The following is a 121896-nucleotide window of genomic DNA, read 5'->3' on the forward strand; positions in this document are numbered from 1 at the left end:
GTTGTAGCAGACAATTTTGTGTATTGTGCTTAGACTTGGGGCATCATTGATTTTATTTTAATCAAGCTTCTCTTGATCTATACTTGAACTCCTTCACCTCTAAATACTTGAATCTTACAGTAGTGGGAAGAGATTTTTGTTCTTTTTAATAAAGAAAATGATTTGATTACTGATTGCAAGACTAATTAACTTCTCAAAAGGTGAGTGGGACAGAAAGGGCTGAAAGCTCTAATCGTACGTTTTTGCCACACGCCCAGAAAGTTGTAATGTAGAAATGGTTGGATTATTCTCCACTTCACCTTTCAATTATCAGAAGAGCAACACATGTGGTAAGAACCCTCCTTTACTAATTGGAGTTAGGGAGAAATGCTAGGTAAGGCACCTGGAAGACAGACAGTGGAAGCAGTAACTCCATGCAGCTGGCTGAAAACAGGAAGCGGACGTAGCTGTATAAAATCAGAGGGGTCCATCCTTTCACCCTTTGGGCTCAATTGTTCAACTATCACGATGACATTCCATGATATATATTATAGGGTGGAGGTGATCTGAAGGAAGAAGTACTACTTCCAGGTGAAATGTAACATACTGTGCCTATGCTGTGGCAGGATATGCCTGAGAATATGTGAAGTACGAGACAACATGAAGTAGCATCCTGAGGGTGTATGTTACTGAATTTTTATATATTACAATTTGTGCCACATCTAGTAAATAAGCAAGTTGATAGGACAGTCTCAATGGTAAGCAATGCAACAATATTCTGGCTTGATCGGCCAAATACCTACAAATGAAGGCAGAGGGGGGCTCTCTATCCCTTTCCTGTGGCTAAAAATACTAAACATTGTGTTTCAGTCAACAGAAGAAATTAATTTACTATTACAGAATTGATACCAAGCTAATGTTGCAGATATTTAAGAATGAATTATTTTCCATGCATTGTGTTTGTGACTTTCAACCTATTTCACTGCAGAATTATTACAACTATTTATATTAAAATACCATCTTGTTTGATAATTCTAGAGCATATCTCCTGTATTTTAGATCTGCATGAATTAGAGTCAATTCTCCAAGATATAGAAAATTGCTGAGCTAAAAAATGAGCAGTCACATCTTCAGATAACTTTCATCTTCCATCAAAACATCCTTCAGAAAGGGTCATCTCTTCCCCTGACTCAAACTTTTTTTTTAAGGGGAATTTTCCTTTGGGTGTCTTAACCAATTAGCTTGGGGGCTTGGTACTGCCAATTACAGGTATGCAACTGAGCAATAAGGATGTCAAGTATGTTGCCAGCTCTCCCTTGTATGCTATTAATTTATGAAAATAAATTAGGCAGGAAAGAAATGACAGAGAGAAGTCATTTGATTGTTCTGGAAATGACTATTATGATGAATGATGATGGCTGAATGGATTTAAACCAACTGTCCATTGCTGACTCATGTATCAGAAAGCAGAGATCCTTTTTAAATGACTAAGCAGATGCATATTAGATTCCTTGCATATATATTTTTTAAAGGCAATAATCAATCGCAAGATGGATCAGTGCAGAAGCTCTCCTGACCATGGCTGCCATCTCTTTTTCTGGCAGGAGCAAAGAAGAAAACCTTTAAATTTTGCACCAATTCTTTCTGGGAGAGGATAAACCCATCCAGAACTCAAAGCAGATGGACCTCCAAATTCACAGCCACTCAGTTTTCCTTGGGTTGTGTAGGGAAAATGAGAGATGATCTTGAGAAAAACAACCAAAAACCATTGGTTAAATGGTTAAGGAGAAGGCTGAAATGTCTTTTAAGTCCTGGGAAACAAGGCAGTGTTCGGAAGAGGCGCATGCAGGCTCTTTGATGCTCAACAGGTTGTGCCAAAGTCTGATCTTTTCCATCCAGATCCTCACCACTTCCAGACCTTGACAAAGAACTTGATAGCATCACTTGAACACAGTAGTGTGGGGATGTGTTATTAAGTTATCACCAGCATGCTGATGATGCCGATCCCATATGGAAGCAGTTGCATGTAGATGATAAATGAGGAGAGCAAACAGGCCTGAGGAACCCACAAAGGAAGGCTTTCAGGTTAGATCTCCGCCCCTCACTGATTGGGGCTGGCCCCAGAGGAAGAAGGAAAACCACTGGAACACTGGGGCTTTTGCTCCTGAAACTTGAAACCAGTGGTATCAAAAACTGCTGAAAGATGAAGGAGATTGGGGTACATGCAGGTCCCGAAGTTTTCTGCAGGATAAACATCATCTATAATTTTTGTATTTCACATTACTGTTCAGCTTCTTCTCCAAATTACCAATTTGGCTAGATGAAATGTTTGGTTGTCTTCTAGAACAGTGGTGGGCTCCTATCGGTTTGGACCGGTTCAGTCGAACCAGTAGTGGTTTGGCGGCCAGGGTCGCTCGAACCGGAAGCGACCCAGGCCTCCCATGCCCCCATAGGCACCGCCATCTTGCTTTTTGCTTCTACGCATGCACAATTTTCATTGCACAAATTTAACTTTTTTCCATTTTTTAATGTTTTGCGCATGCGCAGACCTGTTTATCAGCAAATGAGCACGCACACCGAACCAAACCAGCAGTAATGCTGGGAGCAACCCACCCTGTTCTAGAAGATATTCTTCCTGAGATTGGATAGTTTTTTTTAGGTTGCCGAAAGCTTAGTGTTTACACATTTCTATCTTCAAACCATTTTTTAAAATTTTATTTGATATTCCTGACATAAATAAAAATATTTTTTTGCTCTGGCAAAACATTACGGTTGTCAATCATGCGGTTACAGATTCGCATCAACTTTGCTCCTCTAAAGTTTAGGTTGTATAAAAGGGGTGGATCAACCTTGATATAAGATTATCTAATAAAACCTGAACTTGCTCGGGTGACTTGTCCACCTGCAGGTCCAACTCCACTGAATTAAAACCAGGATATATATTAATGCTCCTCGGATTATTCTTAACAAGAGAGATGATGATGATGAAACAATATGGGATGTCTGTGTAATTAACAGGACAAAAAGCAAACAAAAGGCTGGATTGCAAAATAGCATTAGATGCACCAACATTTTTATAGAGTCTTTATGTAACCTTGATCACAATTTACATATAGAAAAGATTAAAAAGCCATGAAGCTTCCATGACCGTAAGAGCTCTGCAAGGTCTACGAACAACATTGACACCTATAGAAAGGGGCTTGAAACACTTCATCAGTTGCTTCTCACCATCTTTTTATCAAGAACAGCCTATTCCCTAAGCACCTAATAGATGCTGCACCATATACCTACTCTGTGAATGCACGCAGTCTCTGAAAGGAAGTGTGACCCTCTGTGGCCTGCATCATGTACTCTCTTGGCCATGGCTGTTTAAAATGGGACCTCAGATCCAAGAGACTTATTGGGAAAGCCAAAAGAAATCCTCTGAACCCTGAAATTCATGTTGACTCTGCATTAATGATAGTGCCTTCCTGTCTTAATACACCCACACAATCTTTCAGCCCATCTATATCCATATTCCAGGGAGCAGGCTTGGAGTGGTCCTCTTCTCAAGGGACGTTGGAAATGGTAGGGTTACGTGGATCAGAGAGACAACACACTTGAGAACACTGCAGCATCTGCCAAAGAAAGACAGCACAGTCCTGTGAATTATGGAGAAAGCATGATGAGCAAGGCTACACCTAAGAGAGGATTTAAAGTCACATTCCCAGGACCAGAAATCAGAATAAGGGCAAAAGGAAACCAAGGCCAAGGCGAACAGTTTTTGCTGGAAGATTGTAATAAGCTTAACATGCAGTTGTACAATGTCCCTTGGTCTCTGGAGGACAGGTTTCATACTCCCCAAAGCAGGCAGAATCGGTTTCTTTTGGAAGGAGGGGAAGGGAGGAGTTTACAGGGGAACCCTCCAAAGGAGAGGGCACTTATGGTATCTTGCTCCTTAAAGGTAAAGGTAAAAGATTCCCCTCGCACATATGTGCTAGTTGTTCCTGACTCTAGGGGGCAGTGCTCATCTCCGTTTCAAAGCCAAAGGCTTCTCACTGGTCATGTGACCGTCATGACACAACGCCAAAGGCGCACAGAACACTGTTACCTTCCCACCAAAGGGAGTCCCTATTTTTCTATTTGCATTTTTTTACATGCTTTCGAACTGCTAGGTTGGCAGAAACTGGGACAAGTAATGGGAGCTCACTTCATTACGCGGCACTAGGGATTCGAACCACCGAACTGCTGACCTTTCTGATCGACAAGCTCAGCATCTTAGCCACTGAGCCACTGCTTCTTTGCTCCTTAAAGCCTCCCAAATTGGAAAGGAAGCAGACAACATGCAGCCTGCAGGCCATACTTTTTATACCCTTAAAAATTAAGGGCTTCCTGTCTGCATAAATGTAGCCTAAGAAGCCTTTCCGGGAAACAATACACCTTTTTATCTTTGTTGCAAAGGAACCTCTCTGTAAGACGTTAATTTCCAGCATCTTTTAAGCAAATTCTGCTATGCAGGTGAAATGAGGACTGGAGGCTTGGTCTTTCTATTTGAAGGCATAAACACGATCACGATCCATGTATTTAAATATTCTGAAAGTACACACTTTTATAGGTTCAAGTGGTGGGATTCTACTTTTTTTACTACCGGTTCTGTGGGCGAGATTTGGTGGGCGTGGCATGGCTTGGTGGGCATGGCAGGGGAAGGATACTGCAAAATCCCATTTCCTCCCGATCAGCTGGGACTTGGGAGGCAGAGAATAGATGGGGGCGGGGGTGGTCAGAGGTGGTATTTACTGGTTCTACAAACTACTCAAAATTTCCACTACCAGTTCTCCAGAACTGGTCAGAACCTGCTGAAGACAACCTCTGGTTCAAAGGCAGGTATGAAGCCATTTATTTGCAGCTATCACACTTGAAACACAGCTAACAGAGGTATGCCAAAATGCACTCTCCTGCACGTGGTCACGAGCCTTTGTAAATCTTGTAGAATCTTTATACAGAACCACCGAAGTGAATCACTGAATTGTGAGGATCCTTGAAGCTCATCTATCTCAAGTCCATCTTGAGGGCAGGAATCTCCTAACGAAACGGAACCATCTCACTATGGAGGTCTAGACCATCCCATTGATTAAAAACTCTCATCATGAGGTATTTCCTCCTAATATTCAGCCAATATCTAATTTCTTTTAATTTTAGCTGGTTGGTTCTCATTCCAATCCCAATTTCAGCAAAGAAACAGGCTTATATTCTTTTGCACATTGCAGCATTTAGCTGTCCACACATCTGCTTGCAAAGTCTCTTCTCCTATTGTGAAAAGGTGGCCACTCCTTCCTTTCTTCTATATGGGACTTGATTTCCAGGTCATTTTATTTTAATTGCATTTGTAATAGTTATTAGTCACCCACCTTATTGTCTGATAACTCTGTGTGGCTTACAATTTATTATGTACTAGCTGATAATCCAGCATTCCCCATGTATATACAGTATTTATAGGGGGGAAGTGTCTAAGCCAAACATAATTTCTAATGTGGGATTTTCCCCCTTACCAGAGGGACCCCCCTTGTGGAGTACTGTGAAGCCATTACCATGACAACTCCACTGTGCTGTACAGTAGAAGCCATTTTACAGCAGCACAGTAGAAGCCATTTTAAGGCACAATAGGCCGTATCTTAACAGAACAGACACCCCAAGGGGTTTTAGGGGTGTCTTACCCCCCACAGTATTTGTTTCCAGAGAGTAAGTCATCTGCGTACCAAATTTGGTAGAAATTGCTCGAGGCGTTCCAGAGTTATGCTGGAACATACACACATATGGCCATTTTTATATGTATAGATTGCCTTTTATTCTGGTAGCCTTTCACTGCAGTTTCTCTATGAAATATTATTTTCCATAATCTGGTCATGTTTCCATTAATCCAGGCAAAGACTGGCCTGGCTTTTTAAGAGGCTGTAATAGTCTGTATTCCATTGATTGCTCACATTCAGCTGACACTTTCTCCCAATGCACTTTTGGCAAGCCTTATCTCCCCAGGTCCTTTATCAATGAACTTTGTTTTTTTCCTCCCAAGATTCAGAATCTTCCATTTATCTGAGGGTCACCAAACGCTAATACTCAACAAGCCGAGCAGCAGAAACTTACTCTTGGGGCTGCTCTGGCCATCAGGTTCTGGGACCTTCCAGTCCATTTTTCTCCCTTTTTCATAGAGGCCCTTCAGCACCTTCCGGAACTCCTCAGGTTCCAAGCCTCCAGTGCTCAGTTCCATGTATTTCCGGTACAGCTGAAGTGCTGTTCGTGCATCTTCAATGCTGTCATGAGTCTCTCCTTGAATTTTCAGGTCTGAGCAAAAGAAAAAAGATAGAGAAAAATCCAACCAATAGCAAAAGTTGCCTTGCCTACTTCCTTTGGTTTCAAGAAAAGAGGAAATCTCTTTAGGCTTAGGTTAGCGGCAAAATTTATTTTTGTCAGGGTTGAAAATGAACTCAACTGTCAAGACTTTAACATGAAGCTAATCTGGAAGGCCTTCCCCTACTCCCGTCTCTACATCCCAATTGCAATGCAGGCTTTGAGAAACTGTAAAACTCATGAGGGCAGCCAGCCTTACTAGATAGGCTGGACCAGGAAATCAACTCCGCAGGAAGACATAAAACTACTTTTATTGCATTTGGACTTTAATACCAAACCGTGCAAAGCTGGTTGTGCGGCCCCTCCTCCCCAGTTTTAAAAGTGCAGTGAATTAGGGAGGCCCCTGCCTGAGCAGTTTCCAAGTTGTTATCTCCTTATTCTGCATTTAAAGTTTCAGCTTCTTTTTCTGAGATATCAGTTCCTCCACATTTTCCTTAGTATCAGTATCTTCCTGAGAACTGTACCTGAGGAATTATTTAGCAACTGTTATTGTTCTTTCATGCACGGTGGTGTGGCTGACTGGAAGAGGGGCACAGCTTAACACTGCCCACAGGATGATTGTACTGACCCAAAAAATACCAGGCAAGGAAGCGCAGGGAGATCATCCTCTTCCTGGGCATGTGGAACAAATACACGGTGTCGATTACTTGATCTCTGGGAACCTGTAAGAGGCAGGTATAGCCCTATTAGCATACAACAGCATGATCATTCTTTGAAGAGATCTCAGTCTACAAGATCTTCTTAACCTTAGATCAAAACTAGACTTGGTCTAAGGTCCACTTGCTCCAGTAGCGATCAGAACTAAATCTGGTAATTAATATAACTGAAAGCAAATTAGTTGAATGTGTTCGATTACTCCTGATGTATTTAATAATTTTTGCTTTCCATATTAAAAGTAGAGTCTGATAGCAATTTCTGGGTGGTTCAGGAGCTGACCCGGGCAGAAGCTTCTCCAGCTCTCAGAAGAAACGTCTTATCCAGTTGCCTCTTGAAAAAGCGCTTTTGGGAGAGGAAGGCGCTACTGCAATGCGCTCTACATGGGGCAGCCCTTGAAGAGCATTCAGAGACTTCAACTGGTCCAGAACGCGGCCGCGCAAGCGATGGTGGGTGTACCTTGATACACCCACGTTACACCTATCCTTCGCGAGCTGCACTGGCTTCCAATCGGTCTCCGGATGCGTTTCAAGGTGCTAGTTATTACTTATAAAGCCCTTCATGGTATTGGACCTGGGTACTTGAGAGACCGTCTGCTGCCAATTACCTCCCAAAGACCCATTAGATCGCACAGGGCCGGCCTCTTCCGGGTTCCATCCACCAGCCAATGCCATCTGGCTACGACCCGGGGGAGGGCCTTCTCTGTTGCAGCTCCGGCCCTTTGGAATGAACTCCCCGCGGAGATTCAGACCCTCACCTCTCTCCCTGCTTTCCGAAAAGCCGTTAAAACCTGGCTGTGTCGGCAGGCCTGGGGTTGATGAGCTCCCCTCCCCTCTCGACAGGTGTGGTTGTTGGTCATTTTAAATGTCTATTTTGTACTTGTATGTTTCCCCTTCCCGTTTAAGTTGTTCGCCGCCCTGAGTCCCTTTTAGGGAATAGGGCGGCATATAAATAAAATAAAACTTAAACTTAAGGAAGCTAAGAAACTTCAAAGGCTGTGAAAATGAGACGGGTCTGCAAACAATGACTGCAGATTCCTCAGTGACTTCAACAGTGATGTAGCTTCTGATGTAGTTGAAGAGTTCTTAAAAATTCAGAAATGCCTCTGCCTTGAAAGTAGCCCATGTTGAATTGTATAGTTGACAAACTGCTAATGTTGTATTATGTCATAAAATACTTTTATGATAATTTTTATCATAAAATGTTTTATAAAATTTGCCATATTTCAATTCCAGAGGCATCATGAGTCCTGGACTTTGGACACAATCTCGAAATTAGACCATGTGGGGTACCTTGCTTCAGAAGGTTTTACCCTGTGATGTACTGTTTTGCCTAGTTAAAAATTACAGACACAAAAGTACTAGTAAGATCCTAGCCTTGCTCTCTTCTCCCTCTGTGTGCTGTCTTCTCTCTCACACATGCATTCCACTGCAACCCTTTTACACATGAGGATGATCGCACTGATCATCCTATCTGGTGAATCCCCAAGCACTGGGCGGGCCTGAGAAGCCAAACTCACTGGGGTCACCTCTTACTCTACTACAGGAAATGCTGTAAAATATTTCCCCACCCCCACCCCAGAAGTGCAGAAAACCCCATTTCTTTCCAGTGGATCTTGGCCCAAGTTGTGCGATTTCCAACCTACATCTCCTGTTATTGTTTCATTGGTTTTTACATTGGCTGTCAATGTTGAATTGTGTTGTTGTTTTTATTGTTTAACTGTTGTGGGCTTCCAGGGCTGCCGTGGTAGGATGGGTTAGGGTTAGGGTAAATTAAACAAATAATTCCAGATACAAGATAAGTGGCTATGTGGGAATGCCTACAGAATTTCAGAACTGGAAAAACAATTTTGAGTCAGGGAATCTAAATTAAGGTATTAAGTCATTCACAATCAGGAGGTTGTGAGTTCAAGCCTAGGTAGAGGCAGATATAGGGTCTCCTGCTTGGGCAGGCGGTTGGACTAGATGACCTGCAAGGTCCCTTCCAATTCTGTTAACTTGTTAATACACATATCACTTGTGTTCAGTTACATCTCTGTTACTATACCTTCTTTACACATGCTCTATTCTCACTCACTATAAGCAGTTAACGAGAGAGAGGGAGGGAGGGAGGGAGGGAGGGAGAGGGAGAGGGAGAGGGAGAGGGAGAGGGAGAGGGAGAGGGAGAGGGAGAGAGAGAGAGAGAGAGAGAGAGAGAGAGAGAGAGAGAGAGAGAGAGAGAGTGTTAGTTAGTTAGTTAGTTATAAGGAGACAGTCACCATGATATTGATAACCCGGAAGTCTTTTTGCAATCCATGGCCCACAAACTTGACTCCAACATCTATGAGGAAGCGTAGCTTTAAATAGGTGGATTTGAGGGTTGTGAGATGTTTGGATGAAATTTTGGCATCCAGATCTCCTGGCTTGATTCCCGAATACTGAGTAAGATAATCCACCACCTACAAGAACACATAAAATGGAATCATGATGTATTGAAGGGTCTTCCTGTCCCTTCTCATCTTCCAGGTCACTGGGTGGATCTACTTCCCATTCAAGAACATATATTACCTGATAGGAAAAAAGGAAGACAAATTCTGAATATGCTAGAAAATGAATAATAAAAAACAAAGCAAAATGGAAATAACAAGCTTCAGCTCAACCATAGCAAGACTAAGTGATTTTGGGTGTTAGGCAGTGGTGGGATTCAATTTTTTTTTCTACCAGTTCTGTGGGTGTGGCTTGGTGGGCGTTGCAGGGGAAGGATACTGTAAAATCTCCATTCCCTACCCACTCGAGGGGAAGGATGCTTTAAATTCTCCATTCCTTCTCCACTCCAGGGGAAGGTTACTGCAAAATCCCCATTTCCTCCCGATCATCTAGGACTCGGGAGGCAGAAAATAGATGGGGGAGGGGCCAGTCAGAGGTGGTATTTACCAGTTTTCCGAACTGCTCAAAATTTCCACTACTAGTTCTTCAGAGCTGGTAAGAACCTTCTGAATACCATATCTGGTGTTAGGGGTTCCTGGTTCTTGAGACTTTCCACTTTTTGTTTTAGGTGGGGTTGTGCTACCCCAAAAGGAACCTGGGTGCAATTTGGGGGTGGTCTTCACAGCTCCTGTTCAAGGAACAAGTGAAAGCCATCCCCCTAAAGGCCTTTGCACAACTATGTGTTGTGTGCTGGTCCTGGACCAGGAAGCCCTGCTTGGGGTCTCACATATCTTTGTCAGGCACTGCTCTGTGGGCTGCACTGGTCGCCAGTCTGCTTCCAGGTGCAATTCAAGATGCTGGTGATGACCTAAAAAGCCCTTCATGGCACAGAACCAGGTTATTTGAGGTATCGTCTCTCTACAGGCAGGTCCCATCACGTTTTTTTCTGTCCTGGCTCCTTCTCTGTGGAACATCCTTCCTCCAGAGCTCAGATTGATCCCTGTTCACTTTTTGCATGGTCTTAAAAACACGGAATATGTTTTTGAAGTTGCGTACCTGTTCTTGTGTGGAAATGTAATCATCAATGAAAGGAACGCCCTCATTGGGACCCTGTCCCCGGACACACGTGATCCTGGCCACTGACATCTGACTAGGTTTGATCGTGGATTTGGTCCCGTCACTGCGGAGCTCAGCTTCCTCCTATTGCAGATGATGAAAGGGTGAATATATACTGCCTGTGATCGAAAGGCTGTATCTTAGATCCAGAAATCTTGTCTCTTCTCCTAATGTGTGTATGTTCTGACCTAGGCTTCCCCAAAAAGCACGAGGCAGAGTCCTGGTCCTGACAAAACTGCTTTTATTAAATGAATATGAATTCCTCTTATTCACATTCAGCAAAGGCCTGGCAAACTGTCTTTCAAAGGAATATTTATGACTACAGACCTTATCTGTCTTGGAAAGCTGCCATGTAAATGTTTTCCAAATGAGGTGCTGTGCAAGGAAAGACTGGGCACAGAGTCTCTGAGATTCACGGACAGATCTTCACACTCCTGAAATGAATCTAATGAACGAACAAATGAATTGTTTCTTGCAAAAGCCCACTCCCCTTTCGCTCCTCTTTTATTTCCTATGGGATCACCTTCCACCTGTGACTTTACTCCCAAGTCTACCCTGATTTCTGAATTGCTCTTTTCTTCTGGCAGCTCTGTGCATGCGCACACTGGGAACAAGCTCTAGCTGTTCCTCTGCCCCACTGCAGCCTAGCTCCCTAGGCACCTGATTACTGCCAGAAAGCCTCGGTCCCCTCTCTGTCTCTAACGCAGAGCCTTCATTAGAGCCTTCCCCAGCCTCCAGGACTGGCCCATGCTCCTCCCCAACCTCCTCACTGTCCGACTCTGCTGCCAGCTCTGCTGGCCGCTGGTGAGCCACAACATGTGATGCCTACCTCATTGAGGGTCACAAACTCAGCATCCAATCCCACCAAGTCTCCAACCTGTGGCATTTCGCTCAGCATGAGGGGGATGAAAGTGGCGTGACATTTGCGCTGTTTGCGAGCAAGGGAAGCCTCAGCAAGCAACACGCTGGCTTCAATCGGGTTCTTGACTTGAAAAAGAAAATGAAATTTGATGACAGTTGACTCACTCAGAGATTACATTCGGTTTACAGAAAGACTAAACAGAAAGGGAAATCCCATCATGATCAGGGGATGCCCCAAAGAAAACCTCAAGAGCATAATTTCTTCCTTCCTACAAAAGATACTATTTTCTAAGAATTAGTTGATCGTTCAAACCTAATGGGCCTAAAACCCTTAAAAGAAAACCTCTAGTGTCATAGGACTGACTTCTCTAGAAGAATTGAACAACAGAATTTAAAACAAGGATTTTTATTTTAGGAAGACAGATCCATAACATGGGCAACTCAATCCTGAAGTTGGTCACATCAGTTGACACAGTTCTAGAAACATGCCAAATAGATTTCTGAGGGCACATAGAGTGCAGTTTCAGGAATCCACAATGTCCATACACAGCCAATTTAATTCAAAATACATTAAAATTAAGATGGAGAACATCACTGCAGCTGCTTCTCAAAAAGTGACCAGCCATCTTAAAGTAAATATCTGGACATGCTGTTTTCTGTGGAAAAACAGCTGTACGACTGCTTCAGCATTCATTTAAACACCCTCCAACAATTTCTATTTCACAGCACAACAAAAGTGTTTTGGCTAGCAATGTTTTTTATCCTTGATGCGACCTTTGTTGTCTATGCTGATGGGCCTTTTCATCTCATGATGATCGCTCAGTTTGTTTCACTTCCTCTTGAGATCACCGCACTTCCTTGCAAAACATATTTATTTTGTTGTCTCAATCTTTGTGGTGTTAACTTATGACCACCTCTCAAAAATTCCATCCTCACACTCACCCACTGTGAAGGAGGGCAAGGCTATTTCTCCTCCCGACTGTACAACGCTATTATATGATGCTTCTCTCGCTGGAATTTCCATTTGGCCTGCCGTAAAGGCAATTAAGGAAAAGATCAAGGAGTGGGTGCCCAGTGTAAGGAAGGCTGAAAGTGAGGTAATTGGGGTTGTTCAACATGAGAACACAGCTCACTCCAAGCAAGATAGAAACCTCCCCCACCCACCCACCCCGCCCTTCCTAGGGCCCTGAAGATTTCATGTGCATTTGCTGAATATGTACAAAATAGGTCCCTGAAAAAGAATCAAGTGAGGATATAAGAAAAATTAACTGTCTGAAGGCTAAGCTAGTCATATACAATAGAATCCCTTATGCCACCAGGCTTGAAATTTTGGACTATGGCAACCTTGAACTACATCGCCTACGGTCTGACCTAAGCGCAGTACACAAAATTGTCTGCTACAACATCCTACCTGTCAACGACTACTCCAGCTTCAACCTCAATAATACATGGGCAAACAATAGATACAAACTCAAGGTAAACTGCTCCAAACTCGATTGCAGAAAATAGAACTTCAGCAACAGAGTGGTCAATGCCTGGAATGCTCTACCTGACTTTGTTGTTACATCCTCAAACCCCCAAAACTTCAACCTTAAACTGTCTACTGTGGACCTCATCCCATTCCTAAGAGGTCTGCAAGGGGGCGTGCATAAGCGCACCAGTGTGCCTACCGTCCTTGTCCTACTGTCCCCATTTTATTCTCATTTCTTGTGTTCATGTCCATGTTTATACATACCTGTTTTCTCATACATGTTTAACCATCTAAGTAAATAAACCAATAAATAAAATATACCCCACTTGTTAAATGAGCAGAGCTATCTTTGTGTGGAAGCAGGAAGGAAAACTCATGTGCCTTACTTGATAAGGAGATTTCACTGGGCAATGTAAGGCAGGCAGGACCCTCTGCCATTCCAATTGGTAGTCTATGTGCCAACTAAGCCCCATGGCTTGATTAATGTCTGGCTTTTCAAACTGAGTATCATGTCAAGCGAATTATCCATTTGGGGTATTGTTATTATTATTCAGTTTGTATGGGAAGCAATTTTCAAGCAGAACGAGAGGGCCCAGAGAAACAAGCTTAAATTAAATCGTAGTTATGCTTTTGCTTATTCTGGACAAACAAAGCTTCTTTTCTACACCTAATTGCACCTAATCAGTATTTAAAATGTGTGTTTTTTAAAAAACATATTATTTGGCCTCAATATGCTCACTAACCACTGTAGCTTACTGGGATCTATGAACTGGGTTCATGGTGGAATGACATACAATTGAATCACACTCTATTCCTATTATACAACCTTCAAAGCCACTTGATCAATAATATCTCTATGTATGTATGTATGTATGTATGTATGTATGTATACATACATACATATATATATATATATATATACACACATACATATATATATATATATATATATATATATATACACATACATATATATATATACACATACATATATATATATACACATACATATATATATATATATATATATATATACACATACATATATATATATAGTGTGTGTGTGTGTGTGTGTGTGTGTGTGTGTGTGTGTGTGTGTGTGTATTGGTCTTGTTGTATTCGGGTCTTTTCCTGTGTAAGATTGAGATTGTCTTGGCAACGTTTCGGCGAGGTCTCACTCACCATCTTCAGGCTGGGTTTTGGGCTTAAAGTGTGATCGGAGCTGCCGTCTTTCTATAAATCTTGGTGGGGGTATCCGGAGTGCTGTCTTTGTTTCAGTAAGTGGAATGATTGGTTGTGTGGTTGTATCATGATTCGTAGATTGGTGCTGATTGGTGCTGGCTGTGTGTCTATTGTTGTTTCGTGTTGTAACGGCTTGGGTGGTGCTCGTTTGTTGACTAGGGCTGGTTTCCAGATGTCTGGTAGGCGGGAGGCATTGTCACATTTATTCATGTTATGGGGGTGTTTCTCTATTTCAATAGCTTACACACACACACACACACACACACACCCCTAGATAATAACGGGACTAGATGCTGGAGTTCCTGAACAAAGATTTCAGTACAGGCTGTCCTCAACCTATGACTGGTTGTTTAGCAATAGATCAAATTTATGACGGACCTCCCTGGGGGTGCCTATGACCTAGTTCCAAAGTTACAAAAAACATTCTCCCCCTCTCCCATCAGACGACTGCATTTTGCGGTCTCGGCAACTGGCCCACATTTATGGCTGTTTGCAGCATCCCACAGTCATGTCACTGCATTTTATGACATTTTTGCTGGCTTTGACTTCTGATTTTCAGCAAAAGTGGCCGACAGTGAACAACTGGTTTGCTTTACAACCATTGCAAAAAAAAAAAAAAACATTGGCTTGGTCATGTAAGTGGCCTGTTTTACAACCACTATTTAGGACCACAATGGGCAGGCTCTGTTATAGTCATACATTGAGGAGCACCACTATGTCATTACAATGTTATAATAAGACAATCAACTAGTGCTTGTTTAGTTTTTCCTGCAGTCATCCTCCTTATATACATACATATACTGTATAGGACATTATAATTCCTGTCCTAATATTACTGGATACCTGGCTTGTAAGAGACTAAAGGTTATCATCATGACTAAACCTGGCAGTCAGGTTTTAAGAAGCGGCAGCTCTTAATTTCTTGCTACTTTTGTAAATGCGTTTGTACATGCACGCACACTCACTGTGCAAATTGTACTTGGAGTGGAGGTTCCTCCGCACATAATAAAGGATCCCAGGCACTTTCCAGGTCATGTCAAATTGTACAGCCTCACACTGTAAATCCAAAGGCAGACAGGAAAAATCAGGTAGACAGAAGTAGGAGAACAGACAGATCAGAAATGAGTTCTGGAAGCTGTCTGGAGCCATTTTTAATTAAAATGGGAAATGTGGGTGGGGAGGGGGAATAATCCAAAAGAAGAAATTTTGACTTAGAATTGTGCCTGTCTGTGCTGACTAAATTTCTTTAGACTTGAAAGCAGAATGTTAAGGAAGTTTCAGCATGGATGCAAGTTGTGACTTGGATAAATCAATACTCACATTTGTTTATCCATGGCAACAGTTCAGGGCAACCCTGGCTAGGTTGTAAATTCTAAGATCCTAAAAAGAAGATCTCAAATTTCTCAGTGGGGGCATAGCACAGCATCTTGGTGCGTATTTCTTGGCACAAGGCATATACATTACTAAAACTGTGTCTTATAAATATGTTCTGTAGTAACATTAAAGGTAAAGGTTCCCTTCATACATACGTGCTAGTTGTTCCCGACTCTAGGGGGCAGTGCTCATCTCCGTTTCAAAGCCAAAGAGCCAAAGCTGTCCAATGACGTCTCTGTGGTCATGTGGCCAGCATGACTAAAGCTGAAGGTGCACAGAATGCTTTTACCTTCCCACCAAAGGTGATTCCTATTTTTCTACTTGTATTTTTTACATGCTTTCGAACTACTAGGCTGGCAGAAGCTGGGACAAGTAACGAGAGCTCACTCTGTTACGCAGCGCTAGGGATTCGAACTGCCGAACTTTCTAATCAACAAGCTCAGCATCTTAGCCACTGAGCCACCGTGTCCCATAGTAACATTACATGTCTCCAAATAAATAAATAAACTGTTTTATGTCCACTTGACTATAAAAGACATTCACCTACTGCCTTTAATGTACAACTTAATATTGTTTGCAAGAAAAAAAAGTAACATAGGATATGAGGCATCACCTAGGCCATTTAATAAAACAGAGATTCACAGAAGCTTTAAAACAAATATCAATTCTCATTAACATGGAAATATGTCTTGAAACACTTCAATCCATATAAGACTACTTTGTAAAGTTATGCTTTCAAATTATTCAGTTCTGATTTCTATTTTATGTCAAAGCACTCTATAAAATCCATGCTTTCTAATTTAAAAAAAGCATGGAAAGTGAATAACTGCATACTAAATATTCACTTCTACTTCTGTTGTATGTAAGAAAGCAAGAGAACAGAATATAAATTATCATTGTATCCTTACCTTATCCACAGGTTCAATTAGAAAGTCATTAAAAAGATACCACTGCTGGTGTGTGACCCCCTTAAAAAAAAAGAAAGTTATGTGTTAAATACACAGATGTTCAATCAGTGAACATCTTACAATCAGATGTATTGCAATCATATCTTACAATCAGGTGCAATTTTTTTTTTAGTTATAGGTACATTTAACCATCACCACCCTTTCCATATAATAAGAAGTGACAGTTATAGAGCAACTAGAAAGACCAAGACGCTGTGCTTTTTATTAAAAGTCTCACCTCCTTTCTTTGATGGTAGGTCTCTCCAACTTTGATATGCCCCACAAGGCTGCCCCCGGTCCGGGAATCTAGAATATGTACAACTGTTGCCATGAGGTCATAGACATATGTAGATTCTTGATCCTCCAACATGCCCATCTGCCACAAGGAAGACAGTTCCAGAAGTGAGCTAGTTTGCTCTGTGGCTGTAGCATAGTTCTACATGGGTGTGCGTCACTACATTTTCCCCAAACGAAGAGGAAAAGTGAACTATTTTTAGTACTCCTGAAGCCATCCCCCTGGATAGTTCAATCCCAATATGATTGCTTGTCTTTCCAGAACTTTGGATCCCATGTCAGTGTAACAGAACAAAGCCTGGAGCCTAACTTGTCTTAGTCGTTCATTTATCCTTCATCGTGTTCCCTCCTGTTTCATGAACTGACGTAAACAATTTAACCTGAATGCAGATAAATATATATAGGTAGTCTCCGACATACAACAGTTCACTCAGTGACCAATTAAAATTATAACGGCACTGGAAAAAAGGGACTTATGACCATTTTCCACACAACTGTTGCAGCATTCCCATGGTCACATGATCCAAATTTAGAGGTTTGGCAACTGATTCATATTTATATTTCATATTTTGCCACCTTCTGACAAGCAAAGCCAATGGGGAAGTCAGATTCACTTAGCAATGATGTTCCTCATTTAACAATTGCAATGATTCACTTAACTGGCAACTATGGCAAGAAAGGTTGTAAAATGAGATAAAACTCATTTAACAACCCTTAGCAACATAAACTTTGGGCTCAACTGTGGTCATTAAGTTGAGGACTACCAGTACACGTGAGAAGCTTGGCGGCTGGTGGTTCCCCAGCGTACCTCTGCTTCATGTTTCCATTTGCCTGGGCTTATCCAGCCTTCCATCAATCACCAGTACTACGGCTGTAATATAGTTCAACCACTAGCAAACAGATGGGGGCCAGCTTAATTGTCCCTGCAACCTTTATTTCTGATACCTCTTGCTCTTCAAAATAATTTTGTACTGAATATATAATTATTGTCTTTAATTTATACTAGGAGAGTAGAGAGCTGCCTGCAGTCCTCTCTGCATTTTCCAGGGAATAAGCCCCATTGCAGTGAGTGGGAACCACTTCTCAGCACACAGAGCTGGCTTGGATTGTATAGTATGACAGGAACAGACTGGACAAAAATAGCACTAGCACTTTTATACCGCTTCACAGTGCTTTTACAGGCCTTTCTAAGCAATTTACAGAGTCAGCATATTGCCCCCAACTATCTGGGTCCTCATTTTACCCACCTTGGAAGGACAGAAGACTGACAGCAATCAGCAGAATTAGCCTGCAATACTGCATTCTAATCACTGCGCCATGACAGCTCATTAGGATTTACTGGTAATTTTTTATGAGGATTTACAATAGATTGGTAAATTTAACCCAGATGGATTGCCTATTGCAACTAATGATATTTCTCCATAAAACTGGGTTGCTTTAGGAAGACTCTTTCAGGGAAAATCAAATACAAATTATTGTGTATAAATTCTCAAGCTGAACTCGAATTCCTGGGTAGAGCCCGCATTCAAAGGTATCCTATCATTAGTTTTATATCTTTGAAAGTTCCTGGAGCCACTGTTTTCCATCTTGCTCTGGGATAGATGGAAGAAAGGATGCATCAATCCTGAAGTTTGCTTATTACCACCTTAATAATGTAAGAGATAGGAACAGAATAATAGAGTTGGAAGGGATTTTAGAGGCCTTCTAGTCCAATCCCCTGCTGACAAATGCGCGCATGACAAATGCGCGCCGATAAAACCGCGGCGAGAAAACTGCGATGTCAAAATCGCGCCCACAACAGCGCACCCACAGCGCGCCGACAAAAGCGTGCCATCAACAAACAATGCAAAAACAACATAATAACCCTATCCCTAACCCTAACCTTAACTGTAATCACGCTTTTGTCGGCACGCTGTTGTTGGCGCGCTGTTGTGGGCGCGATTTCAACATCACGGTTTTCTCGCCGCGGTTTCGTCGGCGTGCTTTTGTCAGGCGCGCATTTGTCGAGTCACGGGGAGACACTATACCATTTCTAACAAATGGCAGTCCAATCTTTTCTAAAAACCCTCCAGTATTGGAGCACCCACAACTTCTGGAGGCAAGTCATTTCATGATTTAATTGTTCTAATTGTCATGAAATTTCTCCTTATTTCTAGGTTGCTTCTCTCCTTGATTCGTTTCCATTCATGGCTTCTAGTTTTGTTTTCAGGTGCTTTGGAAAAGAGGTTGACTCCCCCTTCTTTGTAGCAGCCCCTCAAATATTGGAACACTGCTATCATGCGACCACTAGTCCTTCTTTTCACTAGATTAGACTTACCCAATTCCTGCAACTGTTCTTCATGTTTTAGCCTCCATTGCCCTAATCATCTTTGTTGCTCTACTCTGCATTTTTTTTCTAGAATCTCAACATCTTTTTTTTAAAAATGTGGTGACCAAACCTGGATGCAAACTAGATAACCCAAGCACTTCTTTTTGGCTCAATTGCCATTTCTCCAACATAGATCCAAATAGCTCCAATTACCATGTGGGAAGAAGCGTTACAGGCTTTTATTTGCAAGCTGCATTGGTATCTTCATGGTGGAATAAAAAATAAATAATCTGAACTTGGTTTTTCCTGATGAGTTATTTCTCTACAACACAGGTGTCAAACTCGCATCATCATGTGACATATCACAACTTTCCTCCCCCTTTGCTAAACCAGGCATGGGTGTGGCCACTGCATGACGCATCCGGCCCGTGGGCTACAAATTTGACAGCCCTACTCTACACCTTACGAGCTTTGCAGCTTAAAAAAGCAACAAAGAAAGCAAAACTTGGGATTAGATACCATCAATATGCGGACGATACTCAACTGTATCTGTCCGCCCCGTGCCAACTCAATGAAGCGGCAGACGTGATGAACCGCGGCCTCGAAGCTGTTATGGACTGGATGAGGGTTAACAAGCTCGTGCTCAACCCAGAAAAGACCGAGTGGCTGTTGTGTTTCCCTCCCAGAGATTCGACCAATATTCCATCACTCAGGCTGGGGGGTCAAATTTTACACCCCTCAGAGAGGGTTCGCAACTTGGGAGTCCTCCTGGATTCACAGCTATCGTTTGACCACCATTTAATGGCTGTGACCAGGGGGGCATTCGCCCAGGTTCGCCTGGTGCGCCAGTTGCGACCCTACCTGAATCGGGAGGCTCTCACAACAGTCACCCGGGCCCTTGTGACCTCTAGGCTGGAATACTGCAACGTGCTCTACATGGGGCTGCCCTTGAAGAGCATCCGGCGACTTCAGCTAGTACAGAATGCAGCCGCGCGAGTGATTGTGGGTGCACCTCGGTTCACCCGCATAACACCTATCCTCCGCGAGCTGCGCTGGCTACCTGTCGATCTCCGGATGCGCTTCAAGGTGCTATTAGTCACCCATAAAGCCCTACATGGCAGTGGATCTGGATACTTGAGAGACCGCCTTCTGCCAATTACATCCCTGCGACCAATAAGATCACATAGATTAGGCCTCCTCCGTATACCATCGGCCAGCCAGTGCCGGCTGGCAACTACAAGGAGGAGGGCCTTCTCAGTAGTAGCCCCGACCCTTTGGAACGAGCTCCCCGTAGAGATTCGCACCCTCGCCACCGTCCAGGCCTTCCGCACAGCCTTGAAGAACTGGCTCGCCCGTCAGGCCTGGGGACAAGGATAGTTCCCCTCCCGAATGATGAATGTATGTTGTTTACTATTTTATTATATGTCTTATCTTAATGTCTGTATTCCCCTTCCCGATTTTATGTGAGCCGCCCTGAGTCCCCTCAGGGAAAAGGGCGGCCTACAAATATTAATAAAATCAAAAATCAAATCAAAAATCAAAACTTGTTCTCAGCTGCTGAGGCTTTTGAAAATTAAATACTTAAATTGTTTCTGGGATGATTTAAGCCTTCCCTCTTAAAGTGGGCAATGGTCCAATGCAACACAATCACTTGGCTGGGCAGCATTCACAAGAACTAGGATACCGAGAAAACATTGCATATTTGAGGAAAGTATTCTAAGGAAGTACTTTCTTGTAAACAAAAAAATATTTTACTTCATTGCTTTCATCCCCGTTGTAGACCTCCAACTCCTTGTTCTTGGAGAGCTTCATCTTGATGGAATAAGGAATCCAGATGTTCTTTAGCTCTTCAATGGAGGTGTAAGAGTGTCCCCCCTCAGCCATTCCTAACTCATTCCTGAAAGCAAAGCAAATGCCAATCGCTATCACAGAGGTGGAAGGAATTATCAGTGAACAGGACTGAGGAGCAGGCTGGTTTTTGGTTTGTTTGTTTGTTTGTTTGTTTGTTCAAGCATCCAATGCTGCCAGCCAAAGAAACGAGGCTGGTTAGTTCAGCAAGAAATGGTATTAATTATCTCATCAACCATTATTATAATGGGCCCATTCCATATTCTTGGGGCATAACTGCACTTTTCCAGCTGCACTATAATTGGAACTCTGCTGCTTCAGTGTCTTTCTCTGTCCTTTAGTTATGTGTCTTTTTAATTAAGAACATGGCAGAAGCAGTCATGAATTCTATAACAAGACCTATCATTAAGGAACGATAGGGTCAGGATAAACTGTTAGGAAAAGTAGAGATTCCCTGGATAGAAATGGTACTTACCATTCTCCAACTGCTATTTCTCTACTTTTGGGGAATTCCAGGCAACCCTTCTTCTTCATCTTCTTCTTAAAAGCATACTGTCAAAGAAAGGATGAACCTGAAGCATAGAAATCTACATCTAAATCTATTGAAATGTTTTTATTTACCACCAACTCAAGTGGATGTCAACAGATCAAGATAGGATAAGTTCTCCAACTGCTTCTCAATGTGTTGTATGAGGAACATATTTTACTTCTGTTTGTCAATGGAGCTTCTAGCTCATTCCCAAGCTGCTGGCTCTTCAAGGAGGATTATACCATTTCTGTGGAGTCAATATACCATATTTTTTGGAGTACAAGATGCACCCTCCCCCACTAAAAGAGCGTGGAAATGTTGGTGCGTCCTATACACAAAATACAGCCATATTTGGCCTCCTGAAGCCGCGTCCCTGCATTCCATTTTTGTGAAAAATGTGCAAAAAATGGGCCATGTTTCACTGAAATGGGGGTGTTTTTGCCTTCCCCCACCCCCTCAGAAGCACTCTGCAGTCTTCAGCAAGGCTGGGGGAAGGTTTTGGTGAAAAATTTCTCCAGTCCTGCTGAAGCCTACAGAGTGCTCCTGGGGGCCAGGGAGGACAAAAACTTTTTTTTCTTACTTACCTCTTCGAAATCTGGGTGTGTCTTATACACCGGTGTGTCTTGTAGTCCGAAAAATACAGTATGTATTTTTCTTAATTTCTTAACTTAAGAAATTAACTTAATACTTATACAACACACACACACACACACACACACACACACACACACGTTAAGACAGTCTATGGTCAAATTCCCAGAACACATCTTGACAATTGACCACCGGAAATTGGTTTCCTTATTTTGGGTTATCTTAACAGAGGTCCTACCTGTAAAACTGAAGGCATTAGAATGGCAATACAAAACAACATATTTGTGCATCTCCCTACCTCAGCTTGCACCTTCCAAAATTCTGCTTCCTTCGAACTGTTGACCTCGCAATTAATGACTAACACATCTGGCAGACAGCGGATGTTGCGTGTCTGGACCTGGAATGGCACACAGAGAGGGAGGGAGGGAGGGAGGGAGGGAGGGAGGGAGAGAGAGAGAGAGGGGGGGGGGCAGGCATAGATTTAATCTTTGTGACTTTATTTCATAATGCCTAGGTATGGGCATGCTCTGATCATACTAAGTATCCCTATTTTGATCTTTCAGCGATTGTTGTTTCATAGAAAAACTGATAGCGGAAGCTGAAATTAGGGGAGAGGGGAAAAATACTTTTCTTCTTCAAATAATCTACTATTTTATCTTCAAAATCGATTTACCCTAGATCTTGCCACAGATACTGGAATCGTACTTCCGCCTGGTCAGCTGTCAATCAAACGCACAATTGCCATCCTCAAATTAATCCCAGGTAGTATGGTTGTATGCCATATCTAAACTATGTGCCTAAATGCTACAGACCTCATATTGCCTTGGCCTACCCAGCGCTTCTTCCCTCGTCACTTACTGTGGGTTGGTACTTCTCGCAGTTCTCACACCAGGCCTGAGTATTCTGTTCCAGACAAATGCTTCTTTTTAATATCTGGGCAAATTCATAATCCATTATTTTATCTGGGAAAGATGGAGGCAGAAAGAAAAAGAATGTATTTGCATTGCTGCAAAGATTAGAATAGGATATCAAACATTCTGAGTCCGAGATAAACGGGGCAGAAAATGAACCCTGCTGAAGAAAAGCAGATGGCATCAAGAAATAGTCGCCTAGGCCAGGGGTCTCCAACCTTGGCAATTTTAAGACTTGTGGACATCAACTCCCAGAGCTTCACTGGCTGAGGAACTCTGGGAGTTGAAGTCCATAAGTTTTAAAGTTGCCAAGGTTGGAGACCCCTGGCCTAGACCAGTTGAGAAGCCCAGTTCCAACAACTGTCTTCTCAGGAATCTTGAACTTTGTCACTATGAGCATCATCCAAGCAAGTAACAAATTGTTTTAGGCCACTTGACAAGGATCAGGTATACACATTATTCACTTCTATCCCTGCACAAGGCTTAGGCATGCTTTAGAAGGAAAGAAATCAGTTTGAAAATATGTTATTTTTAATCAATCTGGCTTGCTCTTGGATCTGTTTGACAGATGAGTGTGGTAGAAATTATTTAAATTCAGACAAACTAGTCTTGCTTGCTCATGCAAGCTAAACATATTTTATTCAATCAATCAATCAACTGTATTATGTTCCAGAAACCTGGGACTGAGAAACTGAAATTCTTGTTTCAATCATTTTATGAACTTGGTATGTTTCCTCCAGCACATTTACATTTTCTCAATGTAAAATGAAAAGTATCACTATAAAAGGCAACAGGGTTGGTTTGAGTAACAAGGTAAACATGGCAAAGCACATGAGAGAAACTTGTACAAGAATTAAATAGCAGAAGTCCCCCTATTTGTTACCCAGAATTTAACTTAGGTTCAACCAAACAGATTCCAACAACTAAATACCTGAGGCATGGTTTGAGATGCTAAGTTTTATGAAGTTTGTTTAGTGAAATGAGTGAATATATAGGAGATGAGCTCAAGGGAAGGGTCAAGCATGTCATCAATCCCAAGTCTCTTCGTGCCCTCAAGAAATCCAAGTCCAGCCCACCTTGAATTCCATTGACTCTTATTTATCACAATTTGCTTTGACTGTGAGTAGTTCAGATTCTTGTAGAGAGCGTTAGCATGCAATAAACCTGTAGCTATTTGAACCACCTTGCATCCCAATTTCTTGTGCCTGATAGAATAGCTTAGAACTTTTTTAACAACTGAGGTTGATGCTGTAGGAATATTTTTTATTATATTTTAAAAAGTTTTAATCCAATTGTTCTCTAAAAGATAGGGGTTTATGCACTATGAATCACAAAAAGTACTTGGAAAACCTCAAGCACTTCATATTTGCTGTCCCATGTTTTGAGAAAAGAAAAATCAAGTTCCATTCAACACCATGTTATTTTATCATTATACTGTATTACTTCTGAAACTCCATACCAGAGGTGGTATTCAGCAGGTTCTGACCAGTTCTGGAGAACCGGTAGCCGAAATTTTGAGTAGTTTGGAGAACCAGTAAATACCACCTCTGACTGGCCCCACCTATTCTCTGCCTCCCAAGTCCCAGCTGATCTGAAGGAAATGGGGATTTTGCAATAACCTTCCCCTGGAGTGGGGAGGGAATGGAGATTTTACAGTATCCTTCCCCTGCCACGCCCACCAAGCCACACTCATCGAACCGGTAGTAAAAAAATTTGAATCCCACCACCGCTCCATACCATTGTTCTCAGGATAAGAGAGCGTAAAGAGGAGAGTAGAAGAGACTCGGACTGTCTCTTTGCCACAGCGGCACATACTGCAATTCTCCACTTCACAGCTGAAAAGTTGCCCAATGACCGAGTCCCCAGAAGATCCAAAGTTGCTAGAAGAAACACAACTAGATCAGTAGAGAATGTTGCGAGACGATATTCAGGAGCGGAAGGCCAGGGCAGAAAGACTTCTGCTTATTCCCCTTCCCCCCTTATAATCTCAAAGTCTACTAATGAGTGAACCACATTACAATAAGTCAGGTCAGGTACACATCTAGAAGAATTAAGGGAGAAGTGAACTGCATGCACGTAACTCAGACCAAGGCTGTAACAATTAAAGTTCAGCTCAATATTTTGCTCCCTCGATATTCACTCCCCAAGAGCAAACTTCCTTCATTGCAATAGTCCAGCGTTTCTCAACCTCAACAATATTAAGATGTGTGAACTTCAACTCCCAGAATTCCTCAGCCAACATGGGAATTCTGGAAGTTAAAGATCTCACATCTTAATGTTGCTCAGGTTGAGAAACCCGGCCTAATTTAGAGATCTTGTTAGAGAACTGAAAACGTTAAGTAACAGTTGCAGATATATGTTATGATCAGTATATACTATACAACTCATTTTTCTTTGCTAAATTGTTAGTTCAAACTAATAATTATTAAATATAATTCTGACCCTAAAGACCTTTTCTTTTTCTGAAGCACAAACAGCAGATCAAGACAAGACATGGCAAGTAAGGTAAAGGTAAAGGTTCCCGACTCTAGAGGGCAGTGTTATCTCCGTTTCAAAGCCAAAGAGCCAGCACTGTCCAAAGGCGTCTCCATGGTCATGTGGCCGGCATGACTAAATGCCGAAGGCGCACGGAACGCTGTTGCCTTCCCACTAAAGGTGGTTCCTATTTTTCTATTTGCATTTTTACATGCTTTCGAACCACTAGGTTGGCAGAAGCTGGGACAAGTAATGGGACCTCACTCTGTTATGTGGCACTAGGGATTCGAACCGCAGAACTGCAGACCTTTCTGACTGACAAGCTCAGAGTCTTAGCCACTGAGCCACTGCGTCCCTACATGGCAAGTACATCATAGTTAACCGCTGTCCCACGTAGAGGTTTTCTTACCTGCACCCAATGCCTCGGTAAGCCTGAGGGCCCTCCTGCTCTTGAGTCTCCTGGTGGAGCTGGGTCAGAATGAATCTGTTCCAACTTTGAATCAACCGACCTAAGTTCACCTTCCCTGTAGCTTCATCCGAATCAGCCAAGATCAACCCCAAAGCAGCTGCTTCTGGGATGGTGCGGAAGGCACGCAGAAAATTACTCCCCTGAGACAAAGGAAGGCGAGAGAAAAATTATGTATCAAAATAATAAGCAATTCCTAATCCAACCTAAGTGCTTGAAAGAACACACTCAAAAACCCTCTTGTAAGCGTGCTTGGTCTGACACCCCCTACTTTAGGAATCGTGTGGAAAGGACATGACATCCAAAGTAACCAAAGGAGTGAGGGACTGATTCAGGGGAACTGTAGGGCGAAGAGAAGGCCAGCTGCAGAATGGTAGGCAGCCATACTGGTAATCCTTGATTTATCACCAGTTGCTTAAAGACCGTTTGAAGCTATGACAGACCCCCAAAAAGTTAGCTGCAACCTGCCCTTGAAGTTACAACTGCTGCACTCATTCCTGTGATTATGGGATTGCATTTTGGGAATGTGACAATTGGCTTTTTATTTGTTGCAGCATCCTACATAATCACATTTTGCAACATATTTTTGCTGTTTTCTGGCAAAAAACTCCACCTGGATAAATTGGATTATGTTTTATGACGTGATTCACTTTGCAACTGTGATGAGTACTTAGCGACCATAGTGAAAACAATTGTAAATTGAGTGACCTGGCTTATGACCACAATGATTTAAAACCAAAACTCCAGGCTCAATTCTGGTAGAAACTTGAGAACTACTTGCACTGTGATGCTGAACAATTGGGGATGATGGGAAAAAGGAGGAGAAAGAACAAATATAAGACAAAAAAGAAGAGATTCGGTGACAGAGGCAAGAAGAAAGCAGCTCTGCTTCTACCCTTGATGCAGACCTCAGTATTTAAGTGAATCTAAACTGGTTCAGGTTAAAGTTAACAAACTACTTTTTTTCCTTTTCTTTTCTGGTACCTTCGAGTCAATGTGGACTCCTGGCAACTGCCTGGACAATTCCTTGCAATTTTCTTGGCAAAATTTTGAAAGTGGTTTGCCCTTGCCTGCTTCCTACGATTAAGAGAGAGTGACTGGCCCAAGGTCACTTAGCTGGCTTTGTGCCAGCAGGCCTAGAGCTCATGGTCCCCTGGTTTTTAACATGATGACTTAACATTATTCCAAACTGGCTTCTTAACAGTCTTTTGAGAAAGAAAATAAATAAGAGTAGGATGTGTGTCGGTATAACGTCCTTCCCAATTGATGGAGTGCAGGCTACACTATGTTGGTTTGCAGACCCTTTCTAAATTAGAGATCCTAGCTATATTAGCGTGCTTGAGAGGAAACAAAGCATCAATTCCACCTATGGGGCATGAGGCAAAATAGGCCCAACTTGACCAGCAGCGGTACTGTCTTTTCTGTTTGCAAGGAATGCTATTTGTGGCTGGTATCCTTGGCAACATCTTCCTTGTCCTGCTAGATAGCATTATCCAAAAGCTCCAATGGACCATAGCTGTGATGGGCATTTTGTCAAAACCTATGGAATGGAATTTGGCCTAGAGTGTGCCAAATACTATATGCTATAGTTGCAGTAAACTGAGGTGAAATCACAAACAGTAATGGAACTGAAATGAAGAATGACCAAACAATCAGGAGCCATCAGGATGAAGTCTGCAAATCTCTGGGTATTTTAAAGTTGAATAACATCAACAGCATACATAAGTTAAAAATATGATTAGTAAAGAATACATCCAAAGAGTGAGAAAACTGCTAAAGATGAAATTAAACAGTGGGATCATCATCGATACCTGGGTCATACCTGTTGTACAATACACTGCTGAACCTAGACACAAGCTGAATTGAACAGATTGAATAGACTGAAAAACAAGAAAACTCACAACTCATTACATATATTGATAGGTTATACCTGCCCTGCAGAAATGGAGGTTTATTTCAAGTCAAACAAACAGTCAAAGAAGAAAAATATGTATTGGTTGATTATGTAAAAGATAACCAAGAACAAGAAGTTAAAAATTGGGGAAACAAACATGAATATCAAAAACTTATAATAAAGCTATGAACAGAATGCTGGCAAAAAAACAAACAAAAAACATTACACAGGCAATTCCCACAAAAGTCTCAGGGAAAATGGATAAAGATAAAACCTGGCAATAGCTTAGAATTGGAATATTACTGAAGGCTTGAATTTGACTCTGCAAAAACAAACAATTCAAACAAGTACAAAAAAAGGTCAGAATTGAAAAAATGCCAAATGATTCAAAGACCAGATTATGCAAAGTAGAAGAAACAGCAGACTACACACTCAGTTCATGCAAAAAGATTACACAAACTGATTACAAACTACATAACACAATTGCTAAAATGATTCATTGGAACATCTGTAAAAATTATCATGAGCCAGTAATGAAAAATTGGTGGTAACATATAAATGAAAAAAAAAAAAAACCCAAAGCTGAAAATAATGCAGGGTTTCAGATTTTTTTTTTAAGTCTTGACTAATAAGACACCAGATTTAACTGTGGTTGAAAAGAAGAAACTGTGAATAATTGATGTGGCAACAGTACAGGATAATAGAAGACATAGATAAGATCACAAAGTATCAAGATCTGACAATCGAATTTGAAAGATTGTGGCATAAACTGGCCCTAGTGGTGCTAGTGCTTATTGGCAGTACTGTATCAAAAAATACTGGACGCATTGACAAAATTTCCATCTGTCGATTACAAAAGGCCACACTGCTTGGCTCTGCATATATACTAAGCTGATATATTTTGACATCCTAGGTTCATGATGTGAATAAACACCCATACCAGCTAAAAAAGTAGTAGTTATGATTTCACATGTGTAATAATGTATTACGCATTCTGCCTGATTCTCAACAATTCTGGGTGGCTCATAACAAACAAATTACAATAAAACCAATAAAAGAAAAAAATGATAGTAAGCACGACAGCCCACATGGAATGAAGCAAAGTGCCTCAACTGTCCCTTGCCAAAGGCTTAGGTGAAGATCCAGGTCTTCACAGCTCTATGAGAGTGGGGCCATATCAAGGATGTATATCAAGAAAGAACAAATGAACTGAGAAGAAGACTGAGAAAGTTATCATTGGCTAGAAAATCTACTCTATCCAATGATAACTTTATCATCTTCTTTTCAGAGAAGTTTGAAGCAAAAAGGGCAGTATATGGACGTGGCAGAAAGAAAAGTGGTTTGCAAGGAAAGAAAGGTACGGAGAGCTACAGTGTATGATATGTTATACATCAGGTTTAGCTGTGCTTAGTTTTCTTATTTCTTGTTTTTACTGTTTTGAATTACTGTTTCTTATTTCTTTTGCAGAACACACTTAGCTGAAAAGGCAACAACATAAAGGGCATGTATGTGTACAATTTTAAGACTTATAAATGTGAATTAATAAAAAGTGAATTAAGTGAATTAATAAAAAGTTGCAACAACACACAGAACAGGATCAAATGGTAAACTACAAAATTGATCAGTTTAAAAAGAGAAAAACATCTGAAATTATGAACAGCACAACTCCCCTAAATTTTATCATATTGCTTGAAGACTAAGAGGTAAATGCAAATATTGGCGAAGTCAAAGCAAAGCAAAGTGTAAATTTGGGCAAAGCCCACATATTAACAAACCAATATTGACAATCAGGTGTAGATGTCTCCTAGTAATGGTGCATAATTCCTCTAACCAATTGCCACATCTGAAACATTCACATTTTGACAAATTTAACATTTATCATTGTTTTGTGTTACAGAAGCCATAAATCCCTAGTCTGCCCTGTAGCACTGCTGCTTGACAGATGTCAAAGAATTGCCACTCCCAGATAGAAAGTTCCCACCTGGGATTGTTCTAACACACTAAGCCTCTATGAAATTGACTCTTCCCAGCTGTGTCCCATCATATTCAGTCATCAGTAAGTATAAATGATAAGTATAAATGAATAATCAGTCCTAAACTTGGTAAACTTGGTTTCTGGCCATTAATCATCATCCTTGCCCAGAAAGCTTAATACACCCCTACACTTGATGCTGTTTTGAAAGAAGTTTCTTGTGTTGTCTTCTAAATAACCTTTGATCAAAATGTCAAAGGTTCGGTTTGCTCCTGCCTACCATGGAAAGATCTGATAAACATGAAGATCTGTTTATCTTTACCTGACAAGGGTCTCCCCTGGACAAATCCAGCATATGGAATAAAAAACCCAGCTCACAGCTGAGGCAGAACTCCTTCTGGCATAAATGATTCTGGACCAAACAGCGCACAGGTTCTAAGAAATAAAGAACCTATAAAAGATACGATTGGAAAACATACAATTATAGGAGGAAGAGAAATGTTGCATAGGCATGTCACAAATAAGAAACAACACTTTGCTTACCTGGATCATGCAATTGCAGTAAGCATTTGGAATGTGAGGCTCGAGACCAGCAAAGAGTGTCTTATTGTAATGTTTGAAGTCAAAATCTTCCAGACCCAGCTTGGAATATTTTATTGTGACCTAAATAAGACAAGCCAAAAAAAAAAAATGTTCTGGTGTGACAATCTTACAAAGCCACAAGGACAATACATCTATGGTAATTTAGCAAAACAGCATAAGTCAGAGGCCTTCAATACTATTTTCTCTTTCATGTAAACTTCCCTACGGTGCCTTGCAAAAAAATCCTAATTCAAGAAAATTCTCAGATCATAATCCCTGTTTCAACGTTATGCTTGTGATATTACCATAGTAATCATAGATTTCAACATTAGCTTTTCTTATTCTCTAGCTCAAAAATAGTAATAATCTAATGAAGGAAACTCAGCATTTTTTTCCAGATGAGGTTGAGACTTATAAAGTGTGGTGCAAAAGACAGGTATTTTAATTTTTTTCTACCTCTGCACCCTTGGGTATATTTAAACCTTTCTCTAAAGAAAAAGGTGAAGATTCTGAGAAGCGGTTAAAAATGTACCTTCCTATATTTCTTTGCCACCATGTAGATCCGTGGCTCCTCTTCTCTTCCTATGGGGGATTCAGGGACTTGACTGAAATTATCAAATTCGTTGTCAAGCTCCTTTAAGCGGTAGGGAATCTGCAGAAAAGAGGAACATGCTCATTTTTGTTTGTCCACTTATCTTTTCATATTTTATGTTTGGCAACACCATAACAAAGCATATGCAAAAAAACAATCAGATATAGTTGAAAATAACAAACCCTTCACCTCCTAAATCTATATGGCTGTTCCTTTCTCTTTCCACTTGGCTCTAAAACACATATCAATGCTACACGTTTTGCAATAATGTTAACTCCAGATTCAACCAGAGAGAAAGACCTTTAAATATCAGACATCTCTGATTCCTAATTTTTAACAACCATGAGTCACTGTGGTCCATAGTATGGAAATCTGAGAGCGTTAATTCAGTAGTATTTGTAGGATTCCCCACTTAAGTATAAACAGCAAGTTCTTATGAGGCTTTCATTAATACTACTTACAGTACTTATAGCCGCCACATAAAATGAGCAGGTCTCAAATTTGCTACCTGATTCCGGAGCTTGGTTCTGGGGTTTGGAGCATATCCAATAAAGCCAACTTTCTTCATGGTCCGAAGGATATCTGGATCAACAGGTGGAGCTCGTCTGCAAAATAGGCAATCATTCAATCATTTTTAAAAATCTTTCTAATCATTCCTTTTAATGCTACGCTCCCCAAACAGTGAGGATGATACCACCAAACTTCCATCTCAAACAATGCTACTTTCACCAGCTTGTATCCTCTTCTTACCACTCCTGGGTTGAAGAATTACCTGGGTGCGGGGATAGAATTGGCCGCAGGCCAGTCAGACAGCAACGACTCAGTGGTCAGAGGTACAGGTATAAGTGACAAGGGCATGAGGTCTTGGTTCCAGTCAAGGTGGGGCAAGGTATCCACAATGCAAGGTAAGGCAAAGTCAGTTTCCCGCGAGTAGGCGTTGAAGGTGATCTCAGGTGAATCAGCCCACAAGTGGACACAGCCTTCCGAGTCTCCAAAAACCATAGCTTGTTTGCTGGATGATACGTCAAAGCTCATTATTAGCTGTCCCACTGTATTTACATGAAATATGTCAGCAGGATTGGCTAATCCAGTAGGTTCACAGAACTGACATTGACCTAGAACAGAAAGCAAAAAGAAGAAATGAATTCTCTCTGGATTTCTAACATAACATTCCCCACATGACTTCGCTTATTTTCTAGGGTTATGTTTTGATGAAATACGGTAGCATTCTAAAGTTTCAGCACAATGACGATCAAAGTTTGAGGTCAGAGGACAATTCAGCTGCCTACTTGCCTGTCTGGGAGATGATGGCCAGGCGAGATGTGTAAGTAGGAATAAACTTCAGAAACAGAGGGTCAATATGGACCTGCAGAGGTGTAATGGCTCGCAGCATGCGTAAATCATACACCTTGAGGAAACGATCACAAGCTAGGCCATTCATTCGACTGGAGAAGCCGCATGTCACCAACAGATTGCCGTGGACGTCAAAATCGGACAAACTGCCCGAGTAGGCATCAAACTCATGTTCTACAGCAAAAGTGCGGAGATCACGCAGGGAAACCTAATGAAAAAGCCTAAGATATATTATATGAGAGCTGCTTATAGCTCTTGGAACCCAAGAGGTTGCAATAAGGAGGTTGATATTACCTTTCCTGATGTGTGACCACAAAAAAAGAAACGGTTGGACTGTCTCATAATTGTAACTCCAGGAATTTCCACCGAATACTAAAAGGGATAGAGATACAGATATAAGCTGGAATTTTTAAAAAACTGGGACAGGGAAAATTTAAGCTGTTGTTCCTTTTTAACCAAAACATCCACCAACTGCCAGGAAAAGAGTGTTGCTATACTACCATTACACTACATTACTGAGTCCCTTGGACTGCAAGGCGATCAAATTGGTCAGTCCCAGAGGAGATCAACCCGGAATGCTCTTTAGAAGGACAGATCCTGAAGATGAAACTCAAATATTTTGGCCACCTAATGGGAAGGAAGGACTCACTGGAGTCCTTTCCCAGCCTAATGCTGGGAAAGATTGAGGGCAAAAGAAGAAGGGGATGACAGAGAATGAGTGGCTGGCTGGAGTCACCAAAGCAGTGGGTGTGAGCTTAAATGGACTTGGGAGGATGGTAGAGGACAGGAAGGCCTGGAGGAATGTTGTCCATGGGGTTGCAATGGGTCGGACACGACTTCGCAACTAACAACAACACTACCATTGTGATCCCTTTTTTCTTCTATTCATATCAGAGGTGGGTTCCTCTCAGTCCTGTCTGGTATGCCAAAAGAGGTAGTGAAAATCTGGTGTACCAGATAGGACCAGTAGTAAAAATGATGGCTTGGCCATGGCCCTGAACCTGTTCTTGCATCAGAAGCTTTTTTAAAAAAAAGATTTTTTCCCCTGCTGGTTCAGGCAAGGGGGAAAAAAATTAAAAAAGTAAGAGAAAGGGAGGGAGGGAGAAAGGAAGGGAGAGAGAAAGAAAGAAAGAAAGAAAGAGAAAGAAAGAAAGAAAGAAAGAAAGAAAGAAAGAAAGAAAGAAGGAAGGAAAAAAGAAAGAAAAAGAAGGAAACTCATGGGAGATTCAGCAAAGTAGGAAAGCAAATGCTGTCACTTTAAATCGGAACTGAGCATGCCTGGCTGTGGAATTCTGGGAGTTGGAGTCCACAAGTCTTAAAGGTGAAAATTTTGGAGTCCTGGTTTAAATTGAAAAGCTGTTGGGGGGGTGGGGTTGCTTCCACATAGGGAAGGGAGAAATAAATAAATAAATAAATAAATAAATAAATAAATAAGGAAGGAAGGAAGGAAGGAAGGAAGGAAGGAAGGAAGGTAGGAAGGAAGGAAGGAAGAAAAAGAAAAACAGCACAGCAATTTAGGGCTAGAAGGCTACTCAGAGGTCATCTAGTCCAATCCCCTGCTGCAGCAGGAAACCTTACATTGTTTGGATTTTTGGTGCCTCTAACAGAGAGGAAAATTGCCAGAAAGGAGAAGGAGTTTACTAGGACAAGGCTGCCATGCAGAGGAGGGCAGAGATAGTCCTTAACTTATGACTACAATTGAGCCCAAAATTTTGGTTGCTGAGCAAGAGCATTCTTAAGTGCGCTTCACCACATTTTACCCAATCCATAACATCTCCTGGTGAGTGACGTCAAGTTGGCCACGCCCACCCAGGCACATGACCACCAGGCCACACCCACAAAATAGATAGTAAAAAGTTTTGAAATTTACCCCGATTCATATCTGTATTGTGATTTTGTATTATGATCTTATTCTTAACATTTGAAACACAGATAACATGCTTTGTTTTTAAATATGCAATTTAATTTCACATACCCAAAATTCTTGTGAGCAGAATATAATTTTTATTTCAACAGTACCTCTTTGAGGGAGAGAGAGAAGTAATATTGGTATTTACATTGGTCATAACAAGAACCAGTACTATCTGAAAAATTATCACTGGGAGGGAACAGTATTTCTCAATGAATTATCTCTCTCTAACATGAGCTAATCTCTTCTGCTTTAGGCTCACAGTTTGTTTATAAGGCTGAGAGAAATTGACATTTCAGTAGAAACTCTTCTCGCTTTCACCAGATAGCTAGCTGCGTTTAACCAACCCACGCTGTGTAGCAATCTGAGATTCTTATGATCAATTCAATGGTGGGTTCCGGATCCCATTGCAACCGGTACGGTGCAACAGGGCCGGGCATCCACCACATGCATGTGCGCAACATGCACGTAGCGCACACATGTATACCTACTGCCCGCGATGCTCCAGCTGCTTGGCAGAGCATTGCGCAGGTGCCGTATGTTCCGTGCGTCTATCTGTAAGCCTCGATTGGCTCAACTACAGGTAAGGAAGGAGGGAGGGCCTTCCGGAGCACCATACCGGAACGCTCCCAGGAGGGACTGGTACGCCTGTACTGGGGCGTACCGATCGTAACCCACCAATGGATCAATTCCACAATAAAATGATACGGTACCTTCTGAGTTTCCTGCACTGTGTTCAGGTCTATTTCAATCACATGGCTGGTTAGGCCTCCAACAAGCAAAGTGCCAGGATCAGTCAGTAAAAGGCTGTGCATATCCTCACTTTCATCCATGCTTCAGGAGAAAAAGGGAATTTGTTGAGGCCAGATCTAATTGATATCTTCCATTCACACGTGATTTTCTTATACCTTTTAAGTAAATATAGACAATGCTACATCACCAAAAAAAAAAAACAAAAAAAAAAAAAACCCAACCCAAAAACTGCTTGTGGTCATCATCACAGATATTGACATTGCCCCTTATTCTTCCTGAAAAGGGCAGACTGTGAAATCTAAGCTACAGTTTCTGTGGGATTTTTCAAATAGGAAATAATCGGCTATGAACATGCAATGCATCAGAAGCATAAAACGAAAAAGCCCACCTCATGCTTCTGAGATTCTGCCTTTTCCATCAGTCAACAATGAACAACATTTTGTGGACCAAAATCCCCTCTCAATCTTTGCATGATAAGTTACATGATTCCTACAATATAGAATCTCTTGTCTTATAAAGAGTTTTGGCTTTATCAAACATGGAGTTTACCAAAGAGGATAATTAGATTTAACTGGAAAGAAAGGCAACTTCCTGATATGAAGTTGTTCTCCACATTTCAAAAGTTTTTTGCTCTAAAAAGACTGAATATTATGCTGTTACACAATCCAGATTCAATAAGCTAAATAAGTGAAAAGATTTTGCACAGACATTTATACTTACCATATGCACACTTCCCAGAGTGTACGGAGGAGTTAAGAAATATAAATAAATATGGATTTTTTATTATTTGTTATGTTTGGTTAATTTAATCATGGAATATACTTAATTCCTGTTTTACTTCATTATTATAATTCAATGTAGACCTTTATATATTTTATTATTTTAATAATGTATTAAAATTATATACTATAGGGTGAACTCCATAAAATGGATGCATTCAGAACAAAAAGAGGGTGATCCAAGGGCAAAAATTGGGAGAATTCCTAAATGTGTCTTATAAGGACATGTAATTTCAAGAAAGACCAATAACATGATTCAGTGCCTAAATATCTATTTTTAATCATAATTTTTATTGAACTTTAAAAACACAAAGGTAAAAAAATCAACGCTAAAAGTATATAACAATTGTTCAACCAAAAGTATTTTCCTTCTATATTTCATATTTTATCCATCAGAAATAATACTCATCGTTCAATTTTAATCAGTAAAACTGCATTGAGAATTATCAGAATTTATGTGTTTGTATTAATCTTAAACAAATAAATCAATTTCATATTCTTTTCCTTTTCTTTACACAATAATTTCTCTAAAAATAAAGCCAAAGAATCTCTTAGTTCTTATCTTATATCTGTAAACAAATCTTCAAAGTCTCATCATTCAATTTTAGTCAACAAAAATTCCATTAACAATAACCAGAAATAACAATGTATTGAAAATCTTGATACTTAATCCGTTCAAATAGTATCCCACAAATTATTTTTTATCATTTTCTCTTCATCTTCTCACAGAAATTCTGTTACAAGTTAAGCACTTGCCTTTTTTATCACTTTTTCTAAACATGAAACAAAAATTCTTCTTGTCGTGTCTTATCTGTAAACAGATCATTAAAGCTTCATCATTTATTCCTGGTCAAGAAAAATGCATTAAAAGCTACTTGAAGAAAAAAATATAATCTAACCTTGATTGAATAAACCAATTTTATAATCCTTTATTTTGCTTTTTAAAATCTTGATGTTTATTTCTTTTAAGAAAAAAGCTAATTCATTTTCCTTCTCTAAAAAAACTTGTCCAATTCACTTTTCTGAGTTGAAATCCACACATTCAAGACACTCTTTAGATTTATTATTTGAGTGTCTCTTCTAGCTATTAAAACTTTAGCCAGTATTATTTGCAAGTTCTTTTAACTTCTTTGTTAGCATCATTTTTGTAGCCTGTCATTTTTAAATCCATATCCAAAACAGCCTCATTATCAGTTGTATCCTATTCTTTCTTCTCCTTTAAATTCATTTTTATAGTAACAATCTTAAGAAATACCTCTGAATAAATTATTGTCAAATATCCTTGAATTTTTTTCAAAGTGATTATATAATCAGTTTTGTTTTTAGTCTTATATTACAAGCTGCTCAGAGTTTCTAGAAATAGAAGGCTACATAAGTTGTGATAATAAATATATGATAAATACATTTACAAAATCTCAATCCATTTCCGGTGTGCACCATTCACTTCCAAGAACGGCCAAACTAACCTCTGGAAAGACACACATTTCCAAGACTAAGTCTATCATTGCTCAGAAAGAAACTAAATATTGAAGTAGTATGTGGGAATGTTCTGTTCCCTGATTTACGAAGTTTGCAACAACCTTTTAAATTAGATTTCTCTTAAATTCTGTCATGCTGAAAATGCAATTCAGCACAAGATTTTTCTAAGAATGACATTCAAGGTTTTGTAGGAAGCAGGCTAAAACCTCTTGCTGAATATAAATAAAAGGCTAAAGGAAACTATAAGTATCTTGTAATCATCCCAGAAGCTCCCGTAAATAGAAGCTACTTACAGGTAATCGAAGATTATGAGCCCACCTCTTGACATGTATTTTAGGTTGTTTTTGGTCAGAAAGAGCACACCATTTTCCAAGCTTTGGATTTGTCGAATGTCGTCACTGCTGTGTACCTGGAAGGAAGAATATCGTTCCAGGGCTGGACCAAAGAAAGAAGTGGCATGACCCTGAAACAGAGGGAGGCAAGTCAATCAACCTTTTTCCAACAATGAGCTGAATGTGCAGATAGTACATTGAGTGAGACTTAAAAAAAAAAAAAAAAACCAAATGTGCCCAATTCACTGTCTTCTCCATCAAAGGGCCAGTTTCCCTTTTATTCTCATGAAATTGTCTGTTTCTTTCACCTACTCAAATATGTAATACTGTCTGCTAAGTCAATTAATCTTAGCTTATTCTTCCTTTGGCTAACTTACATGTAACTATTTGGTCAAATATAATGAGATCACAAAGTAACTAAGTTGCAAATCATTCATCTGTTTCAATTTCAAAGACTGCATTCTATCTTTTCCTAAAAGCATCCATCAAGGCCACCAAGTTAATTTGAAGCCCATCCTTCCTCAGTGTATGGTCTACTCTAATACAAACATATAATCAATGTTAATCAAACCTGGCACACAAACAAAAAGCCTACTTACTCCATGGTTTCCAACCCAGAGCATTTCTTCGTGTAGGTCAAAGTGGGAGAAGGAAACAGGTACACCCACTTCTGAAACAACGGTGTGAAGTTCAGAATACATGCCTTCCATGATATGCACTGAGTCAGGCACAGCAATGCCTTCCAGAGGGACTCCCTCTGGATCCAGCTCCACATTCTGTAACAGGCTTGGGTTGAGGTGTGGATCTAGGGCAGGATGTAGGGAAGGAACATACTCTGCAAGGGCTGGATCAAGACCTTCAAAATTCATGGTGGGCCTTTATCTGTAGAGCGGAGGGGGGGAAAATACAATCCTTAATTTTCCATGTAGTAGAAATATAATAGAAATATTCACTTAGTGAGTACAATAAGCTCTTCTTTTAGTCCCAAATTTGAACCAAAGTATAAGATGAAATCAACTGAGATATGTACACGTGTCAAGCAATCTGATTATCCTAATTGTCAATAGAAGTCTTTAGAAAAGCAGATAGAGAATATCTACAATACTAGTGCATTCCATTTCTAATCAAAGATCACTCATGTTCAAATGTTACACTCAGAGGAGAGAAAGTGAGGAAAACACTGCATACAATAACTCCCGATAAGGGAATAAATTATGAGTAAAATGCAATTTTAACCCAACAGAATATTGGAAAGTAGTTCTGTAAAAAGGCTGATTTTCCAAAAGCAAGATAAAGGTAAAGGTTCCCCTCGCACATATGTGCTAGTCATTCCTGACTCTAGGGGGCGGTGCTCATCTCCGTTTCAAAGCTGAAGAGTCAGCGCTGTCCGAAGACGTCTCCATGGTCATGTGGTCAGCATGACTCAATGCCGAAGGCACATGGAACGCTGTTACCTTTCCATCAAAGGCGGTTCCTATTTTTTTCCTAGCATTTTTACATGCTTTCAAACTGCTAGGTTGGCAGAAACTGAGACAACTAATGGGAGCTCATTCCGTTATGCGGCACTAGGGATTAGAATTACCGAACTGCCGATCTTTCTGACTGACATGCTCAACAGTCACTGAGCCAGCACATTGAGATACTCTCCCTAACCTAACTAAACAGAGTATGTGTGGAGGGGAGGCAGGGAAAAGAGAAGCCAGCAAAGAAAGACTGCGGTAGACAACAAAAAAGGCCAAATCCCGCCCCCCCCCCCCGCCAAATGTATCCTTTATGGTGGAGGCAGTTGCACAGTGCATTAAAATGTTGCTGGCTACTCCATTCGAAGCCCTTCTTCTTGGTCATGTGACCTATATCCAAGCTACTATTGAGGGGTTGGAAATAATTCCAGAAGCAGGCATTGGTTTTTCCTTGTCTTGTTTATTCTCATACTTTCTATGGTTATATTGTATACTGCTGTACAATTATTTACTGAAGAATTACATGACCATTTTTTAAAATTGAACATTCAGATAAATATACTCGGCATATATTCACTACTGAATTCAGGAAGGCTTACTCTCAAAACTATGCACTGCTCATTTAAAAAATGGAATTAAAAAACTGCAGCTGGTACTAATAATTTAATTTCCCTCTACAGAGATATAGCATTCTGAGAAGGGTGTCTGCGATAGCTGGATTTGAATTATTCTAGTGGTGTGTTTCCAAACAAGAGGCACTGTCAAATCAAAAACATAAAGACATTAAATAGAATGATATTATCCATTAGATTTTTCCCCACGTTACTTTATAAATAACTCAAGGTGTCAAACAAACCTAATACTTCTTATTCTTCCTGTTTTCCCCACAACAACAACCCTATAAGGTAGGTTGGTCTGAGAGAGTGACTGGCTTTCATGCCTAAGATTAAGGTGACCAGATTTTCAGATTGGAAAAGAGGGACACCCTTGACCCGGGGGGGGGGGGGGGGGCCTTGATTAAAAAAAATTTTTTTTGTAAAAAGGTCACCCCAGGACACTGAAACCAGCATAAATACAAATCTGTTGCCAAACAAAATTTTGATCACGTGACCATGAGGATGCTGCAACGGTCGCTAAGTGTGAAAAATGGTCGCAACGGTCGCTAAGTGTGAAAAATGGTCGCAACGGTCGCTAAGTGTGAAAAATGGTCGCAACGGTCGCTAAGTGTGAAAAATGGTCATCAGTCACTTTTTTCAATGCCATTGTAACTTTGGTCACTAAATGTTTTCCCCCTCCTCGAGACTCCTCACTTCTTCCTTCATTCCTCTTGCTTATCTACCTTCACCTTATCTGTCTTCTGCTCTTTCCCTCTCTTCCTTCCTTCCTCCCTCCTTCCATCCTCTTCTTTCCTCACTCACTCCCTTCCTCCTTTTTTCTCTTCCTTTCTCCTTCCATTCTTTATACGATATAAAATTCAATGAGGGTGAAACACACCAAATCTGGCAAAGCTGCCTTGCACCAACCTGGCCTGCCCATAGAATAGCAGCCACTTTGAGACACATAAACCTGGTCTGAACATATTGCATCACAAAGATTTGCAAAGATCACATTTGCAAAAAGGAACATTTCTTGTAGTAAATACATTTTATAAACAATTTAAAAGTAAAAATCCCCCCAAAATAATAAAAAAGGTATTCTATAAATAAAAGAAATCCTTAAAAACCATTGTTAAGTATTACACCAGCAATAATTTATACTGTCACCATTTCAAACTATCATCAGAAATACGAATCCGTTGCCAAACATCAACATTTTGATCGCGTAACCATGAGGATGCCACAACGGTCGCTAAGTGTGAAAATGGTCGCTAAGTGTGAAAAATGGTCATCAGTCACTTTTTTCAATGCCATTGTATCTTCCTGATTATTAAAAGTGCAAATTCACTCAGTGTCAATCATGACTCCTGAGTCCATTTCAAAGTATTGTGCATAGAAATTTTAAAAATGGCTTGTTTCAATTTATTTTGGATAGAATCTTTTTTAAATAGTCTAAGACAATTTAAAAAAAGAATCAACACAGAATACCACTATTTTAAAAAATCATATGCACAATAAATAAAATATTATTTTAAAATACATTGAGCCTATACTCCTTACAGTAAATGACTCATCTGGAAACAAGCCAATAGCATTTTTTGTGCTTTCAAATTTACAGATGTTCCAAAATCAGCTTAAAGTCCAAATATTTAAAGACCACCCCCCTCAAAGCTATCTTACCAGAGCTTTAAATATCTTCTGGGGAGGCCCTGTAATCCCATTCATGACAAAGGTAGGGCTTTCTCAGGAGGAAGGTTTCAGCTGGTGCCCATCCTTTGGAAACCTCCTCCAGAGCAGGGAGCCCTAACCTGCTGTCCATTCAGGAAGGCTGTACAAATTATTCTGTCTTCTAGAGCCATTGGGATTTAATATGGTTTTATCACTGGATTTTCTTTTTATTGTTTTTGTGGAATTGTTACAATGATTTTATAATAATATAATTTTATTTGGCATTTTTGTTGCTGTAAACTGCTGAAAGCCCCTGATAGAATACAAATTATTTAATAATAAATTTAAAAAGCTGGATGCAAGATATGAAAACATTGCAAACTATTGTTCAAGATAATTTGAGAAAAGGGAATCATTCACCAAGAGTGCTAATAACTACTGCTAAGTTATATAGCAAATCAGATACTAAGGCCTAATGCCACAGAGGGGAGAGAAATTCATAAGTTTTCAAGATTTCCTGCACTGCTTCAAACATATACACTTAATACCAATGAATCCACAGCTATTATTTGATACAAGAAGATGGGTATGGAGAACGGAAAGAAATTTAAATTAATAAAAAAGATGCCACTGAAATCATCTGTTTTAAATTATAATCCCTCTTCCTGACAGTGGATCAATAAAAAAAGATTATGCCCAATTCAAACTGGAAAAATACATTTAGCTCAAAAAAATAAGATCATCATGGTGATGAAAGAACATGGCAAGTATCCCTAGGAATTATTTGTCTCCAGGCAAATAAGGAAATACCTGTTGCTCTGGTCTTTAATGCAATTCTTGCTTAAGGCAGAGCCCTCCCCCGAAAAAATGCTTCTGCCGGGCTGCGAGAGCCACGTGGAAGTTGTCTGCACGGCTGAAAAACGGACTGTTTGCTGGGCTGGGAGGAGGAGACAGCCCCCTGCCTTCTCCCCCTTTGGCTTTGCGGAGTTCACAGCCAGCACGGGCGGCAAGTCTGGATGGAACCACGTGGAAGTTCTCTGCGCGACCGGCAGCCGCTTTTTACTCCTGAGTAAAAATTTTACTCGGGAGTAAGTAAAATTTACTCCCGAGTAAATTTTTTTACAAAACATGATTTATTTTACTCACCACCAGTAAGCGCAGCTGCAACCCCAACAAGAAAGACAAAATAAAATGGAGACTCACGCATGCGTCCTCAGCTAAGGAGTCCAGCCAATCAAATCAGTGAGCGGCAGGCTGGGCTGGCTTAAATTTGTAGGTAGCATAGAACAGAACGATGAGCCAGCCCAGCAGCTGATGGGCGGGAGCTGCGAGCGCCAAAAAAAGTGTGCCTTTTAAAAAAGCGGGCGGGACGCGGGAAAATGCATCAAAAAGCGGGGGTGTCCCGCCAAAAGCGGGATGTCTGGTCACCTTACCTAAGATAGAACTAGAACTCATTCTTTTTGTTTCTAGGCCAGCACCTTAATCACTACACCAAAGTGGCTCTCTTAATAATACTTTACACAGGTCTGCAAAAAAAAAAATTTCGAGAGCTGTTTTGGTTATTCCACATAATCTTTATGCTTTTTGGTGCGCTGAATCCGAAAATGACCTCCATTTTGTCATAGGACATCACGTTTCCTGACAATTTAGGTAACTATGTTAAATAAGGCAATACCTCAAAATAAATGGAAATAGACTTATAAAATTAAAGTTTTATTACAATATTTTCATGAAAATCCTTTTTTGAACTGAAATGAGCTCACCTACACACACTAAACTCGATTCTTCTTCCTTGTGAGGCTCCTCTTGGTGCATTTACATTTGTGAGTAGCATCTAGAATGTCTCTCTGAAGCATCCAATAGTAGTCTGCCATCATTGTAATGCTCCATTTTCCCTGGTATCTCCTTTCCATTTCTTTAATGTCTTGGTGGAATCGTTCACCTTGTTCCTCATTCACAGCTCCCAAATTTTCAGGAAAGTAGTCAAGGTGGGACTGGAGGAAATGCACTTTCAAACTCATCAGGCAACCTAAAGCTTGAAATGCTTTCAGCATTCTTCCGACAATCTTTTTGTAGTGAGGATCTTTGTTATTGCCTAAAAAAGTTCTGTACAACTTCTTTAAATGCAATCCACCCTTCTTTTTGAGGATCCATCATGGTATTGACAAACTCTTGATCAACTATAAGCCTTCTAATATCTGGTCCGACGAAAACACATTCCTTCAATTTTGCCTCCGACAGGCATGGAAACTTGGTGACCAAGTATTTGAAGCATTCTCCATCTTTTGGAATTGATTTTACGAATTGCTTCATCAATCCCAATTTTATGTGGAGAGGTGGTAGAAGAACTTTATGGGAAGGTACCAAAGTTTCTCAGAGGACATTTTTTTCACCGACGGTTAGCACCCTCAGCTGCCAACTCTTCTTGGTCCAGTGATTTTTGTCGGTCTCAACTGTCCCATAGACACAGAAAACAAGGGTATTTGATATACCCAGCTTGTTGCCCGAGCAGCATGCACAAGATCTTCAAGTCCCCACACACTTGCCAACCATGGTCTTCATATTTAAGTTTACGAAGAACCAATTCCAAGTTCTCGTAGGTTTCCTTCAAGTGTACGGAATGACCTACAGGTATGGAAACGTAAAAACCATTGTGGAGTAAAACTGCTTTGAGACTTCTTTTTGAAGAATCTATAAAAAGATGCCATTGTTCTGAATCATATTGGATTTTAAATTGACCCATTAGAGCCGAGGTGGCACAGTGGTTAGGGTGCAGTACTGCAGGCCACTTCAGCTGACTGTTATCTGCAGTTCGGTGGTTCTAATCTCACCGGCTCAGGGTTGACTCAGCCTTCCATCCTTCTGAGGTGGGTAAAATGAGGACTCGGATTGTTGTTGGGGGCAATATGCTGACTCTGTAAACCACTTAGAGAGGGCTGAAAGCCCTATGAAGCGGTATATAAGTCTAACTGCTATTGCTATTGCTATCAGACCTTCGACATCGATGCAATAAACCAACTTGTCTTCCTGGGCGAAGTAAGGAATGAACACCTTTTCACGATGTCTGAACCATGAAGATGACACTCCTGGCAACAATAAATTCCTGCTTTTCAGCCTTGATCCGAGTAACTCAGCGGCATCTTTGGGAAAATTCAAGTCTCTCACCAAATCATTCATCTCCTCCTGAGAAAACAATTTTGGTCTTGTATCATCTTCTAAGTCAGAACTTGATTCGTCATCTGGTTCAGGTATGACTTCACCTTCATTGGAGCTAGGTATCTCTTCCAAGGCAGCAGGGCGCTTGGGTACTGGTATATCTGTGCCATGGGGGATGGGACGAATAGCTGAGTGAAGATTGGGGTATGAAATGGAATGTTTCCATTTGGAATTAAACCCTTTCACATCGCATGAACAAAAGTAACAGTCATCACTATGGTTCTTTTGCTCTCGCCATACCATAGGAATCCCATAACGGAAAGATTTTTTCTTACCCTTGAACCAGTTTTGGAGGTCCTCAACACACCGTTTCTACACTTTATGAGGCGCCCAAACTTTATCTTTATCTCTAATTTTTAGTCCAAAGTATACAAAGTATACTTTTTTCACAAAGTCTGTAATATTCTGCTGTTGCTTCAACACTGTATATTCACCACAGATGAAACAGAAACTGTCTGGTGAATTAATACACTTTCGTGGTGCCATAACATAACGGTTGAAGAATGACGAACTAACATGAATTGCGATGAAAAAGTGTGAACAGCCTAGAACCAAGAACCTGATGATGATTCGTGCACAAGTGTGGCATGCAGGAGAGAACAGCTCTATGTCTGTACACAAGACATCACAGTGCTGGCCACGCCCCCTGCACTGACTGGAGATGCTGCTATCTGCCCTGTGTCTCCCTCCCACTGGATTCTTCAGGAAAGATTAACCCCTTCTACCATTAGAAGCACAGACTTAAAACTTGCTTAGCTTATGTATCTATTGCTGACCATCAGATTTACAGTGCTATATTTTTTTTACATAACTCGGACAAACCCTTTAAGGTTTTTTTGGCATTTTATATCTTAAATGCACTTATGTAAATTAATTAATAGTAATTTGGACTTTAAATTTGGTTAAAAACCCATAATATAAAAAAATACCAAAAATTAAAAAAAACTGATAAATTTGAAGACAATTTTGCATGTTGTGGCAAATCATGACGTCTAGGAGTTTTTTCAATATTTTATTTGTTTTCAGCAGACCAAAATACATGGAAATTAGATGAAAATAATCAAACAGCTTTTTAGTCACAGATCTGTGTTAAGATCTAAGACCCTCCTTTAGATGCATAATAGTGGATTATGCATCCAGCTTTAACTTGGAAAAAAGTAATATTATTTATGCTCCAACACTCAATCTTTAGGTGCATAATAGTAGATTACGTGTCCAGCTTTAACTTGGAAAAATAATAATATTCAGCTATCAGATATATCACAAATGCTGTCCTAAAGTCTGATTTATCTTAGCACCACAGTATGAAACAAAAGTGGACCAAATATGTTGTCTGTTTTTCAACTAGAAATTAAATCAGAAGTAAAGCCTAGGAAAAACCGTAATAAAATTTCTCTAATATTATTAAATGTGTAGCCCAACTGTATTAAGTGTGCATTAATTGCCACTGAAGAAACAGATATACTGGAAACAAAAATAAAGCAGCCACCAATTTTTGGGAGTACCTTTAATAATTGTATTCTGTGAAATTTACCTCTAATTAAACATGCATGTCTCACAATTAAGCAGAACTAAGTTCTTACTTAAGGAAGTGTTATATGCCAACCTACCTTCAGCTCTCTGACACAGAACCAAAATTCCCAAATTCATAGCTTAAGTTATAAATTGCTATACTAACTTGAATTGGGGAATTGTAGTCTTAACACATCTTCCCCTATTTTTGGGAAAAACCACACTTAAAAATGCTCAGTCACTCAAGCCCTGATACTTTCATGCCTGGACTACTGCCAATGCAGTCTACATGGGGTTTACCTTTGAAGAATATTCAGAAATGACAACTAGTACAAAATGAGGCAGGCAGGGGATTGGGGGGGGGGGCATAGGTTGTCCATGTTACAGTGGATGCTAGCTTGAATCCAAGTACAATTCAAGGTGATGGTTATCACCTTTGCAGCCCTTCATGGCTTTAAATTGGACTTTAAATTTGGTTAAAAACCCATAATATAAAAAAATACCAAAATTAAATTCAGGCTCTCTGAGGAACCACCCTTTTCTGGCATAGTGCTTGCACTTTAGAATGATGTACACATATGTGCGAGGGGAACCTTTACCGTTATCACCATTTTAGTGTTGTTTATTTCCAGGAAGAACAGAAAGACAGGGGAGAACAGACCCAAAGGAATAACCCCCCACTTCTTTTATTAGACATACGAAGGATGGCACTGTGACAGCTGTATGTTGTGACAGATGGATTTATATTCCCTCCCAAACGACCATTCACCACAAACAGGCCGCGGCTCTTTCTCTCTGCTAAACTACAATTCCCAGCATCCCTCATAACCGGCTGCGCTGCTCGAGCTGTCAAAGAGTTGTAGTCCAATCGCATCTAAAGGATTGATGATGCGCTTTGACCACCTCGCTGAGTAGAAGTTGCTGAGAGGAGCAGAGCCACCTCTCGCCATTTCCCCTTATCGAACAAGAGCGGCCTCCGTAGTCTATGTCGGCCCAACTCAGCAGCTAACCCACAATGCCCATAACCCACCGCGAAAAGTGAGGCTACGGGAAGTTGTTCGCATAACTTCCTGCTCCCATTAAGCCCGGTTACTCGGGGCCGCAATATTCACACGTTAAGATAGTCTTTCCCAACCTTGGCAACTTGAAGATGTCCAGACTTTAACTCCCAGAATTCCCCAGCCACCATTCGCGTTGCCAAAGTTGCCAAAGTTGGGAAACACTGCATTAAGCGCTTCTTATACAACCCGACCTTTCTTTCCCATCCTTTCGGGAAACGATACACAAACTCCGCTCTCCCTCCAAAAGGGGGGGGGAGGTAAGCATTACCCACAATGCTTTGCTGTCCGGGTTCGCTTCGCCCGTTTCCGCTTCCTCACCTCCTCGGCCTCTTCGCCGCAGCTATAGCAACCCGAGCCGTCCTCATTTCTTGACCCGCGTCTCCGAGCTCGCTGGGGGAGCGAAAGCGGCCGCGCGCGCCTCGACCAATCAGCAGAGGGGCCTCGTGGGAGAGGATCCAATCAGCGAAGACGCCCTGTCAGCCGCACAACGTGCGAGGACGCTCTTCCCTCGCCGCGTGAAAGGGAGGAAGGACGGAAATTCGAAAGGGACAAAACAAAAGCGGTTGTCACGAAATGTGACTCAGCCAATTAAAGAGAAATTCCTTCCCTTCCCCCCACCTCCCCCCCCCCGCGACCAGGAGTGAGGTCGTTTTATCGGGCTTCCTCCTTTTCACGTCTTTGGGGCATGTGGGAGGAATCAGGGAGCCTCGCCCATATACAATAGTGACGTAGTGTCAGAAAAGTTTTTCCACCCGGCGGGAACAATGATCGGATTTTTAAAAGTGTATTTTTAATCTCACGCACAATCGAATAGCTCGTCTGTACTTTCCTGCCTCACTGAATCAGTGCAATACCCGCGTTCAGAGGCTGCCTCTTCCTTTTCTATCATGATGCAAGGAAGAGTGGAAAATTTCGAAGGTCTGGTTGGAATAAAGGTGGCTTTGATGACACAAAATGCACGTGTCTTCAATAGAAATACCTGGAACGAGTTTGAAAAAATGCTAAGAAACGCTCTTCTTTCATTCTGCCAAAACACCATCAAAAACAATTTTCCTCTGTAATGTTCAATCTATAAAGGTAAAGGTTCCCCTTGCACATATGTGCTAATCGTTCCTGACTCTAGAGGGCGGTGCTCATCTCTCAAAGCCAAAGAGCCAGCGCTGTCCAGAGACGTCTCCGAGGTCATATGGCCGGCATGACTAAAGGTGCAGGGAACACTGTTACCTTCCCACCAAAGGTGGTCCCTATTTTTGTACTTGCATTTTTACCTGCTTTCGAACTGTTAGGTTGGCAGAAGCTGGGCACGTTATGCAGCGCTAGTGAGTTGAACTGCTGACCTTTCTGATTGACAAGCTCAACATCTTAGCCACTGAGCCACAGCGTCCCTTGTTCAATCTATAAAGCTCTATAAATGCTCCCTCTTCAGAGTATTTCTGCACTGCAGCCTTAAAACCAGCTGCAAAGAAAACTGGCTTTGAAATCTCTGTTGAGATTTCAACTATTCCTGTATTTTGATGACAGGCATGGAGCTGGTGTTTTGTCTGGATCGCACTTATTCCCTTGCTTCTTCACCCTTGGACCTGTGCGGAGGAAGCGAGTGCCAATCACTTTTGTTTTAGGTTTGTTGAATTCACTTGACAGATCAGAAGGGCTCAGGGTCTGTGAGTGGAATTGATGGCAAGGAGTAAAGTTGGTATTATGGGTGGTGTGGGAAGCCCCGCCACCCAAGAATGAAATATTTTGGGGATATTAAAAAGGAAGGGTAGAATATTTCCACTAAAGGAAAAATGAGAGGGGGACACTTAAGGGAGGCAGAAACTATCCCTGGTTTCTCTACCCTAAACAGAAACTGAATTTAGAAATGCAGATTTGGTAATCCATTCAGAAAGACTCGGTCAGGCAGAAACTTAGTTAAGTAACAAAGGTTGACAAATTAGCTCAGACAACTAGGATTTGCATTTCCCATTTTACCTATAGAGCCAGCCATGACCCCTACACGACCCCATAGGAATTCAGAAGGTATAAAAATCCACCCACTCTAAATTTTGTCAGCTGACACAGAATCACGTGGTTGGTAGTTCTGCTAAATTAATAAATGGAACCTTTCTTTCCAATCAGCCTCCAGCCTCCATTTTATCCCAGTGCCTTTCTCCCGGCTTGGAAATGGATCAGGATATTTCTTCCAACAGTGGCATATAGGATTTTTCACCTTGCAACATTTTAGGGACTAAGTGTTAGCAACTGCCCATTAAATCTTGTGGCAGGGAATGCTACAAATCAGTTGAACATTGTATAATGTATAGCTATCATTCCTAAATCAGTTCTGAATCAGTTTCATTGGGTGACTTCATGTTCTGTTAAGAAGATAGGCAATATGGCGTCCTTTGAGCCCCAATATGCAGATAAACAATTCTTTTGTGCTCAGTGACTGCCTACCTGCCCCTTCTGCCTTTGATTGTTTTATTGTTTTTAAAGAAATGCGTAGGAACTGATATGCTGTGAATTAAAATGCCAATCTCCAGGATCTTAATTTCCAAGAAATGATGCTGGGCTTTATATAGACCTGATAACCTGATTGATTAAGTGCTGGGACATCAGTACAAATTCTTAGTTATCACATAGATAGCCCTTCTCAGGAAATTCTATCCCCAGCCTGGCCCTTATAGTTCTTACAGTGCATCCATCACATACACATCCATCCATGTTGTTTCTGATTTACTTCTTCCATTGTTCTCATCGTTCTTTGGACTTCTCAAAAGAGATGTGTCATATAATGTGTCCAAAATATGATAGCTTGAGCCTGATCATTTGTGTCTCAAGTGAGAACTTTAGATTGATTTATTATACAAGCCTATTTGTTTTCTTTTCTTTGCGGTCCATGGTATTCTCAAAGAATCTTCTCAAATATTAAACCTCAAAAACATTAATGCTCTTTCTACCCTCCTTCTTCCACGTCCAATTTCCATTTCCACAGAGTGTCAGAGGAAAACTACTGCCTACTTGATTCTGATCTTTGTAGGTATGGACACATCATGGCGTATGAATATCTTTTCCAATGACTTTATTCCTACCCTAACAAATGCTTATCTGCAACATATTTCTGATTCCTGGTTCCTTTATTGTTGATAGCCAATCTTCAAATGTATATGCTACCTACCAATAACTTCTTTATTAGCTAGAAAGCGAACTGCTATACCTGAGGTTTTAGTTTTTTTTTTTTAAAGTTCCATTTCTTCACTGTGTTCCTTGACTCCCATTACTAGAGCTTCCAGATGATTTGTATTTTTAACTATCAGAATTTTGTTGCTACTCAGTTGCTAACTTGTGTCTTTTCACAACCCCATAGACCATAGCGTGCTAGTTCCCCCTGTTGTCTCCCAGAAACTCATGGTCACTATATTCATGATACTATCTAACCATCTCATCTTTTGCCATCTTCTTCTTTTGCCTTCAATCTTTCCCAACATCAAAGTCTTTTCCAATGACCCTCTTCTCATTTGGTGGCCAAAGTATTTGAGCTTCCACTTTAGTATCTGTCCTTCCAAAGGATAGTCAGAGTTCATTGTCTTAGGATAGATTGATTTGATCTCCTTGCAGTCCAAGAGACTCTCAAGAGTCTTCTCCAACACAATTTGAAACATAAATTTGAAACATCAATTCTTTGGTGCTCAGCCTTCCTTATGGACCAATTTTCACAGGCATACGTTATTACTGGAAGCTATCAATTTAGTGTTTATTTATTAAATGTATATGCCATCCATGATCTTCTTTTTCACTCTCTTCTTCCCATATTCTATCTCATATCTATGCACAAATGTTAAAAGCCTCATCATTCAAACTCAACAAAGAAAAATTCCACTAAGAAATAACAACTATTGAAAATCTTGGTCTTAAAATACTTTCAAATAATGTCCTGCAAGTTAATTTATCATTTTCTCTTTGTTTCCTCTAAGAAACTCCTTCATTAGTTTAACACTTTTGTTCAATTCTAACACCATAGCTAGTCACTTTCTCTAAACATAACAACAAAATAATATTTTCTTCTCTTATCTATAGATTTGCATAGTCATGACCTTTAACTGGGCAAAACACTGCATTATAGGGCAACAATTTTTGAACTAAGATACCTCAAATGTGCTAATTTACAGAATGTGTCCAAAATCTGGGACCTATGACTCCTGGAAGAATGAAATTTGGGGAAGTGGTGACTGCTTCAATGCTACTTATTGTTGTTGACTGATAGACTGCTGCTGCAGTCACATGACCTTCATTTACAATGTGACCATTTCCCAGCCAATCTCACAACCTCTGCCTACTAGGAAGGGAGGGGAAGGAGGAAGAAAGGAATAGAATGACAGATAAGGAGGAAGGAGAAAGGGAAGGAAGCAGAGGAGGAGGAAGAAAGGATGATGACAGAATGACAAGGAAGGAGGAAGAAAGGAACAGAATGACAGAATGACAGATAAGGAGGAAGAAAGGATGATGACAGAATGATAAGGAAGGAGGAAGAAAGGGACATAATGACAGAACGATATAAGGAGGAAGGACAAAGGGAAGGAGGCAGAGAAGGTGGAAGAAAGGATGATGAAAGAATGACAAGGAAGAAGGAAGAAAGGAACAGAATGACAGAATGACAGATAAGGAGGAAGGAGGCAGAGAAGGTGGAAGAAAGGATAATGACAGAATGACAAGGAGGGAGGGAGGGAGAGAGGAGGAGGCATGGAGGGCCAAAGGAATATAATGACAGAATGACAGGAAGGAGGGAAGGAGAGAGAGAGAGAAGGAGGCAGAGAAGGAGAAAGAAAAGATAATGACAGAATGAGAGGGAGGGAAGGAAGGAAGGATTTCTGGGTCTCCCTGGCAGCTTCCCTCAAGAAAACTAATGGGGAAGCCAGAAGGAATTTGGAAGTTGAGTCTCTATATTTGTCCCTTTTAGCTATTCAACTATCAAGCAGTTTCCCATGGGAAAAATATTTTTTAAAAAATTCTTAAGCTTGTAGTTAAGACTTTTTTCACTAAGGATCCAAGGAAATTCACCTGGTGCTGTAAAAGATGTTGATCCAAGTGTGTTGCTAATTCTTCAGATGAGCGTCAGAGGTGGGTTTCACATAATTTTACCACCGCTTCACCACACACCAGAAAAAAACGATCTTGAGTCATTTTTAATAATAATAAAGGCAAATAAAAAACAAACAAATGAGAAAGTTAATACAAAGAGTCAAAAGAGCTACTGTGGAAATGACAATGGGAATTGTATACCAGAGAGCTGATGAAAATGGAATCCAGAGAAACTGAAGAAATAGAAAACCAAATTATTGAAGGAAGGGGTGAAAAAAGGACAAATTAATTTTAAGTGTCATTCTTCAGAACTAAGGAAAACAGAAGACCTCACTTCCTGACTGATCGGAGATAGCTGATGACATGCAAAAGGAACCTGCTACTCTCAGCTCTTGCAGCTTATAGATAACAGCTTTAAAAATGCTGCCAAAAACCCAACAACCCCTTCAGGGCTTAAGCAGTCTTCAATATTGTGCCCTTTAGATAGATCCAGGCCAATGATAATGAAATGGAACTGGGACCTCTTGACGTTGGATTGCTGAACAGAAAGTATTTTTTTTAATTATTAAAAGGCCCGACCAATTCAATTAACCTCTGCTCTCCCCAGCTTGTCAACAGCAATTCTAAATTCAGAAACAACTAATACAGATTACTCAGTGGTCCTGTTTGCATGATGTATACTTGAGGAGGATAGGCAGATTATTTGGGATTATGGAAATTCTAAAATCAAATAATTGATTTATAAGGTGTTATTTTAGCCCCTCCAAAATCCCAAAGTGCTTTAGGATTAAACTAACTTCCCCACTGCACTCAACCAGTCTGCCATGACATGTGACTTCCTGGGGGTTCAAGTGTCCTATTTCCTGACCATCACAGAGAGGACGCAACAACTGGATCTATCTAGGAAGGGTGTGTGGCTGTTTTGATGTACCCTTCACCAGAGGTGGTATTCAGCAGGTAGTGGGAATTTTGAGTAGTTTGGAGAACCGGCAAATACCACCTCTGACTGGTGCCGCCCCCATCTATTCTCTGCCTCCTGAGTCCCAGCTGATCGGAACGAAATGGGGATTTTGTAGTATCCTTCTCCTGGAGTGAGGAGGGAATGGAGATTTTACAGTATCCTTCCCCTGCCATGCCCGCCAAGCCATGCCCACAGAACCGGTAGTAAAAAAGTTGAATTCCATCACTGCTGTTTACCACCATAGTTATAGGAGAAGGGGCAGAAAATAGGATGGATAGGTGTGCCTTTGGTTCTGCCCATAGTGGCTACAAACCATGATTACAGTGCAACTTTCCTTCCTGATCCCGAGGACTGAAAAATGGTGGCTGTTCAGCTGATGGAATCATCCATGATTATGTGCATTGCTTGGAGGTTATCTGGAACACTGGGTCAGCTTCATTCTGTGTTTAGAACCAGAACAAAAGGTTATCAACTAGATATTCTTTAAGAAGATTGAGGCTGTTTCAAGAGATCTGCCGATCTCAGACAATTGCCCGTGATTCTCTAATTTCACCAGCAATAGAGAATGCACATCATCAATACATGAATGCTCTGTAGTCTATGGCATTCTTGCCTTTCTCAGAGGAATAAAAGGTTTTCTACATAGGGCTATAGTACTACATCTTTACTGGGAAACTCTGGTCAACTATTAGAGGACAATAAGGAAATGTAGAAAACCATGATGGCGCAGTGGTTAGAATGCAGTACTGCAGGCTACTTCTGCTGGCTGCCAGCTGGCTGCAATTTGGAGATCCAATCTCACCAGGCTCAGGGTTGACTAAGCCTTCCATCCTTCTGAGATTGGGAAACTGAGGACAATGTGCTGACTCTGTAAACCGCTTAGAGAGGACTGTAAAGAACTGTGAAGCGGTATATAAGTCTAAGTGCTATTGCTATTGCTATTAGCAGGATTTTAGGAGCCTTAGGAGAGATAGCCTTATTAAAGTAGAATAAAATATGGATTAAGAATATAAAAGGGACAGTTAGAAGCCTGCTTAAAGGAAATGTCATCAGCCTCTAACCACAAGATTTTCTAGCCAATGTCCCTGTCAAAAGTCCCAACCACAAGGTTCAGATAAAGTTCGTTAATGACACGTAGTCCATACCTGTAACAAAAGAAAAAGTAAGACCCTCATCTACTTATAAGGCTTTCCACCCAAAATAACCAATAAGAAATGAGTTAAATATTTCCGTGTTGCAATGCTTTTGAGAATGTATAAGAACGTGTGCTTTGATGATGAATTTGTTCCGAATTTGCAATGTTAGCTATTTTGCTAACTTTCTGAACCTGGCTGCCAAATAAACTTTTCCTGTATCCTGAAGTCTAAACACTGTCATTTTCTGCAACATTATCTTATGCCAAGGAGTCAGGCAAATGTCAATAAAACAATAAGGAAAACTATGCTCACATCTTCCTAACAGAATTCACCTGAAGTTTGGGACAAAACGGAGATCACTCATTATGTGCAGCACTTAAAGAATGTTTTTCCAGTCTTTTAAAAAAAAGCATTCTTAACCATTCATCCTATTAAATGCAATATAGGTTATTCTGAACTGCTTTATTTGGGTTTTGTTATTGATCAACAAGAAGTTAAGCCAGAAGAGAAGATATAAACTACTCAACACAGGCAGTCTCCAGCTATCAGGAAGATCAAAACAATACAATCCTAGGAATTTTATGGTACCATAGATAGTTTATATTTCATTTTTCTCCAAAAGCAAAAGTTCTTGCAGAAAGAACTTAACAAGAAAGAATTAATGTACCAAGGATTCCTGCATGCCAAAAAGCCTTTCAAAAATCAGCAACTGCTTTGTCTAGCTACTCTGCATTAAGAGGACTAGATAACAGTCTTCCATTTTTATTTTACATGTTGCTAGATCTGATGTAGGATTGGGAATAATCCTAACCCAATAATCTGAGGATGGGGAACATCCAATTCTTTGTTTTCCAAAAAGTTACTATCTAAAAAAGGGTACACAGCTGTGATGGTGAACCTATGGCACACATGCCAGAAGTGGCAAGCAGAGCCATCTCTCCAACAACACCCATTGCTCCTCTGGTTCCGGCTGGTCTTCTTGCACGCAGGAGTGCTGGAAACCAGAAGAGCAACTCCATGGCTCACAGGTTTGCGCCGGTCATCTGGTCTTCTGGTTTCTGGCGTGTGCATGCACGCTGAGCAGCAGGCCTTTGCGCACGCATGTGTGCCAGAAACCAGAAGACCAAGGGGCCAGCGTGCATGCCAGAAACTGGAAGCTCAGCTTCCCAATGTGCACATGCGTGCTGGAGAACTGTTTTTCTGTTTTCCCGCGCTCCTGTGCATGCGCACCGGGGAGCTGCTCTTCTGGTTTCTGGTGCTCCCCCACACGTGTGTACACTCCCATTTTGGCACTTAGTGCCAAAAAGGTTCGCCAACACTGATGTACAGTATCATACAAAATAAGATGGAAAAAATGGAAAATTTCAAGGTTATCTTTGTAGTTCTGAATTCACTAGCCAAAAGCCACAAACTACTAGTTTGTTTGAAAAAGAAACAAAGGCTAATAGGAGACTCAGCTGTTGATGTCTGACAGTTTACAAGTTTGTACAGTAGTTTATCATTACTGGGAGAAACACAATCATGTGGCTGGTTTTCTCTCTAGCTTTGGAACTGACCCAGAGATTGCTATCTGCAAAACTGATATCAGTGAGTCCAGCGGAAATCTTGAGGAACATCCCCTGGTCACTAAAATGGAAGGGAAGGGATATGACAGAATGGAGACGGTAGACATGGTCTGCCATGCTCTCATGTGACTTCCCAGACATCTAACCCACTTGCCATTGATAATCTGCATTTGGGAAAAGCTATGAGAATCATCAGATATCTTTTTTCACACTTGCCTCGAATCTCTTACCCGGGGGAGGAGGAGTTGAAATGAACTAAGGAAACTAGCAAGAAAGGGTTGTAGTTGGAAGGAATGAGAAGGAGAAAAAGGTTACCAAGCTATTCATGCCAAAGGAATGTACTGCTTTCATCTTCTCTTTCTTTCTCTCCCTCCCCCTCCCCCTCCACTCCCCCCCTCCCTCCAATATATTCACCTTGGTCTATTCAGGGGTGGGAAACTATTGCTCTTTTATGACCTGTGGACTTCAACTCCCAGAATTCTTGAGCCAGCATGGTTGGTTCAGGAATTCTGGGAACTGACGTCCACAAGTTATAAAGGGGCCGCAATTCCCCTTTTCTGTTCTAGATCGTGATGGATTGATGCTTCTTTGTGCTGCCTTCTCTTCATTATCATTCTGGGGCTTCATTGCAGGCATTTCAGGAGGAAGCAAGAGAAGGCAGCAGAAGATGGAAATATTTGATTTCTGGTGAGCTGCTTATGTATGCAGCGTTCCAGAAACTAAACCTTTCCCACTTTTTCCTGACTTCCAGGACCTTCTAAGAAGGACTTGTGGATCAATTTGTTTGTATTGGTGGAAGTTTGCAACTCAAAGTTTTGTAAGTAGAGTAATATCTGTATTCTACTATCCCTGGTATTGTCACATCAATTATACACACTTTCTCCCTTTCAACCAACCACTTTCTTGTTATGTGTTTAGTATTTGGAAATCCCACAATATTTTAACCTGCTCATTTTTGACTACTTTTTCAACTATATGTTCCCAGCAATTTTACATTATTACATTATTATTGGCACATGAAAATTTTTACAGATGTTCCAGTGAATCATTTTGGGAACTGTGTTATGTCATTTTTTAAATAATCATTTTATATGATCTTGCATGAGCTTGAGTACTGTATATAATCTATTGTTCCTTCTGCTTCTTTGCACAATCTGTACTTTGAATCATTTACTGATTTTTCAAATTTTGGCTGTGATTAATACAATCAGCTTTCAAATAGCTTGCTCTTGAGCAGCCAAAAATAGGCCTTTAGTTTCCTTACAACTGTCCCAGTTGTAAGCCATTGCCAAAGGTTGCCCTTGAAGTGCATCCGGCGACTGCAGCTAGTCCAGAATGCAGCCGCGCGAGTGATAGTGGGCGCACCGCGGTTCGCCCACGTTACACCTGTCCTCCGCGAGCTGCACTGGCTACCTGTTGGTCTCCGGGTGCGCTTCAGGGTACTGATGACCACCTTTAAAGCACTCCATGGTAGTGGATCTGAGTACTTGAGAGACCGCCTTCTGCCGATTACTTCCCTAAATCGACCAATTAGATCGCACAGACTGGGCCTCCTCCGAATCCCATCTGCCAGTCAATGCCGACTGGCGACCACACGGAGGAGAGCCTTTTCTGTTGCTGCTCCGACCCTGTGGAACGAGCTCCCCATGGAGATCCGTACCCTCACCACTATCCAGACCTTCCGCGCAGCCCTCAAGATCTGGCTCTCCCAGCAGGCCTGGGGATAGGCTTCCAATTCACCCGCCCGAGTGTTTGATTGTTGAATGAAAGTTGTGTTTTACTATCTTTTCTTTGTTCACATATTGTTTTGTTTTTGACCTTGCACCCCCCCCTCCCCCCCCCTGTGGTTGTAAGCCGCCCTGAGTCCCCTCAGGGAAAAGGGCGGCATATAAATCCCAATAAACTACAAACTACAACAAACTAGAAGGGACCTTGTGGGTCTTCTGGTCCAACCCTCTGCTCAAGCAGGAGATCGTATACCATTTCAGACAAGTGATTGTTCAGTCTCTTCATAAAAACCTCCAGGAATGAAGCACTCACAGGTTCTGAAGGCAAGCTGTTCCACTGGTTAATTGTTCTCACTGACAGGAAATTTCTCCTTAATTCCAAATTGCTTCTCTCCATGATTGGTTTCCATCCATTGTTTCTTGTCTTGTCTTCTGGTGCTTTGGAAAATAAATTGACCCCCTCTCCTTTGTGGCAGCTCCTCAAATATTGCTATCATGTCACCCTCTAATCCTTCCTTTCTCTAAACTGGACATACCCAGTTCCTAAAACCACTCTTCATATGTTTCTATACTCCTGCCCAGATTTTGGTTAACAGACTGACAGAGAGCCAGGCTTTTGGCTGTAGTTTCATAATACCAGATTGTTTAATTAAAAAAACACCTCCTCTTATTTGTGATCTCATTAGTGAGGAACAGGCCAGCCTGGCACACATTACTGAGCTATGGCTATGCCTGAGGTGGGGAAAAGATTGTCCCCGAGGGTGAAATTCAGCAGGTTCTGGTAGGTTCTGGAGAACCACTAGAAGAAATTTTGAGTAGTTCGGAGAACCGGCAAATACCATCTCTGACTGGCCCCAGAGTGGGGAGGGAATGGGGATTTTGCAGTATCCTTCCCCTGCCATGCCCACCAAGCCACGCCCACAGAACCAGTAATAAAAATAATTGAATTTCACCACTGGTTGTCCCTCTTATAAATGTGTCTGACCAGGTTTAGAGTATGGCATCAACTAAAACCCAGAGCAGGGGAGAGGGAGTAACAGTTGTCATCTGGGAATCTCTGCTGGCTTTCAAAAGTGCTGTTCACAAGTTGCCAGTTGTGAGACACTGTTTTTGAAGGTAGACTCATGAGATCTGTTGGAACTGTTACTACTCTACCAGTCTCCTTGCTGTGTAACAACTTCCCTTTCTGAGCTGCTGGAACAGAGGTCGTATTCAACAGGTTCTGACCAGTTCTGGAGAACCGGTAGTGGAAAGTTTGAGTAGTTCAGAGAACTGGTAAATGCCACCTCTGGCTGGCCCCACCCCCATCTATTCTCTGCCTCCTGAGTCCCAAATGATCAGGAGGGAATGGGGATTTTACAGTATCTTTCCCCTATTACGCTCACCAAGCCATGCTGTGCCCACCAAGCCACGCCCACAGAACATTAAAAAAAATGACTCCCACCACTGTGCTGAAGACTCTCTGGGTTTTGGCTGTGGAGTTCCTCAGGCTTATAGCCCTTGGGGACTTCAATCTGACATCTTTCATCCCCTGTGTTGGAAGCATCTTGGAAGTTCATGGCCACCATGGTGATCATGAGGCTTGCCTTATCCCAGATCATTTATGGCCCAACTTGAAATAGTGGTCACACACTGTATATGGGTTGTTGTTGTTTTTTGTCAGAGTAGTGGCAATGTCATCTCAGGGTTAGGGTTTGTCCTCTCTGTTCATGGTCATGCCCTAAATGACTCTGGAATTCTCTTATGCTACCCTTTTCCACAGGAAGATGCAACCTCATCTATTGGTCTACCTCTGCCAACTGATTTCAAAGGCTTCCAAGAAGAAGTTTTGTGCATAATCCTGCTGAGACCCTGGGCATTGCCCTGAGTAGGTGACTGAGGCCTCTAAGAAGATCGTGCCTATGAGACCTCTCTTGGCCTATCACTTCTAATATTCCTCATGTCTGACAGAGGAGTTGAGGGAGTTGAAAAAGATCAGAAGATGTTTTAGAGCACCACTGGAGAAAGAGGAAGGATGAATCCAATCAACCATGAATTAAAGCCACAATTACTAACTGTGGTAATATTTCTCCACTTTTGTTGCCTCTGCAGAGAACCACCTGGCAGCCCTGTTTAGAATTACTTGCACCTACTAGATAAGAGGAATTCAGAGGTTCACCTTCAGAGGAATTCTTGGTGTACCTGTTGGATAAAATTTGCTTGGATCCATTCTCAGTTGGAGAACAAACATGGTGCAGGTCTTTTGTTGATGCCCAGGGAACGCACTTGCCAAGTTATTTGGGAACATTGGACCTGAGGAACTGGACAGGGTCCTTGGGACTTTAAGTGGGTCAATCTGTAAATTAGACTCATGCCCCTCCTGGTAGGTCAACGATACTCAGGAGGTGACGTGGATAGGTCCTAGCAATGGTTAATTCAGCCTTGAGGGAAGGAATGTTCCTGGTACCATGTAAAGAGGCACTGGTATATCTTCTTTCCAAGATGTTGTCACTGAACTTTACCGTTCTGGCCAATTTTGTACTTTAAAAAAAAAATTAATACTGTCATATTTTATGATTCTGCTTTTTATGCTTATTTATTGCTGTAGTGTATGGCCTAAATAAACAAAAAAAGCATAAATATAAAGGTATACAAAGGTATAAAGATTCCCTCTCACATGTGTGCTAGTCGTTTCCAGCTCTAGGGACGGTGTTCATCTCAGTTCCAAAGCCAAGGAGCCAGTGCTGTCTGAAAACATCTCCGTGATCAAGTGGCCGGCGTGTTTAAACACCAAAGGTGCACAGAGCGCTGTTACCTTCTCACCAAAGGTGGTTCCTATTTTTCTACTTGCATTTTATTACCTGCTTTTGAGCTGCTATGTTGGCAGAAGCTGGGACAAGTAATAAGAGCTCACTCCGTTACACAGCGCTAGGGTTTCGAACTGCTGAACTGCCGACCTTCTGATCGACAAGCTCAGTGTCTTAGCCACTGAGCCACCGCACCCCTATGCAAAAGGACAGCATGCAAAAGGACAATATAAATGACAGACAGAGAATAAAGCAGATAGAAGAGTCAAATAAAATGGGTATCAAATCCATTTTTATTCTGATTATTTCCATCCTGCCTTTAATGTTCTCCAGAAATCTCATCAATACAAACAGTAAAGACAGGAACTAAAACAGATGTTTCAGGGAAAAGAAGGAGGTGGTTAAGCCACAACAGGATATTAAAAATAATTAGCCTGCTATGTTATGCAACTGATATTTGTTCCTTCGTTCTTTTGAAATCGAGAGTGAAGCAATAAACACAGAAGCCAAGTCCCAAATGTGCCTCGGGTTACTCATTACATGATTTTTCTTCCCTTCCCACCTTACCCCTCCCAAACACACGTTTTCAGGCAAAGAGACATGGAAAAGAAAGATGTTGTAATGAGTTCAGGAAGGTCAAATGTGTCATGTGAATTTCATAGCCGTGTGCAGTATCTTTCTATGCAATTTTGGATCATTAGGAAAACAGGAAGGGGATATTTCCTAATGGGTTTGGGTTTCACTTGACAACATTTGGAATCTCCGCCAAACTAGCCATGTGTCTTTCTAGCCAGAACTTGCCATGACATCCACTGACAAGATGGCTGGATTCAGCCCTGGGTCAGGAGGTGAATCCAAGAATAGGAAAGAGTCTTCCTGGCTGTAAAAGGGACGTGGTGGCTCAGTGGCTAAGATGCTGAACTCGTCGATCAGAAAGGTCGGCAGTTAGGCGGTTCGAATTCCTAGTGCTGCGTAAAAGAGTGAGCTCCCATTACTTGTCCCAGCTTCTGCCAACCTAGCAGTTCAAAAGCCCGTAAAAATGCAAGTAGAAAAATAGGGACCACTTTGGTGATAACACTCTGTGTGCCTTCGGTGGTTAGTCATGCTGGCCACATGACCATGGAGTTGTCTTCGGACAGCGCTGGCTCTTTGGCTTTGAAACGGAGATGAGCACCATCCCCTAGAGTTGGGAACAACTAGCCCATATGTGTGAGGGAACCTTTATCTTTACATTCCTGGCTGTAATGGGAAGAGAAACAGGAGGCAGAGCTGCAACCAAGCCAATGGCCAGATAAAAGAAATCTGAGTCTGGGCCAGAGCTGTCCTCCCTAATTCTCATAAAGATAAAGGGAGGGAACAAGGATAAGCACATCAGACTTGCAAGCTTCTGTTACAGCACGGGTGTCAAACTCATGGTGTCACATTGCCGTCACAAGATGTTTCGCGATGTTTTTCCCCTGGGGTGGGCATGGTCTGCGCATGATGCATCTGGCCCGCGAGCCACCAGTATGACAACCCTGTGTTACAGTAACCTTATTTTAAAAGTAGTATACCTTGGTGTGTCTTTGATTTCCAAGTCTGGTTTGGAAAGTCTTGGAGAATTAGTATTGGCTAATTCTACCTAGATGATTTGCCATGAATCAAAATAAATATAAAAATGACACCCCCATTTCCCCATTTGTGTGAATTACAAGTTTGTTTTCCTGGCTGTCCCTCTCCTTTCTTTCTTTCCTGCACAATTTACTTGCTTATTTTAAAATCCCATCCTGCTTTTCTTCTGCTTAGTTAAGACAACTGGGTATGACCACTCAGTACTGATATGATGGAGCAGCTGTCCTTAAATGACCTTAGAAAAAGGCTAAGCAGGGTTGGAGCTGATTAGTTCTTGGACAGCATCCGGAACAGCTGTGCATTCAAATAGCCCTGCCTGCTAGCTTCCCCTTTAAAAAAAAAAAAAGAGAAGTATAAATGCATTGTAGTTATACTTTTTTATGCTCTTTAAACTGTCTTTACAAATATATGTATGTAGAAATGAAGATTTATCCCAGTGATGATGAACCTTTTGGCACCGAGTGCCCAAACCAGAATGTGCGTGCATGTGCCTGCGTTGGAGTGCTGGAAACCCAAAGACCAGCTGGCCGGTATGTATGGGCACACCTGCCAGCTGGTCTTTGGGTTTCTGGCATGTGTATGCACACTGGCCAGCTGGTTTTTGCATATGCCAGAGCACTGAAAACCTGAAGACCACCTGGCCGACAGACATATGCCTGTTTTTTGACCCGAAAAAAGGTCTGAAAACAACCTTGAAAACAGCCTGAACAATGGTCTCATGTTTGGCCATTTTCAGACCGTTTTCAGGAGTTCCGGCGAAGACCTGCTGGCGCCGCAAACCAGAAGAGCAGCTGGCAAAAGTGTCCATGCCCACAGAGAGGGCTCTGCATGCCATCTGTGGCACCTATGCCATAGGTTCTCCATCATGGATTAATCCTTATGCCATCAGGATTTACGAATGTGAATCATAACAGTCGTTCAGTTAGTAACAGAGATGGAAGGGTTTATGCAATCACAATTGTACCAAAACCTTTAGTGCAAAATAGCCTTCCTTCCCTTCTTCCTTCTTCCTTTCCTTCCTTTCTTCCTACATTCCTCCTTTTCTCCCTCCCTCCTTCCCTCCCAGTGTAGGGGGATTCAAATATGTTTACTACCAGTTGTGTGGGTGTGGCTTGGTGGGCATGGCAGGGTAAGGATACTGTAAAATCCCCATTTCCTCCCGATCAGCTGGGACTCAGGAGGCAGAGAATAGATGGGGGCGGGGCCAGTCAGAGGTGGTATCTGCAGTTTCTCCAAACTACTCAAAATTTCCACTACTGGTTCTCCAGAACTGGTCAGAACCTGCTGAATTCCACCTCTGCTCCCTCCTTCCTGTCTCTCTGTTTGAATAAGCTCACAATTATGAGCACACAGAGTTCTTTCATCATATCACTGTTATGCCAAGTTGTAGCATGTGAATTCTATAGGAATATAATGTTGGGAAACTGCCCTAGGAATTTGCCCTCCTCTGGCTGTTTATTAAAGTTTTCTACAATGGCATGGCAGATTTTAAAACTGAAAAATTTGAAGCAAGAATAAGCAAAAGGGTGCCCAGTGGCATTTCCCCTAGTGCCACTTGGATTGCCTACCCCGCCTGACTTAATTTTTTAAAGATTTTTTGAATGAATCTAAATAAATGAGAAGCTGCATTGTAGATATGTTGCAAAATCAAACACCAGCGTTTCATATTCCACTTCTGTAGAAGAATGCATCTTGGTCGCACATGGTCCCCAAAGTTTTATTTCCCATGTTATTGTTTGAACTTGCCCAGAAAAATCTTCTCCCAAGTGAACATTCTGACTTTAACAGGAGGAGCCTGAGAGAAGTTGAAAACTTGCATGGCTCCATTAGGTCCACTGCAGAATTGTCCTGTCCTATCCAAGCACAGAGCTTTGTGCTTCACTGGCCATGTCTACTGTGGTTGCTGGAGGTAAAATAGCTTCCTGTCAGCCCATATTTTGTGTGTGGAGGAGCTGTGAAGAGATCCTAAGTGGTTAGAAGGCCAATGGAAAATAATTTGACTACTGGTACTCAATCAGGATTTTATTAATATCTTAATAGAATAGAATAGAATTTGTCACTTTAAATGTACACTAATCAGCATACATTAAAATGAAATTTTGTTGCATTGTCAAAAGATAACCATTATGCATATACCCACATATATGACATAGAGAAACATCAGAGTCTAGTACAAATGTATACATATAAATGGCAAAAAATATATATATCCTGCGGATTTACAAGATGGGTGGCATAAGGAACAAAGCTGTTACAGAATCTAGTAGTCCTGCTGTAGATACTTCAAATCCATCTACCAGAGGGGAGCAACAGAAACGGACTGTCAAGTGGGGTGTATGGGGTCTCTAACAATACTTCGAGCTCTAAGCACATAACCCTTATAAGCAGTATCCTGAATAATAGGAAGCGAGCTCCCTATAATCTTCTCAGCTGTCCTCACCATTCTCTGTATGGACCTTCTATTTGGCTGTCCTTACCACTCTCTTTGTGGACCTGCTACCACCAAACCAAACAGTGATGCCGTTTGATAAAACACTCTCAATGAGACCTCTGTAAAGAGTAACCAGACCAGAAGGAGAAAGATGTGCTCTCCTCATCCGATGCAGGAAATGCAAACGCTGGTTTGCCAGCTTCCCTAAAGATAATGAACAGAGCAAGTCAGATTGTTAGATATCTGCACCCCCAGGAATATAATACTGTTGACCACCTCCAGTGGGAAGGCTGATGTTAAGCCCACCCTTGACATCAATTGTGTGACAGACAACATGTTCTCGGACTGCAAAGATAGTAAAACACTGTTTATGTGGGGGTCTATCATTTGAGTTGTTCAAAGTTCAAATAAAGAAAATAAATTAAAGCCAACTGAGAAGTGGAGAAAATATACTTAACAAACATAATATATTCCATAAAATTAGAGTTGAACACAGTTCTATCAAGTGGTGAGAATGTTTTTTTTTGTATACTTTTTTATTTTCCGTTTTCATAACATACAATCACATGTATACTATACATAGCCAGTATCCTATAGTATTAAATAGTAATTACATCAGTTCCTCTTGTCATCAACACCCAAAAAGATAAAAACCCATTATTAGCTCTTCTGCTCTCCATACACCTTTCTTCTACCTCTCTCCTACCTCCTATCTTCCCTCCATCATCCTTTCCTACTCTACTTCCCCTTCCTTTCTCCTTCTCCTCTCTCTACATTCCACTCCTCCTTATCCTCTCATCTTCCCCCCTTACCCTCTCTCCTATCCCTCTCTTCCCATCTTTCTTCTCCCTTCTGTTTCCCACTCTTCCTCTCATTGGTGTATTTCCGCTTCCATATCAATATACTTAACATATCCTAGTTTTAAAGAAAAAATAAGAGAAGACAGTATACATGTGGAATCAAATTACATTAAAATCTAACACCTCTCATCAAACCTAATATATATCCCTCCCTCCCCCCTCCCCCCACCCCTCCAGCCTTCCCTCTCCCGACTTCCCAGAGCCCATACACGGTATAAATCTTTAACAAAAACAGTCTCTAAAATATATTGGAAAAAAGAATAGAGAATTGATAACATCTTTACATTGAACTTAGCTCCTCCTTGCTAAGCTAGCTTTAAACAATTTATATCATTCCTGATCTTGATCAGGAATGTTTGTTTGTTTTTTGCTGCTTGTTTTTCCTCCAGAATGGTCAAATTTTCTTCTAAAGCACAATCCAGGTCTATCTGGACCTGTTAAATATCTTCTATTTAACATTTTCTAGTGGTGTTTCCATACATTTCAAGGAGCTATATAAAGGTAATTATAGGAGAATATAAAAGTAATTAATTTTGTACTTTTATAATTGATTAGTATCATAGTACTTAGTGAACAAAAACATGAAAAAGCTAAGTAGGGTTGAACCTGGTTAACACTTGGATGGGAGATCACCAGGCAATTCCAGGGCCATAGGTAAAAAGAAATTCCTAAAGAAGGCAATGGGAATCTATTTCCATATTGCTGTTATCAAAAATATGTCCATGAAGTGACAAAGAGTTGAGGTTCCTCCTTAATATAGACATAACATGTGATCATTTTTATGGCAGTCCTTATTGATGCAATTTCATGAAACAGTTTAATTGATTCTTTTCTCAATTACATTAAAATGGTTATGCCAGCAAATCATACGTCAACTGTGTTTTGCCTTTGGATTTCCCAGAATTTGTATTCTGAGAATCTGAAAAAAACTGTAACACGAAAGTTGTAGTCAGTAAGGGTTGTGATTAAATTGAGGCTGCCCCCCTCCCGAGGAAATTAATCAGTGTGATTAGTATTGGTGGGATTTGGCAGTCTCAAAGTAGAAAAATAGGATATACATATATGTGTTACATGTAGTAAATACATGTACACCAGAGGTGGGTTCCTACCAGTTTGCACCTATTCGGTAGAACCGGTTCGTGAAATCTACCAAACCAGTTAAAAGAGGTTCCACCAGTGGACCGGGAAAGCAGGCCACACCTACAGAAGAGGTTCCAAAAAATTTTGAAACCCACCACTGATGTACACACACATATAGTATACATATAAAGGTGTGGGAGGGAGGGGGGAAAGAGAGAGGCAGACATATTTCTCAATCTTGGCAACTTTAAGATACTGTGTTTTCCCCAAAATAAGACTGGGTCTTATTTTCTTTTGGGCCCCAAAATAAGCACTATGGCTTATTTTCAGGGGGTGTCTTATTTTTGGCCCATGTGTGTGAGGCCCACTTCTTATGCTTTCTCGCAGCGAGGCAGGAGGCCTTGTGGCATGGCAGTGCTACCATTGTGAGGTGGGGGGATGGAGCTGCAGCCTGCACTGCTTATCTCAGAGCCCCCACAGCCAGGCCAGGCATGTCCCAACACCTGCCTCACCTCGCGGCGGTAGCTCCAGCAGCCCCGCCCAGCAGGACCTTGTGTGGCTGCTGGCCTGCTTCTGTTTGCTTATGGCTGCAACGGAGCAGGAGGCTAAGCGATGCACCAGTGCTGCAGCCACAAGGTGATGTGGTGGGGTGGAGCTGCCCCACATGCCCTGCACCAGCTTATCTCAGAGCGACTGCAGCCAGGCCATCTGTGCCCTGACGCCTGCCAACACCTGCCACAGCACCATCACACCATTTGGCCTCCTGCTCCACTGTGGCTGCGAGCAAGCAGACGAAGTGGGCCAGTGGCCACGTGGACTCCTGCTGCACATGGCTGTTGGTGCTGCTGTCACGAGGCAGGTGTCGGGGTGTGGATGGCCTGGCTGCGGGGGCCCCTGAGATAAGCTGGTACGAGGCGCGTTGGGCAACTCCACCCCCACTTCACCATGTTGCCGCTGCACCACAAGCAACCAGATGGATTGGGCGGCCAGCTGGCTGTGCAGGCTCTTAAGTAGGGCTTATTTTGGGAGTGGGGCTTATATTAGGCACACTCTTAAAATATGCTAGGGCTTATTTTTTGGGGATTGCTCTTATTTTCATGGAAACAGGGCATATAGACTTCAACTCCCAGAATTCCCCAGTCAGGTTGAGAATCACTGAGAAAGAGAAGTGGGTGTGGGAATCAACGCAAAACACCTAATATGCAGGACTGACCATCAAAGTGCCTGGATTTCCTCTCTTGTGTGGAATGTTAAACCAGTTATTCTAAAGCTGACAAAATACACTGATGCATTGCAAAAGAATGGCTACTCTGCCATGATACCAATTAAATGTTGCATACTGTGAAAGGGAAGCATCTGTTGACGGTGCCATTGCCCGCTGCTTCCCTGCATGGTGTCTTTTTCTAGCCTTCTTCCAGCCAGCTGTGTGGTAGTAAAGAATTCTCTGCATTGAGTTAGGCTGCCTTGCCGTACAGATCAGGAGAGGAAGCAGCTGTTTTTCCACAGGTCTTACATTACCCTGGCCTTGTTGTGAATACATTAGGAAGTTCAGAACAAGGACTCATGGAGAGTCACAGGGAGCTGGACTCATAATAAGGGGATCAAGTAGTACTAAGCTATTTATTAGGCCTTCATTGTATCAGAAGTTTTAAATCGGACAACTCAGCACTTTGATCTTTCTTCTCCACCGCCATTCTAATCATGCTCTATCTCTATGGTGTGCCGCCTTCCTCCAGCAAAGCAGATAAAACAAAACAAAAAGAAATGAAAACCTCAGAGAAATCCAGCAATAATCATATAATGGGGGCACGAAATAAGAACACCATACATCAGCTAGTCAGAACAAAAACCCCAGCGGCTGGACGGGAACTGACAGTGGGACATCAAATGTCACACCAGTATGTTTTTGTGGTGACTCAATGGAAAAGGTCCTACAATGGGGAAAAGTGAAATAAATGAATGGTTTGGAGGCTGAAGAAGTTTGGTTCTTGGTGATCTGAGATTCCATTCTCAGGAGAGTTTTCCTTTAAGAGACTTTGGGAGGCTTGGATCCAAGCACAGCCAGATACCAGTAATCAGTACAGGTAGTCCTCAATTTACAACAATTCATTTAGTAACTGTTCAAAGCAGTGGTGGGATTTCAGCCAGTTCACACCTATTCGGGAGAACCAGTTGTTAACTTTCTAAGCAGTTAGGAGAACTGATTGTTGGAAGAAATCTCCTTTTGGTTTTTTTCCACTTTACAGGGCTACCGTAATCCTGTAAGGAAGGCAGGAAGGAAACATTCTGGTGTTGTTTCTAGCCTAATCTTTATTGCCCTGCTTACAGAAACTGCCTCTCCGGTTAACCCTTATTACATTGTAAGAGCTAAGGCGAAGCGTCCATCAACGTGAGTGGTGTTGAGTTGGCCACGCCCACTCAGTCACATGACCACTGAGCCACGCCCACACAGCTGGTCATTAGGGCAGAGAACCGGTTGTTAAATTATTTAAATCCCACCACTTGGTTCAAAGTTACAACCATACTGAAAAAAGTGACTTACGACCGTTTTTCATATTTACGACTGTTGCAGCCTCCCCATGGTCACATGATCAAAATCCAGACATTTGGCCATTGGTTCATGTTTATGTCAGCGGTAGCGTCCAGGGATCATGTGATCATCATTGTTTGCGGCCTTCTGGCAAGCAAAGTCAATGGGGAAGCCAGATTCATTTAACAATCCAGTTACTAACTTAACAGCTGCAAGGATTCACTGAACAACTGTGGCAAGAAAGGTCATAAAGCGGGACAGAGCTCACTTAACAACTGCCTCGCTTGGCAGCAGAATTTTTGGGCTTGACTGTGGCCATATGCCGAGGACTACCTGTACAGTAGACAATGAAGAAGAGCTACTGAGAGAAACTAGAGCTTTTATTTATCCCCCCCAAAAAATTAATAAAAAGTATATAGATGAGAGAAATTTGATTTTGGTTTGTTTCCTTCTGTTTTCCGTTCACAGCTTCATACTTCCAGTCAAGCGGCGTTGGAGGTCTCACCTCCAAAGCCCTCTTCGGGAGTCCCATTTCATCAGCTACTTTTTCTGAAGCAACCCTTTCTGCCCACCCAAGAAGCCTTCTGCTGACTAGATCCATAGGCATTGTCAGCATGACAAAGGAAAGAGCTCTCTTCTAGCCACCTCAGTAGATTTCAAGCCCACTTTGGCCACTGCTGTCCATTCAATACTGAGCCAATGCTGGCATGACATTTACTGACTTCTATCCTGCCTCTCGTGCCTCAGTTTCCTTTTTGTCTCTGCCTCAGCTACCTGATTCCCCCCCAAAGGAATGGGGGACAAAGCCTAAGAGATTTTATATATCTTCAGAGGGGCTTTATATCATGCCAGAATAAGGATAGAGGCTGGATGCAGGAACGCTTCTGATATTTGCCTGCAGCCCATGCCTCATGAATTCTTCACATATGCTGACCAGATTCACAGTTCTCCTTAATATCTCTTGTTTCCTTTTGTCTTAATGTGATGCATAAATCCAACTTTTCTGATTTATAAGTCAGAGCTTTTTATGGACAAGGTATGAACGAGGCTATTATGGTTTATTCAACCTCTAGATGTGATGGGTGGCACATAAATCTAATGAACAAACAAACATACAATGTTAAAATTGTTTTAAAAGCCAGAGGTTAAGCCATCAGGCTAAAAACCAAGAAACCGTGAGTTCTAATCTCACCTTCGTCTGAAAACCAACTGGGTAACTTTGGGGCAGTCACCCTCTCTCAGCCCAACCTACCTCACAGGGTTGTTGTTGTGAGGGAAATGGAAGAAGCATTAGGTATGTTCGCTGCTTTGAGTTATTTATAAAATAACAAAGGCAGGATGAAAATAGAATAGAATAGATTAAAGAACCAAATTATGGTTTAGTGTGGTATGTAAATCCAGTCAATTATCTGGGTTTATCCTTAAGTTTCTTTCTTTTTCCCCCTCATTCTAGATAGGGATCTTTTCAAGTGCCTTCTCTTTTTGAGACAGGATTGTTTAAAAATAGTGACTATAATTTTTGGAAATAATTGTGGAATTTTCCTGGAAGAGAGATATCAGATTCATTGTAATAACTACTTTAGAAAAAGAGATGAAACAAATAAACACACACACACACACACACACACAACCGGTGACCTTTGTGTCTCTTTTGCTTGGCTGTATTTATGAACGATATTTATGAGTTATAAGATGGATTCTGATCTTTTGAACCCTGAATTTTTGCCAATTTATTTTTGAGAACTGTTAGATTCTTCTTTTTCTGTCTAGTGTTCTGAACACACTAGGAATTCACTGCAGACACTCACTATATGTTTATATATTTTCTTAACTCAGATTGTTAAATATTATTCTGTTTTTGAACAGAGCAAATGTGTAAACATTAATAATCTAACTTGGGGTGGACAGAAAAACCATCCGATTCCCCAAGGAGAAGCAAAAGGTTTTCTGGCTTAATGTCAGTCAGAGGACAGCAGATTAGATTCTTGTTTTCCTCTCCCACAATCATTTTCTAATTCTGATAAAGATAATAGCTGGGATCACAAAAATACTATGGGGTTTTTCTCTGTGTTTATGTTTACAGGTAGGGAGAGAAATGGGGATTTATGATTTACCCAAAGGCATCATTAGGCAAATGAGCTGATCTCTGAGGTTACTGATCTTTGGAGAGCCCAAAAATGGGTATCACTTCTGCTTTTCTGGTGGACTAAGCTCTGTCACCCTAATTGTTGGCCATATCAGGCCACACTGATCCCTGACATCAGTGCAGTTGCAATACCACCCCCACCTGTCTCCCCAGGGGTGGAATTCCCCGCTATATGCCTGAGTCACCTATAGCAGCAAGATAAATATGATCCTGGTTCCTCTGACTCCCAGTATCAAACAAGGTCCTTCAGCATCACTTCAACTTCAGCCTAAAATCTTCAGAGATGATGCTCAACGCAGGGCATCCTTTGCAGAGCAGCCTTTTTTACCTCCTCCTCCTCTTTACTGCTTCCAGAGGAATGAGGCTGCCCAGGGAAAGTGATATAGATTGGCAGGGTTGCAAAACTGCCTCACAAGATATCCTCAAGCATCTGCAGAAGCTGAACGTAACGAAAGTGGTGAGTAGGAGAATGCTTTGGCTTCTTTGCGGTGGGTCCAAATTCCAGATAGGAAATCTGGGCAGAGAAAAAGGATAGAGTGATAGGGAGAACCTCACCATGAATATAATTATGTAGGGTTTTTAAAATATCCTTTGGCCAAACTGAAATGTTTTTTTGGGCTTAGTTCGTTGGAAATGACGGAGCTTTCCTCTCCATTGTATGGTCTGAATGAGGTTGCAGTTTTATGGTGGGGCATCACGATTGAGATCTCCCTCGTAGAGGTGAGGCACTAAACTGAAAACCTTTGATGCATCCCTGGAGTTTTTGCAAGCTGTGGTTTATGATTTGCCATGTTGTGCCAAACTAGTTAGTTGTAGTTTATTTAATAAACTCTGGTTGAGCAAAGAAATGGCTTAGAGGGCTGCAAAAAGATGGCCATAAGAGTTGTAAGAGTGGGGTTGGGATCTGGAAAATTCTGATCTAAATGCTAACCCCATTCATACTGCATCCGAAAATTCTCCAATGGGCATTTCTCCCCCCTGCAATGCAAATAGTTCCTGACTTCATTTAAGAGTTTGAAAGATGTGTGTGAAATGTTAAATACATCTTCTAATCTGGAGATCATGCTTAGTCTGATTTTCCTTAGCCTAAGGCTGGGGTGTGTGGCATCTTCCGGATCAGGAGACATACAAGAGTAAAAAGGCTCCATATTGAATCTTTTTTCCCCCTTGGGTGAAGTCAGGTCAGAAGCAAATGTGATTTTATTTAATGTACTTGTACGCTTCTAGCACCAAATATAGCTAACATGATTAATTTGGATTTCATGTTTAATAATGCTAGAGTTGTCAGTTATTGGAAGGTTCAGCTGCCTATCAGCCTGGGCTCTTTATGCATCCCTTCAGTAAGGAAAGGAGCAAGATAAAGGGAAGGCAACTTCCAATTGAGTTATTGATAGAAGAGAATATTTCTAGCTCAGGGCTGAACTGTGGGGCCCTTGGTGCTCTCTGACCTTGGTGCTTTTCATGCAGACAAGAACCCCATAACTGAGTTGTTTCTTTTTGCTTAAGGACAAGGATTTGGCTGAAGGAGGCGGCTTGTTTTCAGGGTTTTAACAGGAGAAAATATTGAAAAGTGGGAAAACTGACAAGATTTGAGAGCAGGCTTGAAGTATTATTCAAATATGAAGAAAAGCAGACAAGAATTGGGAATGTCTTAAAATCACACTTGCCACAAATTGGCTCCAAATAAGGACTATTTCTTATAGCCTCCAACATAAAGATGCCTCTCTAGTTGTTAAAAGATTCCTTATGCCCTTTTTATATACTATACTCAGTGTTAAAATACCATGTTTATGTTTCTCCCAGCTTATGTCCTAAAAATTTACACAATGAAACTGAGGATGGGATTGGCAGCCCTACTTGCAATTTTAGGCTGCCAGGCAGATCTTTTTCTTCATTCTCTCTCCCTCTCTTGCTCCCTCTCTCTCCCCAATCCATCCATCCATCCATTCTCATTCATTATTCATCCATCCTCTCTGGTTATTTTAACTTGGACTGCAGGAAAGAAAACCTAATTTCCACACAACTAACTTTCAAATATCCACACAAGCCCCTCTTATCACCTAAGCTAAGACAAGTTGGGGGTGCTACTATGAAAATATGGTTCTTGTTGTCTTCCAGAAACCACAAAGACACATGGTTAAGAATAGGAGCCCCCTCACTCTTCTGCCAACCCCCTCAAAGGGATGATGGTCACGGAGTAATAGTTTACTCCATTTCTTTCTGTCTGCCTCTTCCTTTCTTGATCTACTGTCCTTTTAATCTGGTAACTCAGTAACAGGCTTTGAGAGATACAAACAGCCCTCAGGATCAGAATTTTTGTTGCTAAGCGAGGTAGTTGTTAAATGAGCTGCACCCAATTTTACGATCATTTTTGCCACCATTGTTACACAAATCGCTAAAGTCATTATAAGTGAATCTTCTGGTTATTAAGCAAATCTGACTTCTCCCATTGTTTATGGCTGTCAGAAGCTGGCTGGGAAATTTGCAAATGGCGATCATATGACTCTGCAAATGCCTTAAATAAATGAACAACTGCTAAATGCCCAAATTTTGATCACGTGACCATGGGTCGGCTGCAATAGTCTTAAGTGTGAGGACCAGTTGTAAGTCACTTTTTCAGTGCTGTTGTCGCTTTGAATGGCCCCTAAATTAATGGTCGTAAGTTGAGAACCACCTGTATCCATCAGGAAGATAGTTGATGCAGGTGATGTTAGGGGAATCTACCAACCGCTTCCCTTAATTTTTCCCACACGAAATGTGAAAGGTCATAATCACACAGCCATCTTGCCTAATACCCATGAACCAATGTAACCAAGAGTGAATACAGAATAGAATTCCCAATATTGTACACCCATCGGCACATCTGATGAAAGAAAGTGAAACAAAATCCACAATTTGACAGCAAACGTTGAGAAAGCTGTTCCAAAGTATTTTCCCGTAAAACGGTTTATTGAAAATCTCAACCACTTTTGCTCTTATCTAGAACATTCTTGTCCCCGATAAAACAAATCTGATTCAGATATTTTTCATATAACTCTCGCCACCTATAACTTAATATCTTTTTTCAAAGTTTCATATTCGATCTTGTTGCTTTTCATTCTGAAACCACATGCTCTGATGAAACTGCTGTTTTTTCCCTACTTGTTACTCTAGTATTGCAGCATTGTTTGTCCCTGGGTCCACATGACTAAGGGGGAAAAAAACATCCTTTCCCCAACGCTTAGCCACACTGATGTAGCATAACTGAAAATATTCAGGCCCCGTGAATATGAGATAAAATGATTTTTAGGTGTCTGACGTTCATCTGTAGCTAAGTTGCAGCCAATTATCCTAAATCAAATACGCGCCATGTGTATGACATCTTGCTGGATATTATTTCTTTTTCTGGTGGATAATCATGATTGGTTACACAGTCAGCTAGATGTTTAGACTGGATTTGGCATTTTTGGCATTTATAGTCCTTCCCAAGGGTTAGGGATGGATTAGGCGGTTGCTGTTGTTTGGTATTATTATTTATTTATTTATCATTATTTAATTAATATAGTTGAATTAAAATGACAGTTTTAATAGATTAATTTAATTAAGTACACATATTATTATATATTAATTTGTCAATTACAAAAGACCACAGTGTTTGGACCTACATGTATACCAAGGCTGTCAAAGTCCCAGGCCGTGGGTCAGATGTGTCACACACTGGCCATACCTATGCCCAGTGAAAAATACGTCATGTGACACTGCCATGACGCCACAAGTTTGACACCTCTGATGTATACCATGCCAATACATTATGAGATCCTAAGTTCTTGGGAAGGGCTTGAAGTGAATAAGGGTTAACATCAGCTAAAGAACCGGCAGCTGTGATTTCATGTTGCTGTGTATATCTTCTTCTTCTTCTTCTTCTTCTTCTTCTTCTTCTTCTTCTTCTTCTTCTTCTTCGTCATCGTCACCGTCATCGTCATCTGTCTATCTATGTCTATAGCCAGATAAAAATACCTCCAGTCTAAACATGCAGCTGACTTTGCAAGAAACCATAATATATTAAACTTTTATGCCAGTGACTCTTAATGACTCTTGGTGGCTCACAACAAACCAAGAAATTACAATAAAACATAAAAAAAATGAAGAAAAATATAGGAAGTATGTTATAGTCAAAGTCTCCTCCCTTACTGAAGGCCTCGGTGAAGAGCAAATATAAACATACTATTAAGCTACTTGACCTACCCATTTTCACCTTTGGATTCACCTTTGAGTTGTCATCTGAGACCTGTTTTTTATTTTTCTGATCACTTGTATTCATATATCCATCTCTCTGTGTCTGTTAATTTGTCACTTGTGACTAGATTCAGAGGCAGATTATGCTCCTATGCAAGACCACATTTTGCAGTTCAGCTTTTCTTAAACTGTCACAACCCACAGATGTGACTAGATCCATTTCTTAGAACTGCTGAAATTAAAATATCTTGCTCACGTTTTCCATTTGACCTTTCTCACTCTAAACATTGATTAAATTTTAGTCTGCCTTTTTCCCTCTGAGAACTCAAAGAAGCTGTAATTTGGGGGAGGGTCTCTCCTCATTTTATGACCATCACATTTGTGAAGTGGATTGGTTCTGAAAGTGTGTTTGGTCCAAACTTCTGTGAGCTTCTGTCTCCCTAGTCTTACTCAAAAAAGATTAGAAATGTAGAGCTGGGAAGGATCATTTAATTTTGTGCTTATCCAAATGCTTGAAAAATGGCTGAACAATCTTTACTTGGATACACACAGAGAAACAAGTGGAGGGGGATAGACAGACATTTTCTACTAATTATAATTTCAGAAGAGAAAAAGAAACAGGTGAACAAGATTAAAGATAAGATTTATATGGTAGGGATGGGTGTATTCCAACATTTATTTTTTTCAAGTATGCTCAATATACATCTTTATATTTAGTGCCTCTGTATTTTTCCCCTAGGAAAAACGGATAAATATTTCATTGCCTCGGCAGATTGAATGCAATGATCATTGTGATCCAGATTCCTTGAGCAAGAATAGCACGGTAATTATGTCTATCCAAATCAAGCCATATTGAAAAGCTTAAAAATGTCACAAACAGTAAAGCAATACTTCATTCTACGAGACTGTGATTTCTGTAATCTGGGTGCTTTTTAACTAATCAAAGAACAGCTGCAAATCAGTTAAGACTATAACTGTTTATTTTTTTAATACATTTCTCCACTAGTGATGTAGAGAGTTTCTAAAATCATCCAGTTGTAACTGTACAAAAATAATAGCTATGCGGACAGACTTTATATTTACTTAAGTAAAGGCTGAATGGTACTATGAAGACATTGTAAATTATTATGGATTTAATTATACGAAACAAAACAATAGTGCTTAAATTGTGTTTCAAGGAAAAATTATGATTATGATTTATCACTTGTTGCATACATGTACACTGAGATCTTATACACAAGAGACAAATCCATTTTCTCCAATCACATTTGTCCAATAAAGAATTCTGTTCCGTTCTGTTGTATTCTATTGTATTCTATTCTATTGTTATTAAATATCTACAATGTCCCTCTCACTAAGGTGACTCTGGAGATTTCTTGCATAAAAATCTATTATGGGTATGCCAAATTTCTCTAAAAGGTGACGCCCCACAGAAATACAGTATGCAGAGAATGCATCTCATTCAGAGTCTTCATGAGGGGGCCTGAGGAATCTGGCTAATACTAAATGCTTTGTGGCATACATGCAGGAATCACTTAGAGAGGGATGTAAAGCACTGTGAAGCAGTATATAAGTCTAAGTGCTATTGGTATTGTCCTTTGAGCTGATGAATGTGAAGACCATTTTTATGGGAAGGACAATGTTTATAGCTAGCAATCAAAGAAGAAAGTGGGCCAAGATGGAAGAAGGTTTCCAACTTTGCATGACAAGAGAAAAATTAGTACATATCTGATTTCATTTTCTTCAATAAGCAGCCCTAGTCAAACCTCATCATTCATATTTAGTTGGGGGTCTCCAAACGTGGCAACTTTTAAGACTTGTGGACTTCAGCTCCCAGAATTCCTCAGTCAGCTTGGCTTGTTGAGGAATTCTGGAAGTCCACGAATCTTAAAAGTTGCCACGTTGGAGCCACCCCCCCTCGAAAGCAGAACACCCATTCCGTTCTTACCAGAGTGTGAGAGCAGAATGGCTGCCCAGAAGATTGGCAGCACCTGTGCTGCTTTTGTCCTGTCTAAGCCCTCTCCTCACCTTAGCAAGGCGAGGTTGCCTATAAAAGCTGGTTCTGGGGAGGGGGAGGAAGAGAAAAGGGAGGGGGCGTGGGGCAGCCCAAAGCACCTTGAATGGGATGTTTTTCTCTAGGTACTCACAAGGAGTACTAGTAGGAAGAGCAGCTGTGGAGAAGAGTGTTTAATGTTTAGTAGTATTGAAGTGCTTCTGTGTGTTGTCTAGGGACCTGTGTTGTTGGCTCTTTTGGGTCGAGCCCACCAAATTGGGTTCAGTTAAAAGAACCCATGACACAGGTTCCCCAACTGAGTAAGGAGGGCCATACAAGGAAGCCTGTAGCTTTGAACAAGTTCCCTCTATTGAAGGATCTCCAAGTCTGTTTTGTGAATCAAATTAAAATGACCCACAGTTTTTGTTCTCTCTGCCTTAGCTGTGTCTGATGAAGATTCGTCGGGGCCTTCACCGTTATCAGGAACTTTTGACACAGTATGCAAAGTCAGATACAACAACTGGGCTCCGAACAGCTGTGACTAATTTGTTGAAGCTCCTTCGGGAAGTAAGTATGTTTATGAGGCAAAAGGAAGAGATTATAGGGATACTGTAACAATGCAAGGATTGGTTGTCGCTACTGGACTACTTTTCAAGAAGGTATTAACAATGTTAGGAAAGCTCTTATAGGAGTAAAGCAGGGGTGAAATCCAGCAGGTTCTGGAGAACCAGTAGCGGAAATTTTGAGTAGCTTGGAGGACCTGCAGATGCCACCTCTGGCTGGTCCCAGAGAGGGATGGGAATCGAGATTTTGCAGTATCCTTCCCCTAGAGTAGGGTGGAAAAGACCATTACCTGAATTATGTTCTATGTGCGCTGCAGGAGAATGGAGATTTTGCAGTATCCTTCCCCTGCCACGCCCACCAAGCCACACCACGCCCACAGAGCCGGTAGTAAAAAAAATTGAATTTCACTGCTGGAGTAGTTATATCCCTTACACCACTACTGTTTTCATAGCCACTCTCACACTGTAAACACAAGGAAGTCAGGCTATTCCTCAACAGGACCTATAGCTCCAAATGTCCCCCTTCAGCTGTTTTGTCACCGGTCCAGTCGTGCCAAATAATTTTCTCTCACTTGAGCACCCAGACGTGTTGCTGGGATGAACATTCACAAGGGCTGACACCTTGATAATTGGGTCAAATGCAGATCTGACTTATGTTCTTCTCTAACTACAGGATGAAAGCAACAGCCCAGCCAAACAATTGCAAGAATGGGAGAAATCGCATGTAGCGGATGTCATCCTACAGCGCCTGCAGTTGTTTGCAATTTTGGTGGCACGCGTCTTTTCCCATTGTGCCACATTGAATAGGGATGTAACTATCTGAGTTACAACAATGCCGGGGCGGGAAAGAGAATATTCCATTATAAACCTTCACGCACTTAACACAAATTATCCAGAAAATACAATTCAATTCCCTGGGAATGCAAAAATCAACGAGACATAGAAGTTGCGGGTGGGGGGGGGACCTGGGAGAAACAGGGTGTATCCATTATGTGCTCTTATTTATTTAATATACTTATTTAATGTATTTATTTCTATTTATATGGCTCAATTCCTATCATGCATGGCCTGTTTCCCTGAAAATAAGACTTCCTCGGATAATAAGCCCAATCGGGCTTTTGAACACATGTGCTAAAATAAGCCCTCCGCCAAAAATAAGCCCTCCCCAAAAATATTGCAACACAGCAGCAGCCATGAGGTGACCACGCTTGCTGCTTCCTGCACCTCAAAAATAAGGCCAAGCGCTTATTTCAAGGGTCAAAAGAAAATAAGATCCTGTCTTATTTTCGGGGAAACACAGTAGTGACCAAGAACATATAGGAAAACTAAGTGCCAACTATTAATATCAAAAGTGGGGGGATCACTCAAGAATCTCACACTTTCATTTACAATGTAAAATGTTATGTTCATCCTTTTTTGAAGGATTATGACAAGTATTTTGTATGATTGACTGCAATAAAAAGCTATATTTGTGTACTTGAAATGAATTCAGTAGTTCCATAAATGGAAAAAGGACATAGAGGTGAGAGACTTCCCCCTCCCCTCTAGTATACTCCAGGGGCAGAGCAGAATGCTGCCTGAACTCATCCAGTGCTGCACTATGCAAAATTAATGTAACTGAGCTGCTGTCGTTGACATCTTTTATACAATGCTGGGATGATGGGAACTATGGGGGCATCATTGATAGAGCGCCTGGACTCTCACAACATTTTCCTGGAACCTTCCCTTTGGTGGTGTCCCACATTAACACTTCTAGTTCAATATTTTATAATAAATCAGAATTTTGTCAAACTTTTTAAGTTTAAAATTTGGAAGACATAATGCTGTGACAGCTGTGCTGCACTAGTAGGCCAATGACATCACCCCTACAATTTATTATCACAGACTTCTACATCTGTATCTACAGACTGCCTCACATGCTTGACAGGACAGAAACACCAAAACCAGGAATTTGACAATGATCTGAATGTTTTTATTTAAATAAAAGGAGTGAATAAAAGCAGAAAGATCCCAGAGGATAGCAAAATTACACACATGTATTTGAGGAAAGGGATTAGTGTGTGCAGCTCATATTTACTCAATGTTACCAAAGTACAGTTTGATCTGGTTCGTCCTTGCCACTTCTCCAAATGATGGTAAATTCCAGAACAGCTTGACTGGGTCAGCTTCCTATAAAGAATGCAGACCAAAGCCGTATTTTGTAGTATCTGTTTATTTACAAATTTACAGCTGAGAGGCAAGCCAAACAGAAATGAAAGCTCAATATTAGTCATTGATATCTGTCATGGTAACTCTTAATTCTAGCAAGCAGCAACTGTGATATTTTTTTTAAAAACCAACACACCTGCTAATAAATTAGATGGATGCTGAACCATTCATTCAAAAGTTCCCCATCTTACCCAAATAATTGAAGGAGCACATCATTTTTATATTTCTGGGTGTCTTCCCCCCACACTCCTTTTCTAGATTCTAGTACATTATATTTCCTTTCCCCAAACTTGCTTTTTTAAAGCCTTTTGGAAATCAATGAATTTCATCTTTCCTGAATTCTATAAAGGTGTGCGTGTGCGAGGGAGGGAGGAAGGGTTCAACAATTCCAGAGGTTGTCCCTTCATCCCTAGTTTTGCCCCAATCCAGGCACGATTAAAGAAATAGCTGTTAAGAAAAGAAAGAACTTAAATGGTTAAATAGTGGCAATTTATGGGAGAAATGTTTGTCCAAAGATTTGTGGAGAGAAGCTAAAAGAAACCAGAGTATATTTACCTATATGTCGATGCCCTTGATTGTATATTATAGGCAAGAAAGAATGGGAGGAACAAAGGACATGTAGAGAATTGTGTGTGTGTCCTACAGGCACGGACCTACTTCTACCTTAGCATAAAGCTTCATTAAATCGTCAATTTCATCTCCAGAAATGTCATTACTTATATTGTCAATAGTGAGCAGGGATTGGAAATCTGGATCATCCACTTGCAAGTTTGGCATATCAAAAAGGGAGGAAGGTTCCTGTTCCTGTTCCTCTTCATTTGACTGGAAAAGAAAAGGATCTAAGGAAAAAGAGGAAGGGAGAGCAAATCAGCCAAGATAAACTCAGAAAGACAAATGAGAGAAATCCAAACGAAAAGAGAGAAAATGGAAAGAAACAAACAATTCTGCAACCATAGTCTCAAAACTTCTGTGGAGAATCTCAGTCATCCAGCTTGTCCCAAAGGTGCTTTTTCAGGAGGCAACTGGACTTGTTTTTTCTTTGCTTTTGGCTTCTCATTCAAGAAGCTTCTTCAGTTCGGACTGGATGGTGGGGAATGGAAGGATTTATATTCCTTGCAAAGAGCTTGTCATTTGCATTCTTTTAGAGAATCACTGAGTCGTTAATGACCAGCTGTCTGCAAGGAGTATAAATCCTTCCAAAAACAGCTCCTCTGGGACACAGTCTCAAAAGGATTACTTCTGGGACAACAACTGCCCAATTTAAGAGGGCCCAGATACATTATTTACCTTCCTTGACAAGCAGAAAGTTATCCTCTCTATACTCAGGATTTTGCAGTCCATCAGCTACCAACTCATTGCTTATAGGGAGTAGTTCATTTACTGGTACATCTGGTGTCTGAGTCTCTGCTGGTTGCCTGGATGAATTAGAGGAAAAAGGAAAAAAGAAGCATTCTACCACCTTCAGTAGCATCCATAATTGAGATGGGGGGCAGGGGAGAGACGGTATCTTCTCTGCCATGACACCAAAGTTGGGGAATTCTCTTGCTAGAGAAATTCAGTTGAACTTAAAATCTCTTTTAAGATTTAGACAATCAGTTCAGATTTTATTTCTCCCATTTTTTAAACCTGCATTCGGGTGTTCCCCGCCAATCAACTGATTTGCATAAAAAGACTTAGACACAGCACCTCCTTGAGTGGAAGGCACAGGCAGCAATGGCTTGATGGGGAGCTGCCTGGTCTATTCCAAAGGTGTCCAGCTAGCTGGCCTCTGGATTAAGGGATTAAACCAGGGAAGAACACAACCCAAAAGCTGAGCAGGACATATAACCTCAGCAAGGAGTTCCATAAACAAAAGTCCTATTTGCTCTCTGAACTTCCCTTGCTTGGTCATTCTTTTATCTAGTCTCAAAAGCTTGCCGGGTGGGGGTGGGGTTAGAAGGGTGGCAAAGAAGGAAGGAGGCAACTCAATCAGAAGCACTGTCTGCTTGCATTACTCTGGACCCAAGTCAAGGCCTTTGTAGATGAAACAGGCCATTGTAGGCCAGTGAGATGAAACAGGATTCCCACGTTAGCTCAGCCTCGCTTGTCTATCACGGGGTACAGAGCCCATGAGAAGTGGGGTTGCAGTAGAATGTTGGATTCAAGTGAATGGAAAACAGTTTGGGAGTGATGCATGTGACAATTACAACCAATGACTTGAAGAAGCAAAGAAAGGAGAAGATGGCATTACTCACGTAGAGACTCTGATCAGGCGACGGTTCAGGTATTTTCTTTGTTCCATTGTGCTTACTGGAAAAAAAGAAGAAGTATGAAGGATGGAGAAGCAGCAACACTATCAATACTTTCCAATCCTTGCACCAGATTTAACAGTTTCCTTCGCAGTTTCCTTGGTGGTTAAGGCATCAGGTTGAAAACAAGGAGACTGAGAGTTCAAGTCCTGCCTTAGCCATGAGAGCCAGCTAGGTGACTTTGGGTCAGGCACTCGCTGTCTCAGCCCAATCCAACTCACAGGGTGGTTGTTGTGGGGGAAATAGGAAGGTGTGCTGGATATGTTTGCTTGCCTTAAGTTTGTTGTAAAAAAAATAAATGCAGGATACAAATAAACAAACAAACAAATATCCTTACTATGGAGATAAATGTTTGCACTATAATTTTATTCAGAACAGCATGAATATTTCAGAAGAACTCTGGTGGAAATGATGCATGGAAAGGGGAAGCCCTAATCTTTTGCCTCAATTGTTGAAATTGGCATGACAAGGAAAGATCCCATGTTTACTAATTAAAGATTTCTTTGCCATGCCAAGAGCATCACTTGTATACCTGAGGCATCATCCGTCTTTGTCTCCTTTAAACTGTAAAACCCCCTGGAACAGTTTAGGTTGCTCTGTAAGGTGTCATCATAATCAACATCATCGTCCCTCTGACAAAATGCACTTTAAACCTTCCCTACCCAAACAATTACATTTACTAGATCTCAACATCCATATAGCAATTCTGGAAATATCAGAATACATCTGAACTCATTCATGGGAAAATGCAGTTCAGCTGAATTGCAGGGTATAAATAAGAGTCCCAGTGGAGAATGCCCAAGGAAAAACTGGCAGTCACTAATACCTTTCTGGCATTCTTTGTAGTAAGAACCAAAAGCTTCATCCCTTGGCATGTCAGGATACAGGTAGAGGAGTGGATTCTCTGGAATGACCTCTGTCGCCAGGAGTTGGTAATCTCGGATGATATCAGGCAGTGAAAGGAACTCCAGCTCTTTCCTGGTGTAGGGCTCAACTGAATGGAACTCGGGAACACCTGCAAAAATTGGGTTCTCGGTGATCATCCAGAAATTTGAATCTGGGAGGGCAATGTGCTTGATGAGAAGAGGGGGGGGGGGGATTCAGAAGACAGAATAATAGAGTTGGAAGGGACCTTGAAGGTCTTCTAGTCCAACCTTCTGCTCAAGCAGAGATCCTACACCATTCCCGACAAATAGCTGGCTAATCTCTTTTTAAAAACCTCCATTGATGGAGAACTCACTACTTCTTAAAGCAAACTGGTCCACTCATTTTCACCTTCAGGAAATTTCTCCTTAGTTCGATGTTGGACCTCTCTTTGGTAAGTTTCCATCTGTTACTTCTTGTCCTGCCTTGAGGCCTTTTGGAGAAAAGGCCAATCCCCTCTTCTCTGTGATAGCCCTCAAATGTTGGAAGACTGCTACCATGTCGCCCCCTAGTCCTTCTCTTCATTAGACTAGACATACCTAATTTCTGCAATATATTTCAACCTTCAGTTCCCTAATCATCTTTGCTGTTCTTCTCTGGATATTTTCTAGAGTCTCAATATCTTTTCTGTATTGTGGTGACCAAAACCGGACACAATATTCCAAGTGAGTCTTACCAAGCAGTATATAGCAGTACTAATACCTCATATGATCTTGATGCTATTCCTCTGTTGATGCAGCCTAAGACTGTGTTGCCTTTTTTTGGCAACTACTGCACATTGCTGGCTCATATTTAAGTGGTTGTCCCCTAGGACTCCTAGATCCCTCTCATAGTTACTGCTGTTGAGCCAGGTACAACCTATTTTTAAAAATATACTGTTAATGTTAATTCCTGCTAATTCCGAAAGATCTCCTGTATGGAGAATTGGGGAAGAGAACGCGCCCCAGAGGGAGACCACAGCTGCGATATAAGGATATCTGCAAGAGAGATCTAAAGGCCTTGAGAATGGACATTAACAGCTGGGAAACCTTGGCCTCTGATCGTTCAGCTTGGAGGCTAAAGACGTAGCATGGGCTTCTCCAATTCGAAGAGACACTTGTTCGGCAGGTTGAGGCAAAGAGGCAGTCCCAGAACCAGTGAAATCTGGGGGCTGGGCAGGGGACAGAATGTATCTACACTCAGTGTGGAAGGGATTAGCCACACCAGATGCTGCATTAGGACCTCTTTTCAGAGCACAATACCATAGTCTTTTGAGACTGAAGGATGCCAATGACTGTTAATGTCTGGAAAGTCACTGCTTCGGCTACAACTCATTAACATTGCCCTCATAAAGATATTACCTGAAAGAAATTTATGAAAGGAATCAAGAATGGGAAAGGGGAATATGCATCCTAATATTATAATTGAGAGCTGAAGACAATGGAGAAAGGGAAAACGAAATGATAATGAGATACTCATTTTCCACACTCCTACTTGGTTGCCCCAATCTAGTCTATTCCAATACAAGGCCCTCTGTACTGATTTTTAAATTGTGAGGAGCAGAATAGAAACATCTCTGACATCTTCTTCTCCTCAGCAGCTTAGTCTGACAAGGTATTTGCTAAAGTTGAAAATGTCCCAGAATGAGTGTGAACGCTAAAGGAAGCCAGCAGTATGGGGTATTTAGAACAATGTTTCTCAACCTTGGCAATTTTAAGATGCATGTACTTCAACTCCCAGAATTCCCCTGCCAGCAGAGAATTCTGGGAGTTGAAGTCCACATATCTTAAAAGTGCTGAAACTGAGAAACACCGATTTAAAAACTCCCTTATGAGAGCAAGGGTCTCAATCTGTCACATCTCCAAGTGTCTTTATGAGCTTGTAAGAGGACTCTGCTATTACAGAAATTATCTAAACATAGATTTGAAAATATTCTTTTAATGGTGGAGGATTTAAATAATGACTTGAATGGCTCAATCAGGAATTTTCAAGCTTTTGCTTGTTTGTTTAAAAAGAAATCCAGAATCCCTAATCGAGAGGCTGTCTATGGCTGAAATACAAACGCAGGTTGACTGATAAGGTACCATTATGGTTTTTATCCCATGAAGCAATACATAGAAATAACTGGAACTTAAATGGATGACATCACAATGCATTGATATCTGAAGAAAAAGTACTTGAGATAAAATAAGAGAACAAGTAATGAGAGATTTAATTGTGAATGGTTTAATTATTATAGAATTTTTGAAAGATTTAAACTTAATAAAAAGCTTTGTTTTTGCAGGAGATAAATCTGAATTGGACTCAAACTTATGTTCTGGATATGACCACTTGATTGGTAAAGTCTATAAAATATTACTTAAGATGAATCTGAAAGATGAATATGTTAAAGATTGCATGGTAAAGTGGGTGAAAAACATTGGTTATAATACCCCGTTTCTCCAAAAAGAAGGTTGGGTCTTATTTTCTTTTGACTCCTGAAAAAAACAGGCCTTCTTTTTGGAAGGTTCTAATTATTGACTCACCTTGCAGCGGTGGCACTGACAGCAGGAGCCCGCTGCTGGCTCACTTCTTCTGCAGCCGCTTGCCGTCACTCGCACACATCGCCCTAGCCTCTGTTTTGCCTTCAAGTGCTTGCTGGAAGGCAACTGCAGTGATCCGGAGCTCTGTTATTGGCTGCAGATACCTTCCAGTAGGCATCTGAAGGAGAAACGGAGGCCTGGGCAATATGTGCGAGTGGCAGCAAGAAGGCAAGGCAGGTGTCAGGGTGTGCGAGGCCTGGTAAATAGGGTAGCTCCACCCCCCATCCCCACCCTAGCTTATTTTTTACTTGTGTGCCCCATCCCCTGGGTCTTAATTAGGCTAATTTTCTGGGTGGGGCTTAATTTAATTGCATGCGCTCAAAATTATGATAGGGCTTCTTTTCCATGTAGGTCATCTTTTTGGAGAAACATGGCATATCATTAGATCAATGATCTAATTCTCCCATTAGATGGGAGAATGTATGGACCAAGAGTTTAAAATTTATTTTGAATTACAGTTTGAAAGAACATTTTTATAGAATGATATATCAACGGTATTCGATTCCAGACAAATGGGCAAAAATGTACAGAGGAACTTCTAACCAGTGTTGGAAATGCAATCAAACTCCAGATACATTTTATAACATATGGGTGGTCTTGTAAGTATGTAAATCATATTGGATAAACATAATAATGATAATGCAGAAAATAATCAAAATGCAAATATTAACGAAACCCGAAGCTTTTCTTCTAGGTATTATGGACAAATCAATAAAAAAACAGTTTGGGACTGTATTTCTTTTCATGATGAATGCTGCAAGGATTGTTTATGCCAAGGATTGGAAAGAAAAAGGGACACCGACTGTTGAAGAGTAGATTTTTAAAAAGGCTGAATTGGCAGAGATGGCAAAATTAATAGCACTGATTAGAAACAATAGTTTGTAGGAGACTGGAAGCGGTGGACTTTCTCTGTGTTAAGTCCAATAACAGAAGGCTTTGAAATTTTTGTTTTGTTTTTGAGGTTACCTGTCAACTATTTTCTTTTTAAGTGAATAGTGGGTCGACTAGATAGACAGTCAATCAATTTCAACATTGTTGAAATAGTTTTATATAACATTGTATTTTAGTAAATATAGATGGGAAAATAATAATTAGCTGTAGACCTGTTATGCACGGAGAGTGGGGGGACATCTGAGGCATTTGAAATATATATTTTTCAGCATTTAATCAGGGTGGGCATTTTATATTGAATTTGTTAACAATGATATATTTGTTATTTGTTGTAGGCACACTTTTTATCATTTGTTTGGAAATTTGGTCTGCAGTTGATGCCTTCTTTTTCCTTTTTATTCTGTATTTTAACTTTGGAGATAAATTTAAAAAAATATTTTAAAAAGAGACAAACTTCTAATGATAGAAAATTGGCTGTTTCTGAGTGACATTTTTTTTTTAAATTGCCCTCAAGTATCTTACAGAACCTCATCAAATTTTAAGGAACCGCAGGGTTTGAAAAATCCTGGTCTAATATCATGCCAACACTTAATAAGCTGAGATAAGCCATTTTCTAAGGCATCACTGAGGATGATTAAAAAGTAAGATAGGAATCCAAAAACTCACCATCATTGTTAAAATCTACCCAGGTAAAGGTGATGCCGCCACTGGAGGTACTCTCACTAAAACGTATCAGGAAGGTGCCAGCTCTTTTCTTTTTCAGCAAACGCTTTTCATATTTGCGGCTCACAAATCCCATGATGAGCCTAGTCAAATTTGGGAATGGGAAAGATACAGATCAGGAGAAGCCCCTCGTTTTCCTTTGCTTTCCAACAGCTTTGGTTTCACCTCTTCCTCACTGTCTTTTCAAACCCTGGTTCCTGCATGCAGAGTCACGGGTTAGTAAATGGCTTTCCCAGGGGGGAAAAACCCCTAAACACTGTGTTCTTTTCCTGGCTTCTGCAATCTCAGTTAAGGTCTAGGACAATTAGCACCTCATACCACTCTTCTGTCAGAGCTGAAGAAGCTTCTTGGATGAGAAGTGAAATGTTGTCAAAAGTTGTTTTTTTTTTAAATAACCCAAGGAAGTCCAGTTGCCTCCTGAAAAAGCACCTTTGGGATAACCATGACCTGGATGACTGAAAATCTCTACAGATTTCAAGGTCTAGGACAGGTTATTTTTTTTAAAAAAATACTTGGCAACTTTAAAGTAGGTAGACTTCAATTCCCACAAGTCCCAAGCCAGCATATTGCCTGGGGAATCTGGGAGATGGAGTCCCCATGTCTTAAAGTTACCAAGACTGAAAAAAAAACAACAGTGGTATAGGACAACATGATGCTGAACATTATGGAAAAAGCTGTATCCCCAGCTTCCAAGATAAGGTTATGAAATTCTGTTCCCAAATCCAGGAGAGATGCTGCTACTACCCCGATATTTGGGACTGTCTCCCTAAGGAATACAGGTAGTCCTCAATTTACAACCATATTGAGCCCAAAATTTCTGTTGCAGAGTGAAAGTCCCATTTTACGACCTTTCTTGCTACCGTTGTTAAGCAAATCACTGCAATTGTTAAGTTAGTTAACATGGTTGTTAAGTGAATCTGGCTTCCCTGTTGACTTTGCTTGTCAGAAGGTCGCAAAAGGGGATCACTTGGCCCTGGGAGACTGCAGCCATCATAAATATGAGTCACCTGCCAAGCGTTCAAATTTTGATCCTGTGACCATGGCGATAGCTGTGCGCATGAAAAATGGTCACGTCACTTTTTTCAGTGCCGCTGTAACTTGGAACGGTCACTAAACAAGCTGTTGCAAGTTGAGGACTACCTGGGCATGATTTGGCATTTCCCCCAAAGGCTAGCAATAATCAAGAGGTCCTCGTTTTTATCACTTTTTGTTTCTCCCCAATTTTTACTTCTTGTTCCAGAGCTGAAGGAGATGCTCTTGAATCAGGAGTAGGATCCCATCAATCCAGGTCCAGAAGCTGAAATTATTGTTCTCTGGGGAGCTTGCAGTCGATTCCTGGAGGGGAAAGAAAACAGAGGGCAGTTAAACGAGGATGCTGGCAAGGTGGACAGCAGACACTCCAAAGGAGCTTTTTTCAAGGACAATTCCTTACCTTTGAAAACCGATCCCATGTGATGGTACTCTCTGAGTTCACGCCTGGCCCTTTGATGGGAAGGAAAAACCCACATCACTGCCTTGATAAGGATGTCAACCCAAGCAGAACCCTTTGTCAGGCCTGCAACCATATTTCTCTTGGATCTTTGGCCTGCCACACTTTCTATTATTCTACTATGCCTTTTACTATTGTGGGAAAATGGGAGTAGGGATTGTACTGAGTTAGATGCTATGTAGCCATAACAAAATTCCTTTTAGAAAGCAAGGTCATCCTTTGTCTCTGCACCTGATAGAAACTGGATGGGTGGAACTGCAAGCATGGCAGTGGAAGATTGGGCCATGTGATGGACTTGTGGATGTGGGGGCAGGATCTTGAACTTTCAACTAGATGGGGAAAACTGGGAAGCTTTCAGATTTGTGTTTTCCCAGATGTGCCAACATGGCTTTTAATAAATTGGAACTTTGAGCAATACTTTGCCTTGGACTCTATTTACTTTTGGATGCTATTTGGAACCCTGATACCCTTATTTCTTTCAACAGGGCTATTCTTGTCTCACAATGAGAGTGAATGGAAAACTGCTGGGAAGCAGAATGGAAGAAATAAAGTACAGCCCTCCAATGAATCAAGCACGCCTATCAATTCTGATTCTACATTCCCAGCTCCTAAATGCCCAATTTATAAATGCCCAATTTTGCCTAAACGCCACTGCTGAACAGACAAGAGACAGAATATGCCTGGGCAGCAATAGCAATAGCAGTTAGACTTATATACCGCTTCATAGGGCTTTCAGCCCTCTCTAAGCGGTTTACAGAGTCAGCATATTGCCCCCAACAACAATCCGGGTCCTCATTTTACCCACCTCGGAAGGATGGAAGGCTGAGTCAACCCTGAGCCAGTGAGATTTGAACAGCCAAACTGCAGAACTGCAGTCAGCTGAAGTAGCCTGCAGTGCTGCATTTAACCACTGCGCCACCTCGGCTCTATCTTTGGCCTGCCTTTAAACCCAGACCTGTCCATATCAATGGAATCCCCGCTTCGTCTGCATAGGGACAAGACCTCCCATTTTTACCACAGAGTTTTTCTCCCAGCATCTTGAGTTGATGGTTATCCAGGCCTTGCTCACTAACTGCCGAGAACTGCCAGGATAATACAATAGAAAGCTGGGCCCAGGTGGCAGCTGGTGGTTTGGAGAAAAACAATTGGTTCTAGGAAGGGGGAAGAAAAAAGCATTAATCAGATACTTGATTTTATTTTAAATATGCCCCCCTCATGCAAAGGGATATCTATGAGGAACAGTTTTAGAGACATAATTCATCCCCTTGGGCTGCCCAAGGAAACTGGGAGGACAGATTAGCATTCTGCAACCTTTTGTTGTGGTCCGCTGGCGGCCTGAGGAGCTTGCAGCAGAGGCAGACAGCGAGGAGGTTGGGGAGGAACATGGGCCAGTCCTGGACTCTGGGGAAGGCTCAGATGAGGGGTGTGCTTTGGAGGCAGAGTGGGGGCCAGGGCCACCTGGGAATTATGTGCTGCCCCCGGAGTCTCCAGAGTCATACAGCAGCAAGGCAGTGGAACAGGCTCCCCCTGTTCCCAGAGCTTCCAGAAGGCAAGAACAGTTAAGATAGAAGGGACAACTGGGGAGTAAGACTTGGAAGTGATTGGCCGCTCTCATAGGACATAAAGGAGGGGCAAAGCATGTGAGCCTTTGCAGGAAGCAACTTGCTTTATGCTGGTCAGTTTACCTTCTGAAGCTCTGTTTTGACTCTTTGCTCCATGTGGCCTTGCCCAGCTAATTGCCAATTTGGTCTTTGGAAGCATTTCAAGGAAGATAAAGGTGGGTGCCTTATCCCGAAAAGCTTTGGCAGCCTACTGTAGGACTCTTTACAATTATTTGGGACTCATTACGGGCTGTGAATAAACATAATTCACAGCCTTTGAAACAAAAAGAGGGTTTTGGGGACTAAGCGTGTGCTTTTTACTGTATCAGGAAGCCTAGGTCAGAACATCTTTTCTTAATAGTTTCCACTAGAAAGTTCTCTGTCCTCAGCCATGATGAGACCTTTCTCTTACATGCCAGGGGAACATCATTTTAGGGAGGGTTGCTTTAAACTCGGACTTTGGAGAGGTTAAATGTATCATTTATTGTGGCCAATCTGGGTAGAAGAAGTTTGGTCTACAGTAGAGAGATCATGCCCACTTCTGAGAAATGGCTGTAAGAAAACAGATTCTTACCTTAGTATCTCTGCTGAGCATAATAAACCATAAAATGGAAGCCCAAGCAGTGGCAATTTGGTTGGCATTGGAAACAATCACCACTGGCAAGGTGGATGTCTGATGATGAAAAAAGGTTAGACAAGAGGGAATTGATACAAACACACCACAAAGGTACTCCAGGTCATTGTACACTACAAAGGACTTATTGCTCTATTTGTAGGTCCATCCAGTGACATAAAAGCAAGATGTGCAGACACAATTCCAACCACAATGGATTATAGCCGTTCTCAGGTAGTTCTTGAGGAGGGACAGTGTAGTGGCAATGCAGAAAGATAATAGTTATTTCGAGAGTTAGTAACATATTTTGAATCCTCCTTCATATTAAGAAAAGTCTAGAAATTTAGACTCGTATAGAAAATAGGTGATGATGTTTGTTTATGCATCAATTCTACATAGCTGTCCATCTCATAAGAAGCAACAAATGTTGAGTCTTTTGGTTTTATAACCACCGAGAGAAGGGATGTATCTTATGCCATCACTGACCAGAAACAGATCAGAGGAGAATCTAGTTCAGGGGTCTCCAACCTTAGCAACTTTAAGACTTGTGGACTTCAACTCCCAGAATTCCTCAGCCAGCTGGCTGAGCAACTCTGGGAGTTGAAGTCCACAAGTCTATAAGTTGCCAAGGTTGGAGACCCCTGATCTGGTTAACCAGGATCTCCCCAAATTCAGTCTAAGTTTCCCTGATGCCATAATGCCAATATGAAATAATAACAACAACAATAATAATAAATAATAAAAAACAACTGAAATGTACAATTTATTGATATCGCGGGAACAGGAGACGCCAGAAACAAAGAAAAAGAACTGGAAAAAATATCAAAATATTGCAACCTGCCCATCGAAACTATGCGATTATGGATGAAATATGTAACAGCGATACCCATTGTCATTGAGGCACTTGATACCATGACCAAGAACTTTACAAAATACATCAATAAATTGCAGCTTCCTGGAATAACACCAGCGGAACTGCAAAAAAACTATGGTACTTGGAATATCGTATATTTTAAGAAGGTATGTGGTTGATACCTAGGATGCTGGAAGCAACCCGTATCAACCATTTGCACCAGTCAATGGTATTTATGACGCATTATTGAATGTTCAGTTGACTTGAGTTTCATGTTTAATGAATAAAGTAAATAATAATGGTAAAAATTAGCACCAGTCAATGGTATTTGTGACATATCTTTAAATGTTCAGTTGACTGAGTTTCATGTTTAATGAATAAAAGAAACAATAATAATAAATAATAATAAAGCTGTCCACCCTCCTAAATTTAATGGAATCAGGAAGATTCTATTACCTGTAGCTCGCACTTGATATCTTGATAGCAGTAGTCCAGGGTGAAAGTGATAACGTGCAATTCTTCGGTGACAGACAATGATCCCTATCACCCAAACCCCAGGAGAAAATGAACAGATGCTGATCAGAGCTCATGAGGCTATTGCGTGCCATGCTTTCAGGTTTTACTGCAGCACTAGCTTACAAGAGATATGTTCCCTTTAGTGGCTGACAAGTTGGTTTTGTTTATACATTCAAAGAAAAGAAAGAGATCGGTGAAGGGATTCCTCACCTTACAATGGCAATTAGGAGCAGGACTTCCATCTCCAAGCAGAGGCCATAAAGGGCAATGCCATTGCTTAGCAATGGCAATCCCTGCAATCCTGGTCCCAGCAATCCCGGTTCCTGTCCTATCGCTAGGTAAGGCAGTTTCTTTCTAGTTTCCCACAACCAAAGTAAGCGGGGAAATTAGTTAAGAAGTTCTGTGTCCAGGTCTGCAAGCAGGTAAAATGGCATGGGTTGGCTGCATAAGGAGATGTGTGAGAGGCACAGGGAGGGTGCTCAAGAGGATGAAGGGATGCGCAAGGGGCACAGGTTGGGGAGGGTTAGTGAAAGACCAGGCTGGGCAGGGTAAACAACTGTGGGAGGCACAGATCAGAGCGTGTGTGCGACTGACTGGTGTGAACACAGAAATGATGGGGGTGGATGGGCTTATCTCAGTGACTTGTAACCTTCCCGGTCAATTTCTCCACTGACTTTCTAGAGCAGAAGTGTCAAACTAGTGGCCCATGGATTGTATGTGTAATGCACTGGCCATTCCCACCCCTGTTTTAGTGAAGGGGGGGGAAGTCGCGATACATCACATGATGACGTTTGATAACCCTCTTCTAGGGAGAAGCTGGAAGAGAAGGCTGAAAATGGTGAACATGGGATTATAGGGTGCTTGACAACCAATTTTAAGTGGGAAAGTATTGCCAGGCACCCAAACCATGGACATGTGATCATGGGGATACTGAGATAGCCAGAACACTGAGGACTGGTAGCAGAGATGGTATTCAGCAGGTTCTGTCCAGTTCTGGAGAACCAATAACAGAAATTTTGAGAGAGAGAGAGAGATATAAAATAATAAATAAATATAAATATTTTATATTTATATTTGTTTTGTTAAGATACAACCTGTTGTGCCTTAAAATGGCTTATACCGTACTGCATTAAAATGGCTTCTACTGTACAGTGCTGTGGAGTTGCCATGGTAATGGCTTTACGTACTCCACAAGGGGGCTCCCTCTGGTAAGGGAAAAAATCCAACATTAGAAATTGCGGTGACGTTCATGGAAGGTGGGTTGGGATAAATAAATACCCGGGCAGCACCGGGTTATCAACTAGTAGCAAATACAATCTCCTGCAGCAAATTAGAATCCCATTGAAACAACAAAAGAAGCTGGGATAGACTTCTTTTTTTATCTGGGTTTATATCTGGATAAGGGCCTCCCAGGGCTTAGGATACATTGGGGGTTGAAGATCAACCAAGAAGAAAGCAATGCCTCTTCCGAGAAAACTGCATGAACACATCCATGAGGATACCAGGAGTAAGGCCTGACTTGAAAGAAACTACTTTTTTTTTGTAAAAAGATTTTTATTTGTCCCTTTCAAATTCATTCTTAGATATACATTCTTATAATTGCTATTTAACATTTGTCTATTCATCATAGTCTCTATATTTATTTTTATACACATAGGCAGTATATAATAGTTTGGGTCACTTTCTTACCACCCTGTGCCTCCATCTTCTTTTGCAACACCTTTCTCCTTCCATCTTCTTAACTTCTTCTCTACCTTCTTCCTTCCTCCTCTCCTTCCTTCTTTCTTCTTCCCTTCTCTTTCCCCTCTCCTCCTCCCTTCTCCTCTTTCTTATCCTCTCTCCTACTCTTAATTCCCCCACCCTTACTTTCTCTACTTTACCCTTTTCTTCTTTTCGCTCCTCATCCCCTCTCCTTTCCATTGTTGCCCTTGCTTATTTACTTTCTCTGTTGGGTTCTCGGGGTGGCATTTCAGCGATCCCAACTTTATCTTTTCATACCAATAATTTTCTCTGTTTACATTTTATTTCTAATATTAGTTTTACTTATATCATTTTAAGGAAACTACTTTTGTGGAAAAAAAATGTACATACGTGAAACAGAAGTGTAAGCCGAAGATCAAAGAAGTACTGTAATTTGCAATTATTCCTCATTTGTGATTTGAGACCTATGTCTCAATTTTTGAACATGTTCTACCACCCTAAGAAGCACGTTCTTAACATTTGCTGGGAATGAGCTAACACAGCTTCCAGGTATTGATGATTAAATCCAAACCTGTGGCTAGGCCCACAAGCCATACATGGCATCTTTACACTAAACAATCACCTTTTATTTAACTGAAATCTCACCTCACTAATCCCTTTGTTGCCTTTCCCTGCACCAGAGATTTTCTGTTCTTTCACTGTCTTCCTCAGAGAGAAGAGAGAAAAATTTTATTAGTGAGGCTGAAAGGGAACAAAGATCAGATCAGACCAAATCATTGTATTGCTGGAAGTTTTCTCCAACCTATTGCCTTCCAAATATATCACTTCAGCAGGTTATCTTTTCAAAGAAATACTTATCATCCTATTCCGCTGTACAAACAAAAGAACCTAGTACAAAACAATCCTAGTTTTTATGACTGTGGCCCCTTAGAAAATAATTCTGAAAAAATACTGGACATCTTGGGCAAGCACAACAAAACCTCTCTGTTGTTCATTAAAGCATGCTAATCTTTTTAGTCTTCCATGAAAGCTTGGAAAAAAAAACATGCCTCTGCTTTAAAATAAATGAATCGTTGATGCTGGACATTTTTAATGCAACTTTTGAAGTAATGGGGTCTTTCTTACAGACCAACATAAATGTCTGGAAAAAGAAGTCTGTACTTTAATGAATAGCAGAAAGCTGGTGTGAGATCAGAAGCATGTCTTCCAAATTGGTTTTTTTCTCTCACCAATTTCAGCTTCTCCTCAACTTCTTCTCTTGCATATTGAGTGTTCAAGTTGGTTTTAAAAGATTTTTTAAATAAAAGGCTGAAGCATAGCACCATTAATTTATGCAATTGAAAAAACAAATGTTCTCTGCAGTTGTTTTATGCTCCTGACACACGACAATTTTATCAGAGCATTCATTACTTTAACATCTTTTTAGAAGAGGGGATGTAGATTATTTGGGTTTTGATGGGCAATCCCATTTTGCTGCTACAGTACCAAACACTGGAACAACGTACTTCCTGAAAAAGTTAAACACTAGATTTTTTAATGACTAGGTAAATAATAGGTCAAAATTTTAACCACCTGAACTCCCTAATACATTTTGTGTGTTTGCAAGGGGACCGAAGCAATAGATGCAAGACAGGTGGTTGCCTTGGGGCTTGGAAGTACAGGTGACAAAGGAATAGCTACTGTGTTACCACCTCCTCCCAAACTGCAGCCATTGACTCAGTCCCTTTGTTATGACCTAATTCAGTGGTTCTCAACCTGTGAGCCGCGGATCCCTGGGGGCCGTGATGTCATCACAGGGAGTCCGCGAAGGCTTGAAGAAATGTTATGATTTAAATCTTGACTTAAGTCTTGGGTCTCTCTGGCAATGGCCCGTGGCTACAAAAGATATAGGTAGTCCTCGGCTTACAACAGTTCATTTAGTGACCCCGTGGAAGTTACAACGGCACTGAAAAAGGTGACTTGTGACCATTGCAGATTCCTCATGGCCATGTGATCAAAATTCAGATGCTTGGCAACCGGCATATATTTATGACGGTTGCAATGTCCAGGGCTGTTGCAACCCTTTTGCAACATTCTGACGACCAAAGTCAATGGGGAAACCAGATTCACTTAACAACTGGGCTACTCGCTTTTCATCTGCCGTGATTCACTGAACGATTGAGGCAAGAAAGTTTGTGAAATGGGACAAAATTCACTTAACAAATGTCTCACTTAGCAGCAGAAAATTTGGGCTCAATTGTGGTCGTAAGTCAAAAGGACTACCTTTATTTAAGGGGGATCTGTTGTGAAACAAGATTGAGAACCACAAACCTAGATGGTTAAGAGTGACCCTCATGGATCTGAGATCAATTGCAGCAGGTCTGAAAGCAGGAGCCAAATTTCCTCCTTTGTTCCCACTCAGCTTCAACTGCTACAGCCTTAGTACCAGGGGTGGGCTGCTGGGGGTTCCCAGGGGTTCCGGAGAACCTCTAGCTAAGATTCTGTGCAGTTTGGAGAACCCCCAAATCCCACTCCTGGCTGGCCCTGCCCACCTCACCGTGCCCCTCCTCAAAGTCCCCACGTGGCCCGTTTTAGATGCAGGTAACTGCAGGGCGCGCACGGAGGCTCTGGGAAGGTGAAAAACGGGCCTACCGGAAGTTCAGGAAGGGCCTCTGGAGCCTGGGGAGGCTGTTTTTGCCCCCCGGAGGCTTGAGGAAAGCCTCCGAAGCCCAGGGCCAAGATGCCCCCTCCCCACCATGGTCCAGGAGGCCGACTAGGCCACGCCCACCAAGCAACCAGGCAGAGAAACCCTTGCAAAATGTTTGAAGCCCACCCCTGCTTAGCACCTGAGCTCCCATGGCTTTTTCACCCAATAAAGCTGATTCACCGGAGGCATAAAAAAATACAAGTAAACAAAATCTAATTTTCACCACATTTTCATCTCCCACAACTCCAACTAAAACACAACTATGGAAAAATTAAAATCTGCAGGAGTAATATGGAAGGGAAAGAATAAAAAGGAGAAACATGGTGATATTTTAGGTATGTGAATTTTTTAAAAAAAATGCAGCCCAAATGGACAACCACTAGATATAGTGTACAAGAAATATAGCAATAGCAATAGCAGTTAGACTTATATACTGCTTCATAGGGCTTTCAGCCCTCTCTAAGCGGTTTACAGAGTCAGCATATTGCCCCCACAATCTGGGTCCTCATTTTACCTACCTCGGAAGGATGGAAGGCTGAGTCAACCCTGAGCTGGTGAGATTTGAACCGCTGAACTGCAGCTAACAGTCAGCTGAAGTGGCTGCAGTACTGCACTCTAACCACTGCGCCACCTCGGCTCTTTTTCTTTTAAGACCAAATTTCTTAGCTATTGCCAAAATTTAGTAGAACAGGATGGCAAAAAACAATGGTTTCTATGTTAGCAATGGCTAGGTTTCCCTTTGTGGGGGAAAACAATAGCACGTAGATGTATATACCACTTCACAGTGCTTTACAGCCCTAAGCGGTTTTCAGATTCAGCCTATTGCCCCCAACAATCTGGGTCCTCATTTTACCCACCTTGGAAGGATGGAAGGCTGAGTCAACCTTGAGCCTGGTGAAATTCGAACTGCCAAATTGCAGTGAGCTGGCAGTCAGCAGAAGTAGCCTGCAGTACTGCATTCTAATCACTGTGCCATTGCGGCTCATGTTGTATTTCCAGTCCCCCATTTTAGCATTTAAACAGATCCTCTTGCTCTAACTATCCTTTCTCCTTTCTATATATCTAAAGATTCAAAACATCATCCAATATTCACATACAATGTATTTAAAATCACAAACGAGTCCTTGCTTTTGGGGCTCGTCCATCATCAAGGTTTTGGTGCTGGATGTCAAAATATTGAATTTCCGGAACCTTCAAAATGAAAAACAGAGAGTGAGAAGATAAAAATACAAGATCAGTCACAACACATGCCATTTCCTGGTGGCCAGAGAATGATATATTTCAGTGGTTGGGTTCCGGATCCCATTGCAACCGGTACAGTTGCAACGTGGCCCGGCGCCCACTATCTGAATGTGTGCAGCATCCTTACCTCTTGCGATGTCTCCGCAAGCCTCTGCAACGCTCCAGCTGCTCGGTGGAGCGTCGTGCAGGCACTGTGTGCTCCGTGCGTGGAAGCACCGAAGAACTCAAATATAGGTAAGGAGTTTGGGTGGGCGGGTGAGCCCTCCAGAGCACCGTACCGGAACGGTACCCACCTGCAACCCACCACTGATATATTTATATAAAACACGACCATGGTATCTCCTTTGCCATGCAAGTATATATTTAGAGTGTCTTGCCTTAACATATTCATAATAAACTTTTTGAACAGTTGTCAATTGGAATTATGAAAGTAGGTTGTGATTTCCCCCCCAAAATAGCTGTAATGGCCATTCACAAAACAGCTGCTACGGTGAATATGTGACTGTGTCACAAATACTAATTTTCCAGGAGGCAAACTGGGGAGGCTCCTTACCATTCCAAGGAACCTTTCTTCCCGTTGACAGGGCACACTCTCAAACAAAACACTGAACTGTAGATACCCATCTTTTTATGTGTAAAATTTGCCCATAGAGTTTATGAAGGATCTAGGGATATTCTTGAGCATCACAATTGCCCCCGAGACTGCCTGTCTGATTTGTAACATTTCATTAAGCACCGTGCAATGTTTAAAATATCCAATAAAGAAATCGGACTGGGAACTTGATGGGAACCAAGGTGAGTTTCTAGATAAGAGCTTATCTACTCCTGAGCTTATTACTCAAATTATAGGGCAGGCATACTATTGCCTTCTCCAAAGGTCTCCCCTCCTCGGTATCCACTGCAGTTTTCCAATCTCAGTTTCTTTTCAATTCTGCTAAGTAGGTGATATTGGAGATGGGCCTGAGAGCTGAAAGATCTTCAAATCTCACATCTATCAATAACTCATTTATCTCTTTCTAAAAAGGGCCCCACTAAGAAACTCCTCCTCCATTAACCAGATAAGTAAAGCTTTACAACCTCCAGATTAAGAATCATGGTCCATCCACTACCCTCCCAGATAGGAAAGGCTCCTTATTCCCATTGCTTTTATTCAGTGATTTCTTACCCGGTCAAATTAGTAGCATCCCTGAAAAAGGTAAGAACAAGAAAGATCAATCAATGGATGATTCCATTGTTTAAATGTTTAAAAACATTTAAAGAAGCAACACCAGATCTTCCTTGCAACAAGTACAAGCAAATTAACATTTTCCCATTTCTCTGGTATTTATTAAATTTATATGCTGCCCAGTTCCCAAAAAAGGCAACTCTGCCCAACTTCTATTACACACATAGCTCACTTCTTCCCATAACCTTAAATCTTTTCACTAATCCAAAAATTCTTGTCATTTCTGACTCTATGGCAAAAAGTTCATTTAGGGTTTCTAGACTTTTATAAAAAAAAAATTTCTTATTTTAACCCTGACTAAACAGGTCATTTTTATAAAAGACTAGAGTTTCAGTAGAATAACATACCTGTCAATTTCAATCTTCACTTCCAGTGGCTTGTTTCGATCCAGCAGTTTTACCAGTAGTCTGAATCATGGAAATAGCACCAATTAAAATCCATGTGGTTAAAAAAAAAAAAAAAAAAAAGAGGGGGCAGGTAATTATATTTTTAAAATGAATTGCTTTACTACTAGTCAAAAGTGTTTCTGCAAAATCCTGTCTTGAGGTGTTCTTGAACATTTTTCCTAAACAACCAAAAAATATAGCCGTCCTGGTGGGATTTGAACTGTTAAATGGCAGCCAGCTGAAGTAGCCTGCAGTACTGCACTCTAACCACTGCGCCACCAGGGCTCTTTTCCTTGATCTTGGTGCTAAGGTTTATGGAGCAGAGCAAATTCATTCTATTTTACTATCTAAATCTGCAATTAGATTGTCTCAATAAAAAAAAAATGTGATTGTAAGAGTATTTGAGAGCTGGAAACAGTAACTGTTCTTCAAAAAGCTTGTTGCTGCTTAGTTTTTTTAAAAAAAATATTTAAGAAGAGGAAGCTACTGTTTTTCCTGTTAAAACTTATAATATGCAATCTTTCTCAATTCCCACCACAGATATTTGGAAGCTTCAACTGGTTCAAAATCCAACACACAGGCAATTAGTTATACATGCCATACAATTTGAATATGTTAGATCTTTTGTCCATCAGCTGGAAAGTCTGCCAGTTTGCTTCCGGGTTCAACTGAAGGTGCTAGTAAAAATCTATATAAAGCCTACATGACATGGGACTACCGTATTTTTCGGAGTATAAGATGCACCTTTTTCCCTCAAAAAAGAGGGCGAATCTCTGGGTGCATCTTATACAGCGAATACAGCATTTTTTTCCTCCCAAAGCCCCACCCCTTCATCAAAATGGCTGTGCAGAGCCTGTAGGAGGCTTTCAGGGAGCTCCTGGGGGCTGGGGAGGGCAGAAATGAGTGAAAAATTGGCCTTTTTTGCTCAATTTTGTCCCCCCCCCAGTGCCCAGGAGTACTGTATAAGCCTCCTAAAGGCAATGCATGCAATTTTTTTGACAAAACCTGGCTGGTTTTTTGCTCATTTTTTTTGGGGGGGGGGCACTTCCCAGGAGCACTCTGCGAGCCCCCTAAAGGCTATTCATGCCTTTTTGGGGGGGGGGAATGGACCCGTTTTCACAAAAGACGGGCTGTTTTTGGGAGGTTTGCAGAGTGCAACCCCCCCACCCCTTTTTAAATTTGCCTCTTCAAAACCTTGGTGAGTCTTATACTCCGAAAAATACGGTAGTTTATTTGAGACTACCTCTCCCAAGCTACATCTCCCCACCTCATCAGATCCAGACATGTTGTGGGTCTTGTCCACTAAGGAGTTCCACCTGATGAGGCCTGGGAAAACATTCTTTTCTGTCATGGGGCCTGTCCCTTAGAACATCCTGCACCTGGAAACAAGAATGGCCCTGATCCTGCTGGCCTTTTCAAAACCCTGAAAACATGGATTTGCCAATGGGCATGAGGACCAGGGAATGTGCCAGAGCTGGCATGACGTTACATTGGTGTGATTGTTAGATACAATTACCTCAGCTATGCGCTTTAGGAATTTACTACGAGGGGATGTTTTATGTGTTTTTATATTGGTTTTTTTTAAAATTTGACTTAATTATAAGCCATCCAGACTCATCTTTATGAGACTGGCGGTTATATAGACCTGAATCATAAATTTATACTAAATAACCTAGCTGTTCTGAGAGAAAGCTACTTTTTCTGAGCACAGATGAACTACAGTAATGCCCTAAGATGACAATAACAATAATAACAAGAACACCAATACTATAAATGTCTGGGACCCACAACCTTTGATCTGGGCCCTTCTAAAATTTTCCGTTTCCTGCCGAAAACAATCCCCAGGAATGGCCATTGTTGGAGTAAGGATTCCCCTCACCTGGCCCGGACGGAGAACTTGTGGTTGGTTCTAAGCACCAGTGGACGTTGATTGGGAACTTGCATCTTAGGCTGTACCTCCACCACAAAAGCACTGGTGAGAGGAGATCAACGTTAGTCTTCTACAACCCATCTATTATTTTGCCCACCCCCCCTGTTTAACATTCCCTTACTGGCAGAATCCTTCCCCTCCCTTGTCACCTTTTCAAGAGGCAGATTATTTGCTCCTGAAGCGCCTTGAACAGAAGGGGCAACTGGCCCTTGAGGGGATCTGTCTCGTAAGTCAACTTTTCGTACATCCCTTTCAGCATCTTTAATAGGTGCAGCAAGTAGAAGAGGATCTCAGCATTCTTAGTAAACCTGTAATTCAGGAGGAAGATCAGTGGATAACAGGACTCTCTATGAACAGACTGTGCAGACATCTGCAAGAGTCAAAAAACAACAACACCTAACTATAAGTGCTCCACAGGGAAGCCTAAAATTAAATAGACTGCAATTCCTTTCAATGGATTCAATAGGGAATTCAGGGAAGAAAGTGAGTTGCAGCCCATTTTGTGACATTTTGCCATGGTTGCTAAGCAAATCACTCGCAGCTGTTAAGCAATCTTGGCTTCCTCCAATGATGTTGCTTCTCAGAAGCCAACGGGGAAAGTTACAAAGGGTAATGATCACCTGACCCAACGACAGTGCAATGTCATAAATACATGCCAGCTGTCAAGTGCCCGAATATTGTTCATGTGACCATGGGAATGTACAGAGGTAAATGTGAAAACCAATCACAAGTCACTTTTTTCAATGCAGTTGTAACTTCAGACAGTCACCAAACGAATGGTAGTAAGCTAAGGACTTACTATAATGCAGAGATGTCAAACTCGATTTCATCAGGGTTGTGTTTGACCTCAGAGCGGGCCAGGGGGTGGGGGAGGCATAGCCAGGATGGGTGTGGCCAGCTCAATATCACTCGTGTCAGGAGCGCCTGTGGTGACCCAAGTACTCTGCCAGCGAAAACGGGCTCCCAAGTCGGCTGCAACCCTCTGCCAATGAAAACAGAGTTCGGGAGGGCACTGCGGTCCAATCTAAGACTGTTTCCATGGCGGCCCTGCGGGCCAGATCTAAGCACCCCGTGGGCCAGACCCAGCCCTGGGCCTTGAGTTTGACACCCCTGCTGTAATGCATTTCTTCAAAGGGATCATTGTATAGAAATGTCTCATTAAAAACAAGTAACTGGCCCATGTGGATCCTTGCCATCATTACCCCTTACCATTCTTCCAGACGACATAAGCTGGTATCACATTTCTCTCCAATGCAAGCTAATCGCTGCCGATTTTGCCATTCTGATACCTCCTCCAGAAGGAAACTTCTTAGAGTAGCAGAGCGTCCGAGAAGTTCGTGGATTTGGCTCTTCATCTCCTGATTAAAAAAAACAAACAATAACACAAACCAAATGTGTTAATTTATTTATTTTATTTATCAATTTTTAACACAGCTTGCCTCCCTCACAGAGCAACTGTGGGCAGTGTACAGATACAATACAAAAATGTGAAAAGCGTATATAAAATTGAAAAAAAGGCAATGATGAATTAATATGTTATCATAAATAATTTTGTTATCAATAGTTAACAGGTAGTCGGCAATTTACAATTGGAATTAAGCCAGTCACAGGGTCTGTTACATGTGCCCAGGTCAGTAGGCTCCAAAACCAACCCAAACACACCTGGCCTCTGGGCAATACACACTCAAGCACTCAAAGGCTAATAATACTCACTCAAGCACACTTCCCCAATTCTACTACAACTCCTGTTCTTCCGCTACTACTCTTTGTGAGTTCTACTTCTGAAGAACTATAACTATTTCACAGGCTTCTTTAGGCTGTTTTAGTTTCTCACACATACATAAGCCATCTTCTCTCTCACTCCTGTATCACACCACAACATCCAGCTGTCCCTCTCCTCAGCTTTTATACCACACATTACATGCAATCCTCGACTTCTGTTTATGAAATAAACAGTTCATTTAGTGACTGTTCAAGGTTACAACAATACTGAAAAACAGTGACTTATGACCATTTTTCAGAGTTACCGCCTTGCAGCCTCCCCATGATCATGTGATCAAAATTCAGATGCTTGGCAACCGCTTCATATTTATAACCGTTGCTGTGTCTCAAGGTCCTTTGACCCTCTTTTGCGACCTTCCGACAAGTTAAAGTCAGTGGGGAAGTCAGACTCACATAACAACTGTGGCCAGAAAGGTAAAAAAAAAATGAGGCAAAACTCAATAAATGCCTCACTTGTCAGGAGAAATTTTGGGCTCAATTGTAGTCGTAAGTCAAGGACTGCCTGTACTGGGTTGGCTGGGGAGAAGTCTTAAAGGAGACAGGACACCAGCAGCCCAAGTGCTGGCCATTTTGCAGGCAGCCTGTCTTCTCACACCTGGCAATTAACAGCTGTAAGTCATGACAGTCATAAAGCTGGTGACAGGACCAGACTTGATTTTATGACCTTTTTTGCAACGGTTGTTAAGCAAAGGCCCAGGTCCTTAACCAAAACTATTGTTAGTTATAGGGCAGTTTTTGCCAGAAACCAGAACTAAATGACAGTTTCCAGCAAAATTGCAATAGATTGCAGTTATGAGTCGCTGCACTCTGGGTACTGCAAACTGGGCTGGTTGCTGAGAACTCCAAATGGAGTCACATGACTATGAGGGACAGGCAAGGGTGACATTAGAACTTCAAAGTAGCTTTTGGGGGGGGGGTTGGGCGCCTGTCATAACTTTTAATAATAGTTAAGTCATAATCAAGGACTACCTGTGTATTTCCATGTATGGTTTTTGTTAAAAAACATATAATTGCATCTTTTAAGACACGCAATATGTTTTTTCCATTAGTAAGTTCAAATCCAGCATTTGAAATTTACTGAAATTAGAACTTCATTTGGAAAAAAAAAAGCTATGAAAGAGGGGGAGGGGGATCAGGCTACTGTACCTGCCAGTACTCATACTCACCTGGCGGAAGTGGTTCAACTTATTTAACATGCTTTGTAAGTTCTCAATCTTTTTGGCCCGAATAGGTGCAATAGCGGGAGTGGTCTTTTCTGCAAGAAAAGAGGGTGCTTTAGAGAAGGACTCTAACCAATGGTGGGTTCCGGATCCCGTCACAACTGGTACGCTGCGATGGGGCCTGGCGTCCTTGTCGGGCATGTGCGCATGTGCACGCCACTGCTCTGCGACACCCAGCTGCTCGGTGGAGGTCGCGCAGGTGCCGTATGCTGTGCGCACGTGCGCAATTGGCCTGTTTGCCTCAAAAAGTGGTAAGGAACGTGGGCGAGCGGACAAAACGAGCTATCGTTCCGGTACGGTGGCCGCTGCTCCCAGCTACCACCGGTACGACCATACTGGGCCGTACCGCTTGGAACCCACCACTGACTCTAACGCTGAACTTGTTCTCATGTTGAGCATTGATTGCTAGTTCTCCAAAGTTGTCAATGGTTTTGAGGGAGCCATTGAGTCCCTCTGAACTTCCTGTCTGAAAAGAACAGATAGGAAGCAGGATTCATCTCTAGTAAGGAGCTGTTTAGGATGGGTGATTTGACTCCCTAAGCTGACTGCGGTACAACAGGATCTGCAATAGGGCCCAAGAATGACATCCTCTAAGACATTTCAAACATTTGGATTAGGGGGGAAGCGGCATCTTTTTCTACCAACCTTATGTACCCCGTTTCCCTGAAAACAAAACCGATCCTGAAAATAAGTCCTAGTATGTTTTTAATGTTGTGCCTAATATAAGCCCTACGGCCAAAATAAGCCCTACTTAAACGCCTGCGCAATCGGCTGGCCATCCATTCCGTCTGGTTGCTCATGGTGCCACGGCCGCAAGGCGAGGTGGAGGTGGAGCCCCACATGCCCCGCACCAGCTTACCTCAGGGCCCCCACAGCCAGGCCATCCACATCCCGATACCTGCCTCATGGCGGCAGCATTCACAACTCTGTGCAGCAGGAGCCCACATGGCTCCCGGCCTTCTTCTTCTGCTTGCTTGTGGCTGTAATGGAACAGGAGCCTGAGCGGTGTGCTGATGTCATGGCTGCGAGATGAGGCAGGCATCGGGGTGTTGATTGCCTGGCTGCAGACACCCTGAGGTAAGCCGATGTAGATGCACCCATCTTGTGGCTGTGGAACCGGTGCATCGCTCGGCCTTCTGCACCTTTGTGGCCGCAAGCAAGAAGAGCCCTAGTGCTTATTTTGGGGCCAAAAAGAAAATAAAACCTGTGCTTATTTTTGGGGAAACATTGGTATATAATCTAAATTTCTGTAATCGGATTAATTTCAAAATTACTTAGTATTCCAATTTATATATTGGCACTGTGCTGGCCATGAACTCCCTCTAAGCCCATAGATCAGAGCTACAAGTGTCTAGTATTGTTTAACACCAGCTCTGAAAAGTTTAATGTTGCTACGCGAGACCTCATCCTCAGTCCAAAAGAGCTGCCCCGTCTCTCTCTTTTCAAACACCAACAAATGTTTATTGAAAGAAACCATTAAGATGGTTGGACTCTCATTAGTTACATACCACATAACTAATGGTAAAACAAAATGGGAACTAATAAGTCCAATAGATCAATAATTTTTCCACTTGTAAAACAAAAGTTTGGGTGTCCTTGACAAGTGTCTGATCAAAGAAAAAGAAGAGCTACCCATTCTCCCTAAATCATCTTTGGATAATAGGTAAAATAAGCATACTGTCCAGCCAGCTTGGAGTCGTGGCTACGCTGCAGGACCTGAAGTCTCAAGCTAGCAGGGACATACAGCTGGCTGACATGTTCATAAATGAAAGGGGGAGTGAAGGTTCGTTCTCCAAGCTTGTGGACTGGTTTTCAAATGTTTCTTTACCAGGCTAAGTAATCCCCTAAACTCTACTGAAGATGTTACCTAGCCTGCTAACGAAACGTTTGGAAACCAACCCACAAGTTCAGAGAACGAGCTTTCACCCTTACTGTACACATGAGCTACAGATATTCACCACTATTGCAAATCTAAATAGCTTTAGCCAGTGATGGCGAACCTTTTTTTCCTTGGGTGCCGAAAGCGTGTGCATGCCAACACTCATAATGCAATGCCCCCTGCAGGCCCTGCACCCACACATGCATGCGTGACCGCTGTTTTTCTGCTAGTAAACTTCCCTGAAGCAAAAAACGGGGTGCAGGGGGAGGGGCGCCACATCCCAGCCACCCCACGCACGCTTGACCCACCCCACCCCCAGCACATGCATGCGTGTCTCCCTGCAAAGACCCGAAAATCAGCTGGCCAGTGGGAGGCATGCATGCGTGCACAGTGGCGCTGACCTGGGTGATGGCTTGTGTGCCCGCAGAGATGGCTCCGTGTGCCATGGGCTTTGGCTATTTTCAGGTGATTTTCAAGGGAGAGGTGTACCCTTATAAAGTTGTATCCTTGGACAACATTATTCAATATCCTGCAGAGCTCTTTAAGCAACTTGTCTGGACAATGAATCCCTCAAAACTCTTGAGCAATTTCTTTGGAAAGACTTCAACCATCCATCATCAACGTACAAAAAACCCTGCCCTTTTCCCATTGTGGTTTCCAAATAAAGGAACTGCTCGTTAAGTTTCCTCACCTAAATGGTTATGTGTCCGAAAACAAAAATCAAAATGATCCTGCAGTTCGCTGTGGTGCTCAATTGAACATTTCAGCCCCTGTGGAATACAGCAGACGTCAAAGTACAGACCAAGCAAGGAGTTTTGAACAAGTATAACAATTAGTAGGACACATTGAAAAGACAGGACCTCAGGATGAATCTCCATTCTGTGATGCGCAGCTAGAACCAACAACAGGGATGCACTCAATACAAAGGAGGCCAATCAGGAACAGCATTGAACTGCATTTGAAGTGTCCCAAAACAGGTTTGTGCCAATAAAATTAGGGTTTTTTTTGTTTTGGTTTCCTGTTCAAAATGAAATGTCTGTTTCCATTTCCTCTCTTTATAAGCCCCAAAGAAACTCCAAACTGTTTGGGAAACTAATTTTGACCCACTTCCTGGTACATGTTTCAAGATGCAAATGAGAGATTTCTGGGAGACAAAATGCTCCTGTCTTTACCCTTAAGCCCCTCATTCCTCAGGGGTTTGATTTGATTGACAAACTAAACAATAGGAATATCCTTCTAATACAGTGGTCCCCCAATCTTTGTGGCCTGGTAACTCAGCTTGGAGAGGGGAAAGAGGGGAATCGGACCATTCGAGCGGTGGGCTGGTATGCATGTGCAAAGCACACAGTTTGACTGCAAGGCTGTTACCTATTTGGAACTGGGCTGTGCAAGAGGCAGGCTGGCACACACACACGCAGCTCCACTCGTGTATGCGCGCTGACCCACTAAACTTGCGAGTGGAGCTGCCTGCCTGCATGCACATCAGCCTGCCTCTCGCGTGGCCCGGATCTGAATAGGCCACAGCCTGGTAATGGGCTGTGGACCAAGGGTTTGTGAGCCTTTTCTAATATATAATTTGAATAGGTGCAAAATTAATTTCACCTTCCTGTATCTGTTATGTACATGAAGTACGAATATGGGAATAGAATTATAATAAACTAAAAATGAAATAGCTTGGTTTAAACATCACACACATTTCCATGCTTTGTTTTAATCATGGTTAGTTGAAAAAGCCAATGGTCTAGTGCACATTATACCAAGTTATAACATTTGCAGATTACTATAGTTGGGAATCCAGCCAGTATAGTTCGCAAACTTCAATTTAGGGTTTAGAATTGCAGTAACTCAGCCACTGTTAGCTCAAGCACAGTTCAAGCAGACCATGATAGTTAGTATAAAGTGTGATCTAAGTCATTCTATGGCTTGCCTCAACCTGAAATGATGTATCTAGCAAGCTAGTTTGAGGGCAAAAGAAGAAAGGGACGACAGAGAATGAGGTGGCTGGATGGAGTCACCAAAGCAGTAGGTGTGAGCTTAAATGGACTCCAGAGGATGGTAGAGGACAGGAAGGCCTGGAGGAACGCTGTCCATGGGGTCGCAATGGGTCGGACACGACTTTGCAACTAACAACTACAACAACAAGCAACCTAGAATGTTGCATGAAAGGGCTAAAAAGCACTGCCAGGCTTCCCACTCTCACCTGAACTGTCTTCTGCATCTCCATTAGTCGCTCCTCAATCTTATGGTGATGGCTGGTAAGCACAGGGGAATCAGATGGAGGATCCAGAGTTGCCTAAAGAGAGAGGAAGAGAAAATACACAAATACAGGTAAATCATTTATCACTTAAGGGGCTTTTCTCCCACCCCCTAAGTTCCAGTTGTTAAAAGAGACACCCTGTATCTTGCTCAAATCCTCAGATCTTTCCCCCTACCTTTATAGCACTGCTATTTCATATTATTCTTTTATTCCTATTTTTCTTTTCCCTATCACAGCACAACATCAACAACAAAATTTTCTCCTCTCTGTCTCTGGATTTCCCTTTCCAATTCAGTGTTGAATTGCCCAGTGAAAATGTTCATCCAACGTAATGAACGTTTCCAACATAAAATTAAAAGCTTGGGATGCATTTCGCTTTGGCGCAGATCTCGGGAGAGGAGAATGTATTAAAATTATGCTGGAAGTGTGATGCTGGAGGAATAGAAAATACAGCATTAGTGTTTGCAAATTACTCCTAAGTCCACCTTTCCCAGAAAAAAAATAACCTCTTTCCACAGCCACAGAAACATTTGGTCATAATAAATAGGGACTAAAACACTAGAAGGCAGACCATCCAGTGAAATAACACATCAGTTCCAAGAAAATAGTTCTTGATTGATTCAAAAAGCTATTGTCTTTCTAATGCCAAGTCGTATGACCTCATTGTTCCACCCTTATTGAACACAACCCGTAAAATACACTGCTGTAAGCCATCTAATTTTATTGAATTCATCATATGTATACCTTGATTTGCATAAATCTGCATATAGAGGGGGATGCCTAACCATTTCCAGGTTAGCAACAGCTGCCTTCACGACAATAATAAACCAATTCATACTTCAGAAGAATTATGGGTTGATTATGGATTTAAAACAAACTCTTGGGGAAATAGCAAGAGCACTGACTTATATACCGCTTCACAGTGCTATAGAGCCTCTCCAAGTGGTTTACAGAGTCAGCCTATTCCCCCCAATAATCTGGGTCCTCATTTTACCCACCTTGGAAGGATGGAAGGCTGAGTCAACCTTGAGCCTGGTGAGATTTGAACTACCAATTGCAGGCAGCCGGCAGTCAGCAGAAGTAATCTGCAGTGCTGCACTCTAACCATTGCGACACCTTGTGACAATTTCCCATCAAAAGTAATCTTGGAGGAGAAATGAGCGGCATAGAAAATTAATAAAATAAATTGGAAGAGAGGTTTTTTTCCCCGATGGGGTGGGACGGGCATTTAGTCCAGGTAGTCTTTGACTTACAACCACAATTGAGCCCGAGATTTATGTTGCTAAGTGGGACATTTGTTCAGTGAGATTTGCCCCGATTTACGACCTTTCTGGTCACAGTTGTTAAGTGAATCATCGCAGTTGATTAGTTAGTAACCCGGTTGTTAAGTGAATCTGGCTTCCCCGTTGACTTTGCTTGTCAGAAGGTCACAAAGGGGAACCCCATGATCTTGGGACACAGCAACGCCCTTAAATAGAAATTAGTTGCCAAGCATCTGCATTTTGATCATCGGGACGCTGCAAAGATCGTAACCATGTAAAAATGGTTTTTCAGTGCCGTTGTAACTTTGTTCAGTCACTAAGTGAACTGTTGTAAGTCGAGGACTAAATGTAATAAACCAATTCATAGTGCAGTAGAATTATGGGTTGGTTACTGGTTTAAAACAAACTCTTGGGGAAATTGTCACCTTCTGAGAATTTGTCAAGAGCCAACCTTGTAGGCGAGAATGAGCAGCATAGAAATTTAATAAATAAAATAATTAGGAGGGGATTCTCCCCCCCCCCCTTTCACTGGGATGAGATGGGCATTTGGTAAATCGAAGCTGATAAATCAATATTGCTAGATGGAGAAGACTATGTTTTGTGACTGCACAAGGCAGGCAGGCAGAAGACCAAGCAGGTTTTTGCTTTTTACCTGAGAGGCAGAAAAGGCTTCAGACAGAATTGCTCTCTCCTGTCTCAGTAGAGCATCAATGGCAATGGCTAGTTCCTGCGGATGATCTTGGTACTTGCTCTGGAAGACAGGGCACAGCAAGATAGAAAAGTGTAAGGCTATACCCCCAAATAAAAACTTTTTATATCATCTGCTGCCGAGAACACCTGACCTTTTGGGAATCACCACTTGCAGGTCATCTGGGTAGCTCTAGTGGAAAACGAGATATGGCCTTTGGTTTCTTCTTTCTAGGCAGATCTCCACTGTTACTAACTACGTTCTTTTTCCTACCTGAGGTATGAAATCTCGCCAGGATAGCAAGAGCACTTAGACTTATATACTGCTTCAGAGCCTCTCTGAGCGGTTTCCAGAGTCAGCCTATTGCCCCCAACAATCTGAATCCTCATTTTACCCACCTCGGAAGGATGGAAGGCTGAGTCAACCTAGAGCCTGGTGGGATTGGAACTGTCAAATTGCAGCCAGCCGGCAGGCAGCAAAAGTAGGCTGCAGTACTGCATTCTAACCACTGCGCCAACACGGCTGTCCTCATGGCCATCATATGAGCACAGGAAAGGCCCATATGGCAACTAAGAGTTTCTCAATAAATGCACACATCTTGTCTCTCTTGGTCAGCAAGGATAAGGGTCTAAACTACATAGGTCAGTGTTTTTCAACCTTGGCCCCGTGGACTTCAGCTCCCTGAATTCCCCAGCCAGCATGACTGCCTGGAGAATTCTGGGAGCCGAAGTCCACACACCTTAAAGTGGCCATGGTTAAGAAACATTTAGATAGATGGTTGTATTTAAAAAATGTCAAGCTCTTTTATCCTTCAGATCTTCCTCCGGCTTTCATATCTTGAAGGGAGACTCCCGTTTCATTCTGACCCTTTCCCGCTGTGCAGGAACACACCCATACGTGTTCTATGCATACCGATAGATGCAATTTGGAACGGCGTAAGTTGTGCTTGAGTAACATGTTAGCATTGTTCTCTTCGCCCAACGCCAGACGTCCGATCTGATCATCCAGTGAAGACAACATGGTATGGAAAAGATAGCAGGCTTGTGAGGGGTCCAGTTCTACTGCTTGGGTCCTAAAAGCAGATAATGGAGAGAATGCAAAGGAAGACTCAGACTTGGCTGAGATAAAGAGAAAGTCATTGCCAAAAAAGGCACTTGGGATGTGGGGAAGGAAGGAGATTGTTAGTAGTCAGAAAATGGAACCATAACAAACCAAATCTTACATATCTTGGGTCACAATTTACTGTATTTTTTGGAGTATACGACGCACCATGATTTTGAAGAGGTACATTTTTTAAAAAGGTTTTTGCACTCTGCAGGCATCCCAAACCCTTTGCATGCCTCGTTTTTTGCAACCAAAAAAAAAAAAGGGGGGGAGAATGCAGAACTTTGGGAGGCATGTAGAGTGCTCCTAAGGGCTGGGGGGGGGGCAAAAACGGCACATTTTTTGCTCATTTTTGCCCTCCCCAGCCCCCAGGAGCACTTTGCAGGCCTCCCAAACCCTCTACACGTCCATTTTTGCGAAGGGGCGGGGTTTTGGTAGGCCAAAAGTGCTGTATCCAGTGTATAAGACGCACCCAGATTTTCAGTCTCTTTTTTGGGGGGAAAAGGTGCTTCTTATACTCTGAAAAATACGGTAGGTAATATAAGGTCCTGAGAAAACAGATTGGCATCATGATTAAGGCACTGAATTAGAAATTGTGAGTTTATGAGATCTAGTCTTGCCTGAATCACAAAGCCAACTGGGTGACCCTGGCCATTCCCTCTTTCTCAACCCTGGGAAGGAGGCAAGGGGAAACCACTTCTGAAATCTTGCCATGAAAACTGTAGGGACTAGCCAAGGCAATTACCGGGAGACAAGGTTTGAGTCGTCAAACCCATAATTTGGGAATATTTTAATGAAATTCCTAAACTTATAGCTAAGGCAAGAAAGAGCCACAGACCTGCTTACTTAAATAAAGTGTAATAATCTTATAATTCTTATCATATATTTGCTCTTTCTCTGACAAGAGACTGTAACCTACCAGATTTTTAAATAAATATTCTTAGATCTTTAAATCCTCATTTTTAAGGATCTATCTATCTGACAGAACTTTTGGATATGCTGCTCAAATTACTATTGTGATACTTTGAGATGACTGAATAAATATGTAGTTGTTACTACATCTGGGTAGTGCATTGCGTTTAAACCATGGAAATACTTCCTTTACAGTTCTATTAGTGCATTAAAATGATCAGTAACTTCATATTTTTATTCAAGTGTACAATCTTCAGAATGCAAGGTTCAGGGGACCATCCATTTGTTTAGGTCGTCCTTGACTTATGATCACAATTGAGCTCAAAATTTCTGTTGCTAAGAGAGACCTTTATTAAGTGAGTTTTGCCACATTTTAGGACCTTTCTTGCCATAGCTGTTAAGTGAAATATTGCAGTTGTTCAGTTAGTGACACGATTGTTAAATGAATCTGGCTTCCCCGCTGACTTTACTTGTCAGAAGATCACAAAAGGGGAGCACATAACCGCAGGACACTGCAACCGTCATAAATATGAATCATTTGCCAAGGGTCTGAATTTTGATCATATAGCCATGGGGATGCTGCAACAGTTGTGTGAAAAATAGTGGTAAGTCACTTTTTTCAGTGCTGCTGTAACTTTGAACAGTCAGTAAATGAACTGTTGTAAATCAAAGACTACCTGTACTATATTTAGGGTCTATAATTTCAGAGTTAGCTTACACCACATGATGAACGTCAGCAAGACTTTCATTCATAGCTGGGGGGGGATCCATTGTATAGAAAGATATACACAATGATCTATATATATATATAAACGTGTTTGTGTGTATGTTCCAGCATAACTCTGGAATGCCTCAAGCAATTTCAATCAAACCCTCTGGAGAAAAATATTGTGGGGGTAAGACACCCCAAACACCCCTCGAGGGAGGGGGTGTTCTGTTAACATACAGCCTGTTGTACCTTAAAATGGCTTCTACTGTACTGATGTAACTCTAGAACGCCTCAAGCAATTTTAACCAAACTTGGTACACATATGACTTACTCTCTGGAGAAAAATACTGTGTGGGTAAGACACCCCTCGGTGTGTCTGTTCTGTTAAGATATAACCTGTTGTGCTGTACTGCCATACTGGCTTCTACTGTACAACACAGTGGAGTTGCCATGGTAACAGCTTCACAGTACTCCACAAGGGGACTCCCACTGGTAAGAGGGAAAATCCAACATTAGAAATTACGTTTGGTCCGGACATTTCCCCACTATAAATAAATATCCGGCCAATACCAGGTTATCGGCTAGTAAATAATAAAAACCAGCAAATCAAAGACAAATTACTTTCATTGAAATGACTATGATAGAAATAAGCATTACCAGTTTTGCTCCTCAATCCAGTAGGCTAAATACTGACGCACTTCCATGGGTAAGGTGTCATCTGAGTAGAGAAAATCTATCTGGTCCATGTGAACCTTGTCCAGCATTTGAATTTGTTGCCATTGGGACATGTTGGAATGTTCTGCTGAACCTCGCACACCTAAGCAAGGAAAGACATCAGGAACCCTTTGTAAGAACATTGAACAACTGAGAAAAGTAATTCTTTTGTATCACACGTGTCCCCTTTCAAAAGAATGTCTACATTAGTGATGGCTAACCTTTTTCCCATCATGTGCCAAAAGCAGGGGGAGCACAGGGGGGTCATGAGCAGCCATGCCCACACCCATAATGCTATGCATGCAACTCTCCTGTGAGTGCCTCCACCTGTGTACTGGACCCGTGTCCCTCCTGGCTGGTTGCTAACAGCAGGGAGGTGACACGGAGCTGGATCCAAGCGGTTATTACCACCTCGCTTCGGGAGGGGCACTTCCCCGCCGCACTTAAAACGGCGGTGGTGAGACCCCTCCTGAAGAAACCATCTTTGGATCCAGCTGTACTTAACAACTACCGTCCAGTCTCCAACCTCCCCTTTATTGGGAAAGTTGTTGAGAAGGTGGTGGCCTACCAGCTTCAGCGGTCCTTGGAGGAAGCCGATTACCTGGACCCCTTCCAGTCCGGCTTCAGACCTGGTTACAGCACAGAAACCGCTTTGGTCGCATTGACCGATGATCTCTGGAGAGCCAGGGATGGAGGCCATCCCTCCATCTTGGTTCTTCTTGACCTCTCGGCGGCTTTCGATACCATCGACCATGGTATCCTTCTGCGACGACTGCGGGAGGTGGGGTGGGAGGCACTGTTTTGCAGTGGTTCTCCTCCTACCTCTCGGACAGGTCGCAGTCGGTGTTGGTCGGGGGACAGAGATCGACCACGAGGCCCCTAACATATGGGGTGCCGCAGGGGTCGGTCCTGTCCCCCGTACTATTTAACATCTACATGAAACCGCTGGGCGAGATCATTCGGAGGCACGGGATAAGATACCATCAATATGCAGACGATACACAGCTGTATCTGTCTGCCCCGTGCCAACTCAATGAAGCGGTGGACGTGATGAACCAGGATCTTGAGGCCGTTAGAGACTGGATGCGGGCTAACAAGCTTGTACTCAACCCGGAAAAGACCGAGTGGCTGTTATGTTTCCCTCCCAACAATTTGGCTAGCGTTCCACCACTCAGGCTGGGGGGCCAAATTTTACACCCCTGACAGGGTTCGCAACTTGGGAGTCCTCCTGGATCCACAGCTGACCTTTGATCACCACCTGTCGGCTGTGACCAGGGGGGCATTCGCCCAGGTTCGCCTGGTGCGCCAGTTGCGACCCTACCTGAATCGGGAGGCACTTACAACAGTCACTCGCACCCTCGTGACCTCTAGGCTGGAATACTGCAACGTGCTCTACATGGGGCTGCCCTTGAAGAGCATCCGGCGACTTCAGCTAGTCCAGAATGCGGCTGCGAGAGTGATTGTGGGTGCACCTCGGTTCACCCACATAACACCTATCCTCCACGAGCTGCGCTGGCTACCTGTTGATCTCCGTGTGCGCTTCAAGGTGCTTCTTACCACCTATAAAGCCCTCCATGGTAGTGGATCTGGGTACTTGGGAGACCGCCTCCTGCCGATTACCTCCTCGAGACCGATTAGATCTCATAGATTAGGCCTCCTCCGAGTGCCATCTGCCAGCCAGTGCCGGCTGGCTACTACGCGGAGGAGAGCCTTTTCAGTGGCAGCTCCGACCCTCTGGAATGATCTCCCCGTGGAGATTCGTACCCTCACCACCCTTCAGACCTTCCGCGCAGCCCTCAAGAACTGGCTATCCCGCCAGGCCTGGGGGTAAAGATCTGATCCGCCCCCACCCGAATGTTGGATGAATGTTGTTTACTTTTTAATTATGTGTTATGTTATATGTTATTGTCTGTATCCCCCTCCCTATAAGTTGTTAGCCGCCCTGAGTCCCCTCAGGGAAAAGGGCAGCCTATAAATAAACTTATTCAATTCAATTCAATTCCCCACCCCCACCCCGCCATAGGTTCGCCATCCCGGGTCTACATGAAGTTCAAAATAAAAAATACATTTTACATGGAGTTGTCATATGTGACGGGTGGCATAAGTACAAAAAAGATGAATACCAAGGAGCTGCTACATTAAAGCTCCCTGAAAAAAGAGGAGAAAATAACAGAAATGAGACCATGGTTTTTCCTTCTTTTAGTGTGAAGGAAGGCAGTAAAATATTGTAAAGCCAGTGTGGAATGATGAGGTTAATTTCTATAATTAGGGTGGATTAGAGTCCCATTAGTAGGAAAAATGTAGAGATGCTAAGGCAGCCAAAGCAAGGTCATCCTGTAGTGTTATCAGATGTGACATTCCGCCTTAAAGTCACAGTATGATTTAATTTGCTTGATCATTCCTATGTAACCTTTCTGAAGGAATATAATAACAATAGCAATATAATCCCAAAGGTGTTTTTTTCAAGAGGCAACTGGACTTTCTGGTTTCGCTTCTCATCCAAGAAGCTGAAGAAGCCCATGGGCTTTGGAGTTTGACACCCCTGCTCTAGTGCCTCCTATTTCTCTTGATCATTGCTGACACGTTGCTACACCTTGAATGGAGTCAACCTGTGGTAAATTAAATTGATTGGACATGATTTGGAAAGACACACACCTCTCTATAGAAGGTGTCATAGCTGATAATTCACACTGTAGCAGAGCAAAAGTGAGGAGGTCAAAGAAACTGCCTACAGAACTCAGAGATAGGATTATTGCAAGGCACAGATCTGGGGAAGGCTGCAATAAAATTTCTGCTGCACTGAAAGTTCCTAAGAACCCAGTGGCCTCCTTAATTCTCAAATGGAAGAAGTTTAGTGCAACCAGGACTCTTCCAAGAGCTGGTTGCCCGATCAATTTAATTAACCACAGGTTGACTCCGTTCAATGTGTAGAAACATGTCAGCAGCAATAAAGACAAATGGGTGGCACTAGAGCTAAATTTCACGTGTTGTTGTAAAGGGCCTGAATACTTATGCCAATGTAAATGTGAAAAGGAATTAATTTCAACTATTATAGAATCAGGCTGCAGCATAACAAAATTCACAAAAGTGAAGGGGTCTGAATACTTTTTGAATGCACTGTAGACTTATATACAGCTTCATAGTACTTTAAAGCCTTCTCTAAGCGGTTTAGAGTCAGCATATTGCCCCTAACAATCTGCGTCCTCATTTTACCGACCTCAGAAGATGGAAAGCTGATCAACCTGAGCCAGTGAGAATTGAACTGCTGGCAGTTGACAGAATTAGCCTGCAATACTGCATTCTAACCACTGTGCCACCATGGCTATATAAACCCATAATCTTGCTTAGTTCAGGGCTCTTTTGCATTCTTTTGGGCCAGTGCCCAGTTCATACTGTAGCTGTGCATGCCAGTAAAAATTACTTTGCTTCATCTGTAAGTTTTGGTTCCTTATTGAAGTAGGCATTTCTCCTACTATTTATAAAGTGCACGTGCATGTGTGTTTCTCTCTGTGTTCTTGTGTGTGTGTGTGTGTGTGCGCGCGCGCATGTAATCAGTTGCCAGGTTTAAATAAGGAATTCCTTGCTGCAACTGATAAAAGCTAATTTGTACATACAGAACTTAAACTAGTTCCCATATAATGGGGCCAGCCAGAAACCTGCCCTAGAATCATAAAGAAGGTATCCCACTGCAAGGGAGTCGATACTCATTTGTAAATACATGCTAAGAGGCATGCCTAACTATGAAAGGGCATATGATTTAAGCCACAATATTCCCTTGATATCAGTAGCTTTTTCCTTTTGATTTCAGGAAGCTCTTTGTTGCCTTCTCAGTGATTGAAAATAAGAGAGCAAAAGAGAGCAGAGAAATCAAATTTTAAAAAAGATTAAAGAGAGCAATGCAAATCAAATGAAAACCTCATGAATGTAGAAAATATATGACTTTTGCTCCGTTTCCAAATTCTGCCAGCATAGGGCTAAAATAATTACCGTATGAGTTTCGTAGCTGAATGAAAGTAAAGGGGATGTGAAACAAAACAAAACAATAATGTCAGAATGAGTCAAATGTTGTAAACATACGAAGCCGGGAAATCTCTGTAGTTTAGAAACCAGAAAATCTGGACAGCATAACTAAGCTCAGTCCAAAAAGTAATGAAAAGCAGAAAGCATTTGCATAAATATAGGAGAAATTCTTGGTGCAGTTAAACTGCCTAGGATTTGGATTTTACAAAGGAATTCTCATTTTCCTTGGTTATTTAAGAGGCTAATCCTATAGCAGAGGTCGTATTCAGCAGGTTCTGACCAGTTCTAGAGAACCGGTAGTGGAAATTTTGAGTACTTTGGACAACCGGCAAATACCACCTCTCACTGGCCCCGCCCCCATTTATTCTCTGCCTCCCTAGTCCCAGCTGATCGGGAGGAAATGGGGATTTCGCAGTATTCTTCCCCTGGAGTTGGGTGGGAATGGAGATTGTACAGTCCTTCCCTTGCCATACCCACCAAGCCAAGCCATGCCCACAGAACCAGTAGTAAAAAATTTTGAATCCCACCACTGTCCCATAGGAACATTGCATAGGGGCTGTTGGAAATTGCAAACCTCATTTTTTGTAAATAGAACGAAAATCTAACTAAGAATACTACTTCTGGAATGCAATAGGCTTTCCCAAGTTTATAATGGACAAATAGCAAAAGAAATCAGGTAAACCTCAACATACGACCCCAATTGAGCCCCAAATTTATGTTGCTAAGCGAGACAGTTAAAGTGAATTTTGGCTCATTTTACAACCTTCCTTGCTACAGTTAAGTGAACCAATGTAGTTATGAGGTTAGTAACGTGGTTGTTAAATTATTTCGGTTTCCCCATTGTTTGTCAGAAGGTCTCAAAAAGTGATCACATGACCTTGGAACACAGCAGCGGTCATAAATATGAATCAATTGCCAGGGCCTAAATTTTGATCACATGATCCTGCAGATGCTACAATGGTTGTAAGTGTGAAAAAAGTCATAAGGCATGACCTGCATATACCAATAATTATGTTTGTTCTTCCCCCCTCTCCCTCATCCAATTCAAGATTGCACATCTCTTGATTTGCGTTTCTTCCAAGTTGTCAAAATCCTTCACCACCAGGGACGTGCAGGGGAGGCAGAGCCTCACCACTGCCATCATGAAAAGAAAAAAAATGCAAAAGGAAAAAGGCAAGAGCTGAGGTCAGGCTGAGCTAGTTGCTGCCAGAGTCACAGTGGATGACTCTGCTTAACTGTTTAAAAAAGCCTCTAAAAAAGCGCCCTCTACAGGAGGCAGGAGAATGACGTGCCTCATCTAGTATGACTTTAGGCGTTTTATGATCACTGGAGCAGAGTTAAGCAAGGGTTAAAAACCTAAAAATTCCTGATGTAGGTGTCATTGAGTGTCTTTTTGAAAATTAAATCTGAAAGCCAGGAAAAGCCTTCTAAGGTTGGATTAACTGGCTCACCACAATCTGATGCAGTTTGCCAGCTGTGCCCAACTTCCTGAAAACGAAACTTAATTTCACCACCCACCCCAACAAACTCCTAGCTGAAACAATTCTTTGATCAACCAATGTCCAACCAAGAATTTAAGGTTGGATTAACTGGCTCACCACAGTCTGATGTAGTTTGCTGGCTCTGCCCAATTTCTTGAAAACGAAACTTAATTTCACCACACGCCCCAACAAACTCCTAGCTAAAACAATTCTTTGATCAATCAATGTCCAAGCAGGAATATCAATCAAACGAATCCTAATCTTTTTTTGTTAGTTTTACAACCCAAACTCTCCTCTGATTCCCACAGGCCAGTCCTTGGGATCAAAGGAAGCTTTTGTAGTCCTGCCTTCCCCTCCTACATTCACAGAGGCTCTATGCAGCATTCTACAACCATGGTTAGAGCAGCTGGCTGAAAAAGAGCCCATCACCTTTCCAGCATTACAGCCAGCTGTCTCGACTGAACTAAAAGGGGGGGCTTCAAACCACCCTGGTTCCCCCCCCCACTCCAAATTTCTGCTTTACAGTGTCCCGCTTGCCAACAGTCAAAGCAGAAGTATCCAAGGTGTGGTGGAACTGTGGATGCAAGGAAGTAGGAAAAGAAATAGACCAAAGACCAATTCCTTGTGTGTCCAATCACACTTGGCCAACAAAGAATTCTATTCTATTCTAAATAGAAAAGTAAGAAAACCTTAGCGAAGTGGAACCGATCCGCTCGATCAAATAAGGAAACCAGGTGGGCGGTAGACGGGATGTTCAGGGAGAAGCCCGCCACGCCTGCCCAACAACTTCGAAAGAAAAGATAGGGCAGTTTTCTTCAGCGAATACCTCCATTTATCACTTTTCTGGATAATTTTGCAAAATTTGGGTTTAGTTAAGATTAATTTCCCCAATCTTGTGCTCCCTCCAGAAATTGCACAAGGGAAGGACCAACTATGCTTTTGCAAGCCGGATTAACAGGTTAACAGTAACAGAATTGGAAGGGACCTTGGAGGACATTTAGTCCATCACCCTGCTCACGCAGGAGACCTATACTAAGGATTCGAACCGCCGAGCCACCCAATTTCGACGCCTTTTTTCTTACATTATATTTGTTGCCTCCCTCCAAATGGATACGCCTTCCTACACATTCACTGCCCAGGTTTAAAACACTCTAGAGTGAGCACAGATCTCTAAACCCTGCAAGATTACACCCCCATCCCACCTCCCTTCCGCCCCGAAGCCGCTACTTGCCAAAAGAAGCCGCCACTCTTCCTCCCGGGAATGTTATTGTAAACTCTGCAATTCAAGCTCTTGGAGAAAAACCGGCCCCTTCTGCGCAGGCGAGACGGAGGGCAGCCCCGCCCATCCTTATCGTGATTGGAGGAAAGTCTGAGCTGTTGTCTAGAAGCGGAGGGAGTAGGTGCTATCGGAAGAAGAGCCAACTTCGCCCGCTTGGCGATTTCGATTTCCCAGGAATGACGTCAGCAATGGAGGCGGGGACCTTGAAAGGATTATGTAAACAAAGTGCACTCTGGCTATTGGCTAACGGAGTTGCAAGCGTGTGTTGACCGGGAAGGTTTGAGGCTGCGTGGTTGGTGTTCGGGCTGTGCTGGGGTAGAAATCTATCGAATTCGAGTCTGGAAGGAAGATCCCGTCTTTATTATTTATTTTATTTATTTGTCAAGCATGTTTAAGATAACAGATATTAGTACAAACATGATTATGAGTACATGAAATGGATACGAATAAATGGGGACAGTAGGACAGGGACGGTAGGCACGCTGGTGCGCTTATGCACGCCCCCATACAGACCTCTTAGGAATGGGGTGAGGTCCACAGAAGACAGTCTAAGGTTAAAGTTTTGGGGGTTTTAACAATGGAGTCAGGTAGAGCATTCCAGGCAGGCATTGACTACTCTGTTGCTGAAGTCGTATTTTCTGCAATCATTTTCTTCAAATGAACGAAGTGAGTTTTTCAGCTCTCTTCCCTCCTTGTGAACGTTTAATGGCAGCGCAGGATTCCCTGCCATTATGTAGGTTATATCACCATTTTAAAAGTGTTTGTTTGGCATTCCTTCAGCCACTCCTTACCCTCCTCATCAGCCTTTCAATCCTGTAATAGGAACCATTTATTTATTTACTAATTGTTTTTTATTCTGCCTTTATTATTTTATAAATACCTTTATAGATAATATATTTAGTGACTTAGGTGCCAGGCTAGAAGCCAGGAGACCATGAGTTCAAGTTCTGTCTTAGCCATGAAAGCCATCTGAGTGACTTTGGACTAGTCACTGTCTCTCAGCCCAACCTTCCTCACAGGGTTGTTGTTAGGGGGAAAATAGGAGCAGGATATATTCACTACAGTGAGTAATTTATA

The 121896-nt window shown here is 41.8% G+C and overlaps 3 protein-coding genes across 11 annotated transcripts; 1 reads left to right on the forward strand and 2 right to left on the reverse strand.

Moving 5' to 3' along the window:
* Nucleotides 1-2678: 2678 nt before the first annotated feature.
* On the reverse strand, nt 2679-47516 carry LOC116503475 (PAN2-PAN3 deadenylation complex catalytic subunit PAN2). Of its 7 annotated transcripts, none has more exons than XM_032209877.1 (26): nt 47332-47516; nt 38100-38382; nt 37462-37631; nt 34871-34991; nt 32543-32620; nt 32189-32456; nt 31668-32010; nt 31404-31500; nt 30836-30955; nt 30265-30384; nt 30044-30172; nt 25799-25998; nt 24652-24794; nt 22862-22965; nt 22302-22400; nt 21359-21435; nt 20791-20932; nt 16672-16809; nt 16395-16454; nt 15078-15168; nt 11368-11525; nt 10479-10622; nt 9275-9454; nt 6932-7025; nt 6100-6297; nt 2679-3596 (listed from the first exon to the last, which is right to left on the reverse strand). In XM_032209877.1, the coding sequence occupies exons 2-26, from the start codon at nt 38367-38369 to the stop codon at nt 3562-3564; spliced, it is 3579 nt and encodes a 1192-aa protein (XP_032065768.1). In that variant the 5' UTR covers nt 38370-38382; nt 47332-47516; the 3' UTR covers nt 2679-3561. The 7 variants fall into 7 exon arrangements, with proteins under 7 accessions (XP_032065768.1, XP_032065769.1, XP_032065767.1 ...); XM_032209878.1 differs by having other exon boundaries at nt 47282-47516; XM_032209876.1 differs by having other exon boundaries at nt 47286-47515.
* Nucleotides 47517-66892: 19376 nt separating this feature from the next.
* Nucleotides 66893-78498, forward strand: IL23A (interleukin 23 subunit alpha). The gene is made up of 5 exons (XM_032211503.1): nt 66893-67067; nt 71135-71361; nt 75859-75942; nt 77554-77679; nt 78349-78498. Exons 1-5 carry the CDS (start codon nt 66893-66895, stop codon nt 78496-78498), a joined length of 762 nt encoding a protein of 253 aa, XP_032067394.1.
* Nucleotides 78499-79869: 1371 nt separating this feature from the next.
* On the reverse strand, nt 79870-120871 carry STAT2 (signal transducer and activator of transcription 2). Of its 3 annotated transcripts, none has more exons than XM_032208814.1 (24): nt 120772-120871; nt 113983-114142; nt 111513-111672; nt 110565-110663; nt 108594-108686; nt 107085-107163; nt 104461-104549; nt 102722-102870; nt 101662-101820; nt 101462-101554; nt 99544-99603; nt 99137-99157; nt 97827-97920; nt 94689-94745; nt 92283-92366; nt 90935-91033; nt 89775-89910; nt 88703-88752; nt 88499-88605; nt 87214-87353; nt 82998-83186; nt 82118-82172; nt 81171-81298; nt 79870-80722 (listed from the first exon to the last, which is right to left on the reverse strand). In XM_032208814.1, exons 2-24 carry the CDS (start codon nt 114111-114113, stop codon nt 80523-80525), a joined length of 2472 nt encoding a protein of 823 aa, XP_032064705.1. In that variant the 5' UTR covers nt 114114-114142; nt 120772-120871; the 3' UTR covers nt 79870-80522. The 3 variants fall into 3 exon arrangements, with proteins under 3 accessions (XP_032064705.1, XP_032064703.1, XP_032064706.1); XM_032208812.1 differs by having other exon boundaries at nt 120768-120871; XM_032208815.1 differs by lacking the exon at nt 120772-120871 and adding an exon at nt 120623-120717.
* Between the last annotated feature and the right edge of the window lie 1025 nt (nt 120872-121896).

The sequence above is a fragment of the Thamnophis elegans genome, chromosome 2 (assembly GCF_009769535.1).
Source record: "Thamnophis elegans isolate rThaEle1 chromosome 2, rThaEle1.pri, whole genome shotgun sequence".
NCBI lineage: Eukaryota > Metazoa > Chordata > Lepidosauria > Squamata > Colubridae > Thamnophis > Thamnophis elegans.

Coding starts and splice junctions, on each gene's coding strand:
- LOC116503475 (XM_032209877.1), bottom strand. CDS start 38,369: ATGAATTTTGAAGGTCTTGATCCAGCCCTTGCAGAGTATGTTCCTTCC. Junction 37,632..38,099: donor TCTGGGTTGGAAACCATGGA/GTAAGTAGGCTT, acceptor CCTCTGTTTCAG/GGTCATGCCACTTCTTTCTT. Junction 7,026..9,274: donor TCCGGGTTATCAATATCATG/GTGACTGTCTCC, acceptor TGCCTCTTACAG/GTTCCCAGAGATCAAGTAAT.
- IL23A (XM_032211503.1), top strand. CDS start 66,893: ATGCCCTGCACCAGCTTATCTCAGAGCGACTGCAGCCAGGCCATCTGT. Junction 71,362..75,858: donor AGCTGAACGTAACGAAAGTG/GTGAGTAGGAGA, acceptor TTTTTCCCCTAG/GAAAAACGGATAAATATTTC. Junction 77,680..78,348: donor TGTTGAAGCTCCTTCGGGAA/GTAAGTATGTTT, acceptor CTCTAACTACAG/GATGAAAGCAACAGCCCAGC.
- STAT2 (XM_032208814.1), bottom strand. CDS start 114,113: ATGTCCCAATGGCAACAAATTCAAATGCTGGACAAGGTTCACATGGAC. Junction 102,871..104,460: donor AGTTGAACCACTTCCGCCAG/GTGAGTATGAGT, acceptor TTTTTTAATCAG/GAGATGAAGAGCCAAATCCA. Junction 91,034..92,282: donor ATATCAAGTGCGAGCTACAG/GTAATAGAATCT, acceptor TTTCATCATCAG/ACATCCACCTTGCCAGTGGT.